We start from the raw sequence: 144,179 nt of genomic DNA, 5'->3' as shown, positions 1-144,179 counted from the left end.
TGCAAAATTTGTGAAAAAAAAGTCACTTATATGTTATATGTGCTTTATATTACTTTCTTATATCAAGTCCTCCACTTCCCAATTTTGTCAAATGCAATTATTAGTAATAAATATAAATGGAGAATACCTAAAATGTTTATTTTCTGGCACGAACTTGTCACAAATATTTAAAGAATTCATTTGAAGTATAATTGGAAAAATGAAATGAGTTTTTGAGTCCAAATACTTCTCTTATAGTCGCAAGATGTTTTTCTTGTATTAACAACTCTGGGCCTATATACAGTAGCGTCACTAAGGTTTGTGTCACCAGGTGCCTCTTGGCCACGCATCAATTGCTTGGAGGGAACTTGAAATTGGTCTATCACTAGGCAACATTATGAAAAGCAAGGCTCAAGGTTTTAATAAGCAAGCGGGGAAAATGTGGAGGGATTATCATGCAGAATCTGGCACTCCCTGGGCATCACGAACGAGTCTCCATGCTGTCCGATCTTGGGCTATCTTCTCCCACATACTTTGGTCGATGCCCGAGGCTTTCATGTCTCGCTTGCAGACATCTCTGTAGGTTTGTCTTGGGCCTTGGGTCTGACTCCCTCTGCAAGCTCAGCTTGTAGGATGTCTTTAGGAATTCTCCCGTCGAGCATGCGAGAGACATGACCGAGCCAGCGTAGTCTTCTCTGTTGAAGGAGAGCTCAGATGCTGTGCATAATGGCCCGTTTCAAAACTTTCTGGTTATTTCACGATCCCTCCAGGAGATGGAAGCTATTTTATCTGTGTTTTTGACGCATGTAAGTTGCCCAGCTCTCACTGCCATAAATAAGTGAGCTCAGAACGCAGGCAATGTAGACCAGAATTTTTGTTGCCGTAGTCAATTTGGTATTTTCCCACACGCGCTTACCAACAATGATATTGATAATGACAACATGATGCTGAAAATTAAACAACAACAACAACAACAAAAAAACAACACTTTATTAATTATTAAATATCACCAATTTTAAAGTTAGGAAAATGCTATTTATAATTTTCAAAATCTTGGGATCAATTTTAATGTTAGCGTTTTTCACAAATATATTGAGCAGCCATAAAACACTCTAGGAAAAAAAAGGTGAAACGGTGTGACATCAAGCTGCACGTAATGCAGTCCGATATTGCTGTCATGTCTGTTGATGCTGACATACCTGTTGAAAATATCATATTTATACAATAAAACCTTTTAGCACAAATAAGTGTTATAAAATTTGTCACCCATTGCACTAATATTTATTAATATCAAATTATGAAAAAGATAAATAAAAATATTACATATGAAATGAATTTTTATAAGCTTTTTGACCAAGTTCTTTTATTTAACCAGCATTTTTTTTTATTTTGTTTCATTAGCATATCACCTATTTGGTAAATGATTTTCTATAATGTTTTAAGATAGTTTTTAATGAAATTCCAGCGGTCATCAACTGGTTGGTTAATGTCTTTTTTTCTGATAAGAATGTTTGTTGAAAGTTTAATGCAGCTTGGTGTAGTTCTGTTTGGTTGCAATTGTTGCAGAGCAAAATTTCTCTTTATGGTTTTATATTGGCTACTGCTTTTATCTGACTGTGTATTTTAAAGATGTCATGCTCTGATAGATTAGAGATAATATTATAATATACTTCTAATCAATCAAGGCCTGTTAGTCTAATAGTCTAAATAAGACTTTTTCAAAAATCAATATTGAATATAATTCTACTTATAGATCTACTTTTCAACTAGTGTAGATTTAGATGTAGTATAAAATCAAGACTAAGTTTAAGACTTTAGATTTTTAAAGAAGGGAAGCTGGTGTTGTTTTTTTTAAAAGAAAAATGCAAAAGGGGCGGTGGGCAAAAAAGGTTAAAGTGAAGACCACTTGTGTATATGTATCACATAAAAAATACCTGGAAAGTAGAACGTAAGATTTTTTACTTGTTTTCCATCGTCAATCCAGGTGAATGTAGGTTTATTAATTTTATCAAGACCAACCCATAAAAAAGTATCCTTAGCAAATTGCCGGAGTATTGTTAGTTCAGACTGTGTCTTAAATGTGCCCAATAGCGCACTCTGTTCTGAAATAATATATATATATATAGATAGATAGATAGATAGATAGATAGATAGATAGATAGATAGATAGATAGATAGATAGATAGATAGATAGATAGATAGATAGATAGATAGATAGATAGATAGATAGATAGATAGATAGATAGATAGATAGATAGATAGATAGATATAGATATATTTATATATTTATATATATATATATAGATATAGATATATATACAGTGCTTTTTTTTTGGTAAACAAAATACTGTGTCTTAAATGTGCCCAATAGCGCATTCTGTTCTGTAATAAGTAATATATATATATATATATATATATACTAGACATATGTTACCCGCGACCCGCGGGTCTTTATTTGCGCATTACTGTCGATATGGTCACTGAGAGTGTTTTGTAAACAATTAAACGAAATAATAATGTAATAAGTAAAGCGAATGTGTCAATGTAAAAATAGCTAATAGGCTTAAATCCATTTTTTTTAAAATTAAAACTTTTGCTTTTGAATAATCTAGTGGATAGGATTTAGATGTATGTTAAACGTAGCTAATGATCCTTTCACGTTATTTCTCTTTCGCTACGAAAATAAAATTAGGTTTGCGAAAATGGTTTACCCAAGGTCGATACATTCATATCTATTAAAAACGAAAAGAGCGATAGCTTTGTTAAATGAATGGGATTATAAAGTGAACAATTAAACGAAATAATTTTTAGTACGCGATTCATGAATGAATATAGATCTAGGCCTATCTCAACTCGGCTTCGCAGCTTTCGTAAACGAATGTAGCTTTAGAAAACCAAATTTGAATGTTTATTTGATCAAAATATGAAATGAATGGACTTTAATTAATATATGTATGTGTTAAAGTATAAAACTATCTGTTCGAAGAGAAGTTTTATCATCTTAGAGTTGAATTAGAGTTTTAGATCTAGGGATGGGATTATAAAGTAAACAATTAAACGAATTAATATTTAGTACGCGATTCATTACGGAATTGTCTAATGAAAGAATGTTCGTCAGGAAATCTGTAATCACAGATATAAGGAACTAATTAATGTAAAAAATGCTTTTGAAACACAAAATTGAAGGTTAATTTTATTATATAATGAAATCAATGGATCTTCTTTTGTCTTTTCATGTGTCAAAGTAAAAAACTATCTGCGCAAAGTGTATTTCTTAAAATTAGATCTAGGTCTAAATCCTTTCTATCTTTTCTAATGTCAACATTGTAGACATGGCCTAGATCCATAAAATACTATAGCTGTAATAGAGTCGGACAACTTTATTTTTTTTTGAGGGTCTTACATTTGTTTTAGGGCTACAATACATTCACTAAGGTCTAAGTTGGTACCCAAGGAACATTCCTGCCTAGTTTTATCAAGATTGGTCAAGCGGTTTTGATGTCTATAAGTAACATACATACATACATACATACATACATACATACATACCCCTCACATTCTACTTTATAATATATATATATATATATATATATATATATATATATATATATATATATATATATATATATATATTTATATCATGGGCGTAGCCAGGATTTTTTTTCGGGGGGGGGGATTTTTTTCTTATCCCCCCTGCCCCCCACCCTCACGCGAAAAAAAAATTATATGTATAATGTATGTATGTGTGTGTACATAATAATTATTAAATTCTGACCCTTCATTCTTGCGGAAGACGCTTATTGTGACATAGAATAGGTTCTTCCTGGAGTTAGTAGAAAAAAATGTAGACTCCTTGCGATTGCCTGCAAGGGGGTTTGGGGGAGCGCTAAGAGCTTTCCCAGCGCGGGGCGGAGCCCCTCGGCCAAGCACTATTTCTGGTATTGAAAGCCAAGAAAATGCATAATCTAAGGTATCTACAGTGCATTTCCTGCTATTAAAAAGTTTTATTTCAAAAACTTAATGTGCTATTCTTACTGACTTAGACCCTCCCACGTTATTCGGTGCATTCGTCAAGCTTTTTCCACAAAAATCTGTCACTGTTAATGTCTGAAGCCTCTTCCCACCTGCTCTGAGTACCTCTACAAATGTGTGGCGCCAAGTTGTACTAGGATATCATCGCAACTCTTATTATACGCATTTTTTTTTGTCGGAGAACATGTCACGCAAACATCATGCGTTCTGTCACAATCTTACTAAAGAATCGACTCCCAGTTCGGCATAGGATTTCTTTTATTTAGACCCGATCTCTATAACTGACTCTAAAATCTGTCTTAGCTTTGTTGAGCCACATTTAGTGTTTTTCAATTTTGGCACATGACTATTCACTGCACTGGTACAAATGTGTAACCTCTCTTGAATACGCTTTTGGAATTAAGTGACTGTAGTTTGCATTAGATTTTATATCGAAAAGATAAGTTTTATCGTCAAAATCATCTGTTGGGGGTTTTAAACTAAAAAATCTCTGGAGTTATTGTTTTTTTTAATTCAAACCCCATTTAGCTACGGTTATAGAATTTGGTAACTGTTGTTTGCTTTAGACTAATATTGAAGATAGATGTTTTCCACCTCAAAACTGTAGGGGGATTTTAAACTCAAAACCATCTGGAGGGATTTGAAAACGTTAAAAAAAAAAGAAGTCATCTCTAGTAGAGGAATTTAAACCCAAAAACCCTCAATTGGTTTGGCTACGCTCAAATAATTTTAGTGTGCAATTTTCTTTTTTATATTGAAGAGGTATTTTTTAGCATCAAACCCCTCTGAAGGGGGGTTTAAACTCAGAACCCCTTTTAGCTACGCTCATAGAGTTTAGAGTGTGTAATTTGTTGTTTTTTTATATTGACGAGGGGGTTTATCGTAAATTTTGTAGAGGGTTTTAAAATCGAAATCTTCTTTAACTGTGCTCTTGGAATTTGGGCATGACTTTTGCTTTTTTTTGTTGTTTTCCTTTATAGAAGAGAGGGGATTTAACTGCGAAAACCCCTGGTAGGGGGTCTAAATTCAAAACCCCTGGTAGCGGTTTTAAAATTCAAAACCCCCTGGTAGGGGGGTTTAAACACAAAACTTCCTGGTAGAGGGGTTTTAAATTTAAAAAACCCTTGTCTGTGCTGGAGCAAGTGATGGTTTACTATTAAAATCTCACCTAAAATAAACAAAATAAAAGCAAAAATTCAGTCACTAAATTCCGACCCCCCTTGCAGGGGGGATTTCATTTCAGGGGGGGGGGTCAATAGCAACGCCCATTTTATATATATATATATATATATATACAGATATATATATATATATATATATATATATATATATATATATATATATATATATATATATATATATATAGATATATAGATATATATATATATAGAGAGAGAGATAGATAGATAGATAGATAGATAGATAGATAGATAGATAGATAGATAGATAGATAGATAGATAGAGATAGATAGATAGATAGATAGATAGATAGATAGATAGATAGATAAATAGATAGATAGATAGATAGATAATTAGATTGATAGATAGATAGATAGATAGATAGATAGATAGATAGATAGATAGATATACAGTGCTTTTTTGTATAAAAGTTTTGTATAAAATAATAGGTGCCGGTACTCAGAGTCGGGATCTTTGTTTGAGTGTGATTACTGAATTATTATCAAGCATTTACGTATCTAGGTATTAAAGTAATTTGAATAAATTATTATTAATTTTTGTCCCATAGTTCAGCCCTACAGTCACACCATACACACCCATTTATGCATAAACTAATAAACGAGGTGTATGACGATTTAAATAAAATTATCAATTCAATATAATGATATTTCTACAATGAAAAATGATATATGATCAACAATAATGATATAGAAATATAAGTACATATTGTATGGTATTCAAAAGCAATACTTATAGTAAAAGTAATACATACTTAAGTATTTTAAAATAAACAAGAATAATTCACCTTAACATATAAGGTTCAGTAATATTGTCCACACAGTGACAATCTTTCAAGACAACAACTGGCAATACAAGTAGATTTGTCTTCCAGCTAAAGATACTGTCACCGACGATCCTCTAGTAAAAGTTCATAGTAGCATCAATAACTGACAACTTCACAACGCACCACCAGGTCTGAATATAACAATCCGCAATCTGGAACCTCAGACTCGAACCTCAGTCCCGAAACTTGAGACGAAAACCTCAGACGGAAAACCCGAGATGAAAACCTCAGTCCTGTAACCTAAAACTGAGATCTCACTCCTGAAACCTGAGACTGAAACTTGACACTAAAACTGAGACTGAGACCCTATAGAAAGATAAAGAACAGCTTCTTCTAATCTTCTAATCTAATTATAAAAAATAAGAATACAATCGAATCCAAATAGAAATTAACTATACAATATATAATAAAACTCACCCTAAACAGGGTTCAAGATAATCCTTAAAGAATATCTGCCAAGGACAACGATAAGGCTATCCAATATCAGATCCAAGGAGAAATTCAAGAGCTGACCGAAATATAGCTTGCTTCAGTCTATCAACATGGTGTGAAATGCACCAGACGAAATCTTCAATTTACGTCACAAAAAATTATGGCGAAGCAACAAAGGAAGAGCAGCTACTACACAAAACAAAATTACTGAAACTTGCGTCATCAAGAGTTGATGAATACGCCGCTATTAAATAGGGAAGTAATTCCACTATACAACTACATCATTGGTGGGCAACCTTTTTCTACCGAGGGCTGCATTAAAAAAATTGGGGAACTAGTTAACTAGTTGTTTTGTTCTTGCGACTGCTGTCAGTGAGTATCGACCTGTTCTAACACTTGATAATTTTGAAACAAACAAAAAAAAAGCGTGTTCACATATGAATTAGGTTACGAATAGTGTGAAAGCTTCGCAGCAAAGTTTTCTTAAGTACCGGTATGGGAATACAGTTTCTGGCACTCATGAAACTTCTGAAGAAGAACTCACTGGAATTTCTCTTTCAGGTCATAATTTTTTTAGAGGTATGTCTTCTGGAGCTGAATCAGCTTCTGCATTATATGATGAGCAAATGGTATTGAAAACTAGTTCCAAGTTCTTGACGTCTTAAAATTTGCGTTCAAATTCCACAATCAAGGAATCCAATTTAGTCTTGAACTTTCAACCATTTCACTAGAAATAGTTTCAGCTTTCAGCTAAGGAAAATGATTCAACCTGATTTCACTTGCTGGCTCGAGAAATGAAATAACTTTGTTTGAAAAGATTTAAGATGCACATACATTTCATTTGCAAAACAAAACATTGCAATGTCTCCAATGATAAACATGAAGTCTGTCTTTAACTCTTCATTAGAAATATTAGTAACAAGTCACAGTCAATGTCCTTCAATGAGCCTAACTATTTTTTCCTTGAGATTCCATATTCTTCTAGGCCAGCGGATACTACTGTGTAACCAAACATCGGAATGTTTTGTTCCAAGTCTTCAAGTACTTCTCGGAACTGCCAGTCATGGCCGCTAGATAATTGGGGGCCCTTGGGAAAGTGAATTTGTTGGCCTCAAATTAAATATTTAAAAAAAAACAGCGAAAAAGTACAATTATTCAATTTATTAAAAACCTATTTTACTTCAACAATAACATTAATGATAAGTTTCGCTATTTCTTCTCTAAAATTTATTTACGAACCAAAAAGTATGTAATGCAAGACCCCCACCAATTAGGGGCCCTAAGCAGTTTGTCTATGTCTAAGGATGTCTAAGGCTGGCCCTGTGCCAAAAAGATCGTTGAGATATCAATCCCAGCAATATATTTGCTATTCAATGCTTTATTTACTAAAAAGCACGGGATCTATTTGTTGTTACGCTTGCTATCTTGTACAAGGCGATCCAACACATTTAACATAGTATTTTACAAATAAATAATGGCTTGTGTTTGTCTTTGACTGAATGTTTCAAAATATTGCCATTAAGAATAATATATTTATTTACTTTAAACTTTTTAGAATGACGTTTAAAGACAATGTTTCTTTAGCCTCTTCATGATAAGTGATAAGAATCAAAGGTTTCAATGTTTCTAGATGTATAGATATTTACAATTATTCGTTTCAATGTATTTACATTTGTATATGTGTTATGTATGGGCACACCTGATTTCTTTAGGTGTCGGCGGGCCGCATAAAACACTCCGGCCCGCGGGTCGTAATTTGCCCACCCCTGAACTACATAGATAACTACGACACTCAGTAGTTGATTGCCTAACTTATACTACTAAAAATTAATAATATACGTTAAAACGCAAGGAAAGTAATATTTTTTTTCAAAAAGGTGCAGCTACGCCGTACCGGTGCGTACTGTCACAAAAAAACCTGTATATATATATACTAGCCATATGTTACCCGCGGCCCGCGGGTCTCTATTTTGCGTATCACTGCTGATGTAGTAACTGAAAGTGTTTAGCCTTGGTGAAAACTACAGGCGTGTAGGTGACAAAAAAGAAATAAAATATATTTTATAATCAAATTGAACGCGTGAATGTAATTGTTTATATAACATTGTTAGTTTAATTTTATGTAGCTCTAGATCTAGAATCTAAACAATTTGAATGACACATTAGTCTAGTCAATAAATAAAAAACTTTGAGCCTATTATAGTAAAAGACTATAAACACTGTGATGTGAGCTTGTGTCGACCTAGGTGTAGTGTAGCTATATTGTAAGAGGTCTAAGTGCACATAAGTAAATCTGAAAGAAAAAAGTAAATTGAAATGAAGACTTAAAATGAAACCGAATCGGTAACTGTAGGCTTAATTCCTTAAAAAAAACACATTGGAAAATAAATTGTATTAGGCTATGAAAGTAGTTTATTAGTTTAATAATACGCCTTTTTGTAAACTCAAATTTGAAGGTTAATTTTCATTAAATAATGAAATGAATAGACACTTATTTGTATGTTCATGTGCAAAATAACAAAATTATGTTTTCTTGAATGAGAGATAATTTAGATCTAGAGATTTTCTCCCTATGCGCTTGCGTGACCTCTACGTCTTGTCTCATCATTTAGACACAGCATGTAAACATGGCCTAGATTTATAAGATACTATACTTTCATAGAGTTGGTAATTTTTTTTTAGGGTCTTAAGTTTGTTTTAGGACTACAATACACACACCACGGTAAGTTAGTACACAAGGAACATTTCTAACAAGTTTTATCAAGATTGGTGAAACGGTCTTGATTTCTATGCGGGGACATACATACATACATACATGCATACATACATAATACAAATATACATGCATACATACATAGGTACACACATATATACATATATGCATATATATATATATATATATATATATATATATATATATATATATATATATATATATATATATATATATATATATATATATATATATATATATTTACAAACATACATTCATACTTTTATAAATACATACATACATACATACGTCTTAATTCCTACTTCATATTATAGATAATAGTGTATAGAAAATTTTGTAGAAAAAAATACTATATTAGATTTACAGAAAAAAACCTTGACAAGATTTTACAGCATCCAAATACAACAAATCTTTTCCCATCCAAATCATGCACTTTTCCGCATTTCTGTAACGTAGATAAGTATAATTTTTATTTTGTTTGCATTTGGTCTCCAATCGTGTCATTTGCCGTTTTTCTATCGAGTCAACGTTCCAGTCTGAAATAATACAAATAGGGATCAGTAAGTTTTAGGTAAATACCGAGGCCTTATAATCAATTTATAAAAAGCTGTTGTGGAATTTCCATATTGATGGAACTATTAATGAATCAAAGAAAGTAGGGCTTATTAAAAGAAATTCCTTGTCAAAGACTCATTTTCATGCTAAATGTACCCAAGTCCTGGATAATATCATAATGACACATACAACGATAAAATAAGATTCAGAATGCCACTTTACCGACATATAAACATCTTTAATTCCATTATTTTCACTCTCATACAGCAAAAATAGTTAGAGTCTCTACCCTTAGACTATATATCCAAAAAACCAACCGTCCTGCACTAGGAACAAAAAACACCCCTTATCATGAGTTACATTATGTTTTTCAAAACATCTCACCAAATAAAACACAACCCAAAACAATAACAGTTTTGAAACCAACAACCTGGATTGCCCCCCTTCTCCTCTACAGTAAACAGGAGACCCAGGCTGACCAGAACTCAGTCCTGACATTCCTATACATTTTCCTTATTGATTTTATTTTGGTTACTGCTTTTATTTGACTGTATTTTAACTATATTATCGTCAGATAGTCCAGGGATTATTTCATAATCTACTACTAAGCAATAACTGTTTGTTAGGAGCAGATCAGATGTGACGTTTATTTTAGCTTTTTTTTTATATAATTTGATCTGAATTAAAACTTTAAAATTTTACCTTTATTCTTTGTTTACTGTGAATGAATGAATAGCAATGTCTTCGATTCCGAAGAGTAAGGATAAAAGCAGTGTTTTACATGACTACGCAAAGCTAGTTGCAACCTAGAGTAAAGTGCGAAGTTCGAGCGCATTAAGTCCGCTGGCAGCAATTTTCAAGTTTGGATTTTTATAGCACCGTAACGGTCTGACCTATGAAAAAACTGATGGTATCTCTGAATTTCTCGTCCTTTTTTCTATGAAAATAGATTAGATTTAATGTATCACTAGGCTTAGTTAAAATTAAATACGAAATCAAAGAGGTGTAGAGTAAGTAACGCCAAGCGTACTTTTCCACGAGAGGATTTTTCCCCAGTTAGTAAGCTAGATCGGGTTGATGGAAGGTTCGAACAGATCAAAGAAAATATATCTAAAAACGTGTTTTAATATTTAATTTTCACTATAAAGTCATTTTCTTTTTACTCCAGCGCAAGAACACCATCTATTGCACCATTTCCTACCCTCCACAACTTCAAATAGTCTTTTTAAGCGGATGAGCAATCAGACTTAAAAATAGCTATAAGCCCATTACCCATTTCCTTCACTACCGGGTAGTAAAAAATAATAATTCCACACCTCCTAAGTTTGACCTCACCATGAACTTAGCCTTTACAAGGAAAAGGAAATAGTATGTGTCGGAAGTAAAGAAAAAAGGTGCATGCGCAGTAGCAATATAGTAGTAATTTGGTAAACATTCAAATAAAAAAGTTTTAGCAATAAAAAGTGAACTGTTCGAACCTCTTGACAAATCGGGGCTGCTTGAACTTCGCACTTTACATATTTTTTTACATTTCGTGCAGACAAAACCTCTGTACTTTGTTAAAATTGAAAACCCTATCGACAACGCAGCCAGATTTCTCTATAAAGCTTCTTGTCACACTCTGCAGACAAGGGTCAGGGAATTAAATAATAATTGGTGGCTTGAGCTGTCCGTAAACATGCAGAGACATGCTGATACTTTCTATGAGTCGCTCCAAAGTGTCCAACTTGCCAGACAACAGCACCGCTAATATCCTCCGATCGCTGGCAAATGTTCCAAAGAAAACTATGAGAGAGCAGCTTACGACCTGACTCACTGCTAATTGAGAAAGTTGAAACAGAAATTCATAAACTAACAACAAAGCACCTTGCTGCGATGGACTTCCGGTTGAAGTATTAAAAATTGGTGGTGCCCTAGCCGAGAGGCTAACAGTTGTTCGCTCTATGCTTGACGAAGTGCGTGGTCCCACCTAAACTTCGAGATTCCGTTTATGGGCAAAGGCAACATGTACACATCGCCCTACCCACGTCTTCCTCACCTGGGCCCCTGGGTCGAACGTTTGGCAACAGAGCGAGGTAGGAATGAAAGCTTTGCTAACACATTTTTGGAGGCCATTCCAGTAATACTCGCTCTCGTATTACAGAGATATCGCCGGATATCGGTCGAAAGATTTTAGGGCGATGGGCTGCCTTTCCTTGATTAGCAACTGGAATATCGTGGCCACTCTCAAAAGGCATTTTTGAATTGCGTCTAAGTTCGATTATTATTATTATATCTTTTATATAGCGCTACTTTCATGCTTATAGCATGATCAGAGCGCTTTTGGTCCAATCTCATTTGTGGACCGGTTGGGGGGAGGGGGTATCTAGGAGTTTGGTTTTCCGTGCTGCCTTTAGACGCTCAGTAAACACAACTCTGCCCGAGTCGGGTGTCGAATCTCGAGCCCCCTTCTAGGTAGCCAAGCCAAGCCAAGTTCAAGCACACTTGGCCTCTCGACAACGCTTCCCACCAGTAATTTGCGATTGAGCAATTCGCATAGTTTGTGTGTGTGTGTGTAAGGGGGGGGGGTCCCCATAGGGCCCATGTTTTTCAGCATTTCATTGCTCACTTTGTCCAGCCCATGAGCGTTGTGTTAACTGCTTTTCCTTAAAGAATTGGCCACTTCCGTCAAAGTAAAAGCGTAGTGAAAGTATTGGTTTCGGCCTCGCTGTTGGCTAAACCACGTTTTTCTTTTGCTATCCTGATGCTGTCTAGAGCCGTCGACATGTTCTTTTAATTGCAAGCTTTAGAGACACCAGAGAAAAAATGTTGTTTAATGCCTCCTCCCTTTTTCCATCTGTTATTAAAGGTCATTTTCAGTTTGTAGAGGTGCCCCACTCGGTTACATTGTCAAGAAGCCTCAACGTCTTGAACAGGTCAGCTAGATCTAAGCTCGCACTTGGTCAGCGATGGTTCAGCCACAGTCTCTCTCACTAGCGTAGTGAGTTAGTTGTATTCTATTCTCGTTTCTGCCGTTTTGTGCCTGGCGTGTCTCATTCGGGCAGCTTTTCTCTGTCAGAGGAGACGCGCTAACGTGGTTGACCAAAATGAACTGTACCTAAGCTTGCCATTGGCTCGCAGAATGACTTTTCGAGCGGCCGTCAAGATTGCTTTCACAAAGACGCTATATGTTAAAGTGTATATCAACTTCTCCCAGGAGCGTATCCGATACACTCTGGAAGACACGCCAATTTGTTTTCTAGTTTATTCACTTTCGTTTCCGAAATGTGTTTTTTTTTTTGCTTTTCTGAGAAAAATAGTGACCAGCAGTGGAAGGTGATAGCTTATGACATCCCCGAGCACGTCTTCTATACATTGCGCAGCGATTTCCACGGACACAAGACTCAGATCAAGTTTTAACTCCCCTCCGTGACCCGTGTGTATAAATGTTGTTGGAAAACGCAATCCTGAAGTAGAATCATGTTGGACCCTTCACATATTAGGAGCACATATTCTGAGCAGTTGGCGCCCATAGGGATCATTTGCAGAAGAACAGATTTCTATATCGAGCAGAAGTTCGTTCCTCGGAGGGTTGTAAACGTTTGTGCATATGAACTAATTTTAGTTGTATAACCATAAGCTATTGAGTTGCTCCATTTATTATTTTTACTTTTTTTTTTTAACCTTTAATCCTTAGCCAGCACAATAGGTACTGTCTAAGATAGAATTTACATTGCTTCAGACCACCAGTTTCAAACCCAGAGAAGTAAATGCATTTTCCGAAGGCCTCAATGAACTGCCACATTACCGTTCCCATTTTAACATTTATTTTGGTATTTCGTTTATCAAAAAAAAAAAAAAGAAAAAAGAAATATCAATAGGGTTTTGTTTATTGTAACAGTTTATCTCACTTTTTTTAAAGTAGCAAAAATGACAATGGATTTAGATTTATCTTTTTAATGCAGAAATTTGCAGATAGAATACTTTTTTAAACAAGTGTTACAAAGTGCCATTCCTTGCTCTCTCTCTCTCTCTCTCTCTCTTTCTCTCCCTCTCTTTTCTTTATCAAAAAAACAACAACAGATTCTAGATCTATCTTGTTAAAGCTATTAGGATTGTTTTTTTTTTATTTAGACTGCGTCTCAAAGGAAGCGGAAATAATGTAAATAATATTTAAAATAATTAGACTTAAGAGGAAATGAAGAATTTACATTAACGATTAGAATTTTAGTGCTTTTTTTTTTAGTAAGCTTTATATGTTGACTGCGGCCTTATGGGGAAATACAGAAAATAAATTACAAAGGTTTTGATGGAAAATTTGCGTTTTTTCGCGAATAGCAGTTGTCAGGTTGCGAATAGGCCTACGTCGGATCCGGTTTTAACAAGCGTCTAGGGGGGTAAAAGGAACATGTGTACGAAATTTTTGACGAATTCGTAAGACAATAAAATAGATTTCTTCATCAATGTTTGATTGAGTCAGTCAGCGGTATTTTACAAATAAGTTTGTAAGTTTAATCAGAATAATATATGGCTCCTTTTGTCTCGAAAGGCAATGGATGCGCCCAAGTGAGTCACTGGTTTTGGCTAAATCTTGAGACGGGGCAGAATCTGGTGTGGCTAATCAAGCCAATTCTAGAACGGCAGACTTTGCCACAATTCGTACATTTGTATGCCTCTGATTTAGGGCTAGCAGACAGGGCAGCTTTCTTTTTTTCCCTCTTGATTAAAGCCGCTTCAATTCTTTTGTTCTCAGCAAGTGTTGTCCCAGCACGCACAGTCTGTCTCCATGCACTCCGGTCTTTGGCTATGTTTTCCCACATACTTTCACTGATGCCTGAGGCTCTCATGTCTCGCTTGCAGACATCTCTATATGTTAGTCTTGGGCGGCCCTTGGGTCTGACTCCTTCCACAAGCTCAGCATATAAGATATCTTTCGGGATTCTACCATCTGGCATGCGGGTGACATGTCCGAGCCAGCGTAATCTCCTTTGTGTCAGGAGAGCATACATGCTGTTCATATTGGCCAATCTCAAAACTTCCTGATTGGAGACATGGTCCCTCCAAGAGATGCCCATTATGCGTCTCAGGCAGCGCAAGTGGAAACTATTCAATCTGTGCTCTTGGTACATGTATGTTGACCAGCTTTCACTGCCATAAAGGAGAGTGCTCACAACACAGGCGTTGTAGACTAGGATTTTGGTGGCTGTGGTCAATTTACCATTTTCCCAGACGCGCTTGGAGAGTTTTAGAATAATAAGTTACCAGTTAACAGAGAAAAATTGAGAAAGACTGTCTACGAGTATTTGCATAGTGCCCCAACGGTCCAATAAACTGAGGGACAGGTAAAGGTGAAAGGTAAATTAAGTCACCATATTAATGGAAGTGGGCGTGGTGGTTGAGGGTTCTCTTTGAAGACTGGGATTTTGAATATTAGGATTTTAAGGAAGTCCTTGTATCCAGCAAACTTTTTACGGGAACCTATTTTAAGTTGGGTAACATAAATTCTGTTGGTCGTTTCACTGGCTACATGAAACCATCGTTCACAATCTGCTATTGAAACAGATGACCTTTACATCATCAGAGATGGCAAGATAGGATAAGATTAAAGTGAAATTTTAATCAATTTATAACTTACATAACGCTATTAGAACAAAGAATGTTAGCGTTAAGGTGGTATAGGTCATGATGTAGAATTTCTGTAAAATAAAAATCAAATTAAAATATTGATAAAAAAAAACCAATTTAGTTTTAGGCTTAAGCTTTCTCTCAATATAGCAATGTTGAAATTTGAAGCCAATATACTGTGAAATCCATTTAATTGGAATACATAATAAAGGCCCTTTAAAAAAATTCTTATGCTAGGATTGTTCAAGCTTTCTCTCAATATAGCAATGTTTAAATTTGAAACCAATATTCTGTGAAATCCATTTAATCGGAATACATAACAAAGGCCCTTTTTAAAAAAAAAAACAATTCTTATACTAGGATTTTTCAAGCTTTCTCTCAATATAGCAATGTTGAAATTTGAAACCACTATACTGTGAAATCCATTTAATTGGAAGACATAACAAAGGCCCTTTAAAAAAAAACAATTTTTATGCTAGGATTGTTTTCTTCTTTTGTCATAAAAAAATGAAATGGGTTGCCTGAATTATTGAACACCAGTGACTGAAAGCCAGCGAAGTTCTTACTTGAGCTCCTTTGAGAAACATTTTTTGCAATGAAGAGAATGAGTGATGGGATAAAGACTTCCAATCTGGAGAGTTCCTTTTGTGTACCTTTAGTTCCACATAACGAGGCGATTAGAATAGAAAGTCTGTCTCCCCACAGTCTAGAAAAACCTCAGCTCACGTCGTGTCGTTTTACATTGCCTTTTTTTTTGCGTAAAATTATTTGCCTATTAATCCTACTGGCTTGGAAGAAAGCCTTTGAAGTGAAACTTCTCAAATAGTTACCTTCAGACATTCAATATTGCAGTTAGTATATCCGGTAAAGATTTAAGTACGAAACATCCCGACAAGCAAGATCACTAGGTTATAGAGCACTAGGTTATAGAGCACTAGGTTATAGAGTACAAGGTATTAGAGCACTAGGTTATAGAGCACTAGGTTATAGAGCACTAGGTTATAGAGTACAAGGTTATAGAGCACTAGGTTATAGAGCACTAGGTTATAGAGTACAAGGTTATAGAGCACTAGGTTATAGAGCACTAGGTTATAGAGCACTAGGTTATAGAGTACAAGGTTATAGAGTACAAGGTTATAGAGCACTTGGTTATAGAGCACTAGGTTATAGAGCACTAGGTTATAGAGCACTAGGTTATAGAGTACTAGGTTATAGAGCACTAGGTTATAGAGCACTAGGTTATAGAGTACTAGGCTATAGAGTACTAGGTTATAGAGCACTAGGTTATAGAGTACTAGGTTATAGAGTACTAGGTTATAGAGCACTAGGTTATAGAGCACTAGGTTATAGAGTACTAGGTTATAGAGTACTAGGTTATAGAGTACTAGGTTATAGAGCACTAGGTTATAGAGTACTAGGTTATAGAGCACTCGGTTATAGAGTACTAGGTTATAGAGCACTAGGTTATAGAGCACTAGGTTATAGAGCACTAGGTTATAGAGCACTAGGTTATAGAGTACTAGGTTATAGAGCACTAGGTTATAGAGCACTAGGTTATAGAGTACTAGGTTATAGAGTACTAGGTTATAGAGTACTAGGTTATAGAGCACTAGGTTATAGAGTACTAGGTTATAGAGTACTAGGTTATAGAGCACTAGGTTATAGGGCACAACATGCACGTTGTAGCAAATGGTGCATTATTTCCTAAGAGATTTAAAATATTGCGTTAGTATTCTAACATTAAGTAAGTGCCTCTCTAACTCAGACCCTCTTGCTGGCATCGGCGGGAAATCTACACATTTTCCACTATCTCCAGGAAGAACCTATTCTAAGGTACAATAATTGTCTTCCAAAGAATGAAGAGTCAGAATGTAATAAAGATTAATTAAACACACACACGCACTAAGATTTTTTTTCGGGGAGAAAGGAAGAAAAAATTCCCTCCAAACCCCTCCTTCCCCGGAAAAAAAATCCTGGCTACGCCCATGCTAAATATAGTCCATTCATTTCATATTTTATTCAAACTAATCTTCAAATTTTTGTTGCTAAAGAATTTTTGACAAAAATTTGTTCGCTATAGCTACGAAATGTGACTTTAGCCATGCTGATATACATTTAATTGTCCCATTCATGTGTCGCACGAAGCTAACATGCTCTATGTAAACACACTGTGATTGGACAGGCTAAATGAGGCTATTTGGGATATTTAATATACACACAATAATTAATAAGCTTCTGGAGCCATTGAATTCAGTCTTTAAATAGTAGATCTACATCTATCGTAATTTTATCTAGACTGTAAATCTTGGTCTAAATATATGTAGGCCTACAAGCAAATTAAAAAAAATGGATTAAGGTCGATTAGCTATTTTGATAGCTCCATTCATACTCTTTTTACACTCACGCATTCGCTTTACTTTTATATAACATTATTATTTTGTTTAGGCGTAATTATTTCCGAAACACCCTCAATGACTATATCAGTGATACGCAAATTAATCCCGCTGACCGCGGGTAATATATGGCTAGTATATATGTATTTATAAAAATCGTTCTTATTAGATTATTGGATAAGTATAAATATTACATTAAAAACATTTATTTGTAAATATTGAAAAATCTAAAATTTAATTTAAACGTATGCGAATAATAACTATTTGCTTACCAACTTGTTGATTGCATATCGACATAAAATAAACCGATTACATAGTGGTATTCATTATCACCTGTAGTCATTGGCTTATGAGGTTTATCAGAACAAATGTCAACTTTGTATAAGCTTAATATTTATTACTATAACATTGCCAAGGTTTTGTCAAATACATTATGCTAAAGCACATTGATTTTTTTTAAAGATTTAGAGAGACATTTTGATGTTTATAAAGTATAAGTGAAGAAGCGTATATAGTCCCTCGTTTGGCAATTGTCTTCTAAATGGGCTTTGTTGCACTAATGCGTTTCGTTTCTTTGACAAAAAAATAGAATCATAAATTGGGCCGGAAGTACCTTTTTCCTTATATATCTTTTTCATTTTTCAGTTCTCTTTTTTAATTAAACTGACATTATTATGCTATATATTTAAATGTGTCTGAGAGAAAAAAAATGCACAAAAAAAAAGATAGTTAAGATAATCCGATAGAGGCTAAAAAAAAAGCAAAGACCTGAAACTAGCGCGTGAAAACTACTTATTTACAGTACCTTATTTGATAAGTCTTTTACCAAAGATCTCTATATTTTTTTGGACTAGCTTACTTCATGTACCCGGCATTTTCTGATACACAATTTCACTCACAAAAATTGTAGAAAAAAAAATTTTGATTTTATAACTTTTAATGATTTTTTAAAAGGTGTTTTTAAAGCAAGCTGTGTATTTGCTCTTACTCTATTCGCTATTTTCTTTGGCGTAATGCTGGGTCAAATGAGGCAGCGACTGCAAGAAAGCATCGACATCACGTTTCGTTCGGACGGCAATCTTCAAAAGAAAAGGTCATAACAGAGCTTCTCTATGGCGATGATTGCGCCCATTCTAGCCTACAATGAACATGATCTCCAGATCGCGGTCAACGAATTCGCATATGCTCCCGCCTCTTTCTGTTTATCTACAAACCTTGGGGAAGCAGAAGTCATGTTACAGAAGTGACCCGATAAAACCTACTCAGCCCTAAAGATCATCGTAAATGGACTTTCCCTTAACGTGGTAGACCACTTTACATATCTAGGAACCATAGTATCGAATGAAACCTCGCTTTCAAGAAAGTTGATAATCTTCTGGTCATGGCCAATAGTGCTTTTTGGCGCCTCCAATAGTAAGTTTGTTGAATAGATCGCTCCGTCCTCTTACAAAAAAGTGTTTACCAATCAGTGTTTCTTTCCACCCTTCTTTATGGATATGAGACATGGGTATTTGCCACGAGACTGTGACCTACTTCGACCAGTTTCTAGAAGCCCAGGTCAAATCAGTGTTGACCAGAGTAAACAAGTTAATTTTAGTCATCCAATCAGAGAAAGAGTTTAAGTGGAAAAAAATAGCAGACGTCAGTTTCTAGAAGGTCAGAGTTAATACAATAATTATGGAAGAAATTTCTATTATGCTGGAAAATCGGATTGAGAAAAGTATAAATTAAGGGAAAGTTAGTTAGTCTGGGTCCTCGCATAGTAACGGTTTCTGTAGAGTAATAGGTTCTGACATTGTAAGGGTTTTTGATTAGTAACGGTCTTGTGTTAGTATGAAGTTACATAAGTTGAAGTTATAGTAGTTGAAGTTGTTGTTGTGTCTGTACGTTTTTATTTTATGAAGAATTAAGTCAAGTTGTTATTGAATTGAGAAGTTAATTATATATGTAATAGGAAGAAGTTTATTAAAAGGAGTTTTGAGAGAATACAAATGTTTCTTCAGTGAATAGTCAAATTATTAATATAATCTCTTGCGTGTGATGATTCTGTTTAATTAACAATTAATATACTGTTGTGGTGCTTTAGTAGTAAATGTAGATTACTTATATTTTATTATATTTTATAGCTTTTATATAGCGCTACTTTCACGCTTATAGCATGCTCAAAGCGCTTTGGTCCAATCTCATTTGTGGACCAGTGAGGCGGGGGTATCTAGGAGTTGGTTTTCCGTGCTGCCTTTAGGCGCTCAGTAAGCACAACTCTGTCCGAGTCGGTTGTCGAACCTTGAGCCCCCTTCTACGTAGCCAAGCCAAGCCAAACTCAAGCGCACTTAGCCTCTCGACCACGATTGATGTAGAACCATTAAATAAATAATTATTAATAACTCACACACACACAATCTGACTTCGCGGTCCTTTCACCCGTAAAATATATATTTAAATCCAGAAATGAATTAATGATGTTTGTTGAACTTTAAAATTTATATACCTTTAATTAACTCTTTCTCTCCGTAATTATTTACCACATTCTGGTGTAATCAACGTTGGTATCGTCAGTTAGGAGAGAAAGAGTTAACAATGAAGGGGCACAGGCCAGATATCAACAGTTTCTAAACAACTTTACGTCTTGCTAAAACTAAAAGTGAGTCTTCTAACTATCGTTTTCTAATCCCATAATTTCTACTTCCGTCCCTAAAAAGATATATTTATAGTCGCGTCGCTCAAAGGAAATCCCCGATAAAACTACTCTCATTTTAAATATATAACAATTCGAAGCATTGCCCAGAAATAGATAAACAGAAATCTTCTAATTATTATACAGAAAACAACTAACACTACTTGAACGCTTTCACCAAAGATGCTTAAAAAATAAGCTCCATCATAAACATACGCTGGCCAGACAGCACTACAAACAGCGATTTCATGCGAACGCCGGTATGGATTAGTATAGAGGGACTTCATATGGTCCGACAGTTACGCTGGGCAGGGCACGTACCCCGTATGGGAGACGAACGCATGCCAAAAGAAGTCTTTTTTTGTGACTGAGACAGACAGCCGGAGGTCACTCACTAAGACCGCGGAATGCACATTTGAGACCAAAACGAAATCCACTGCTGAGGACAGACGCAAACGGCGAAAAGAAAAATCTTAATCGACCAAAGGCGGACAATGGTTATGCTTGCCCTGGTTGTGGGGAAATATGTAGCCTTCGCTCCTCCACCTAAACTTTGGACGCAACAAAATAGCATGAAATCGAAATTTAAATTTCTTTTTGCATTTTTTTTTATGGCCACTTAAAATACGAAATCTTTTTACACAATTAAAGGGTAGGGAGCTTGTAAAAGTTCGTTATGTAACTAGATAAAAGGGGACTTAATCGTTTGTTTACTTTAATATCCATAAATTAATCAGTTATCTCCCATTAGCATTAAATTTCTTACCACCCTGTTAATATTTTGGTTTCGATGATTTGAATGCATGCCTATATTAGATATTACAAATATTTACAAACATAAAAACGTTCGTGTAATACCGCAAATGTCACTTGCGCATCGTAGTGTGATTTTGGAATGGTGCGAATGCGTGTTGAAAGAAGAGATGGTAGAACCGTAATGTAGGAATATGAACACGTCGGGCACCAATTGTCACGTGAAGAGACTCGTTAGCAATACACTAGCACCAAAGATTATCGTGGGTACCAATTGGCACGTAGAGTCTCGGTATAAGCAATCCTTTTTTTATGGAAAAGTGTGTGTGTGGGGGGGGGGCATGGGCGTAGCCAGGATTTTTTTCGGGTGGGGGGGGTTTCTTCCTCCCCCCCCTCCCCGCAAAATATGTATATGCGAGTGTGTGTAAACACACACACTTAATTAATCTTTATTACATTCTGACCCTACATTCTTTCGAAAGACGTTTAATGTTCCTGAAGTAAGTGGAAACATTTTTGTAGACTCCCCGCCGTTGCCAGCAAGGGGATCTGGAGGAGCGCTGTGAGCTCCCCAGCGCGAGGCGAAGCCCCGCCGCCAAGCACTATTTCAGGTATTGAAAGCCAACGAAATTTATATTCTGAGGTATCTAAAGTGCATTAGCCTGATATTAAAAAGTTTCATTTCAAAAACCTTATATGCTATTCTTACTGACTTAGACCCTCCCGCGTCGTTCTGTGCATTGGGCGACAAGCTGTTTTCACAAAAATATGTCATTAACAATGTCTGAAGCCATCAGACCTTCATGAAAGTGTGGCGCCAAGTTGTACTAGGATGTCCCTGTTTGTGCTTTCCTTGTAATCGCCTCCATGTCATCACAACTCTTATTATGCCTAACTCATTTTGTCGGAGAACATGTTCCGCAAACCTCATGCAACTCTCTGTCACAACCTTACTATCGCAGTTATCTATGTAGTTGTATAGTGGAATTATTTCTTTATTTAATAGCGCCGCTTTTATCAACTCTTGATGACGCAAATTTCAGTAGTTTTGTTTTGTGTAGTAGCTGCTCTCCCTTTGTTGCTTCGTCATAATTTTTTATGACGTAAATTAAAGACTGTCGTCTGGTGCATTTACGTCATGTTGCTAGACTGAAGCAAGCTATATTTTGGTTAGCTCGTGATTTCTCCTTGGATCTGATATTGGATAACCTTATCGTTGTCCTTGGTAAATTTTCTTTAAGGATTAAATTATCTTTCATTTGGGGGGGGGGGGATGGGTTGAAACCTCAACCCCTCCTGGCTACGCCTATGGTGGGGGGGGGGATATTTTAGTAGAAAAAGTACAAAATTTGTGGAAAAAAAAAGTCACTTATACGTTATATGTGCTTTATATTACTTTCTTATATCAAGTCCTCCCCTTCCCAATTTTGTCAAATGCAATTATTAGTAATAAATATAAATGGAGAATACCTAAAATGCTTATTTTCTGGCACGAACTTGTCACAAATATTTAAAGAATTCATTTGAAGTATAATTGGAAAAATGAAATGAGTTTTTGAGTCCAAATACTTCTCTTATAGTCGCAAGATGTTTTTCTTGTATTAACAACTCTGGGCCTATATACAGTAGCGTCACTAAGGTTTGTGTCACCAGGTTCCTCTTGGCCACGCATCAATTGCTTGGAGGGAACTTGAAATTTGTCTATCACTAGGCAACATTATGAAAAGCAAGGCTCAAGATTTAAATAAGCAAGCGGGGAAAATGTGGAGGGATTATCTGTAGAGAATCTTGTGCATCATTCAGAATCTGGCACTCCCTGGGCATCACGAACGAATCTCCATGCTGTCCGGTCTTGGGCTATCTTCTCCCACATAATTTGGTCGATGCCCGTGGCTTTCATGTCTCGCTTGCAGACATCTCTGTAGGTTAGTCTTGGGCCTTGGGTCTGACTTCCTCTGCAAGCTAAGCTTGTAGGATGTCTTTAGGGATTCTCCCGTCTGGCATGCGAGTGACATGACCGAGCCAGCGTAGTCTTCTCTGTTGAAGGAGAGCTCAGATGCTGTGCATAATGGCCCGTTTAAAAACTTTCTGGTTATTGACACGATCCCTCCAGGAGATGGAAGCTATTTTATCTGTGTTTTTGACGCATGTAAGTTGCCCAGCTCTCACTGCCATAAATAAGTGAGCTCAGAACGCAGGCAATGTAGACCAGAATTTTTGTTGCCGTAATCAATTTAGTATTTTCCCACACGCGCTTACCAACAATGATATTGATAATGACAACATGATGCTGAAAATTAAACAACAACGAAAAAAAAAACAAACAACAGCAACAAAATAACACTTTATTAATTATTAAATATCACCAATTCTTAGGTAAGGAAAATACTATTTATAATTTTCATAATCTTTGAACGAAAAGGATCAATTTTAATTTTAGCGTTTTTCACAAATATATGGAGCAGCCATAAAACACAATACAGTTGAAAAGGTGAAATGGTATACCATCATGCTCCACGTAGTGCAGTCCGATATTGCTGTCATGTCTGTTGATGCTGACATACCTGTAGAAAATATCATATTTATACAATAAAACCTTTTAGCACAAATAAGTGTTATAAAATTTGTCACTCATTGCAATAATATTTATTAATATCAAATTATGAAAAAGATAAATAAAAGTATTATATATTACATATATATATATATATATATCATGGGCGTAGCCAGGGGGGGGGGGTTCTTGGGGTTCAAACCCCCCCCCCCCGAAATGAAATCCCCCTCACAAGGGGGGGGGGAACGGAATTAAGTGACTGATTTTTGCTTTCACTTTGTTTATTTTAGGTGAGATTTTAATACTCAATCATCACTTACCACAGCACAGCCAAGGCAGTTTTGAGTTAAAAACTCTCTACCAGGGGGTTTTGAGTTTAAATCCCCCTACCAGAGGGTTTTGAGATTTAAAAAACCCCTATCGGGGGGTTTTGAGATACAAATCCCTCTACCAGGGGGCTTTGAGTTTAAACCACTTACAGGGGGTTTTGAATTTTAAACCCCCTACCAGAGGTTTTTGCAGTTAAATCCCCCTCTTCTATAAAACAAAACAAAAAAAATGCAAACAACAATCCCCAAATTCCAACAGTTGAGGAAGATTTTGATTTTAAAACCCCCTCCAAAATTTACGATAAACCCCATCTTCAATATAAAAAAAGCAAATTACACACTCAAAATTCTATGAGCGTAGCCAAAGGGGTTTTGAGTTAACCCCCCCCCCCTCCAGTTGGGGTTTGAAGCTAAAAAGTACCTCTTCAATATAAAAAAAAGCAAATTACACACTATAAAATCTATGAGCGTAGACAAAGGGGTTTTGAGTTTAAATCCCCCTCCTCCAGATGGCTTTTTCTATAAAGTTTAAAACCCCTCCAGATGGTTTTGAGTTTAAAATTCCCATACAGAGCGTTTAGAGTTGAAAACCTCTCTCTTCAATATTATTTTAAAGCAAACTACAGTCACCAAATTCTAAGATCGTAGCTAAATGGGGTTTTGAATTAAAAACAAAACAAAAAAACTCCAGAGATTTCTTAGTTTAAAACCCCTCAACAGATGATTTGACGAAAAAACTTTCCTTTTCGATATAAAATCTAAAGCGAAATACAGGCATGTAATTCCAAGAGCGTAGTCATGAAAGGTTACAAATTTCTACCATTGGCTTGGGCTCCATTAATAAAGTGTGAATAGTCTTCTGCCGAAATTGAAAATCATTAAATGTGTCTCAACAAAGATGGCTAAGACAGATTTTAGGAGTCAGTCATAGAGATCGGGTCTAAATCAAAGAAAGCATATGCCGAACTGGGCGTCGAATCCTTAGTAAGGTTGTGACAGAGCGTCGCATGAGGTTTTGCGGGACATGTTCTCACACAAAATGAATTACGCAAAATAAGAGTTGCGGAAACACCTTGCCGGAAAATGCGCCGAACGGCGCAAGAGGGTCTAAGTCAGTAAAAATAGCACATTAGGTTTTTGAAATAAAACTTTTTAATAGCAAGATAATGCACTGTCGATACCTCAGAATATGCATTTTGTTGGCTTTCAATACCAGAAATACTGCTTGGCAGCGGGGCCCCAGACCCCCTTGCTAACAAGGGCGGGGAGTCTACAATAAACAATAAACGTCTTCCGAAAGGGTCAGAATGTAATAAAGATTAATTATGTACACACACACACACATATATATATATATATACATATAATTTTTTTCCGCCGTGGAAAAGGGGGGGGGGGTCGGGGGGGGAGTTCCTGGAGTTCCCCCCCCCCCGAAACCCTCCCCGAAAAAAAAATCCTGGCTACGCCCATGATATATATATATATATATATATATATATATATATATATATATATATATATATATATATATATATATATATATATATATATATATATATATATAAAATACCTGGAAAGTAGAACGTAAGATTTGTTACTTGTTTTCCATCGTCAATCCAGGTGAATGTAGGTTTATTAATTTTATCAAGACCAACCCATACAATAGTATCCTTAGCAAATTGCCGGAGTATTGTTAGTTCAGACTGTGTCTTAAATGTGCCCAATAGCGCACCCTGTTCTGAAATAATATATATATATGTATATGGGCGTAGGCAGGTGGGGGAGGGTTTGGGGTTCAAACCCCCCTCCCCCCGAAATGAAATCCCCCCCCCTCGAAGGTGAGGAGTCGAAATTTAGTGACTGATTTTTTGCTTTGATTTTGTTTATTTTAATTGAGATTTTAATACTAAACCATCATTTCCTCCGAGTCCAACCAAAGGGGGTTCGAGTTTAAAAGCCCTACCAGATGGGTTCAAGTTTAAAACCCCCTACCAGTGGTTTTGAGTTTTAAACCCTCTACCTGGGGTTTTTGCAGTTAACTCCCCCTCCTCTATAAAACAAAACCAAAAAATAAATGCAAACAAAAACCCCCAATTCCAAGAGCACTGTTAAGGAAGATTTTGATTTTAAAATCCCCTCTAAAATTTACGATAAACCTCCTCTTCAATATAAAAAAAAGCTAATTACGCACTCAAAATGTTATGTTATGACTCAGATTTGAGTTTAACCCCACTTCAGCGGGGTTTGAAGGTAAGAAATACCTCTTTAATAATAAAACAAAGCAAATTATACACTCAAAATGTTATGAGTGTAGTCAAAGGGGTTTTGAGTTTAAACTCCCCTCAAGTGAAGTTTGAAGCTAAAAAGTACCTCTTCAATATAAATAAAAAGCAAATTACTCACTCTAAAATCTATGAGCGTAGCCAAAGGGGTTTTGAGTTTAAACCCCCCCAGGGGGGTTTGAGGATAAAAAATACATCTTCAGTGTAAGAAAAAAAAAATTACGCACTCAAAATGCTATGAGCGTTGCCAAAAGGGATTTTGAGTTTAAACCCCCATTCAAAGGGGTTTGATGCTAAAAATACCTCTTCAATATAAAAAAAAAAGCAAATTACACACTAAAATTATTTGAGCGTAGCCAATCCAATCGGGGGTTTTGAGTTTAAACCCCTCTTCTACAGATGGCTTTTTTTAAAGTTTAAAACCCCTCCAGATGGATTCGAGTTTAAGATCCCCCTACTGATCATTTTGAGGTGGAAAACCCCCAACAGATGATTTTGACGATAAAAAATATCTTTTCGATATAAAATCTAAAGCAAACTACAGTCACTTAATTCCAAGGCGTATTCAAGAGAGGTTACACATTTTTAACCAGTGGCAAAGCTCCATTAATAAACTGCAATGAATAGTCATCTGCCGAAATTGAAAAAACACTAACTGTGGCTCAATAAAGATGGCTAAGACAGATTTTAGGAGTCAGTTATAGAGATCGGGTCTAAATCAAGGAAATCCTATGCCGAACTGGGAGTCGACCCCTTAGTAAGATTGTAAGAGAGGTTTGCGAGATATGTTCTGGGGGTCTGGGGGAGCGCTAAGAGCTTCTCCAGCGCGGGGCGGAGCCCCTCGGCCAAGCACTATTTCTGGTATTGAAAGCCAACAAAATGCCTATTCTAAGGTATCTACAGTGCATTTCCTGCTATTAAAAAGTTTTATTTCAAAAACCTAATGTGCTATTCTTACTGATTTAGACCCTCCCTCCCCATTCGGCGCATTTGCCGTCAAGCTGTTTCCACAAAAATCTGTCTAATGTCTGAAGCCTCTTCCCACCTGCTCTGAGGACCTCCATGAAAGTGTGGCGCCAAGTTGTACTAAGATGTCATCGCAACTCTTATTATGCGTAATTCATTTTGTCGGAGAACAGGTCCCGCAAACATCATGCGACGCTCTGTCACAATCTTACTAAAGAATCGAATCCCAGATTTCTTTTATTTAGACCTGATCTCTATAATTGATTCAAAAATCTGTCTAAAACTAAAAAATCTCTGGAGTTATTGTTTTTTTTTAAATCAAACCCCATTTAGCTACGGTCATAGAATTTGGTAACTGTAGTTTGCTTTAGAATAATATTGAAGATAGATGTTTTCCACCTCAAAACTGTAGGGGGGATTTTAAACTCCAAACCATCTGGAAAGATTTTCAACTTGAAAAAAAAAGCCATCTCTAGAAGAGGAATTTAAACTCGAAACCCTCAATTGGCTTGGCTACGCTCAAATAATTTTAGTGTGTAATTTGCTTTTTTATATTGAAGAGGTATTTTTTAGCAACAAACCCCTCTGAAGGGGGGTTTAAACTCAAAACCGCTTTTGACTACGCTAATAGAATTTAGAGTGTGTAATTTTTTTTTATATTGACGAGGGGGTTTATCGTAAATTTTGGAGGGTGTTTTAAAATCGAAATCTTTTTTAACTGTGCTCTTGGAATTTGGGGCATGACGTTTGCTTTTTTTTTCTTTTATAGACGAGAGGGGATTTAACTGCGACAACCCCTGGTAGGGGGTCTAAATTCAAAACCCCTGGTAGGAATTTTTAAATTCAAAACCCCCTGGTTGGGTGGTTTAAACACAAAACCCCCTGGTAGAGGGGTTTTTAAATTTAAAAAAACCCTTGGCTGTGCTGGGGCAAGTGATGGTTTACTATTAAAATCTCACCTAAAATAAACAAAATCAAAGCAAAAATTCAGTCACTAAATTCCGCCCCCCTTCCCTGCAGGGGGAATTTCATTTCGGGGGGGGGGGGCTTCAATGTCAACGCCCATTATATATATAGATAGATAGATATACGGTGCGTTTTTTGTATAAAAGTTTTGTAGGGTCTTTGTTTGAGTGTGATTACTGAATTATTATCAAGCGTTTACGTATCTAGGTATTAAAGTAATTTGAATAAATTATATTAATTTTTGTCCCATAGTTCAGCCCTACAGTCACACCATACACACCCAATTATGCATAAACTAATAAACGAGGTGTATGAAGATTTAAATAAAATTATGAATTCAATATAATGATATTTCTACAATGAAAAATGATATATGATTAACAATAATGATATAGAAATATGAGTACATATAGTATGGTATTCAAAAGCAATACTTATAGTAAAACTAATACATACTGTTACAAATGAACAGTGATAGGTAGAGGTCAACGTATGACCCCGGCGAGATGACACAGCAGCTAATGTTCCCTGGAATCTACATGTACAAACAAAGACAGGATGTGACGTGTCCACACGTGTTGTTCCAGGGCACGAACAGATCTAAGTAGGGGGACAGTTACTAATGAACAGTGACAGATAAAGGTCACTACGTGTGACCCCGACTTGATGACACTGCAGCGGGTGTTTTCTGGAATCTACATGTATAAATAAAGACAGGATGTGACGTTTCCTGACATGTTATTCCAGAGGATACTAGGAGTGTTTGTGCAACTTTGGAGAAGCAATTAGGGACTCTATATAAGCCAGAAAGTTAATGTGAAAGTCAGTCGTATGGAGTCGTAAGTTAGCCGTTACAGTCGATACAGTCGATGTAAGACGTGTGCGGCTCTAGTGGAAGAGAAATGTGTACGACTCGATGCAAGTTAACTAGGGTAGAGTTAACTGGAGTGGACTACTGTCGTTAAAGTCTATACAGCGAACTACAGTGGACTTGAGCCGTTACAGTCGATACAGTCGATGTAAGACGTGTGCGGCTCTGATTCGGTAGACTTGAGTACGACTTGGTTCAGCTTCGGGAGACCTGGAGCGACACTGGGAAGTGTGTCGTTGGTCTGTTCTGTGGAATACGGCTCGAGGAAAGTTGAGAAGAGATGAATTGCAACAAAGTGAAGAGATGAATTGCAACGAAGTATAGCTAACTGTAAACTGACAGATATTGTACAGTCTTCTACGCTACATGTTACAGTAATGTTAGAGTTAATAGTCATTAAAGTTATATGAAGCTGAAAGTTGAGTCGTTAAGTTCTTTGCAGTGTTTTTATTTGTGTGTCTACTAATACATCTAGCCAGAAGATTCAGAAATACGTAACAATACTTAAGTATTTAAAAATAAACAAGAATAATTCACCTTAACATATAAGGTTCAGTAATATTGTCCATACAGTGACAATCTTTCAAGACAACAACTGGCAATACAAGTAGATTTGTCTTACAGCTAAAGATACTGTCACCGACGATCCTCAAGTAAAAGTTCATAGTAGCATCAATAACTCACAACTTCACAACGCACCACCAGGTCTGAATATAACAATCCGCAATCTGGAACCTCAGACTCGAACCTCAGTCCCGAAACTCGAGACGAAAACCTCAGACGGAAAACCCGAAATGAAAACCTTAGTCCTGTAACCTAAAAATGAGATCTCACTCCTGAAACCTGAGACTGAAACTTGACACTAAAACTGAGACTGAGACCCTATAGAAAGATAAAGAACAGCTTCTTCTAATTTTCTAATCTAATTATAAAAAATAAGAATACAATCGAATCCAAATAGAAATTAACTATACAATATATAATAAAACTCACCCTAAACAGGGTTCAAGATAATCCTTAAAGAATATCTGCCAAGGACAACGATAAGGCTATCCAAAATCAGATCCAAGGAGAAATTCAAGAGCTGACCGAAATATAGCTTGCTTCAGTCTAGCAACATGGTGTGAAATGCACCAGACGAAAGTCTTCAATTTTCGTCACAAAAAATTATGACGAAGCAACAAGGGGAGAGAGCTAATACACAAAACAAAATTACTGAAACTTGCGTCATCAAGAGTTGATGAATACGCCGCTATTAAATAGAGAAGTAATTCCACTATACAACTACATCAGGGGTGGGTAACCTTTTTCTACCGATGGCCGCATTTAAAAAAAATTTGGGGACTGGCGGGCCGCATAATTTTCTGTTACTCCCAATTGAGGAATTACAACAAGAGTTAGCAATTTCTTGAACTAATTTTGCGAATATTTTTTTTTATTTTGTCACAATCCTAACATTTCACCACAAATGTACAATTGTATTTAATGTAAAGCATTTAACTGTTTACATCCGTACATAATGTTCCGAAACTGTAGAACTAGCTTACTAGTTGTTTTGTTCTTGCGACTGCTGTCAGTGAGTATCGACCTGTTCTAACACTTGATAATTTTGAAACAAACAAAATAAAGCATGTTCACATATGAATTAGGTTACGAATTTTGTGAAAGCTTCGCAGCAAAGTTTTCTTAAGTACCGGTATTGGAATACAGCTTCTGGCACTCATGAAACTTCTGAAGAAGAACTCACTGGAATTTCTCTTTCAGGTCATAATTTTCTTGGAGGTATGTCTTCTGGAGCTGAATCAGCCTCTGCATTAAATGATGAGCAAATGGTATTGAAAACTAGTTCCAAGTTCTTGACGTCTTAAAATTTGCGTTCAAATTCCACAATCAAGGAATCCAATTTAGTCTTGAACTTTCAACCATTTCACTAGAAATAGTTTCAGCTTTCAGCTAAGGAAAATGATAAAACCTGATTTCACTTTCTGGCTCGAGAAATGGAATAACTTTGTTTGAAAAGATTTAAGATGCAGATACATTTAATTTGCAAACAAAACATTGCAATGTCTCCAATGATAAAATGAAGTCTGTCGTCAACTCTTCATTAGAAATATTAGTAACAAAGTCACAGTCAATGTCCTTCAATGAGCCTAACTATTTTTTCCTTGAGATTCCATATTCTTCTAGGCCAGCGGATACTACTGTGTAACCAAACATCGGAATGTTTTGTTCCAAGTCTTCAAGTACTTCTCGGAACTGCAAGTCATGGCCGGTAGATAATTGGGGGCCCTTGGGAAAGTGAATTTGTTGGCCTCAAATAAAATATAAAAAAACAGCGACAAAAATACAATTATTCAATTTATTAAAAACCTATTGTTCTTCAACAATAACATTAATGATAAGTTTCGCTATTTCTTCTCTAAAATATGAGATTCCTGAAAAAAAGGATGTAGTGCAAGACCCCCATCAATTAGGGGCCCTAAGAAGTTTCTCTATGTCTAAGGCTGGCCCTGTGCCAATAAGATCATTGAGATATCAATCCCAGCAATATATTTGCTATTCAATGCTTTATTTACTAAAAAGCACGGGATCTATTTGTTGTTACGCTTGCCATCTTGTACAAGGCGACCCAACACATTTAACATAGTACTTTACAGAATTGAATAAATAATGGCTTGTGTTTGTCTTTGACTGAATGTTTCAAAATATTGCCATTAAGAATAATCTATTTATTTACTTTAAACTTTTTAGAATGACGTTTAAAGACAATGTTTCTTTAGCCTCTTCTTGATAAGTGATAAGAATCAAAAGTTTCAATGTTTCTAGATGTATAGATATTTACAATTATTCATTTCAATGTATTTACATTTGTATATGTGTTATGTGTGGGCACACCTGATTTCTTTAGGTGTCGGCGGGCCACATAAACACTCCGGCGGGACGCATGTGGCCCGCGGGTCGAAATTTGCCCACCCCTGAACTACATAGACAACTACGACACTCAGTAGTTGATTGCCTAACTTATACTACTAAAAATTAATAATATACGTTAAAATGCAAGGAAAGTAATATTTTTTTCAAAAAGGTGCAGCTACGCCGTACCGGTGCGTACTGTCACAAAAAAACCTGTATATATATATACTAGCCATATGTTACCCGCGGGTCTCTATTTTGCGTATCACTGTTGATGTAGTTACTGAAAGTGTTTTGCCTTGGTGAAAACTACAGGTGTGTAGGTTACAAAAAAAGAATAAAACATATTTTATAATCAAATCAAACGCGTGAATGTAATTGTTTATATAACATTTTTTGTTTAATTTTATGTAGCTCTAGATCTAGAATCTAAACAATTTGAATGACACATTAGTCTAGTCAATAAATAAAAAACTTTGAGCCTATTATAGTAAAAGACTATAAACACTGTGATGTGAGCTTGTGTCGACCTAGGTGTAGTGTAGCTATATTGTAAGAGGTCTAAGTGCACATAAGTAAATCTGAAAGAAAAAAGTAAATTGAAATGAAGACTTAAAATGAAACCGAATCGGTAACTGTAGGCTTAATTCCTTAAAAAAACACATTGGAAAATAAATTGTATTAGGCTATGAAAGTAGTTTATTAGTTTAATAATACGCCTTTTTGTAAACTCAAATTTGAAGGTTAATTTTCATTAAATAATGAAATGAATAGACACTTATTTGTATGTTCATGTGCAAAATAACAAAATTATGTTTTCTTGAATGAGAGATAATTTAGATCTAGAGATTTTCTCCCTATGCGCTTGCGTGACCTCTCCGTCTGGTCTCATCATTTAGACACAGCATGTAAACATGGCCTAGATTTATAAGATACTATACTTTCATAGAGTTGGTAATTTTTTTTTAGGGTCTTAAGTTTGTTTTAGGACTACAATACACACACCACGGTAAGTTAGTACACAAGGAACATTTCTAACAAGTTTTATCAAGATTGGTGAAACGGTCTTGATTTCTATGCGGGGACATACATACATACATACATGCATACATACATAATACAAATATACATGCATACATACATAGGTACACACATATATACATATATGCATATATATATATATATATATATATATATATATATATATATATATATATATATATATATATATTTACAAACATACATTCATACTTTTATAAATACATACATACATACATACGTCTTACTTCCTACTTCATATTATAGATAATAGTGTATAGAAAATTTTGTAGAAAAAAATACTATATTAGATTTACAGAAAAAAACCTTGACAAGATTTTACAGCATCCAAATACAACAAATCTTTTCCCATCCAAATCATGCACTTTTCCGCATTTCTGTAACGTAGATAAGTATAATTTTTATTTTGTTTGCATTTGGTCTCCAATCGTGTCATTTGCCGTTTTTCTATCGAGTCAACGTTCCAGTCTGAAATAATACAAATAGGGATCAGTAAGTTTTAGGTAAATACCGAGGCCTTATAATCAATTTTTAAAAAGCTGTTATGGAATTTCCATATTGATGGAACTATTGAAGAATCAAAGAAAGTAGGGCTTATTAAAAGAAATTCCTATACATTTTCCTTATTGATTTTATTTTGGTTACTGCTTTTATTTGACTGTATTTTAACTATATTATCGTCAGATAGTCCAGGGATTATTTCATAATCTACTACTAAGCAATAACTGTTTGTTAGGAGCAGATCAGATGTGACGTTTATTTTAGCTTTTTTTTTATTTAATTTGATCTGAATTAAAACTTTAAAGTTTTACCTTTATTCTTTGTTTACTGTGAATGAATGAATAGCAATGTCTTCGATTCCGAAGAGTAAGGATAAAAGCAGTGTTTTACATGACTACGCAAATCCAGTTGCAACCTAGAGAAAAGTGCGAAGTTCGAGCGCATTAAGCCCGCTGGCAGCAATTTTCAAGTTTGGATTTTTTTAGCACCGTAACGGTCTGACCTATGAAAAAACTGATGGTATCTCTGAATTTCTCGTCCTTTTTTCTATGAAAATATATTAGATTTAATGTATCACTAGGCTTAGTTAAAATAAATTAAATACGAAGTCAAAGAGGTGTAGAGTAAGTATCGCCAAGCGTACTTTTCCACGAGAGGATTTTTCCCCAGTTAGTAAGCTAGATCGGGTTGATGGAAGGTTCGAACAGATCAAAGAAAATATATCTAAAAACATGTTTTAATATTTAATTTTCACTATAAAGTCATTTTCTTTTTACTCCAGCGCAAGAACACCATCTATTGCACCATTTCCCACCCTCCACAACTTCAAATAGTCTCTTTAAGCGGATGAGCAATCAGACTTAAAAATAGCTATAAGCCCATTACCCATTTCCTTCACTACCGGGTAGTAAAAATTAATAATTCCACACCTCCTAAGTTTGACCTCACCATGAACTTAGCCTTTACAAGGAAAAGGAAATAGTATGTGTCGGAAGTAAAGAAAAAAGGTGCATGCGCAGTAGCAATATAGTAGTAATTTGGTAAACATTCAAATAAAAAAGTTTTAGCAATAAAAAGTGAACTGTTCGAACCTCTTGACAAATCGGGGCTGCTCTAACTTCGCACTTTACATATTTTTTTATATTTCGTGCAGACAAAACCTCTGTACTTTGTTAAAATTGAAAACCTTATCGACAACGCAGCCAGATTTCTCTATAAAGCTTCTTGTCACACTCTGCAGACAAGGGTCAGGGAATTAAATAAAAATTGGTGGCTTGAGCTGTCAGTAAACATGCAGAGACATGCTGATACTTTCTATGAGTCGCTCCAAAGTGTCCAACTTGCCAGACAACAGCACCGCTAATATCCTCCAACCTGCTTTTTGGTTACAAAAGGCACACATGAAGAAATCGCTGGCAAATGTTCCAAAGAAAACTATGAGAGAGCAGCTTACGACCTGACTCACTGCTAATTGAGAAAGTTGAAACCGAAATTCATAAACTAACAACAAAGCACCTTGCTGCGATGGACTTCCGGTTGAAGTATTAAAAATTGGTGGTGCCCTAGCCGAGAGGCTAACAGTTGTTCGCTCTATGCTTGACGAAGTGCGTGGTCCCACCTAAACTTCGAGATTCCGTTTATGGGCAAAGGCAACATGTACACATCGCCCTACCCACGTCTTCCTCACTTGGCCCCTGGGTCGAACGTTTGGCAACAGAGCGAGGTAGGAATGAAAGCTTTGCTAACACATTTTTGGAGGCCATTCCAGTAATACTCGCTCTCGTATTACAGAGATATCGCCGGATATCGGTCGAAAGATTTTAGGGCGATGGGCTGCCTTTCCTTGATTAGCAACTGGAATATCGTGGCCACTCTCAAAAGGCATTTTTGAATTGCGTCTAAGTTCGATTATTATTATTATAGCTTTTATATAGCGCTACTTTCATGCTTATAGCATGATCAGAGCGCTTTTGGTCCAATCTCATTTGTGGACCGGTTGGGGGGAGGGGGTATCTAGGAGTTTGGTTTTCCGTGCTGCCTTTAGACGCTCAGTAAACACAACTCTGCCCGAGTCGGGTGTCGAATCTCGAGCCCCCTTCTAGGTAGCCAAGCCAAGCCAAGTTCAAGCACACTTGGCCTCTCGACAACGCTTCCCACCAGTAATTTGCGATTGAGCAATTCGCATAGTTTGTGTGTGTGTGTGTAAGGGGGGGGTCCCCATAGGGCCCATGTTTTTCAGCATTTCATTGCTCACTTTGTCCAGCCCATGAGCGTTGTGTTAACTGCTTTTCCTTAAAGAATTGGCCACTTCCGTCAAAGTAAAAGCGTAGTGAAAGTATTGGTTTCGGCCTCGCTGTTGGCTAAACCACGTTTTTCTTTTGCTATCCTGATGCTGTCTAGAGCCGTCGACATGTTCTTTTAATTGCAAGCTTTAGAGACACCAGAGAAAAAATGTTGTTTAATGCCTCCTCCCTTTTTCCATCTGTTATTAAAGGTCATTTTCAGTTTGTAGAGGTGCCCCACTCGGTTACATTGTCAAGAAGTCTCAACGTCTTGAACAGGTCAGCTAGATCTAAGCTCGCACTTGGTCAGCGATGGTTCAGCCACAGTCTCTCTCACTAGCGTAGTGAGTTAGTTGTATTCTATTCTCGTTTCTGCCGTTTTGTGCCTGGCGTGTCTCATTCGGGCAGCTTTTCTCTGTCAGAGGAGACGCGCTAACGTGGTTGACCAAAATGAACTGTACCTAAGCTTGCCATTGGCTCGCAGAATGACTTTTCGAGCGGCCGTCAAGATTGCTTTCACAAAGACGCTATATGTTAAAGTGTATATCAACTTCTCCCAGGAGCGTATCCGATACACTCTGGAAGACACGCCAATTTGTTTTCTAGTTTATTCACTTTCGTTTCCGAAATGTGTTTTTTTTTTTTGCTTTTCTGAGAAAAATAGTGACCAGCAGTGGAAGGTGATAGCTTATGACATCCCCGAGCACGTCTTCTATACATTGCGCAGCGATTTCCACGGACACAAGACTCAGATCAAGTTTTAACTCCCCTCCGTGACCCGTGTGTATAAATGTTGTTGGAAAACGCAATCCTGAAGTAGAATCATGTTGGACCCTTCACATATTAGGAGCACATATTCTGAGCAGTTGGCGCCCATAGGGATCATTTGCAGAAGAACAGATTTCTATATCGAGCAGAAGTTCGTTCCTCGGAGGGTTGTAAACGTTTGTGCATATGAACTAATTTTAGTTGTATAACCATAAGCTATTGAGTTGCTCCATTTATTATTTTTACTTTTTTTTTTTAACCTTTAATCCTTAGCCAGCACAATAGGTACTGTCTAAGATAGAATTTACATTGCTTCAGACCACCAGTTTCAAACCCAGAGAAGTAAATGCATTTTCCGAAGGCCTCAATGAACTGCCACATTACCGTTCCCATTTTAACATTTATTTTGGTATTTCGTTTATCAAAAAAAAAAAAAAAAGAAAAAAGAAATATCAATAGGGTTTTGTTTATTGTAACAGTTTATCTCACTTTTTTTAAAGTAGCAAAAATGACAATGGATTTAGATTTATCTTTTTAATGCAGAAATTTGCAGATAGAATACTTTTTTAAACAAGTGTTACAAAGTGCCATTCCTTGCTCTCTCTCTCTCTCTCTCTCTCTCTTTCTCTCCCTCTCTTTTCTTTATCAAAAAAACAACAACAGATTCTAGATCTATCTTGTTAAAGCTATTAGGATTGTTTTTTTTTTATTTAGACTGCGTCTCAAAGGAAGCGGAAATAATGTAAATAATATTTAAAATAATTAGACTTAAGAGGAAATGAAGAATTTACATTAACGATTAGAATTTTAGTGCTTTTTTTTTAGTAAGCTTTATATGTTGACTGCGGCCTTATGGGGAAATACAGAAAATAAATTACAAAGGTTTTGATGGAAAATTTGCGTTTTTTCGCGAATAGCAGTTGTCAGGTTGCGAATAGGCCTACGTCGGATCCGGTTTTAACAAGCGTCTAGGGGGGTAAAAGGAACATGTGTACGAAATTTTTGACGAATTCGTAAGACAATAAAATAGATTTCTTCATCAATGTTTGATTGAGTCAGTCAGCGGTATTTTACAAATAAGTTTGTAAGTTTAATCAGAATATTAAGTCACCATTTAACAGAGAAAAATTGAGAAAGACTGTCTACGAGTATTTGCATAGTGCCCCAACGGTCCAATAAACTGAGGGACAGGTAAAGGTGAAAGGTAAATTAAGTCGCCATATTAATGGAAGTGGGCGTGGTGGTTGAGGGTTCTCTTTGAAGACTGGGATTTTGAATATTAGGATTTTAATGAAGTCCTTGTATCCAGCAAACTTTTTACGGGAACCTATTTTAAGTTGGGTAACATAAATTCTGTTGGTCGTTTCACTGGCTACATGAAACCATCGTTCACAATCTGCTATTGAAACAGATGACCTTTACATCATCAGAGATGGCAAGATAGGATAAGATTAAAGTGAAATTTTAATCAATTTATAACTTACATAACGCTATTAGAACAAAGAATGTTAGCGTTAAGGTGGTATAGGTCATGATGTAGAATTTCTGTAAAATAAAAATCAATTTAAAATATTGATAAAAAAAAACCAATTTAGTTTTAGGCTTAAGCTTTCAATCAATATAGCAATGTTGAAATTTGAAGCCAATATACTGTGAAATCCATTTAATTGGAATACATAATAAAGGCCCTTTAAAAAAATTCTTATGCTAGGATTGTTCAAGCTTTCTCTCAATATAGCAATGTTTAAATTTGAAACCAATATTCTGTGAAATCCATTTAATCGGAATACATAACAAAGGCCCTTTTTTTAAAAAAAAACAATTCTTATACTAGGATTTTTCAAGCTTTCTCTCAATATAGCAATGTTGAAATTTGAAACCACTATACTGTGAAATCCATTTAATTGGAAGACATAACAAAGGCCCTTTAAAAAAAAACAATTTTTATGCTAGGATTGTTTTCTTCTTTTGTCATAAAAAAATGAAATGGGTTGCCTGAATTATTGAACACCAGTAACTGAAAGCCAGCGAAGTTCTTACTTGAGCTCCTTTGAGAAACATTTTTTGCAATGAAGAGAATGAGTGATGGGATAAAGACTTCCAATCTGGAGAGTTCCTTTTGTGTACCTTTAGTTCCACATAACGAGGCGATTAGAATAGAAAGTCTGTCTCCCCACAGTCTAGAAAAACCTCAGCTCACGTCGTGTCGTTTTACATTGCCTTTTTTTTTGCGTAAAATTATTTGCCTATTAATCCTACTGGCTTGGAAGAAAGCCTTTGAAGTGAAACTTCTCAAATAGTTACCTTCAGACATTCAATATTGCAGTTAGTATATCCGGTAAAGATTTAAGTACGAAACATCCCGACAAGCAAGATCACTAGGTTATAGAGCACTAGGTTATAGAGCTATAGGTTATAGAGTACAAGGTATTAGAGCACTAGGTTATAGAGCACTAGGTTATAGAGTACAAGGTTATAGAGCACTAGGTTATAGAGCACTAGGTTATAGAGTACAAGGTTATAGAGCACTAGGTTATAGAGCACTAGGTTATAGAGCACTAGGTTATAGAGTACAAGGTTATAGAGTACAAGGTTATAGAGCACTAGGTTATAGAGCACTAGGCTATAGAGTACTAGGTTATAGAGCACTAGGTTATAGAGTACTAGGTTATAGAGCACTAGGTTATAGAGCACTAGGTTATAGAGTACTAGGTTATAGAGTACTAGGCTATAGAGTACTAGGTTATAGAGCACTAGGTTATAGAGTACTAGGTTATAGAGTACTAGGTTATAGAGCACTAGGTTATAGAGTACTAGGTTATAGAGTACTAGGTTATAGAGTACTAGGTTATAGAGCACTAGGTTATAGAGTACTAGGTTATAGAGCACTCGGTTATAGAGTACTAGGTTATAGAGCACTAGGTTATAGAGCACTAGGTTATAGAGCACTAGGTTATAGAGCACTAGGTTATAGAGTACTAGGTTATAGAGCACTAGGTTATAGAGCACTAGGTTATAGAGTACTAGGTTATAGAGTACTAGGTTATAGAGTACTAGGTTATAGAGCACTAGGTTATAGGGCACAACATGCACGTTGTAGCAAATGGTGCATTATTTCCTAAGAGATTTAAAATATTGCGTTAGTATTCTAACATTAAGTAAGTGCCTCTCTAACTCAGACCCTCTTGCTGGCATCGGCGGGAAATCTACACATTTTCCACTATCTCCAGGAAGAACCTATTCTAAGTACAATAATTGTCTTCCAAAGAATGAAGAGTCAGAATGTAATAAAGATTAATTAAACACACACACGCACTAAGATTTTTTTTTCGCGGAGAAAGGAAGAAAAAATTCCCTCCAAACCCCTCCTTCCCCGGAAAAAAAATCCTGGCTACGCCCATGCTAAATATAGTCCATTCATTTCATATTTTATTCAAACTAATCTTCAAATTTTTGTTGCTAAAGAATTTTTGACAAAAATTTGTTCGCTATAGCTACGAAATGTGACTTTAGCCATGCTGATATACATTTAATTGTCCCATTCATGTGTCGCACGAAGCTAACATGCTCTATGTAAACACACTGTGATTGGACAGGCTAAATGAGGCTATTTGGGATATTTAATATACACACAATAATTAATAAGCTTCTGGAGCCATTGAATTCAGTCTTTAAATAGTAGATCTACATCTATCATAATTTTATCTAGACTGTAAATCTTGGTCTAAATATATGTAGGCCTACAAGCAAATAAAAAAAAATGGATTAAGGTCGATTAGCTATTTTGATAGCTCCATTCATACTCTTTTTACACTCACGCATTCGCTTTACTTTTATATAACATTATTATTTGGTTTAGGCGTAATTATTTCCGAAACACCCTCAATGACTATATCAGTGATACGCAAATTAATCCCGCTGACCGCGGGTAATATATGGCTAGTATATATGTATTTATAAAAATCGTTCTTATTAGATTATTGGATAAGTATAAATATTACATTAAAAACATTTATTTGTAAATATTGAAAAATCTAAAATTTAATTTAAACGTACGCGAATAATAACTATTTGCTTACCAACTTGTTGATTGCATATCGACATAAAATAAACCGATTACATAGTGGTATTCATTATCACCTGTAGTCATTGGCTTATGAGGTTTATCAGAACAAATGTCAACTTTGTATAAGATTAATATTTATTACTATAACATTGCCAAGGTTATGTCAAATACATTATGCTAAAGCACATTGATTTTTTTTTAAGATTTAGAGAGACATTTTGATGTTTATAAAGTATAAGTGAAGAAGCGTATATAGTCCCTCGTTTGGCAATTTTCTTCTTAATGGGCTTTGTTGCACTAATGCGTTTCGTTTCTTTGATTAAAATCATAAATTGGGCCGGAAGTACCTTTTTCCTTATATATCTTTTGCATTTTCAGTTCTTTTTAAATTAAACTGACATTATTATGCTATATATTTAACCCTTAAAACGCGTGTGGTAGTTTAGCCTCTAAGCATCAGAATTGTGTATGCACTCATTGTAAAAACAGTTCAGCACTTTAAGGGTTAAGTGTGTCTGAGAGAAAAAAAATGCACAAAAATAAAGATAGTTAAGATAATCCGATAGAGGGTAAAAAAAGCAAAGAAAAAAAAGCAAAGACCTGAAACTAGCACGTGAAAACTACTTATTTACAGTACCTTATTTGATAAGTCTTTTACCAAAGATCTGTGTATTTTTTGGACTAGCTTACTTCATGTACCCGGCATTTTCCGATACACACTACCACACACAAAAATAATTTGAGAAAAATTTTTTTTGTTTTATAACTTGTAATGATTTTTTAATAGGTGTTTTTAAAGCAAGCTGTGTATTTGCTCCTACTCTATTCGCTATCTTCATTGGCGTAATGCTGGGTCAAATGAGGCAGCGATTGCAAGAAAGCATCGACATCAAGTTTCGTTCGGACGAATATCTTCAAAAGAAAAGGTCATAACAGAGCTTCTCTATGGCGATGATTGCGCCCAGTCTAGCCTACAATGAACATGATCTCCAGATCGCGGTCAACGAATTCGCATATGCTCCCGCCTCTTTATGTTTATCTACAAACCTTGGGGAAGCAGAAGTCATGTTACAGAAGTGACCCGATAAAACCTACTCAGCCCTAAAGATCACCGTAAATGGACTTCTCCTTAACGTGGTAGACCACTTTACATATCTAGTAATAATAGTATCGAATGAAACCTCGCTTTCAAGGAAGTTGATAACCATCTAGCCATGGCCAATAGTGCTTTTTGGCGCCTCCAATAGTAAGTTTGTGAAATAGATCGCTCCGTCCGCCTACAAAAAAAAGTGTTTACCAATCAGTGTTTCTTTCCACCCTTCTTTATGGGTATTTGTCACGAGTCGAGACTGTGACCTATTTCGACCAGTTTCTAGAAGCCCAGGTCAAATCAGTGTTGACCAGTGTAAACAAGTTAATTTTAGTTGATTTGTTGATTTGTTGATTTGAGGCACATCGGCACAATTTAGGCCATGTCGTGCCTGCAGTCCCTTAAGGACTACTCTCTCTCTAAACAACAAGGGCCAGATTCTATACAGTCATATAATTAAAATTAAGGTCTATTCACAGTTAAAATAGTAAAGGTAGTAAAAATTTAAATATTTGGTAAAAATCTAATGTAAATAGTGCATGTTCACAAATTCAGAAATCAGATCTTCGTAGATAGCCCCACTTCCCGAATAAAGCCCAGTACCTTCCCAGGGTCGACATTATTAAATAGTGTTTTTAGATTAGTGGCTCTAAAATGTTTCGCCCTGACATCCTGGTATCTGGGGCAATCAACGAGGATATGTTCCACGGTGAGGCGAGAGTCACAGTACTCGCAAAGTGGGGGCTCCTCTCTCTTCAGTACAAAAGAGTGCGTGATGTAGGTGTGGCCAATCCTAAGTCTGGACATGGTTGTGCTACCACGCCTTGTCAGACCCTTAGATGTGGGCCGCCACCTGACATCCGCCACAATCTGCCTGAGTTTACTGTGAGTCTCAGCCTCCCATCGGTTCTGCCACTCTCGATAGGTGGCAGAGGCAATACTTTGTCTCAGGTCCGAGTAGGGAATTTGGGTTCCTGACACCGCATGATTTAGGGCTCTCTTTGCTTCTCTGTCTGCGGCTTCGTTTCCCTCAACGCCAACATGGGAGGGGACCCAGATGAAGGTGACATCCCTACGGTCGGCTGTTATTAGGTCCAACAGCTTCAGGCTCTTATGTACCAATGGGATGTCAGTCTTCATCCGCCCCAAAACTTGCAATGCAGATTTGGAGTCGGAGCAGATTATAAATTTACTCCTTTCTGATGCTTTTACGGCCATAAGTGCAAGCAATATTGCGTGCAATTCGGCCGTAAAGATGGAGCAGCCATCGGGGAGTCTACGGGAGATTGTTTTGTTCCGAAAGGAGCAGGCACACGCGACCTTTCCCTCCATTTTGGATCCGTCTGTGTAGATGGTGCCACAATCTCCGTAGCTCTCCTGCAGTTCCCTAAAGTGGACTTGTAGTATGCTTGGGTCTGTATTTTCTTTTTTGAAATTAAGGAGGGATAAATTTAATTTAGGTTTATTCATTAGCCAAGGAGGATTCTGAGGGGTTTCTATTTTAGAGATTTGGTCAATGGGTGGGGTTAAATTTTGGATGGGTTCTCTCATTCGAAGGCCCAACGGCTGTATGACGTTAGGCCTTCGATTGTATAATTCTACCTCTGTGGGGTTAAATATGGAGTCAAAAGCAGGGTTCGTGGGGTTGGATTTTAGCTTGACTATATACTGCATTGCAAGCTTTTTCATTCTTATATCCATGGGGAGTTCTCCAGCCTCCACATGGAGACTTGGGATAGGTGATGTACGAAACGCGCCGAGACAGAGACGCAGGGCAGCATTTTGTATTGGTTCCAGTATTTTTAGGTACGACTTCCTTGCTGCTCCATATATTATGGATCCGTAGTCTAGCTTGGATCGAATTAGACTCCGATAGAGCAGCAGCAAGGTATCTCTGTCAGCTCCCCAGTCCGTATGGCTGAGTACTCTTAGTATGTTTAATGACTTTTGGCATTTCTTCTTAAGTTCCTTAATGTGGGGGAGAAAATTAAATTTGGAATCTAAGGTGAGGCCTAAAAATTTTGTAGTTTTCACGACAGGGATCTTCTTTTTGTGTATAAATAGTTCAGGGTCTGGGTGGAGCCCCCTTAGATTACAAAAATGCATACTAACTGTTTTGGAGTCTGAGAATTTGAAACCATTATAGTTTGCCCAACCCTGAATTTTGTTTAAACATAACTGTAATTTCCTTTCTAAGGTGTTCATGTTTTTCCCATAAGTAAGAATGAAAAAGTCATCGACATACAAAGAGCACTCTATGCCAGGGGACAGCGCATTTATGATGCTATTTATTTTAATGTTGAACAGGGTGACTGACAGAATGCTGCCCTGGGGTACACCCATTTCCTGGTCATGAGTGTCAGAAGCGGAGTTGCCCACTCGGACCTGAAATTTTCGATCTTTCAGGAATTCCTCCACAAAACGGGGGAGGTGTCCCTTAAGCCCCATAAGCGCCAGGTCACGTAGAATGCCATGTTTCCAGGTTGTGTCATAGGCCTTTTCTATATCGAAGAATACAGCTACTAGATGTTCTCTTCTGAGTAATGCATTTCTAATATAAGCTTCCAGCCTTACCAGGTGGTCAGTTGTTGTCCGCCCCTGCCGGAATCCGCACTGGTAGTTTGAGATCACTTTATTCCTTTCCAGGTACCAGACCAGCCTACTGTTAATCATTCTTTCCATGGTTTTGCAGATGCAGCTTGTTAGTGCTATTGGTCGATAGTTAGCTGGGTCAGAGCCGTCTCTTCCCGGTTTAGGTATCGGTATAACTGTGGCTTTCCTCCAGCTGTTTGGGAAAGCGCCTGTTTGCCACACACAGTTATAGACCTCTAGTAGGACTGCCAATGAGGGTTCGGGAAGGTGCTTGAGGAACTGGTAATGGATTTCGTCTTCTCCAGGCGCTGTGTCATGTGACTTGTCCAGCGATTCCCTCAGTTCCTCAAGCGAGAACGGTTTGTTGTAGTCTTCATTGTTCTCTGACCTGAAATCAATGGGGTGTCTTTCCTCCCTGGTTTTGACTTTTTGGAACTCTGGCGTGTAGTGTGCAGTGGATGATTTTTCTGCTATTGAGGATGCAAGGCAGTCAGCTATTTCTCTGGGGGACGTGACAGTTCGTCCTTGGTTTTTCAAATGCCCTATTGCATTTGATTCTTTCCCTTTGATTCGCCTTACTGCCTTCCAAACCGCTCTAGCAGAAGTTTTGGCATCCAGACTGCCGACAAAACTTCTCCAGGAATTCCTTTTGGCTGACCGTATGGTTTGTCTAGCCTTTGCTCTAGCTATTCTGAATAGCTTTAGGTTTTCCTGGGAAGGATTCTTTATAAATGCAGCCAGTCGTTTTTTCCTATCACCAATAGCACTTTTGCAAGCTGTATCAAACCATGGTTTGCTAGGCCGTTTTGGATTTGCAGAGGTTAGGGGTACAACTTTCCTGGCTATACTTAGTAGCTTGCTAGCAAAGGTATCAGCTGGGTTCTGTTCATGGAGGATATTTTCTGTGATATCCTTAGAGCATCTTTTTTGGAATTGTTCCCAATCGGCCTTATTCAGTTTCCACCGCTGAGGTCGTCCCAATGAAGGGAGATTGTTAGTAATGATGATTGGGAAGTGATCACTTCCCCGTAGATCATTGCTAACTGACCATTTAAAATCGTCCAGAAGTCCGGGGACGCATACGGTGAGGTCAATGCATGTGAATGATCCAGTTCCTGGGTGCAAGTAGGTCGGTGATGCATCATTAAGTATGCATAAATCATGTTGGAGGAAGATATCCTCCAGCATACGACCTCTTGTGTCGGTATTGTTGGATCCCCACATGGTGTTATGGGCATTGAAATCCCCAAGGATTAAATAAGGCCGGGGGAGTTGTTTCAATAGGTCCTCCATGTCTGTTCGGTTTAATGGAGCGCCTGGTGGTAGATACAGGCTGCAGCAAGTGATAACCTTGTGAAGGGTTATCCTAGCTGCTACGGCCTGTAGTGTGGTCTGTAGTTCTACCCTCTCATGGGGGATGCTATCGTTCACAAGGATACAGACTCCACCTGATGCTCTCTCTGCATCCTCAACATTCTTGGTGTAAGCACGGTAGCTTCGGAAGCTGATGCAATCTTTTAGAAATGTTTCCTGTAAGCAGACAGCTACAGGAGTCTCAGAGTCCATCAGTAGCTGCATTTCCTCGTAATTGGCCTTGAGGCCTCTACAATTCCACTGTACAATTCTGGAATCCATGGCTTATTCTAGATGACCTACTTGGAGCTATTTGGCCTTGGGAGGCCCCCGGAGGGGTTTCCCTTTATTCCAGTGACCTTGGTATTTTTATTCTTGGGTTTGGATGGAGAGGAGGACAACCCCCTTTTGGGGGAAGTCTTTCTCTCTGGAGAGGGGAGATCCCTCTGGTTAGAGCGGAGGTTATTTCCTCCTCTCTCACCTCGGGCATCCTCTCCGCTTTGATTTCTCCCCTTAGGGAGTTGGTCAACCTCTAACTCAGTAGAGGTTGGGGTGTCTGGCTGGGTTCTCTGAGGAGAACCTGTGTCAGACATGATGTCTCCGGGTTCTCCCGGAGTATTGGTTTTGACATGCTGCTCAGTCTCCATGCTCTCATCAGCGAGCACAGAGAACCTGTTCTTTAGCATGACAACAGGGCTTTCTTGTTTCTTCAGAGGTGTGTTCTTTGGCGGTGTTTTCTTCTGAGTTGGGGGAGGAGGAGGGGGTGGTGGGGTCAATGTGTCCGTCTGTGTGGCTAAGGATCTTCCTTTCTTAGCAACAGCCTGGGCGTAGGTCTTTGTCAAGCCGAATTGGCCCTTGGGTAGGGCCAGTACAGCCGATTTCGCCTGGCTAAAGGTACATCCGTTTCTTGCCTTGTACTCCTGCACGGCAACCTCCTGTTTCCACACAGGGCAGTCCTTGGAGTAGGCTCCTTCAATGCCCTCCACTATTTCCTTCTCGGAACATTCCAGTAGGTCCCTAGAGCTGATTACACCTCTGCTGGTGTTCAGACTCTTGTGTGGCATGACTTCCACTTGGAGATCACAGAGTCTTCTGCATCTTAAAAGCCCATCAGAGTGTGTCTTGCTGTCTACTTCTACAAGGAGTTCCATTGTTTTGTGTAGCTTAGACACACTCTTGGGCTCTCCCACTACTGACTTGAGTCCCTTATAGATAATAAAATGGCTCAACTTGGTCAGGCTTTTTCCCTCCTCTGTGCATCTAACCACCAGAAATGATGGCCAGGTGGCACAGCTTTTTGGGACCTCCTCTTTTTTATCGTCAATTCGTCGTTTCTTGCCCAGACATAGGTCTGGGGCAAGTAGTTTTGTGTGTGTTTTTTTGTCCATATATATTTTGGTTAATTCGGCACCTGTGCTCCCCACCCGCCATCGAGTCCAACAAGGGGATGGGCCATTCGGATGTCCAGAATGAGCCCGCCAGGGCTACACAGGTGCTATACTCAGTCAGCTGCTACATCGGACATGTGTCCGATACAGCAGCTCCCTGATTGACCCTCCAGCCACCGCCCTCCAGCATAGGTCGACGCTGGTAGCTCGGCATGACCAGCCGGTTGACCCAGAGCGGGCCATCTGGGTCTCAGGTCTAGGGGAACTTGGAGCCAAAGTATTGTGTTGTTGTGGTTTATCCTCAGATAGCCACCACTCAAACACCAGGATCTCTTTATCCCCCCTTACCCGTCGCAGTCCACGGCAAACGGACTGGTCTAGGACGTAGTGAGAATTTAAAGTTAAGGAGACAGTGTGATGATCAATGAAGGCAGACTTAGGAAAAGAGGAGGCAGACACAATGATAGAAAAGAAGTAGGGCACTTTTGAGCTCCAAAAGTGCTAAGGAAAGAGGAGCGCAGTCTAACGTCATGTCTCGGGACGAGTTAATTTTAGTCATCCAATTAGTTAGTCGTGGTCCTCGCATAGTAACGGTTTCTGTAGAGTAATAAGTTCTGACATTGTAAGGGGTTTTTGATTAGTAACGGTCATGTGTTACTATGTAGTTACATAAGTTGAAGTTTTAGTAATTGAAGTTGTTGTTGTGTCTGTAAGTTTTTATTTTATGAAGAATTAAGTCAATTTGTTATTGAATTGATAAGTTAATTATATATGTAATCGGAAGAAGTTTATTAAAAGAATATTGAGAGAATACAAATGTTTCTTCAGTGAATTATCAAATTATTAATATAATCTCTGGCGTGTGATGATTTTGTTTAATCAACAATTAATATACTGTTGTGGTGCTTTAGTAGTAAATGTATATTACTTGATGTAGAACCATTAAATAAATAATTATTAATAACTCACAGTCACAATCTGACTTTGCGGTCCGTTCACCCGTACAACATATATTTAAATCCAGAAATGAATTAATAATGCTTGTTGAACTTCAATATATATATATATATATATATACCTTTAATTAACTCTTTCTCTCCGTAATTATTTATCACATTCTGGTGGAATCAACGTTGGTATCGTCAGTTAGGAGAGAAAGCGTTAACAATGAAGGGGCACAGGCCAGATATCAACAGTTTCTAAACAACTTTACGTCATGCTAAAACTAAAAGTGAGTCGTCCAACTGTTGTTTTCTAATCCCATAATTCCTACTTCCGTCCAAAAAAAGTTATATTTAAAGTCGCGTCGCTTAAAGGAAATCCCCGATAAAACTACTCTCATTTTAAATATATAACAATTCGAAGCATTGCCCAGAAATAGATAAGAAGAAATCTTCACATTATTATACAGAAAACAACTAACACTACTTGAACGCTTTCACCAAAGATGCTTAAAAAAATAAGCTCCATCATAAGCATACGCTGGCCAGACAGCACTACAAACATCGATTTCCTTGCGAACGCCGGTATGGATTAGTATAGAGGGACTTCTTATAGTCCGACAGTTACGCTGGGCAGGGCACGTACCCCGTATGGGAGACGAACGTATTCCAAAAGCAGTCTTTTTTTGGTGACTGAGACAGACAGCCGGAGGTCACTCACAAGGGCCGCGGAATGCACATTTGAGACCAAAAGTAAATCCGCTGCCGAGGACAGACGCAAACGGCGAAAATAAAAATCTTAATCGACCATAGGCGGACAATGGTTATGCTTGCCCTGGTTGTGGGGAAATATGTAGCCTTCGCTCCTCCACCTAAACTTTGGTCGCAACAAAATAGCATGAAATTGAATTATAAATTTCTTTTTGCCTTTTTAGCATCCAAGCATTTTTTTTAATGACCACTTAAAAATGAAATCTTTTTAAACTATTAAAGGGTAGGAAGCTTGTATAAGTTCGTTATTTGATTTGATAAAAAGGGACTTAATCGTTTGTTTACTTTCTAAAAATAAATTATTCAGTTATCTCCCATTAGCATTAAATTTCTTACTTCCCTGTTAATATTTTGGTTTTGATGATTTGAATGTATGCCTATATTAGATATTACAAATATTTACAAACATAAAAACGTTCGTGTACTAACAAATTTAATCTCTCTATAGTTATTCAATATGATGTTATGGTATAAATCTTTTTTTTTAACAAAATCTCACAACATGTGTTTACGTGATGATATGTAATTAAATGTAGCCTATACACCCACCGACCACCACACAAACTTAATGATTTCTAAAACTGAAACTGCGAGGTCTTTCAGGGTATTTTAAATCTATCCATATATATAATTCTTTTCTTCCCTAATCAGGTCAAAAAAGAAGTATAGGGAAGATCACTCTCTTATTTCCGCTATAGTCACCTCACGAAAAAAAAACAAGAGGGGGGTGGGGGAACATTTTCACAGCTGCTACGGATGGCTGCGCGCTGGACTGTAAAACCCTGCCCGCTCCCATCCCATGCGGGAGGTTTGGACTAAGAAGTAAACTATCGTCAACTCTGACGAAACATCTGAAACATGTAAAACATTTTACAAACACTAAATAGCAGGGCCGGACTTAAACTTAAGCATTGTGGGGCCCTATTCGAAACGGATTTCGCGGGGCCAAATTTGGGTAGGAAAGCGGACAATAAGTCAAATTTAAGAGTTTGTATTAGAAAACGAATTCGTCTATGCATTTTATTCATTCTTTACTACGTACATAATTACTTTACGAGCCTTGCGTGTAGCAAAGTCATACAGTATATCTTTATAATTCTGTTTCCTACATAGATCACGCTCAATAGCAAGAATTACCAAATGTTTCAATCTATCTTTGAGAATTGTTGACATCAAGTAATTCTTCATTAGTTTGAGGCGCGAGAAGCTTCTTTCACCTGATTACACAATTACGGCTAATGCATAATGCCGTTTTTATTAATAGCGCGTAGGATTAACGTTTTCCATATTGAATGACACCCCAAAATGACAATTTTTTTCTATGTATTTCAGTATATTTTAACGACTTTTTCGTATATTTGCAATTTCGAGAGATTTCCAGGAGCTCCTGGTAAATCGACAGGAGTGCGCGGGAAATCTGTTTTAAGTTATAAAATGGTTTAATTTAATAATTTATACACCTTGAATTAGCGCGGGTTCCATGAAAGTCGCTAAGACCGGCCCAGCAAAATGGCGGCGTATGCTATGCCGCCGGTTGACTAGTATATTCTATTATATAAACCCAAGCCAAGTAAGACGACATTATAACCAATTCAAAACGTTTCAAATTACACATTTCAAAACGTTCCCGGTAACGCTATTCCTCTCGACTTTCTTTGTATTAGAACGGTGGAGTCTCTTCCGTCTGTTAAACTGTGTTATTGACAGCCTCTGCATGGGAATTAAATAAATAAAATCAAAAGTCCTTGACACTACGTCTTGTGTAGTGCGAGGAGTCGAGTGGTGGACTATTAGTATAAATGTGTTAATTGAGATTTTTGTTGTTTTAGTATGTCTGTTACACCTGGTAGTGCCTTTAAATATATATATAATTCTCTTTATGGCTTAACCATTCCTGACACTACCAATAAGTCATGGAAAGATCACTCTTTTATTTCTGCAAGTCGGACTAGAGTAACCCCACGTTCCTTCAGCGGCGAAAAAAAAAGAGGGAGAGGAGAGAACAAGTAGTATTCTCCCGTCACTAAATAGCTGGGCCGACTTAACCATTGTGGGGCCTTATGCGAAACGAATTTCGCGTGGCCAAGTTTGGGTAGGGATAGGGATAATAAGTGAAAATTGAAAGTTTATATTAGAAAATAAATTCGTCTTTGCATTTTATTCATTCTTTGTTAAGTACAGAATTACTTTACGAGCCTTGCGTGTAGCGAAGTTATTCAGTATATCATAAAAATGCTGTTTCCTACATAGATCACGTTCAATAGCAAGAATTACCAAATGATTCAATCTATCTTCGAGAACTGTTGACCTCAAGTGGTTCTTTATTAGTTTGAGGCTCGAGAAGCTTCTTTTACCAGTTTCCACTCCTACGGGTATTGCAAAATACCGTTTTTTTTTATCGCGCGTAAGGATTTGCATTATCCACAATGAATGACACCATAAAATGACAATTTTTGTCTATATATTTCAGGATATTTTATGAGTTTTCAAAAGATTTTAATAATTTCCAGAGATTTCCAGGACTTTTTCGTATATTTTGTAATTTTAGGAGATTTCCAGGTTAATCGGGAGGCTACACCGCAGGTCGACTAGCATGTAATATTTAAGATAGGTTCATGGATACATTGTTACAGCACTTACCTTCACATTTATATGTACGGTTCAGATTAATCGCTACCTTCTCACTAAAGTTTCTATATGTAGTGTATTTATGGTGTCTAATTATTTGTTATTGTGAAAGAAAAAAAAAAGTAGTTATAATAGAGACGTCGTTGATCTAATTTATTCCTAACGGTTATTTCTGGAGTGGCTGTCCCTGCACGGAACAGTGGCGGTAGCAGTATAAGAATATTAGATAAGCCCCCCTTACTTTGCACTTCCCTCTGCCACTTATAGCGAGTGGACCCAGGACCAGGGGCGGTGCGCTGTGTTCGTGTTACGGTCTATTTTCTAGCCCAGTCTAGGGCCGCTACTACTGGGGGCCCTCAGACAGGACATGGGTAAGGAGCACCATGTCCAAGCCTGTCTAACGATCAATGGGATAACGGCGCCATCCCTACTGGACTTCATTGAAGGTGGCGATGTCCAGTTGGCGAATGCAACAGACCAGAAAGATATTTTTTGGGACTATCGATGATCCATTGGATTGTTTGTTGGACACTGCGTCGGTGATTGGCGGAGTGATGTCTTGGAAACGGCCACACTTGGTGTCTCTGTATTCACTACCTTTGAAAAACTGTTTCTCTTATTAAAAACGGGTGCGGCCTCTTTTATCCATTCTTTCACGACTAACTACTAATAAAGCGTGTCGAGTGCAAAGATTCAAGACTAACTAATGATAAAAAAAATGATGTGAAATTAACTGATCCAAACAAACGATCTAGCTACCTTATTAACTGAATAAATAGATAGGGCTATAGGGCTGACTGCTATAAACCGTTTCGTAGCTAAAGCTAGAATCTAGAAATAAGCTAACCCATTGTCTTCAAGGCTGAAGATTAACGAGGAATGCAGTATTTTCCGTGGCTACACAGACCCAGCTGTGATAGACATATTTTCATCAAATCTAGCAGAGGCATAACCATATATATGTACATTTTCTAAGAAAAGAAAAAAAGAAAAAGTGGCCAAACTGAGCAAAATCTACAAGCAAATTATAAATATTTCTTATTTAAAACTTTTGATACCTATAAAGAAAAAGCAACTCTCATTTCTTTTTACTTGTTAAGCTATTGAATCTAATTTTTCAACGTTCTATTTTCCCTTATTTCTGAATCTCAAGCCGTGTTTATAAGTTGCCACCACTTCGACACGCTCCGTTTCATTCGTGTCGCGATGACATATCGATGTTTATTCCTGTGTTTTATCACGTGACGTGGCTTTGAATCTTTGATTCTAGTGTGTGTGTGTGTTTATAAGTATATGTATAAATATAGATATGAGCCTAAATAAAATACTTCCTGCTATACAGTGTTGGGATAAGGGCTACTTTCTTAGTAATACATTACTTTTTGTGGTGCAACAATTGTTTTAATTGCATAAAGTAAGAATAACAATTCTGTAATGTGTTTAGGATATTGTCTCTACTATAGACATTTTTAAGCAATATATTTTACTTTCTTTAATATGTTTTATTAGCGATGTTTTTTAATTGGTTAAAACAAGTCAATGATGTCAAGAAAGACAACTGTACAGTGACTCTAATGCGTTACATTAACATGAATTTGTACTTTAAAATTAAGAGAGCCAAATTGTATATACTACAGGCTTCGTATGTTCCTTCAAAGTCCTTAACAAAACCTCCCGCAGGATGAGAGTTCAAGGCAGCGGGCAGGGATCCAACTCGGGACTGTATACGTGAAGTCCAGAACTCTTACCACACGACCACGCAAGCTCCTTTTTATATTTTATTTCCCAGAAGGCTCGAATAAAATCCTACTGATCCCGAATGCCATGCTTATAAATATTTCAGGTCTACATCTTAACGCTCTGGTGTGATCAAATAGGTTTATATATAGCGTCATGTGATTTATCACTAGATACAAGACTAAGGTATACTATTTATTAATTATCTTTTCTTCTTATCTTATATAATACAGTCGTTACTTAGTTCATTGGTTAATATGCATGATTAAATGCATGACACGTATGACGTGATCATCTTCTATTTTGAAGTAACGTCTGTATTATATAAGATAAGATAAGCTAAAACTTGGAATAATTATTCATTGACATAGACAAGAAATAAATCAATAAAAAAAGGAACCAATTAGATATTTGATTACTGGTAATTATTTTTTTTTTGTTTAACAGCCAAAGGGAAACTAATACTTCAGTATTCACAGATCTGGCTAAATTAATTTAATTTTAACGCTATTTCTCCCTGACGCATTCTCCGATCAAGTTGACACTTAACACAATTATTTATTGTACCTAAGAAACACGAATCAATATACATCCAAATCGTGTAAAACATTTCCCCGTACAGTTACCAACATGGCTATTGGCATTTACATTTAAATGGAACTAGAATGAGGATATAGAACTACGTAAATTAAACTTCTGATTTAGCACTCTTAACATCTATATCTACTGGATCTAGATCTAAAATATAAATTTGGAATAATGTAGATAGAATTTAGATAAGATTTATGTAAAAATAAATGCCTAAATAATCTTTAATTCACTGAATGCAATATTAAATTTAAAAATAGTAGATTGGTTTTAGTAACTTATAACATTGCAATATTGATCTAGACATTATGAAAAAATCTACACTAGAAGTCCAGAAATTAAAATTATATACAAACATAAATGTTTTCTTTTAATTTTAGCAGAACTAATATTTATATTTGTAGTGAACATTTCTTGTACATTTTAAAAATATGTTTCACTTAGTTATACCGAAAATACACAAAATGGCTTTCTTTGTTAAATATTGTAACATTACCTCCCTTACATTTATGTAATTATTTTAGAATTTGTGTATTTTTATGAAAAAATCACTTGCATAATTAATTTTATAAACTAAACGGTTTGCTATTACAAAACCATAAGTAGCCGTTGCACCAAAATTTTTCAAGCCGCATCGCATGGTGAAATAATATTTTTCATTTTTCTTCTAGTTTTTGAGATCTGAGTGTGACAGACGGACATTTTGCACAAACCAAATTGCGGCTTTTCCCCTTATGGGGGCCGCTAAAAATACTCAATTAGTCAAATAATTATTGGTAATAAATTATGTTGTTTGATTTCGAAAAAGGAAAATAGCTTGTATATTATTGGTAAATATATATAGTTCGTCCATAGTGGTTCGATGATGACCACTTTGTCATCCAGGGCGCTGAGGGTTTTGCACTGGGGTTTTATGCCTTTGTTTTTTTTCTAAAAGCTTTGTTTTTATATTTTGCTTGTTTCTTGGTGATGTAGGAGGTAATAACTATCTTTCTATCTCTATTACTGCTTGCAGAGTCTTATAATTGGACTTAATGTTACGTCGGGGACTGCACACATAATGAATCTAAACAAAATGTGAAATTTAATATGCCTCTTAAGAGAATCTCAAGCATCCACTACATGAAGAGGACTCAAACACGAACAGAGCGTAGTTTGAGCTTTGTCGTAGTATACTTTGGCATTTTACATCCCGAGAGGCTATCTTTTCCCTTTGCAACTTCTTGTTTGACTGATCAGGCCGATCGTTGCTACACAGCTGTTGGGCATCACCAGTCGCCTTTTCACTTAGTTCAAGAAAAAAAAAACAGCAAAAAATATATGCAATGTATACTTAAGTCACCTAAAAATCAGATCAGGTAAAAAATAGATCAGGTGAAAATCAGATCACGTAAAAATCAGATCACATAATAATCAGGCTAGGGATAGAGACAGGTGATAGGTCTTCAAAAACACATCTACACACACACATACACTAATGTAGTGAGGTGCGATATTTCTTCAGGCCGCAGCGGCCGCCTCAATAGCTAGATGACAAAACAACGTGGACACTGTCCATTCTACCTGTTTCCCTTGTCGATGTAGTGTCTGTTCGTTACTGGACCTACGTCTCCACTACCTGTTTGTGCCTGGTTCTACACCATGTGTTTACGTATGGCTGCAGGTGTTTAGTTTACAATAAACAGAATCTAAATCGGCCAATGAGTTGCCTTATCACTTATTTAATTCTATGATAAAACCCGCCATTAAAAATGTTTTTTTTTGTTGGCAGTAACATCGCAGTGCTTTCATTTCCTAGCCACACAACATTGGCCCGAGTGAACAAGAGAATGAACAATTTACTGCTGAACTGTATTTTGTATGCCATTCTCGTCTGTCCTATAAAACGTAAGTATTCTTAAGACTTTGCATGTAACAACAAACCATTGGAAAAAGAAAATTCATAAATATATACATAAACCTCGATATGCTATGAAGAATAAAGTCGCAGAGATAGATAAACAGTAAAAAAAATAGATAGATAGATAGATAGATAGATAGATAGATAGATAGATAGATAGATAGATAGATTAAATAGATAAACAGAGCGATAGATTAGATAGATAGATAGATAGATTAGATAGATAGATAGATAGATAGATAGATAGATAGATAGATAGATAGATAGATAGATAGATAGATAGATAGATAGATAAGATAAGATAAGATAGATAGATAGAGAGATGGATTAGATAGATAGATAGATAGATAGATAGATAGATAGATTAGATAGATAGATAGATAGATAGATAGATTAGATAAATGGATAGATATATATATATATAGATAGATAGGTAGATAGATAGATAGATAGATAGATAGATAGATAGATAGATAGATAGATAGATAGATAGATAGATAGAAAGATAGATAGATAGATAGATAGATTAGATAAATGGATATATATATATATATATATATAGATATATAGATAGATAGATAGATAGATAGATAGATAGATAGATAGATAGATAGATAGATAGATAGATAGATAGATTTTGGATTGTGGTAGTGGATGAATGTATTTTTTTCTTCCTTTCTCTTTCTCTCTCTCTCTCTCTCTCTCTCTCTATCTCTTCACCATCTGTTTTTCTCCAGGCTTTCCCCCCCCCCCCCATTTCTCTCCCTCTCCTCTCACCTGTTCTCTCTCTCTCTCTCTCTCTCTCACTCTCTCTCTTTCCAATTCTTTCTTTCATATTGCATACATATTGTCAATAAAAAGAAAAAAAAACCTACTCTGCACTTGGCATTGATTAAATGGAGTACGGAATAAAAAAAATTAAATCCGGGATTTGTTGACATTTATTCAAAGCCTTGAACACCAGGCTAAGAATTATATCCAGGATTTTAAAAAATTTTAGTTCTATTTTTAAAATACAGCAGCGCAGACAAATCAACCAAAGAAAGTAAATTCTTCTCCCCAGATTTTTGTTAACATGCTTAATTTGTCATAAACAATTAAAGAGAGATACAGAGAATAAATTAAAGTATTAATATTTTGGTCCCGTGATAGAGTATTGTAAATTGCAATTCTTTGATTTTCGAATCTTAGTGTTAAAATGTGTGTACCTTATGGAAGCCTCTAGTCTAGATGAACTAGTACTGCATACTGGCTCTGCACGTGACACAGAATGTTGATGTTTTGTTTTTCTGTCGTAACATCTACTCCCCTCTCCCCCACTTGTTTTTTGTTTTGTTTGTTTCGTTTAGTTTTTGCACTCTACTCATCTTTTTTTTTTTTTTAATGTCAGTTATTTATCTAAGACTTGATAACCGGACTTTGTCTAGAGAATCATCTTTTTTTATTATTAATTTCGTTTATAGATCTAGACTGGACATCGGAACTTTGTCTTGAGACTCAACTTTTTTTTAAATAACCTTTATAGATTCAGACTTCACATCGGGACATTATCTAGAGCAGCGGTTCTCAACCTCTGGTTTTCAACGTCCTTTTAATATTTCAAGCTTTATCTGTTCGTTCTCCAGGAATCAGAAGTCAGAGCGTGGAACTTGTCTTGAAGACCTGCCAGTTAATACTTAATCCTAATGACGTAGTGACGTTTGAGATTTTTGTTAATACTACAGGGGCGACGCAAGAGTTGTGGCCCTTGGATGACATTTATTTACGTAATGTAAGTAACTTCTATATCTAGCTGTCACCTAAATAAAACGGACAATGTATAGATGTAGGTATTTTTAACTGCCTCCGAAAAGAAAAATGAAACCTATAGTATTATGTTGTGAATAAAATATAAAGTAATATTTCCACACAATGTAAAACGTGAATAGTGATTGTAATTGATCTCAAGACATCTGATTGTAATTTGGCAGGTAAATATAGCAACTAAATAACATATAACTCAAGATCATCTTCACCTATCCCTTAGTTTGTTTTTTTGTTTTTGATTTTAGACACATAGGCACAATTTAGGCCATGTCGTGCCTGCAGTCCCTTAAGGACTACTCTCTCTCTACATAACATGGGCTAAATTCTATACAGTTAAATCATTAAAATCAAGGTCTATTCACAGTTAAAGTAGTAAAGGTAGTAAAAATTTAATAATTTGGTAAAAAGCCCTTTGTCTGTTGGACCGTTGAAGCACCATACAAGAACTATCAGCCGTCTTTCTCAATTCCTCTCTGTCATTTGCCTTGGATAGAATTTCATTCACTGACAGGCCTGTCCATTCTTTGATGTTGTCTTCCCATCGCTTTCTCTGTCTGCCTCTTCTTTTTCTTCCTGGTTCTGTTCTCTGAAGGATGGTCCTTGCGAGCCCTGAAGACCTTGTGGTGTGGCCATTAATTTTGAGTTTACGTTTTTTGACAGCGGTTAACAGGTCATCGTGGGGTCTAATTTCTGTATCAAACCTGAGTCTTATCTCTTCATTCATGATACGGTCTTTGTATTGTGCGTCATACTTTATAGTTTCTGCTCTGTACTTTTTCTTTAACTTTAATGTTAACCAAAGGAATGATTAATGCTTTGCATTAATAATTACTACTTTAATAGATCGCGACATTCATCTGCAAAAAAATGTACAGGCTCCATGTTTTAAATTAAGACTAGATAACATGAAAATTAATTAAAAAAAAAAATTCCTTGATATTTTTTTACTTAAAAGGACAACAATGGTATAACAAAAAAAAGTTTAATGGATGTACAACAAGTTTTAGAAGGTCAATTTTCTTTTTATGTTCAATGTATTCTAATACTATTGCTTGATAAATGATATACACTAAGAGCATCTAAGAACACAGTAAATGCTGGTATATATGGCTGAGAGATTAAATATATTTGCACTTTAGCTTGGCTCGAGGTTCGACACCTGACTCAAGCAAGGCCAAAAAAAAAGCAGCCCTGAAAACCTTACAGCAGATACCGCCTCCCCCTCGCTGTTCCACAAATGAGATCATGAAAGCAGCGCTATACAAAAGCCTATTAAAAATATGCATTAGAGGTTGGGCCGTTTCATTTTTATGTGGCTCGGGTGAATAAAATTGAAACATTGCTAGCAGGGCCGGTCTTAAGCCACTGCAACCTATGCGGCCGCAGTGGGCCCCGCACTTTCATAGGCCCCGCCCGAATTCTAGGTCTAAATTATTAAATTAAACCATTTTAATTTATTATTAAAGGGTTCCTGGAATTCTTCTGAAATTGCGAAATATATGAAAAAGTCATAAAAATCCCCTGAAATTATTTAAATCTTCTAAAACTCATGCAAATCTAAAAAAGAAAACAGATAAAATTGTCATTTTGGGGTGTCATTGTCAGCTTTCATTTAATAAAAATGTAATAATTGAAGTTCAAATAATTAATTTACTTTAATAGTCACTGGCATACAAATATAGATCTAAATCTATCTCGACCTCTTCAAAAATAAACAAAAAGCGATATTTCGCTAATCGATTGTAAATCTAAAAGGCAGATCTGAATGTTTATCGGCTTTTTGTTGGAAAACTATCATCTACTGTAGATGGCTCATAATGTTAATTTGACAGTGATTTTCTACTTGGTAAAGAATGAATAAAAAGCAAAGACGAATTTATTTTCTAATATAAAATTTTAATTTTCACTTATTATCTTTGTCTCTGCTTAGGCTAGGCCCCGCGCCATCCGTTTCGCATAGGGCCCCGCAATCTGTAGGACCGGCCCTGATTGCTAGCCTGACAAGCTCCTGGACTTTTAATAATCTTCTCAAACCGAGATTGAGATTTTGTAGATCGGGAAATTAAAGGCGCTTTGTCGTGCTGGCCACATGATAACCTTTCCACTTTAACGATCGATAATTTAAACAGATCGTCTTTAGATCATCTGAAGTATTTGACGTGTGTGTGTGTGTATTTATTACAGAGCTGGACATCAACATCTTGTCACGTGAACATAACCAGGGATGGGTGTGGCCACGTCAACGAGTCAATGTGTGGTTACTGCGAGCGGCAAGGGAATGGAGGGTTTTATCTTCTGTTTCCGAGATTCCAGGCCGAGGGTTACACCTACGTTGATAGTGTATGGGAGGGGAAGGCAGGGTCAAAGAGTAACTACTGGACTTTCTATTCATCCGGTAAGTACGTTAAGAGCAAGACCCACGTTGTTGTTTTTTTTTTTTTTACAAAACTTGTATCAACTCACTGTCTGTCTTTCTGTCTGTCTGGTAAAAGTTTGTACATATATTTCTCCTGCAACTTTTCTCGGATCAAGTTGAAACTTTGCGGGTGTATATGAATCACTTAAAAGACAAAAAAAAATATATTCAATTAAATGCTGTTATGTTTTTGTCTCTCTCGTTTTCTCTGTCTTTCTCTCTTTTGTTTTCTTTCTCTCTTTTGTTTCTCTTTCTTTCTCTCTTTTTGTTTTCTTTCTCTCTTTTTTTCTCTTTCTTTCTCTCTTTTGTTTTCTTTCTCTCTTTTGTTTTCTCTTTCTTTCTCTCTTTTTGTTTCTCTTTCTTTCTCTCTTTTGTTTTCTTTCTCTCTTTTGTTTCTCTTTCTTTCTCTCTTTTTGTTTCTCTTTCTTTCTCTTTTTTTGTTTCTTTTTTTCTCTTTTGTTTTCTTTCTCTCTTTTGTTTTAGTCTCTCTCTCTCTCTCTTTTGTCTTTACATTCTCTCTCTCTTGTTTTCTCTCCCTCCCTCTCTCTCTCTCTCACTCTAGTTTTCTCATTCTCTTTCTCTCTCTTTTGTTTTACTCTCTGTCTCTTTTTTTTCTCTCTCTCTCTCTCTCTAAATCTCACTCTCATGTTTTTTTTCTCTCTTTATTTTTTTTCATTTCAGTCTCTCTCCCTCTCTCTTGTTTTCTCTTTCTGTCCATCTCTCTTTTGTTTTTGGTTTCTCTTCTCTTCCCTTCTCTTATTTCTACAATCAATCTTAATAAAGTTTGTCTCTCTTTTTTTTTTACTATTTTAGAATTTGATCCAAATGCTATTTCCTACAAATACATTGGCTGGGACACTTACTGGAGCACAGTCTACTCATACCTGACTGGCGGCTTCGTACAAGGTGTTGTAAGACACGAACTCTACCTCCCCCGCACTCTCGCATCCAGCTTTCAAGTAGGAACAAAAACTGGTGATTTCATCAACGTGTCAGACACTTTATACATTCAGCCTACGTCTACTCTACAGGAAGATGTTGTTTTCGTTCTAACCAGAACAAACTGTCAATTTGTCTGTGGGCCTCTGAGTAAGTCCATGGTGTCTAATTAGAACAAAGTGTCAGGGGCTGCCTAGTCGTGTGGTATGCACTCTAGACCAGCGGTTCTCAGCCTTTTAAGCTCGGCAACCCCTGTTTACAATATACCACTCTGCCGCGACCCCCCCCCCCAATAGACACACACAGCAATAGAAGAATAGACAATAACAATCCTTATTTTTAATGATCTTAGGCGACCCCTGGCAAGTCGTCAATCGACCCCCAATGGGGTCGCGTCCCACAGGTTGAGAACCCCTGCTCTAGACTGTCGTATCGACGGTCCTATGTTGAAAACTTGAACGTCACCCACCTTCGGTAAGATTGGGACAAGGATATAACAATCTTCAACAAAAAAAAATCCGAAATATGTAAAGCAATTTCCACTGTCAGGTGTTCTGAAAACAACTATGTTGATAGTTTTTAATTAGAACACATTATCTTTTTGTTATTTGTTCTGCAGACAAGTAAGTAAGTTAATTGTATTTTGTACAAAGCTTACATCAACTATGTCTGTCTAGGAAAACGTTTTTACGCGTCATTTCTCCCACCCCCAATCTTGGATCAAGCTGAAATTTTACACAATTTTTTAATTTACACAAGAGTCATTAACTAAAATAACCAATTAGCTAATTAACTATTGGTAATTACATATTTTGTTTGGCATCTCGAAAAAGGGAAAGAAATAGTACCTGACAGAAGTGGTGGTATAAGCTGAATTAGTCCCCTTTATAGGTCGCCACTTTAAAGTAAGTTGGTAACAAACAATAGATAACTATACAATCTTCTATTGTCATAGGCACCTCACTAGCAAGGTGGTCAGTCGGCTTTAGGAAGTTTGATTCACTAGCAAGGTGGTCAGTCGGCTTTAGGAAGTTTGATTCACTAGCAAGGTGGCCAGTCGGCTTTAGGAAGTTTGATTCACTAGCAAGGTGGTCAGTCGGCTTTAGGAAGTTTGATTCACTAGCAAGGTGGTCAGTCGGCTTTAGGAAGTTTGATTCACTAGCAAGGTGGTCAGTCGGCTTTAGGAAGTTTGATTCACTAGCAAGGTGGTCAGTCGGCTTTAGGAAGTTTGATTCACTAGCAAGGTGGTCAGTCGGCTTTAGGAAGTTTGATTCACTAGCAAGGTGGTCAGTCGGCTTTAGGAAGTTTGATTCACTAGCAAGGTGGTCAGTCGGCTTTAGGAAGTTTGATTCACTAGCAAGGTGGTCAATCGGCTTTAGGAAGTTTGATTCACTAGCAAGGTGGTCAGTCGGCTTTAGGAAGTTTGATTCACTAGCAAGGTGGTCAGTCGGCTTTAGGAAGTTTGATTCACTCGCAAGGAGGTCAGTCGGCTTTAGGAAGTTTGATTCACTAGCAAGGTGGTCAGTCGGCTTTAGGAAGTTTGATTCACTAGCAAGGTGGTCAGTCGGCTTTAGGAAGTTTGATTCACTAGCAAGGTGGTCAGTCGGCTTTAGGAAGTTTGATTCACTAGCAAGGTGGTCAGTCGGCTTTAGGAAGTTTGATTCACTAGCAAGGTGGTCAGTCGGCTTTAGGAAGTTTGATTCACTAGCAATGTGGTCAATCGGCTTTAGGGAGTTTGATTCACTAGCAAGGTGGTCAGTCGGCTTTAGGAAGTTTGATTCACTAGCATGGTGGTCAGTCGGCTTTAGGAAGTTTGATTCACTAGCAAGGTGGTCAGTCGGCTTTAGGAAGTTTGATTCACTAGCAAGGTGGTCAGTCGGCTTTAGGAAGTTTGATTCACTAGCAAGGTGGTCAGTTGGCTTTAGGAAGTTTGATTCACTAGCAAGGTGGTCAATCGGCTTTAGGAAGTTTGATTCACTAGCAAGGTGGTCAGTCGGCTTTAGGAAGTTTGATTCACTAGCAAGGTGGTCAGTCGGCTTTAGGAAGTTTGATTCACTAGCAAGGTGGTCAGTCGGCTTTAGGGAGTTTGAGCCATGAGTTCGAATTTTTTAATAAATACTTTTGAAAAGGCGAATACGGTAAAAAATTCACTCTAATATTCCTTTCTTCCTCCCCCGCTTTCATTTTCCCAGCTGGTCCAGCATGAAATAGTGCTTAGCAAAAACCGTTTGTAAAAGTTGTCTGTCTAGATTTATTACATATTTAATGACATGACTGATCCCAAATAATTGATAAAATTGTACTTCGTATAAGCTTTTTTTTTTTTTTTTTTTTTTTTCAAATTTATTTTTTTTGTTTTTTTCTTGTTTTTGTCTATCTAGTAGCTTAAAAAAAAAAAAAAAAAAAAAAAAAATTTTGCCCTAAATTAGATACATTTAACAGTTCTTATAATTAACTAAAGGTTTAGTTTTTACTCAAATTTCACAAAAAGAAAAAGACTTTTAACTGATAAAAAGTATCGAAATTACAAATCAAATCTAGATGATTAACGCAAACGATGAATACAAATGATCGATTCGTCTTAAATTCAAATTATATTTATTTTACTTTCTGTTAAACTGCCTAGGTGAACAGTTCAAATTGGAAGATCTCAGACTTACTTTTAACAAGACACTGGCCACTATAAGTGTAGTAAATCAATACTACCCAGCAGAGAAGGTTAAATGTCAAGTATTTTCTGGCTATATAGAGGTAAATTTGTGTGTATATATATATATATATTATAGCTTTTATATAGCGTTACTTTCATGTTTATAGCATGCTCAGAGCGCTTTGGTCCACTCTTAGTTGTGGACCAGTGGGGAGTTGGGGGTACATAGGAGAAGGTATTGCAGTGCTGCATTCAGGCGCTCAGTAAACACAACTTTGCCCGAGTCGGGTGTCGAACCTCGAGCCCCCTTCATAGGTAGCCAAGCCGAGCCAAGTGCACTTAGCCTCTCGACCACGCAAATTCCTAGTAATGAAACATCTGTGCCATTTTAAGTCTCGATAGAGGATCTTTTCGCTTTGCAACTTCTTATGTAACTAAAAGGCCAATAAAAATATACCAATAGTTGATTCTTTGTAAGGGATGTAACTCTATATAAAAAAATCAATTTTGCAGTTTTTTTCCCACCAACTATCAATTATGAGTTACTCAACTTTTGTCTAGCAGATTTTTGTTCATTATAATGTTTTGTTTTTTTTAAAGATTTTGTTATTAGAATCTAATGCCTACAGTAAATTTCATATATTTTATTGTTGTACCGAATAAAGTAAAAACAATCTACACCAGAAAAGCTATTAGTAAGCCATATATCAGGCAACAGCAATAGTCATGACCCAATCTTGCAAAACCTGATGCCCATTGGGCATATAATGTATAGGTCGTCTGTTTCTGTGTCCCACGGTTGGCGAGGGCGCTATGCGGACAACATAACGACCAACCGCCTCTACCACATGGTATATAGCTTATATAAACAAAGATGCTTGGAAATTAGAGCATCAAAGATTGGAGTACATAAGGCTTATTTTCAAGTCCGAAGATGATTGAGGAGTGCAGTGTTTCACGTGGTCACTCAGCTTCAGCTGTGACCTACCTATTTCGCTATATTCGGTGTAGACATAACCGTTGTCCACCAATGGTTGATTTAGATTCTCTACATCAGTGAATTTTTCTATTGGGCTCCAACGTGAATCCCGCGGCCTTTGAAAGCAAAATATTGGAGTGTAACATATTGGCATATTATCGAAAGTTATTATCTGCTCTTTGGCCAACGTTTAACGAGCAGGGTATCTTGTGGCCAGTGCAACGACAAACCACCTTTACTTTTCCTCAGCTTAAGTCAGGTACCCATTAGAGTTGGTTGGACTAGAATTTATCACTTTTTTTAAACCTTAAAAAAAGAAGCAAAGTTTGAATAAATTTAAGTATCTTACCATTTATTATAAATCACTGGCGTTCATTCGAATGAGTTAAAATGGCCCAGAATGTCGATTAGAGAATCTCTGCAAATTCATTGGTTTTCAAGGCTGATTCAGGCAATCCCTTCGAAGCTTCAATGCACTCATGAAGAAGGATGGGACTTCTACATATTTGTCCCAACATTTACAATAAATAATGTGATATGATCATTCTGTCTTTCGTAGTATATTGAAAATGTATGTTTTATTGATTATTTATGTATTATTTTTAATTAAAACATTTTGCTGCCCCCCCCGCCCCCAAACCCAATAGAGGAGTTCATTTGAACATACCAATTAAAGTTTAACATCATATATATATATATATATATATCCCATTAATCCATTAATCACATCTTCACTCCAACTACTTGCAGGTTAACCTGGCAACTAGTTTATCGTGGCAAGAAACTTCTTGCACATTCTCTGTCAATGAAACAAGTGGCCAGGAAACATTGCCTATAGAAATTAGAGTTTTTGTTCCATTCCTTCAATCGTCATGTCGACCTACTGAACTTATAAAAACAGGTAAGGACACCATTTTTATTAGCACATTCGTACTTTCAATATAATGACTTATCATGGACTAATTTCCATTTTTTATACACATTTATAAGCCTTTACAAATATCTGTTATAGCCTAACAGTGCCTTTTGTTACACGGGCTAATACAATTGGACCGATTTATAAACACACACTCACACACACAATTGTCTTACGAACACAAACAAAACTGAATTGGGCGTCAAGCTGCTTCCACAAAAAATCTGTCACGGGCAATGCCTGAAGCCTCTTCCCACCTGCTCTAAGAACCTCCATGAAAGTGTGGCGTTAAGTTGTAGTACGATGTCCCTGTTTGCGCTTTCCTAAAGATTGAGTTTGGGGTGTAAGCTAACATTTAGAATTAGATATAGTCAGAGACACTTTCTTCATCTACAACAACAATGAATGCAAGTGGCATTACACTTGTAGTATACATCATGTATGATATTCAATATAAATGTATGTTTTGTAAAAGTGAATTTTATTTTAATTTCTATATTAATTATGTTTACATTATGATTAGTAATTTACTGCAGACAGTGGAGTAGCTAGGAATGTGCTTTAATTTTGCTTGACCTCTTTGGGCGCCCTGCATTTTGCGTAATATTTAATTTTTAATTTAAAAATTAAAAATTTAAATATTTAAAAATTATTTAAAAATTAAACACTTATTTGGGGGCCCACCTCAAATTCCCCCTCCGCCACCCAAGCTACGCCACTAGCTTTTTTTTTTTTTTTAGCCGACAATGGCGATATACTACTATGCACAAACCTCTGTTTCATTGTAAACGTCTTGTAATTTGTGTTTGAATCTCGGGATTTATTTATTTCTATTTATAACATATGTAATGCGATTATGCGTTTTGCGTTTAGGCGAATTCCACTGCAACTGTAATTATAAAATAGCGGTTAATTTGCCACTTAATCCAGACTTCGGAAAAAATGTCTTCGCTGTTTAATATGGTAAGACTAAATTGTTGCTTACATTTCATGTATGTCATCACTGCTGTAGCGATTTTTGTTTCTTATGCTGAAGAGTTTAAAAAAAGTAAGTATTGTGATGCTTCTATACATTCATTAAAACTTAGCGTTATTTTTTTAAAATGTAATCATTTAACTTTTTTATTCTTTAGTTATTGAAATTTTATGTCTAAAAGATTTATTTCAGCCTTTTTTCAAACTGTTGGGGTGCTCCACTAGTGTAGCTGGAGGTCCTCTCTAGGAGAGGGGGTCGCAGATCTAATCAGGATGAAATATTGCACAATTATTCATTTCTTTTAAAATTGAGAAACAATCGAAAAATTGAACTAGTATTTAGATTTTTATATAGAATATAATATGGAATACAAACCCACCAGACCAGAGAATGTGATTGTAGATAAGTGGAGATAAGCTTTAGGTAGAAGATTAAATGTTAAGAATTGAAAGCTAGAGTAAAAAAATATCTAAATGTTAGTGTTACGATCATATGTAAGATTGTATGTTGATGTGCATGTTATATCAAAGATTGTATGTATATTAATGAATTATAAAGAAAACTTTGTGCAGGATTTGTTAATTAATGTTGTCTTAATCGCTATTTTTACAAATGGTTTCCTATCAACAACAAAAAAAAAATAAAAAACAATAACAAAACAAAAATTAAACTACTATACAATGAATTTCTCAACGGTAATATATAAGGGCGTAACTAAATAATATGCCGGTTTGTAGCATTTTCCATGAACTCAATATAAGCTTGGATTTTTTTTTAAAAGTATTTTTTAATATTTTGAATATGTATATAGGAAATTAAACTGGCAGCAGATGGCATCTGAAAGAGACAGTTGGAGAGCTTTAACAAACATTTGAGACTCAAAGAAAAGCCATTATTGAAGACAGGCGCAGAAGACTTAAATTAAATAGGCTACACCGCCAGCGGAGCGGTTATGTCTGTATAAATGCAGGAAAATATATACGTCGCAACTGGGTTTGCATTGTCTTGTGAAACACTGCACCCATCTTTAATCTTCGGAATCGAAGTTAATATCGTTATTATTAGTATCTTCAATTACTCAGGAGATATTTGTGTTTCTTGTTCGGGCGTATTTACATATGCCAGTTTGGTAGGCAAAACACGCAATACAAAATTTTAAAAATGCGAAAGACCAAGTCAAGAATTCAACAAATAAAATTAAACTGGCAAAGCCTGGGGTCATGCTCCCTCTGTCGATGCAAGCGCAAAGCATAATTTAGAATTAAGAAGAAGCTTTAACAAGATTGCACTCTGTAATTAGCAATAAATGGTAAGTACTTAATTTTTTAGTTTTGTTGTGCGTGTATTAAATTTCAACGAATTACAGCGTTCTTATAATTGATCAATAATTATAATATGCCTTTAAATAAAAATGTTTCCAACTTATCAAAGATAGTAACCGTATGTCTGCTGTAAGATTGTTGCATATTGTTGCATATTGTTGCATATTGTTGCATATTGTTGCATAGTGTTGCATATTGTTGCATAGTGTTGCATAGTGTTGCATAGTGTTGCATAGTGTTGCATATTGTTGCATATTTTTGCATATTGTTGCATATTGTTGCATATTGTTGCATAGTGTTGCATATTGTTCCATAGTGTTGCATATTGTTTCATAGTGTTGCATAGTGTTGCATAGTGTTTCATAGTGTTGCATAGTGTTGCATAGTGTTGCATAGTGTTGCATATTTTTGCATAGTGTTGCATAGTGTTGCATAGTGTTGCATAGTGTTGCATAGTGTTGCATAGTGTTGCATAGTGTTGCATAGTGTTGCATAGTGTTGCATAGTGTTGCATAGTGTTGCATTTTTTTTTCGTCTCCTTCATTCATAGGGGCAAAGCAGATGAGTGATTAAGCGCCTTGCATTCGAACCTGGGGTCCTGGTTTCGAATCTCGGTGAAATCTGAGATTTTGAATTTCGGGAATTTTAGGGCGCCCCTGAGTTGACCCAACTCTAATGTGTACCTGACTTTAGTTGGCGAAGGTCGTTGTGCTGACCACATGACACCCTACTCGTTAACCGTTGATCTTTACATTATTTGCACTTAAGATGGCAAGGTCTAAAAGGGGAACTTTTCTTAGTCTTATTATAGTAAAAAAATGACACACATCAGTAGCTTTGCAGGTTCCGCCCAAAAGTAGAGCATTGTGCCTCAAGCTGCCTAAGGATCTCCGGCTCCTGATTTTTCTTCAGGGTTGTCTCCCGAAGCCTTTCCCATGTTTGGGTAGAGCTGCAAGACAGCAGAGGTTCGTATTTAGAGTTTTTCTTCACCAAGGCCAACGAGCACATCCTGCCCGATGCTTGCTGGTTTAAATACCAGTTGCTAGTCTTTGCACATTATCCTGTTACTGATAACATTTCCACAGGGCGCGAGCCGTACTGATAAACAACTTGTACAGTTAATAGTTTGTTCACTTGTTTAGTTTCTTTTTTATTTTACCAAAAAAGCATTTACAGTTATTTTCTTTAATATTATGCGTAAAAAGAAAGTTCAAGCAACGACTATGAGCCATAGGAGGCACCTCCCTGCAAAACAATCCTGAGGGCGCCCGTGATTGTCATCGCAAAGCCCGCCTCTCACATATCGAAGCTAGAACAATCCCTCTGGTAGGACGTCTTTTGATACCCATACATTAGGCCCACGTTTTCCTATAATGTGTGCTGTGTGCGTCTCGTTTGTCCATGACACTCTCTCTTTCTTTTTCCTTACTTGGCTGTTAAGTCTTTCTCTGTGTAACATCATCGAAGGATACCACCATCATTTGCAGGCCTATTGTTCAAAAGTTTGGAAGAGTCACACCATGAAGCCGAAAGTTTTCTTGCTGCTGACTGGTAAGAAAAATAATTTAATAAATATAAATAGTTATAACCTATATACATGTTTCGATTGTCAATACAGGGCCGGCCTTTCAAATTTCGGGTCCCTTTTGCTATTTTTTTTACACTAATAACTATTACTATTGGTTAGATTAATAAAGCAACATTTATTTATACAAAATGCATAGGAAGCAATTCAAACGCAATAGGCGCCAGTGGGTTAATTAAAGTTACGTCAATCGCATGATACACTGAATATGTTCACTTTTTAAGTCTTACATCTCTTAAAGCTTATATAAATATATATTTCACCGGCAAACAACGTTCATTTCTGCGCTGAAATGTGGAAAAATATGTAGGGCGTACCTGGGGCTTCGTAGCCAAGCGAAATACTGCCATTCTCATTAATCTTCGGACTTGAAGACAAGCCTTATATACAAATATATTTACATTTATTTATTTATTATTAAGTACTAGTGGCATATTATACTTAACATGCTTTGTTTTTTCCTCTGTTTGTAGTTTGAAGCCATTTTTCATTAACAAGATAAAATCTTATTTTATTGTGTTTTTTTTTATATAAGTAGATATTGTGGCATTGTAACATTTTAGTGATATTCTTTGAGCTTTATGATTTCTCTGCAATCCAATAAAAAGTAAATTAAATAGATCCATGGTGGAAGACTTATTGGTCTGCTTATGATGTGGTAATATAAACAGGTCAAAATAAGGTTTGAATACAATTCTAATGGGTTTCTTGTGCGGGTGTATAACAATGCGATAAACTCACAAGTAAACAAGCACAACATCTATTTGTAACAAAGAAGAGACGAGTCTGAATCTCCGTCAAACAGTTTAACAAATGTTTAATCCACAAAAGGCCACAGTCGATGTCTCTGTTGATAAAATACGTCCTAACCCTATGAAATCCTATCACCAACTGATTCTCTGTCTCTAAGAAGCCTCCAACCCAACTAATTCCAAGCGTCACTAGTCCCGTTCAAAATTCGTCCACTATGGTGCGTCTCTACATAACTACAAATACAAACTAAGTGTCAAACACTAGTTTGCCTATGCCTAATGCCGGCCATGGTTCAGTGGAGATGTTGGAAATGGTATTCGTGTTGCCTGCAGGCGCTCAGCAATGAGTATTTCAGCTCAAGTTGGGATTCGAACTAGGTACCACTTGATAAGTAGCCGAACGGTTTATGCGGCTCTGCCACATTGCATGGACCTCTACAAAAGCGTTGGTCTTTGAAACACTTTTAAAAAGACACAAAAATTGTAAGTTTTAATGACATTTGTTAATTGCTAGGGAGCCACAGATGAGAGTTGGGTACTTAAAAAGCACTTAACACGTCTAATAACGTATAATATGAAATTTAATAAAACAAACATACAAGTAAAAGTAAAACACTTTTCAAAATTATAAGCGTAAAATATTGCTAACATTTTAACAATTTCCCCAAATACTCCCCCCCCCCCCCAAAAAAAAAAAAAAAAAACAACTTTTTACGTACATGTACACTTCTACTCAAGTGTTTATAAAATTCTAGTAAAGTAAAACAAATCCAGACATGGCAACATTCAGAGTTGGTAATGGATCTAGATACGTATGGTATAGAAGGTTTTAGTTTGGTTATAGACCTATACTATAGAACCAGAATTGGTGCACAAAATATTCTTTATTTATTTATTAACTATTTATTTATTTACTATTTAATAAATAGGGCCTATTTGCGGGAATACCTAAAACCACTATGTGTGTTTAATATAAATCTGTCTAGACCTCCAGAACAAATCTTAAGATTATATTTATAAAAATTTAAACGGTCGAAGTAGAGTGTTCCTTGTGCAGCTATACTTTCTAGAAAAATGTTTACAGCGTGTCCACCCATTTTTTTTTCTCTTTAACCCTTCTTAAAGAATTTGCAAGCTGATAAGATGAATTGTAAAAAAAAAAGAGTGGGAATTTAAAAGTAAAATTTAAAAAAAAGAAACAATTTACGACCTTTCTATCTATGATACATGGCTGATGATGCTAAATACATCATTTTCTTTTTCCGACGGTTGACCACGGTGTTATGTGGCCAGCACAACGAGAAACCGCCTTTATTTCACAAACTAGTGTAATGTAATATTAGTAGTTGGGTGGGCGTCCTAAAAATCCCTAAATTCAAAATCACAGAAAAGCACATCTAAAATAGAACATGGACAAAGGCATGGGAACAAACTATAAGAAAACAAACAATTTTTACAAACATTACAATTGGTTGGTAGACATATGACGCGACAGTTTCTGCGTACTAAGCTGATCCGCCATCTTGTCTGTAAGTTTACACTAGTTACCTTACTCTGACTATAGACGAGTAACTCGATCTAATACAATCGGGTTTAAGTTTGAAAAACATAATCTCTACCTTATTATTGCATTAATTTAAACAAAATTCCTTGCTACTGCTGCATAAAAGGGTGCTCAAATACTTCAGTAAACAAGAAAGGAATTAGGTCTAGATTTGTTTTAGCATTCTTAGAACTAGAAGAGTGATATTAGTGATAACTTGGCAAGGCTCTAGACTCTAGGCTAGCGTTGAAGAGATTACTGTCCTGGCCAACAATTGTCCGCGTGCTCGTAATATATTAATGCAGCTCCGGATTTACGACAGTACGTCAAGCCAGGGCATTACCCCCCCCCCCCCTTCCCAGCCATAACTCAACAATATACATTTTTTGTAGTAAAATATATAGAAAAAAATATATTTTATATATAAAATATATAAATTCATAAATTTTTGTTTTAAAGAAAGGAAAATGAGAATAATTTATAAGTACCCTATTTCTTTTTTTCTAAAATATTGTAGAAGTAAAAAAAAGGCATACATACTAGTATTAATAGGTGTATTTGTAGTAAAGCTTTCGAAAAAGTAGATGGGCCTTCACAAAAAAAATCATTCCCCGGATTACTTTCTTTACTTAAATCTGACCCTGCACGCAGGACATAAATAAATTTATTATAAGTTTAGAAAAGTGTCTGTAATTTATAAGATAAGACGATTACCTATTTACAGTAGCATTTACGTGAGTTTAAAACTTAAATTGGAAAGCAAAAAAGGAAGGGTGATGACGTTTTGTATTTGAATTTGATCCATAGCCAAACTAAACCATTGGCAAAGGTTCGATGAAATTTAACGCCATACTAAACCGTAAACCCAATAAAGCCAAACTCAGTTAAACTGAATGAACTTGCGAACTAACCAGTTAATTAAAGCTTTCCTTTATTCGACAATCACACCTTGTGACATAAAACACATACCTTGAATGGGCATTGGCACTTTAATCGGCTAAAGAAATGCGCAGGTGAAGGTGTTTCCCTTGGTTTCTTTCCTTTAGGGCAGTGTTTCCCACACTGTGTTCCGCGGAACCCTGGTGATTTGCGAGGCCTGAATCAGTGTTTCACAAACTACTAGAATAACTAAGTATTAGGCAACCTCGTGAATTAATCTCTCTAAAAAAGAAAAGCAAAGTGTTCCGCAAAATACTCAGAATGTTAGAAGTGTTCCTTTGAGGTAAAAAGTTTGGGAACCACTGTTTTAGAATGCTAATGGGGTGATGGTGCCTTATACCTTCACTTGATCATTTTTTTCTAGAATAGATAAGTATAAATAAGGGTATCTCAATCTTTTACTTGCGATATTTCCGCATACAATAGACACCTCCATAAGCCAGCGTGGGTATCTGAGAGTTATGTATTCTCATCAAGGGGGTTACATTGCGGAGCTTTTGACCAATTTCTAACATTCTCAGCTTCAGAATTAAAATCACCTGGAGTCTACAGCACATATTTCTTCTCAGTAAAATGACAGCATTCAGGTTGATAAAAGAAGAAGGTGACTCGTTAAGGCTAGATGAACTCATCAATGCCCATAGATGCGTTAGTCTGTAAAAACATAGATAGATTTGTGTTAAATAATAGAACAGAACGGTTATAATGTACATGTTATAAAGTTGATTTTTTTTTCAACATAGATCTAGCTGTTTTCACTACTCAACGACACTACCGTAAACATGTGACTGAAATTCTGAAATCGGGAACAAGATGGAAGTCAAGGAGCTCTTTTTGATGAAAACAACAATGTTTGCTAACATAAGCTAATCTTCTAGTGTCATAAAGAAGACACTATGAGATTTAAGGCTGATACCTGAAAAGTAACCATTTAACAGCGCTTTCAGAGGCTATGCATATGACGTGAACAGTGAATCGCCAAGGGTGGTGTGAACTGATGCGGCTAGCTCAGAGTGTCATATATTTAGATGCAATAGTATGAGTATTTGAATGCAAAATGTGCTAACATATGGAATAACTTGTTGGCAAGGAAACGTTTTATTTAAACAGTTGCGCCCCTTAGTCAACATTATAAAAAGAGCACCAAAACCACATATGTTATATTATATTTAAACGAACTTTTTAAACATAAATGTTTCAGCAAGATTGCATTTCTTTAGCTTTAATCTATCTCAATGAGCAATGATTCTATTACTTGTCAGACCAGTTGTGAAAGGGGGGGGGGGAGGGAAGAAGGGGGTATCTTGGTGATCAATTTTTAAATGCAAAAAAAAAATGTTTACTCAGGGCTCAAGATTTCTTAAGGGGACTGAATTAATTACGATTAATTAACAATAGTTAATCAACCAATTAATTTAGTTTTTTGTTTAATTCTTGTGTTGGCAGATGAAAGAAAAAATTTTGCAAAATTTCGGCCTGATAGGAGATTGGGTGTGGAAGAAATAACGTGAACAAACTTTTTACCAGACAGACAGACAAAATGAGCTGATATTATCTTTCTAATAATTTAGTTCGTTTTCCCTTATTGGGCTAGCAGGCCTGGGGAAGCCCATGTAGAAGAAACGGCCTCCGACAGGTTTTTACTCGTCAAAACAAACTATCTGGAACAAAGTGGGCTGAGAGAGATGAAGTGCTGGAAGCTATCTCAAATAGATCACAGTAGTCCTGTTGAGGTATTTACACCGCAAACGTCTCTAGCGTGCTTAGATACGTTTTGGAATTTGGCCTTATGATTGATATGAACATTTCGTGCAACTCCAGGTTGCCGCGAAGAAATCATGGCCGCTGTTGAAACTGTGCTGATAACGAGCCGTCATTTTAGCGCACCTAAGATACATACGCTGAGGAAGAGTTTCAAGTTTCGATGGTAGACGAGGGTAAGCGACGTCTAAACTTTCGGCCATATTTCATACATGTAAAAGGATCTGGCTCAAGAGATGAAAAGTGTTAGACGCTTTTGACGGGAGTTGTTATAGTACGATTAAAAAATTAATTTGTTTCGAAAATAGAGGATTACTTTGAGTGTTACATTCATTTTGGTTGATTTGCATTCGACACCGCGGAAGCACCTAACAAGAGGTAGATAATACATCTCTATCTCTCACCAAATTATTTTACCCCGACTAAATCCGCCGGATTTCCAACAATCCCCAAAAATTTTCTTGATCCGGAGGCCTAACGAAAAAAGTGATCCAACACAATTAGTCTAGCCAGAAAGTGAAACTATTGATTCTTACAGCAGAAGCCACCAAAGTTATTACAGACAGTTCTGCCAGTTCGATAGAGACGTTATGAGAGTCAGTTACGTTGTGGTGATACGTTTCCTGGAGCATCGCTATTGTAGAGAAGATGATGAGGCAGCTGACCACATTGTCGCAGAATGTCACGTCTGGCATGATAGGATACAAGAAATTTAAAGAGGGAGAGAGAGAGAGAGAACTTCCTTTTACATCCTCTAAGGAAATAGTTTCAGCACCAAGAAAGGGGTGCCACACAAGGGGTGCACCGAGAGCTCCATTAGCGAGGCTTGCTACGGATCCCCTGGTACTAATTTTTTTCCTGCATTTTTAAGCTTCAGAAACTTTATCTTTTTAAGTCTACAGTGCACCATGTATGCTCTTAATGAGATGGCAGGTCAAATGAAAACAAATTTAAGAAAGACTTCGAACAAGCCAATAATGAAGTGCTAATAATGTCGTTTTAATTGATTAATACTCATATACGAAATAACTACAATGAAAATACAACCGATTTTTTGTTACCATATAAAACCCTTTCACATGTATTGTTTTGGGCACTACCACTCCCCCCCAAAAAAAATGTGTAAGCTTAAATACAAAGAATATAATAAAATATAGGTAGACCACGATCCGAATATAAAAACAGCTTACTGATATTTGGTGATCTAGTATCAGCCTCATTTTTTTTTAATGTTGCCTGCTTTTGCAAGAGTGCATTTATTTCCATTTAGGGCCTATGGGTGTCACCCTCTCTTGGGTGTCAACACCACTGTTATTGTTACTTAGATTCTGTCATGTTAAAAAAGGGTAGCTTTATTTATTTATTTAATTGGTACAATCGCTTAATACTTTAACAAAATAAATACACTCATGTTGAATTTTTTTTTTAAATGTGTGTTTTCAGTTACCTCACTTTTTGTGAGAGTCCAAAGCCTGTCAGTTTCGTTTGAGGAAACTAATCGAGTTGAGAATAGTGTTTCATTGAAATGTAGATGGGAAACTCAAGCTAATGAAGAACCCACAGAAGTATTTGTGTACAAAAACAGCAAGTTGTATTATCAGTGTTCTCTTGGCCAATCAGATGTCAGTATCTGTTCAGCAGAAGAAATATCTCCAAGCCGATTCTCTTATTTTTATCAGGAATCTGAAAATACCATTAGGGTCAACATAAAGAATATGATCAGTTCTGACAGTGATTTTTATTCTTGCTATGTGAAACAACGCAATGCAACTATTTCTGGACAAACATTATATTTGCCTTTGAGAAGAGGTAGGCCTAATCTAAAAAGAAGGCTTTGAATTTGTCATAGAATAAAATTAAAGCAACCATCTTTGGAAACATCATATTTTTATTTAAAACATGTTGCAAGGTAAAAAAAAAATCTGGATGTTGAAAAATATGAGATTAAGTTTTATGCAATTAGGTTACTATGAAAATAAAACTTATGGGCTTAAAAGTGTGGACTATAGAAACATTGGTACGAATAATATAACATGGTAAATTTTATAAAATGAATATTGCTTATTAAGAGCAAGATATAAAAGCATATGTATATACTAGCTGGATATTTCCCGCGGCATGCGGGCTTTAGTTTGTGTTTTATCAATCTAGTGGGTTGAATTTAGATCTATGTCAAACTTAGCTAATGTTCCTTTCAAGTTTTTTTCTTTCGCCACGAAAATAAAAATAGATAGCGAAAATGGGTTTACCCGTTGAGTTGATACATATAAATACAGTGAAAACGATTTGTTAAAAAGTTCATTTCTATAATAGAGATAAATTAAACTATTTTTTTTTATTTTGCCCCCCCCCCCCCCCGATTGAGGAAGTGACATTAAACATACACTACTGTCTCCGCCATGATCTGAGGAACATTTTAGCAAAGTTTTATTAAGATTGGTGAAACGGTTTGGATTTCTATGCGGGGCATACATACAAACATACATACATACATACATACATACATACATACATACATACATACATAATTACATACATACATACATACATACATACATACATACAAAAGCCTTACTTTTTGCTTTATATATTAGATATATATTCCTCAAGCGAATTGATAAAATAAGTATTAAAAAGTATTAAATTGCTAGCATATAATGAAAATAAAAACTTTGCACAAAGGTACAATTACTTTTCATTTGGAATGTATTTCAAACAGATATTACTACGAGCATCACAACGTCGGCTGTCACTAAACTTATTGGTAAGCGTCTACAACATTTGTCATAAATGTATAGAATTAGCATGTTTTTATCATATCTTTTTATTTAATGTCAAATATTTATAACTTTTTAGAATTATGAACATAAAAATTTTAGCTTGAAATTGTTAAATTTTAACAATTTCTACTCAAGAAATAATAAAATGTTTGATTTCATTTCATAAAACCATTTCTGTGTTTGATCTAAAATAATTTTCCACTAGACATTGTATTGTTTACAGTTTAAAAAACATTTTAACACTATGCAACCATTTCTACTAACTTTACCTTGTTAACCTAATGTGTTTGGTATGGACCCCTTTTTGTCTTTGTTGAAAATGATCTAAAGATCATCTGTTTCGGTTAATGAAATTTGGCCAAAAAAAACACGGATAATTCGCTTTTTTCAAAACAAATGTGACGTACACTTTAAAGTTAAATGGACTAGTGGGCAGGCCTAAAAATCCAGAAACTCAAAATCCTAATTAATAATCTGATTTGAAAACAAGACCTTGTAGTTCAAAAGCCAAGCTCTTAACCACTTATCCATTTAACCCCTTCCACTCTATTTGGTATTGTACAAATGAATTCACAAAATAAAATGTAATCTCACCAGCTGTGAAAAAAAGTTTTTAGATTTTAGATCTAGACTACATCTAGAAAATATTTAATGATCCAAATTGAACATAATACTTTCCTAAATATATTTTTATGTATTCGCTTAAAACAGCGGTTCTCAACCTTTTAAGCTCGGCGACCCCTTTTTACAATCCCCCACTCTGCCGCGACCCCCATCCACCCACCCACACACACAGCAATAGAAGAATAGATAATAACAATCCATATTTTCGATGGTCTTAGGCGACCCCTGGCAAATCGTCAATCGTGACCCACAGGCTTAGAACCCCTGGCTTAAAAGCATATTTAATAAAGCAAGTAGAAATACATTAAAATCAAAAGATAAAGCATATTTTTCTCTCTTTAACTATCATCAAAAAAAAGCATGATAAAATATAGTATAAATTTAAGCAACACTCTTTGCTCACATTTAATTTAATAAAAACATCTTTAAGTAAAAAAAAAATATTTTGAAACATTTATGATTTTTTTTTTTTTTGCAATTTTGAAAATGGAACAAAGTGTTTTAATATGTGAACGATGGAAGTCTTGATACGAATAATATGATAATATCACATTAAGAGCAAGATATAAAAGCATATGCATATGTATTTAAATATATACTGCAACAAAATTTGTAAAACAATGTACACAATTTTAACTGACACAACTCCAAGCATCACAGCTACACCTTTTACTAAGTTTACAGGTAAGCGTCTATAACGTTTGTCATAAATGTATAAAATAAGCATGGCTCATTCAAATGTTTAAATTTCAATATAAATGAAAAAGGCGGAGCCTGTATTTCTCTCTAAAACTACAATCAGAAAAAAAGCATAATAAAAAATAGTAAAATTTTAGCAATCAATTTTTGGCAAATCCTATTTTATTTAAAAGTGTTGCAAGTCAAGAAAATCTGGGTGTTACACCATAAAAGATTATATTTTATGGAAATATACGTACAATGACAACAGAACTAATGGGTATAAAACTGTGGACTATGAAAGCCTTGATACGAATAATATGAGAGAGTTAAAATGATAAAAGGAAATATGGCTAAAGAGCAATACATGAAAGCATATATATATATATATATATATATATATATATATATATATATATATATATATATATATATATATATATATACTGCAAACAAATATGTAAAATAGATATTAAATTATTAGTATTTAATGTAAATAAAAACTTTGCTTAAAGGTACAATTACATTTCATTTGTAATGTATTTCAAACAGACACAACACCAAAAATCACAGCTACACCTGGTACTAAGTTTACAAGTAAGCATCTAAATCTTTTGTCGTTAATGTATAAAATTTGCATGGTTAATTCAAATGTTTAAATTTCATGTTAATTATTTACATCTGTTATAGTTATAAACAGAACATTTTTATTACTTTTCATTTGTAATGTATTTCAAACAGACACAACACCAACAATCACAGCTTCACCTGATACTAAGTTTACAAGTAAGCATCTAAATCTTTTGTTGTTAATGTATACAATTTACTTGGTTAATTTAATGTCAATTATTTACATCATTTATAGTTATAAACAGAACATTTTCATTACTTTTCAATTGTAATGTATTTCAAATAGACACAACACCAAAAATCACAGCTACACCTGATACAAAGTTTACAAGTAAGCAACTAAAACTTTAGTCGTTAATGTATACAATTTGCTTGGTTAATTTAAAGGTTTAATTTAATGTCAATTATTCACATCATTAATAGTTATAAACAGAACATTTTCATTACTTTTCATTTGTAATGTATTTCAAACAGACACAACACCAAGAATCACAGCTTCACCTGATACTAAGTTTACAAGTAAGCATCTAAATCTTTTGTCGTTAATGTATACAATTTACTTGGTTAATTTAATGTCAATTATTTACATCTGTTATAGTTATAAACAGAACATTTTCATTACTTTTCAATTGTAATGTATTTCAAACAGACACAACACCAAAAATCACAGCTACACCTGATACAAAGTTTACAAGTAAGCAACTAAAACTTTAGTCGTTAATGTATACAATTTGCTTGGTTAATTTAAAGGTTTAATTTAATGTCAATTATTTACATCATTTATAGTTATAAACAGAATATTTTCATTACTTTTCATTTGTAATGTATTTAAAACAGACACAACACCAAGAATCACAGCTTCACCTGATACTAAGTTTACAAGTAAGCATCTAAATCTTTTGTCGTTAATGTATACAATTTACTTGGTTAATTTAATGTCAATTATTTACATCTTTTATGGTTATAAACAGAACATTTTCATAACTTTTCAATTGTAATGTATTTCAAATAGACACAACAACAAACATTGCAACTTCACCTTTCACTAAGCTTACAGGTAAGCATCTACAGATTGTACCATAAAAGTATAGAATTATGTATGTTTTTTTTTCCACATTTTTTTTCTGTTAATTATTTACATCTGTTCATAGCTATAAACGTTTTCAGCACGAAATCGCTAAATTTTAACAATTTCTGCTCAGGTAGTAAAAAATAAATCTCTTGCATATACACAAAATACTACTGATAGATCACTAAGAACCGGTTTTGGCAGATTAACAACTTAACGTCCTCTTTTCGCAAAAAAAAAATAAAAAATGTATATGGTATTTAAATACCAAAAAGGCGGTATTCTACATATATGTTATTTGTAGTAGCAATATAAAATACGACTTTCTGACTTTATTTCTCTTTCGCCCTAAGCAAACGTGAAAAAAACATTATTTACGTCATTTCTGCTTCTCTTTAGACGCTGATTAAAAAAAAAACAATCTTATTAGCATTGAAAATTCTAGTCATCGCTGTTTAATTTTTTAACAGGATCAACTACAGCTCAAACTGAAACTAATAGCCAAGACACTTCTTCAGGTAACAATAGAAAGGCATTTACTAAGTGTCAACTTCATACAATATATCTTAAAAGTAAAAATATGTTAATGTCATATGTTTTTATGAATAAACATTTCATTCTACATATAATAATAGAAGTAAAAAGGTGCCAAGATTATTAAGAGAAGATGACGAAGAATATATAAGGATACAAATATAAATTTTCGAGTAGGACACGAACCATGGATGCCTAAATCCACTTTTACCATTCAGATTCCGATTAAAAGAGGTTTCAAATCAGTACAGTTATCTTATCTCCGCATTACCACACATGGTCATGGGATTACACGTCTCTTCCAGAGCTCACCCACATCTTTATCTTCTAACTTAAATAGTTTTCAGAAATAATGTTATATTTAGGTTTAACACATATTGGAGCCTGAAACGTCTTTTAAAATAAACAAATACGCAATCCCCTGTCATCCTGCGGAATGTTTGGGCTAGGAAATAGATGATCTTAAACTCTGAAAGAACATTCGAAACATGTAAAACATTTTACAAACATTCATAGCAGCACTAGAGTATCAAGAAACAAATGGCCTTTACATCATCTGCCCAAGAGTTCGCAAGGTTTGAAAGGGGAACTCTACCTTAAGGATCGGGGTCCGTGGTCAAAGGGTTGATGTTGTATTATGCTCTATTTTCTTTCCTTCTTCTCTCAATAACTATGCCAAAATTTAAGTAGTTGATTTGGTAATAATAATGTGAATATTATTTTAAATGTTAGATTAGAGGTAGTAGGTTAGATATCAACATATGAAATGTTCGTTTTATTTGTCTCGTCTAAACTAGATAATGTTATAAAAAAATGGAAGTAGACTTAATATTTCTGATTATAAAAATGAAACTGTTAAGTTCCTATTAATACTTTTAACAACAACAATTATTTTTTACAAAAACATAAAGCATTAATTAGTTTGAATCAATCATGTAATCTCATCTATTTATATATAATTCTCTTCCTGGCCCAACTATGCGGGACTCCGCGATGAAAAAAAAGTCATGGAAAGATAACTCTTTTATTTTCGCAAGTCGGACTAGAGTTAGCCCACGTAACGTTTGCTTTGACAGAGAGCGAGGCTCAGATAATTATATAAAACGTGAACTAGCTGAATTTGAACTCTAGAGCTAAAGCTTCTTCAGACTTCTCAAGCCAGTTGACTAACCACAGTTCCAGCGATATCATTATGAAAATAGGAGGATTTATAGTTGTTACCTTCAAACTTTAAAACGGCGACCTATAAAGTATATAGGGCATGGGCATAGCCAGGGTGGAGGTTGGGGTTCAAACCCCTCCTCCCCCGAAATAAGATCCTGGCTACGCCCATGATATAGGGGGCTAATTCAAACTTTACCACCACATCGGTCAAATACTATGTTTCCTTTGTTCAGTATACCAAAATATAATTAATTACCAATTGTGCAAAATTTCATCTTGATCCGAGATTCCGTGTGACAGAATTAACCTGCACAAACTTTTTAACAGACAGACGGACAGAATGAGTTGACATAGGCCTATATTTGATCCGAAACACCACATTAAGTTTAGAATTAAATCATTCTTACCCATTTTTATACATGATCAAAGCACAAATCTATCATTTAGTATAGGGGGTAGGGGAGGGATTAGTTCTATGAACCTTAACTTAACGAAATCAGTCTTGTTTCATAATAATTTTTTATCTCCCTTTCTCTTCTCTTACGAATGGGTTATGCTACCTAGAATGTGTATCAAGGGCAGCGCCAATAGGCTCACGTCAAGCGTCGTTTTGGCGACGCCGTTTTTGTCGATTGCCGTTTTTGTCGATTGCCGTTTAGGCGCTAAAGGTTCAAACGAAAATTCAAAAAAACTTAACGAATGCAGTCTTCCACTTGTGATTCTTTTATCTTACAAAAATTTCAACTCTTGATGCTTACGTTTCAGTCCTGATTTACATTGTTGCCAGTGTTGCAAGTACTGGATTAGTAAGCCTAATAGTTGGAGTCATTTGTTTCTTTGTGATTAGGAAATATCGAACCAAAAAGGTAATTCTTCTTAAAAGTAAAAAAAAAAAAAAGAATAATGATTAGAGTAATTATGATATCTTATGATTATATTAGAGTCACTGTTAATGGTTGAAATCAAGTTTGCATTAAATTATTTGATTTGCTTTCTAAATGTGCACTTTTTTAAAGTCATGCTTACTTTGTCTTCTTGCTATGATTTTCAGACTTTAACTCTGCAACAGATTCAGCAGTCTAACTAATTATCTTATGGTCAAAAACTGTCAAGGAACATTATAAGTCTATTTAATTTTAATTTAGACTTTTTGATTTGTTACATATTATTATCTTTAATTATGTCAATTTCTTTTATTTTCAAAGATATATAACATATGGAAACTTCAAGCCTGGTAAATAGAATATCAGAAAACCCCATTTTTTTTTTTTTTTTTTGGTTTTCACTCCGAATAAGGGAGTTCAGAGTAATGGAAATAACAGAAAAAACTAATACATTTTTGCTTTCAAATGACATTTTTTTAATGTTTCAATATGTTAAATTTATCTCAGAGATATAATTTTACATTTTAGTACAACTCTTTTTAGTTTACATGCTTAAAAATTACAAAACCCTACTAAACAGCACTAAGAGGGCATTTAAATTTTCAAACAAAATCCACTTTTCTTTCTATAATTTTACATGAAACAAAAAAACTATATTTACTCTCTATTATATTATTGTAATGTGGCATGTATGGACACATTCAGACAGTAGGACAAATCAGCTTTTCAGCTCAAGCTAGCTGTACTGTCAGCAATTGCTCATTCTAATCAAGTCTTACATTAAACAGAATGCTTTTAAAATGCATTTCTAAGTTTGTAATATTTGTATTCTAACTGATTTTTAAGACTCTATCTTTTAGTTATTGTTTTGTTTCATACCTTGTTATTGTTACTACTACCAGTATTAGTTAAAAACAAATGCTAAGCATAAGCTAAAACTTCAACTGGATTTTCCATTACATCTGTGGTATGTAAATACATTTTTTCATGTGCATTTATTGATGAATGTAAGGTGAATATGTTATAATCATAGTGAATATGTCTACAATCCAAGGCATATTATTTATATATATATATATACATTAACTTATAGTGCGTTTGAATAAAATATTTGAATTGAAATGGAACCTTGACTTTGCCTTCTTCTCTCTTTACTTTACGGATAGTACCTTCTGCTCTGGCCGAATATTTGACCATTTTACATCATGTGACCATTTTTAATTAAGTGACCTTTGTCGACTCTGGCTGAATATCACTGGATAGTAGGCCTTCAACTTCATCATTATCATTACTTTGAGTTCCTTATGGAACATAGGGCCTCAGCAAAAACACGCCATTCTTCACGGTCTCTTGTAAGTTTTTTTATGGCTTCCCAGCTCTTTATGGTCTTCTCGGCTTCCTCTAGTATACTGCGTCGCCATGTTCTTTTTGGTCTTCCTCTACGTCTTGTTCCCTGGGGGCTCCACTCTAAGGCATGTCTAGCTCTGTTGCTGGTATCTTTTCTAAGGGTATGACCAATCCATCTCCACTTTCTCTCTAAGATCTGCACTTCTATATTTTTCTGCCCACTCATCTCCCACAGTTTGGTGTTTTCTACTTTGTCGTACCAGTGTATTTTTAGGATATTGGCCGCATAGTAAAATTTGCACGGTAGTACTTACATTTCTATTAATATGTGTAAAGCTGACGTGGCTCCATTAATGTCTGTTATGGAATGTATATCTTTTATATTTAAAAATAATGTGCAACAAATATATGAATAAGCACCAAACATAAAATATTACAAAGACAAATCGAAATGAAACTTAACTTGATAAATGCGCATTATATACACAGCAGCTATAAATGGCATAGTTTGTATATCTTTAATTACTCAGGGATGTTCATTTGTCTATTTAAAGTTAAAGCGTTTTTCCTATGCCAGTTTAGTTGGCACAAAATTATAAAATATGTATGAAAGATAAGTCCATACGATTCAACAGTTGAAACAAACTTGGAAAATGAATTGTGTACTATGCGAGCTTACTCTATTTGTCCAAAGGCAATATATATAATCATACATTAAGTCTTTGCAATGAGGCGCGGTAAAGCGCTTGACTTCCGGACCGGGGTCCGGGGTTCGAATCCTGGAGAAGACTGGGATTTTCTTATTTCTGGATCTTCGGGCGCCTCTGAGTCCACCCAGTTTGGGGAAAAGTAAAGGCGGTTGTTCGTTGTGCTGGTCACATGACACCCTCGTTAACTGAATCAGAATCAGATGACCTTTACATCATCTGCCCTATAGACACAAGGTCTGAAAGGGGAACTTTACTTTACTAAGTCTTTGCAAGAATTCTCATCTGTAGTTACTGTAAGTTTACCTAGTTATCCAGAACTCAGTGAAAGGCGTATAGGGGCTCACTTGTTCTATTACTGTGTGGGTTGCGAAAGTTTAATAATAATAATAATTTTATTTATAAAGCGCTGTTAACAAACAAAATGTATGCTCAAGGCGCTGTGATAACATTACAAACACAAACACGAGAGCTAATATGACAACTAATCTAAAAAAGTTTTAAACAGATAGGTCTTAATGTTCTTCTTAAAAGTGGTGTAGCATGTTGTCTGTCTGAGATCAATGGGGAGTGAGTTCCAAACCTTTGGTCCGTGAACTGGAAAAACGCCTGCAGACCGTAGCTTTTGAGGGAGCACAGGGCTTTCTGGGGGACATATGGAGTTTATATAGATAATTTATCATCTAGATTTAATATGTCAACAGTAGGCCAAATCAATTTTAGTATGGTATTGAAATTAAGTAGTTAGATCTAGACCAGATGATAAATCTTGGTTTCACTTTTATTAGTTAGTTTCAGTAGATACATGTAAAGCTTATTTCGATTAGTATAGAAATTTCAACAAATGAAATAGGAACATAAAATTAAAATGCTATTCAACAAACGAATATTCAAAGATGTAATAAATTAACAAAAAAAAGTTTATTTTAAACTATTAAGTTGTTTTTTTTTTTTGTAATCCTTTTAATTTAATTTTTTCTTGCTCAGAAATTTCCAATCCTTCCTGTCCCCCTCTCCCCCACCCAAAAAAAAAAAAAAAGCAAAAATGTAGAGCAGATTTATTTTCTTGTTTAGATTTATGTTAATACTAAGACTCTACTAAAAAAGAAGCAAAATACAAAGAGTACTTTAAAAAAACAACAAAAGCTTAGTATCAATTAGATTGGATCAGTCATGTAATTAAATGTTGAATAGATCTAGACTAAGAATAGTAAATCTGTGTAATTAGAAATATTTTTTTACTTATTGTTTTTGTTTTAGCGCAATTTCATTTCCCTTTTTTTTTTTAAAAAAATTACATTTAAAAAGGGATTATCTTATCTTCTTATATAATACAGACGTTACTTCAAAAAAGAAGATGATTACGTCCTACGCGTCATGCATTTAGTCATGCATATTAACCAATGACTTAAATTCTGCCAAATCACTGGTTTTCCTGGCTAGCTCAGGCAACCCATTCCATGCTCTAATAGCACTAGGGAAGAAGGGGTATTTGTACAAATTTGTCCTAGCATAATTAAAAATAGTAGATTATCCTTCCTTTTTCCAACTAGTCCAGACAAGTGAAGTGATCGGATCATAGCGTATTGAGAAAACTAAAGGCTAAAGCCTTCTCAGGCTTCTTAAGCCAACGTGGTAACCACTGTTGTGGGCTAATCTAATCTGACTTCGAATATGCATCAATTATTACTTGACATTAGCCACATAACATTACAAGTTTAATATAGTTGATAACAACATTTAGTTCTATAAAATGATGCTTTATTAACCACTGGGAAATCCGTCCAGTCTTCCTAAAACGTCGCTATATCTAATTACTACTCAACTCCTATTCAAAACACAACCTACTTCTAACATAACGCCATGTTGGTCTCCTGTTCGCCTAAGTCTACTACGTCATTCGTCTGTCTTACTACGTCATTACTTTTACCATCGCTAAAACTATACACAATATATTTAACTAACAAAACTAATCTACTCTCTAAACTAGTACATTACACCACTCTAGTAGCGAGGCGTCTATGAATATGGATGACTGTAGAGTTATCTGTGGTTTCTATTTCATGTTTACGTTCAATAGGCCTCAAACGACAATCTACAAACTGGACAAATTCAGATTATACCACCACTTCAGTCAAGTACTAATTCTATCCTTGTTTGAGATACCAACAAAATAATTTATTTCCAATGGCTAATTGGTTATTTTTTTATTGATTATTTTGTTGTCAGGTTACAGAAATAATTTTGCAAAACTACAGCTTGATCAGAGTTTGGTTGTCGGAGAAATAACGTGTACAAACTTTTGACCAGACAGGACATACAAAGTGAATTGATACAAGCTTTTTTTTAAAACATACAGAATGTCTTGTGGGAGTCGACCTTGTGGCATTATATGAACGTGACCTAGCCAGAAAATGCCTCTGCTGCTGATAACAGCGAGGATGTCCTGGCTCCTTGCTCTTCTTGTATGGAGAAATACACCTTCGTTGATGTTGCTGTCAGCTGTAGGTAGGAAAAGAATATGCCAAACAGAGTAAGTGCGAGCACATAGTCCTGCTTGACATCGCTGCTGACCTCAAGAAGTACTGATTGAGCTTCAGTAAATGAAAACAGGTAGTTTTGGAGGTTGGGGCCGATGGCTGAATTGTAAAGCGCTTGGCTTCTGAACAGGGCGTCTTGGGTTGGAATCCTGGTGAAGACTGGGATTTGATTTTTAATTTCGGTATTTTCGGGCGCCTCCGAGTCACCCAGCTCTAATGGGTACCTGACATTAGTTGGGGAAAAGTAAAGGCGGTTGGTCATTGTGCTGGCCACATGACAACTCGTTAACCGTAGGCCACAGAAACAGATGATCTTGACATCATCTGCCCTATAGACCACAAGGTCTGAAGGGGGGGGGGGGGGGGCTTTACATTACTAGTTGGGGAGGGCATCCATATTATTCTTAGAAGTTAACAAAAAGTTACGTCTGAAAATGTCAACGGCTTTTGCCTCTCTCAGTCTCTTTCTCTCTCTCTCTCTCTCTCTCTCTCTCTCTCTCTGTCTCGGAATTTCTCCTTTAGAAATAGGTTCTGTCAAGTAAGAGTTCAGGTATACCATGTTAGGCGATGCATGAAATTCTTTGAAAGTGGCAGACGAGAATGGTTGGATAACTAGGTCATGGTTTGATATACTCTTTTGTGCAATTGTCCATTCCTTCAACTGTAAGTTATAGAGATTAAGTGAACAAGCTTGAATTGCTCCATCCTCTGTCAATGTTACAACATAGCAGAGTTTAGAATCAAGTAGAAACTTGAGGAAGATTGCACGCCGGATTTTAAAATAAATCGTAAGTACGAAATTTTTAGTTTAGTCACGTGTGTACTTGATGTATTATCTAATCTTATAAAATATAGACGTTACTTCAAAAAAAAAAAAGATAATTACACACTAATCTAGTCATGCATGTTAATCAATGACTTAAACTCTCCTAAGTCGTTGGTTTTCCTGGCTGATTCAGGGAATCCATTCCATTCTCTAGTGGCGCTAGGGAAGAAGGAACATTTGTACGAATTTGTTCTTTCAAATGGAATAATAAATGTGTCTTCAGTTGATTACAAAAATAATAATGGCAAATTCGATTCCGAAAATTAAGGATGAGTGCATTGTTTCAAATGACCTCGCAAACCCAGTTGCGATATGCATATATAATTATTGAAAATAGATCTTTGGAATAATTGTATATTTATGGTTGGGGGTGTGTGTTATCAAAAGTAATAAAGTCCTTTCAATTTAGCAAACATGGCAGCTGTAATTCTGCTCTAGAGCGAGATAAAAGCCAAGGCATTAGACTTGGTTTTGATTTCGTCGTCCAACAGCCGTTCTCCCCTCAAAGTACTCCATTCACATCTTGTGATCTGTAAGGCAGATGAAATAAAGGTCATCTGTTTCTATAACTGACGCTTATCGAGACCCCTCAAGTAAAGAAAACATTAAGAAAATGTAACAGACACAAAATAGAGCAATAACAAAAGAATATTCACCTTTGACTAGAGTAACAGTTTTAGTGAAATCACAAAATTTAGAAAGCTTTAAAGATATAAGACGCAAAAGTATAGTAACAACACTGAACCTAATCTTCAAATACAAAAACAAAATTTAATAAAAATACTCAAAAAGACACAAAAATAAAGGCACATTCCTCGTCCCATATGCCAGGACAAATTTGTACAAATACTCCTTCTTACCTAGTGCTATTAGAGCATGGAATGGGTTGCCTGAGATAGCCAGGAAAACCAGTGACTTGGCAGAATTTAAGTCATTGGTTAACATGCATGACTAAATGTATGACGCGTAGGACGTTATCATCATCCTTATTTGTGAAGTAATGTCTGTATTTTATAGGATAAGATAAGGTAAGGTTAGGTAAGGTATTCTGTGGCTAGCTCAACGACCGACCGCTTTACTTTCACCAACAAATACCAGGTACACATTAGACGCCATTCGGAGGCCTAGCGCTTAACCATTCGGCCACCGCGCAACTGATGTGTCCAAAGGAAAATACCCAATACAGATCGGGATCGTAGCGCTACACATTCTGCCAAGATGTAGTACTGTATGCAGGTCCAGCCTAAGGCAACTTTAACCTATGCGGTCTTCCATAGGCCCCGTGCTAATTCTAAATCTCCTAAAAAATCATGAGGCATATAGACCTAAATCTATCTTAATCTCTATTTTTTTTAAAATTAAAAGCGATATTTTTTTTTTATTTGATCGTGATTTTGTACGTAGTAAAGAATGAATTAAAATGCAAAGAGGAATTTATTTCTAATACAAAATCTTAATTTTCATTTATTATCCCTATCCCTACACAAACTAGGCCCCGAGAAATCCGTTTCGCATAGGGCCACGAAATTGTTATGACCGGCTCTGACTGTATGACTGCAAGACGCCTAAAGGTCACCGTCTCCTGATTTTTCCTTAGTTTGGGCATAGCTGCAAGGCAGCAGAGGTTTAAATTCAGAATTTTTATTCTGTGTAGCCAGACTAAAGATCCCCTCCTGCCCGATGCAAACTGGTTTAGGCAGGCTCAAAGTGGCTCATTTTGCACATTCTCCAACAGACTCGCCGAACACGCGAAAGCCAGGCGTTGGACTGGTTTCAGAGACTATTTAAGACGCATCTCGTTGGAAGAATTGTATAGAGAGAAAGAGAGGTAGAATGAGATGAAGAAAGAGAGAGATAACGAGAAAGTGAGTGACAGAGAGAGGAGGAGAGAAAGAGTGAGACACAGAAGGAGATTGACAACATGAGAAAGTGAGCCATAAAATGATAAGTTAAGGTTGAAAAAAAAAATATGTTGACAAACCTCTTAAGAAAATTTAGACCTCCAAGATTTAAGCAAAGCAGAGCAAGACATGTGACCGCTCAATCGTTAAAAATTTTCAAAGCTAGAGAGGATAAAGACAATATGACCCTAAAATAAAATTACAGAGTTGTAATAATCTGCACGCTAAAAGTTTCAATGTCTCCTGTGTTTTGGTTACAAAATATTTAATAGATTTCCTTTTCCTAGAACTGCTTCCCAGTATATAGCGTCCTTGACATTCATAGCCTATCCCACCGTACGCTGTTGTTGTAGGCTGTATCTGATGTATGACATAAACTAGTCATTTTTGCTAATTTACTAGCCTAGCAGACATTTCTATCAAATATTTTACGGACCGCTTAATCCAAAAGAGGGACAAAGTTTCTTTCAACGAATCGAGAGGTACATTCAGACGTCAACACTCACTGACCTAGATCGTGCGTAGATCTAAGCGCATTTCTTATACGCGCCAAAATTTTATATTTTTTTTTTTACATAAACTTTTATTTGGAGATTTTCTTTCATGGCTGAAAAACTATAAATAGATAGCATTTCGGTGTCTCCGATGTACAAAACAAAGGAAGTCTAGATCAACTATGCTTTTTAAATGTATATCATAATCTTTTTTGTGCACTTTTAGCTCATAAGAATCAAATGTTCTAAGCCAGTGGTTCCCAAACTTTTTCCATTAAAACGTAACACTTTGCACATACTGAGTATTTAGCGGAACACCTTGCTTATTTTTTTTAGAGAGGTTAACTCGCGTGGAATCCTACTAGTTAATTGTTCCAGTAGTTAGTGGAACAGCTATTCGGGCCTCGAGGAACTTTAGGGGTTCCGCAGAGCACAGTTTAGGAAAACTTATTTGAATCTCTTCAACTTAATCTCAGTATCTCAATATGGAAAAAGCTTTAGATTTCTACTCTTTGCCTTAAAATTGATTAACAATCAAATGGGCAACTAACTCGTGGAAATAATAGCTCAATAATTGTTATATCTACTAGGCAACATTAAAATTCTATTCAGTGTCCTTGACCTTGTTTAGTTTATCCTGAAAATATCCACTATTTACAAGATGGCTCAAAAATAACTATAATTTTTTAAGTAAAATTATTTAACACATTGCTGGGATCAAAGGGAGGTACTCCAATAGATGAATACAGTTGTAGCTCAATGCTTCTATTTGGCCTTGACGGGGAAGTATTTTCAGGTATTTCCTAGTTTCCATTATTAGAAAACGGCTTTCTAAATACAAAATGCTTGAAACTCATTCCATCTGCGGTATCGCGGAGAGGAAATTTCAATGCGTAAAAATCACTGTAACAATTTTAATGTCATTAAAATAGCTAAATAACTATCCAGGAAAACCAGTGACTTGGCAGAAATTAGGTCATTGGTTAATATGCATGACTGAATGCATGACGCGTAAGACATCAGCGTGCCTTTTGAAGTAACGTCTGTATTATATAAGATAAGATAATAAACACATTTTTCAAATAGGTGAGGATCTTTATGTTTATAATAAATAGAATTAGTACACTACAAAGGTCGTAGAAATGACGTAGAATGCATTTTTGACCCTCAGAAAAAGGAATACTCTTCTCCGGCTGCCCCCAATAGTCTGACGCAGACGTTTATTTCTTTTGCCATTTTTTATTAATTACTCTCTTGGCAAAACTCCTTCAGTAGTTTAAGAAACATTGCTTATCTCTAGCTATTTTTTTTTTACTAGTAGAGAATTAGCAAATAAAAGAATGGAAAAACAAAAAGTGCTCCACAAAAGTTTCCTGATGTGCAAAGTGTTCCATGGTATAACAAGTTTGAGGAATTCAGCCTCCAATGTGTCCTTTACAAAATATTTGCTATAATCATAGACATAAATAAATATAGACTGGCCTTAAAGAGTTTTATGAAACGAAAATTTGTGACTTGCAATTTTGTGTACTTTATTATACAGCATCTATGAGCAGTATAAAAGTTAAGTATTCATATCTATTTCAGACATAACCTATATAAGTATTACATATATTGTAAATAAGGAGGCAGTGTAGTTTTGTTTAATCTCTAAGAATGAAGATCATGCAATTTTTCATAATTCGGAAATCCGAATACAATAGATATACATGTTTTCAAGTTACATGAAGTTACTTCCTTCGGCCAGTCTATATTTATTTATGTCTATGGCTATAAAAATACAAGTTATGTCCCCTTTACTGTCTTCCACAATGAATGATTTTAATAACAAGATTAGCCAGAAAATATTCTATAGCTTCCCACTGATAATTTAGAGTAGATGTTCAGACTCAATGTAGTTTACATGTAAGTAAAGGCGCAACTTTCAGACGAGGGTGTTATGTGGAAACCACAACGACCAACCCCCCCCCCTTTAACTTAGGCAAGGTAAGTCAAGGACACATAATAGTTGGAGTCATCCAAAAAAATTTTTAAAAAGTAAATAGAATAAGAACTAAAAAAAATAAATCTTAGACTTGAACTCGAGACTCTGGCTGCCTGGTCATGCGGTTTGCGCGCTGGACTGTCGTTCAGATTTATCGATGGTCCAGGGTTCAAACCCTGCCTGCTCCTATCCCCCGTCGTCCTGCGGGAGGTTTGGACTAGGAAGTAATTATCTTCAACTCTGAAGGAACATCCGAAACATGTAAAACATTTTACAAAACATTTTTTCTCTTGATGCGAAGGCCAAGGATTAACCTTAAATGCACTTAAAGAAAACCTGTTAATAAATGTGTAACTTGCATGTGTGTCATTACAGAAGTGTTAACTTATAGCCTAACCCCTATTGCGGTGTTAATCTGTTTTGTTTTCCCATTCACTGTCTAGGCGGTGCAACAACTGGGTCTGAAGGCCGTTATTTCTGACTGCATTGAACCAAGTGATCTCTCAATGTCTTTGTTTAAAACCGTGATGCAGGCTGCTAGGAATGAAACGGAAAAAATCTATTGCGGGTGGTCAAACAACAGACATGCTACGGTAAGACTGAGTATTTTGTAATAGGATCTATATATTGCGGGTGGTCAAACAACAGACATGCTACGGTAAGACTGAGTATTTTGTAGTAGGATCTATATATATCATTCTCTTCGTGGCCCAACCATGCAGGACACAACGATGAAAAAGTCATGGAAAGATCACTCTTTTATTTCTGCAAGTCAGACTAGAGTTACCCCACGTAAATTTCGCGATGACAGACTGCGAGGCTCAGAAAAAAAAAGAGGGGTTGGGGGCGTATGCTATGCCGCGGGTAGGCTCGTTTAATATATTAGCTTTGCAAGACTTTGAGGAGGGAATGGCGGTCTGTACTTTGTAGTTTTGGTTAGCGAATAATACAGAGTCGCTAAAGCTTGATAGATAAAAGTAAAGTAATACATCACTTTCAGACCTTGAATCATGATGTAAAGATATTATCTTATATAATACAGACGTTACTTCAAAAAAAGATGATAACGTACTACGCGTCATGCATTCAGTCATGCATATTAATCTGTTTCTATGGCCGACCGACGACCGTTAACCGAAGGTGCCTTGTGGTCATAACTCATAATATTTATTTTATCTCCCTTTATCTTCTCCTACGAAAGGGTTAAGCTACCTAGAATGTGTATCAAGGGCAGCGCCAATACGCTCACGGCACGCGTCGTTTTGGCGACCCCGTTTTGGCGATGGCCGATTCGGCGCTAGAGGTTCAAATTGTCCTTCGTGCAGATCTCTGCATTCGTAAAGAATGGGGTCTATATTTTCGTCGTCCTCCATGCAATGGCGACACCGCGCCTCTGATCCAACCCCAAGTAAAACTCCCTTCTACAGAACAGTGGTGTCATACTACTATCAGACCCGACTTGACCTACATGCTCTCACATTTATAAAAGAGAGTCCAGGTATGTATAAATAGATATAGTGCACAGGGGTCGGGGGTAAGATAGATTACACAAGCGAAATCAAGAGCTATAAGACAGAAACAATCAATCTTGAGTCTTTAAGTTAATCCCTTTGCCTGGTTCGAGATTAAATAACGGAAAATAATAGTATTCCTTTAAACTCTAAATATTCACTCATGCACTATCTAAAATATTCAGCTAACTAAAGAAATTGCACATGTGTCCATGATAAGATGCTAAGGTTAAATTGGCAACATTATAAACCAGTGATACCCAACCTAATTCAACCTGCGGGCCAAATTAATTTCAGACACTCGTGTCGCGGGCCACATGACCGAAAAAGTACAAAAAAACGGAAAGAAACTGATCTGAAAGATTTTGTATAGAAACCGGTTGATCTAGTAGTTACTACTTACTGTACTTACAATAAATTAATGGCATATATCAGAAAGATATTTTTCGTCGAAAACGGTTTCATTTCTCTACTTAAAATGTGAGCAAAATTATAAGGTAGCTAGCCAACGACTCAGTTTCTTGTCTCTTTTTGGTAAATATTCCCATGGATCCTCCAATTTCTAGGCGTAGTCTAACAATCTTTTTAGTCGCGGCTCAAACCAAGGTCATTGTGCCAATCCATCAGAGTGCTCTAACGTAGCTAAGATACATTTCTCAACATTTTCGTTTTGGAAAAGGTGTGTGTGTGGGTGGGGGGATTTACTACTCTTCGTGTCCACGTTTCGGCGGGCCGGATCTGGCCCGCGGGCCGTATTTTGGGCATCACTGTTATAAACCATTCTGTTATGATGTAAGCAAAAGTAAAGTTGCCCTTTTCAGACTTTGCGATCTATAGGACAGATAATGTAAAGATCCTCTGTTTCTATGGCCTACGGTTAACAAGGGTGTCATGTGGCCAGCACAACGACCAACCTTTACTTTTCCCTAACTAATGCCAGGTACCCATTAGAGCTGGGTGGACTCAGAGGCGCCCCGAAGATCCCGAAATTAAAAAATCCCAGTCTTCACCAGGATTCTAACCCCGTTCCCCGGTTCGGCAGTCAAGCGCTTTACCGCTCAGCCACCGATGGGTGTTCTTTTATTGTAAATGATTTACTGTTTTAGTTTAGTCTTAAATATCATCTGAAAATATCAAAATATCTAACTTCATCATAGCATAATGATCTTTTTTTTATACAAGTTTTTTTTCCAATAATGTCGATTTCAGATCTTGAGATGCTCTTCTATCACCACAGACGACATTAAACTGGATGACTTGCCAAAGTACAAGGTGACATTCTTACACATCTATGCACTGTAATAAAAATTATATTTAATTTTTACTGTACAAGAAATTAGTTTTTTTAAAGATCTTTATTGACTCTCTCTGTTTCAGTCTCTCTCTCTCTCTCTCTCTCTGTCCTCTGTCTGTTTCTCTGTCTCTTTGTCCTCTGTCTGTTTCTCTGTCTGTCCCAGTCTCTCAATCTGGTGTTACTTTGTCTCTGTCTCTCTCTTTCTCTGTCTCTCTCTTTCTCTGTCTCTCTCTCTTTCTCTGTCTCTCTCTTTCTCTGTCTCTCTCTCTCTCTCTAATACTCTCTCTCTCTTTCTGTCCCTGTCTCTCTCTGTCTCTCAATCTCTCTCTCCCAATATCTCTGTCCCAATTTCTCTGTCTCTCAATCTTTCTCTCTCAATCGCTCTCTTCATCTCTTTGTCTCTCTCTCTCTCTCTACCTCTCTCTTTCTCTGTCTTTCTCTGTCTCTGTCACTCTAAATCTCTCTCTCTCTGTTATTCTGTCCCTGACTCTCTCTGTCTATCAATCTCTCCCTTTCTGAATAACTCTTACCCAATCTCTCTCTTTCTGACTCTCAATCTTCCTCTCTCAATTGCTCCCTCCGTCTATTTGTCTCTCTCTCTCCCTCTTTCTCTCTATTCCTCTATCTCTCTCTCACAATCTAGCCTGTAACTTAAAACAATGTATCCTTAAATCATTAGACTATTTTTAATGTGTTATTATAGCAAGATTCTAATTATTTGCTGAGTTTAACTAATCACGGACGTTAACGTAAGAGAAGCACTCTAAGATTTAATCACCTTAATCTAATAACTCTAATGTGCATCAACTACGCAGATAAATAATTAAAGACACATACAAATGAAATGGACACACATTCGCGTGTTTAGAGGCACAAGTTTGCTTGTATAGAGACACTATTTCACGTGTCTAGAGACGCAGTTTCATTACAGAGACAAATGTTCACCTGCTAAGAGACACACTTTCGCGTGTTTTTTTTCGACACGTTTTCACGTAGGCCTACTTAGACACATACTTTCACGTGCTTAAACACACACTTTCAGGTGTTTCGAGTTACACTTTCACGCGCTTAGACACACAATGTCACGTGTTTCGAAGTACACTTGCACGTGTTTAGGACACAATTTCAAGTCTCTAGAGACACACTTTTAGGTCTTTAGAGACAAACTATCAAGTGTTTCGACTTCGAGACACACTTTCACGTGTTTATTGACACACTTTTACATATTGAAAGTCACACTTCCTTTTCATATAGACTCTTAAAAAGTATATAGTGATAAATTTTAACCTAAGGCTGTATAGAGATATATTGGCCTAATAGCACGCATAAAGACATTCTGCAACGTACATAGAGATACAAAGTTAAAGTGTATAGATTACATGAAGGTATATTAGACGTATTATTACGTTTACCTAGTTCCATGCATACTAAGACACTGTATCCCAATATACATAGGGACACACTTCATTGTGCATGCAAACAAACGTTAACTTACATGTAAATACAGATAGACCTACACGTTTTTCAGATATTTTAATACATTTCTTTTTGTTTGTTAGAGAATAGAAAAGAATATGCGTTAAGTTAAAAACCATGGAAGTTATCAAATCAAATATGGATGTATCTATTTTTAGCTCTATGTTCGGTTGCGACTCCCTGAGCAAGCCATACCAGGGTTTCTGCTCAGAAAATTTGTCAACAGTCTTTTGAAGACAATGAAGTATGATGGTACGTTATTTATTTATTTTTAATTTGATTATTATTTATTTTGATTGATATCGAATAAGGGAAATAACTTCTACATTATTGATAAGCTTAGGGTTTTTTTTTAAGGAATTTTTTTTTAATTGTACTAGTTTTAAAGTATTATTAGGCCTATACATTTTGTAGGCAAAAGAAATCGTTCAAATGCTCTACCCGCGATCGTTGTATAAACTATTCACAAAATTATAACAAAACATTTGTTGTGTGTTTACAATTAGAGTGCCTGATATTTGAACTGAACGATGCAGTCGCAAGTGCAATATGCAATGAGTTGAAATTTCAGGAGAAGACACCTCTAGGTATCCTGCAGGATGATGTTAAAAAATCCAAGATTTCCATTAGTGGGGTCAGTAATTTAGAATATTTAGTAATCTTTACAATTACAAAGCTTATAGTAACCATTCTCAAGTTGAAACTTTGTACAATTATATAGGAAAACATTAATCAATCTAAAAATTAACCATTTAAATGATTAAATAGTTGCCACCGTGCCCGCCAGTTCAAATCTGGTTCTAACTATTTATTTTAAAGCGGCACATCTGCAACTTGCCGATGAGGTGTCAATTGATTCGATTGAATGAGAAAGGCAATGAGAAAAGTGTGATCTATTCTTACTTCAAAAGATTATTACTAGTTCCCTCCCTTGAACAGTTCAAGATTGATTTAGCTGAAGGTATGTTATGCTTCATTTTTATGTGTTATAGTTCAATATTTATTTATTTATTTATTTGGTTTTTGTGTCTGTCATAAGGTTGCATGACTTGGCAGAATTTAAGTCAATGATTAACATATATGACAAGATTGACCTAAGAACACGCGTAGGACGTAATCATCATCTTTTTTGAAGTAACGTCTGTATTTTATAAGATAATAAGATTAGAACATACGTATTCAACTCAAAAACTTTTCTGCGATTTACCTAACGATAAACGCGAAAAGATAATGACGCGCTATTAAATTGTGCTTACACATTTTCCCAGCGATGAAGAGCTCCTTAAAAACCATCTCATGGACTTGAAGTACTACCATACTAACTATGATAGTCTCATCATAATCATCTAGCGCCCATCAAGACTTATTATTTATGACAGATCAAGATGTAGCTAGATCGAATATAGGTCTACATATAACATTAATTTAGTAATTACAATCATGATCTAGACAAGATCCTTATATTAATGTTTCGAAGCACAATGCCGAAAATTAATTGTCTCAAAATCACTGAAACAAAATCATGAAAATTAATAAAATAAATTATTCAAAATCATGATTCATTCAAATAATGATTGAATGCGCCCAGAATTTCAAATAGTAATAGATCTATGATAATGATTATATCTACTATCAAATAGTAAAGTTAGAGATCTAAAATAGATTTAGTGTCTAGAATACTGAGAATGATCTCAATGATCTCAGAATGGGCTGGGACAGATACAAAGAATCACTTAACTTTTACTATTAATTACAATCACTGGCAGTTTTCTGCAGTTTTGGTTGCTTCTTCTTGGTAAATCTGATGTGAATAAACCAAAATTAAAACAAGCTTATTCTGAGTATTTGGAGCGAAAATGAATTCTGTTGGACATCTTTTATGCTGAGCATCCAGATGGTGTCAGACCCAAGGAACGCCCAAGTCTAACCTACGGAGATGTCTCCAAGCGAGTTCTGAGGACTATATATAGGCATCAATCAATGAAATATGTGGGAGGAAATCATGCAGAATTGAAATGCGTGGATGAGATGCTGACAGAATATGTGCTGGGAGATATAAAGGAATGAAGCGGCCACGTACAAGAAAATAAGATAGAAAACTACCCTATCAGTTAGCTGTAAAGCATGTGCATCCACAGTAATGGACAATTTTAATCACATGTATTCTCTGGTAATATAATTCATTCATATTGAGTTAAATGAATAAATTCAAAATTTAATACTCGGTAGAGTAGTACTAGGTCTAGATCCATCATGTATGATATGGGTATGTCTGAAGTCCTTAGCACATTTAGATCTTATTTATCTAGATCTAAATGAAGTTTTTAGTTTTATTTGAGAGTTGGAATCTTTATTTCTAAAATTTTTATAAGTTTCACATACGCTCAAAAAAATGTGCACAATAGCTTATTACCTAGTGCCATATTAGAGAATGGAATGGGTTGCCAGAATCAGCAAACCAATGACTTTGCATTCATTGGTTAACATGCATGACTAGACTGACACATGAAATGCATACTTTTTTTTTGAAGTAACGTCTGTAATCTATAAGTTAAGTTCCTTCAGTGTTGAAGATAATCTACTTCCCAGTCCAAACCTCCTGCAGGACAACTGGGGATGGCAGCGGGACTGTTGAGATGACCAAATGACAGTCCCGCACATATACTGCACAACCAGCAGCCATACTCCTCATAGTTTTGATTATGATATTCATAATAATTATAACGGTACTAGATTTTACTTCTGAGCTAGCTAACGTGACATGAGAAAAAAAATGAGAACTAAGCCATACAAAGGTGGACCAAAAAGAGAGAGAAAGTCAAAGTCTAAAAACTAGGCTTACAAATAATATATTCCTTGAGACACTCAGTAAAGTAAATCTGTAAGACTTGCTAGAAGGAGATCCAGATGGATATTATGTATCATGTTTCTTAGATGAAGCCACCTTTGGCAGCACTTCACCATTTTTGCTAACATGTGACTGGAACTCCATGTGCCCCATATTCTTTATCTACATTGCACTGGGATTTTGAATTTCAGAATTTTCATGGTGCCCCTAGTCCACCCAACTCAGGCAGGGATGGCTGCCTGGTCGTGCGGTTTGCGCACTGGATTGTCGTTTGGATTTATCGATGGTCAGGGTTCAAACCCTGCCCGCTCCCATCCCCCGTCGTCCTGCGGGAGGTTTGGACTAGGAAGTAAACTATCTTCAACTTTGAAGGAACATCCGAAATATGTAAATCATTTTACAACAAAACTCTTATGGGCTAGGGAAAGTAAAGGTGATTGGTCATTGTGCTGGCTACATGACACCCTGCTCATTAACCCTGGGTCAAAGAAACATATTACCTTATCATCATCTGCCCTATAGACTGCCAGGTCTAAAAGGGGAACTTTACTTTTTCTTTACACTGCACCTTATGTATAAAATGCTTCTTATTGGAAATGTATTTTCTCTTTCGTACGTACTTTGAATTTATTAGCAGTAATGCCTTTTCAATGTTAGAATTAAAAAAAGCTAGGAATGTAAACAACACAATTAGATTTTATAAGGAGTTCTAACTAACAAGTGTCTTCTGAAGGAGGTTTTTCAAAAAAAACAACAACAAAACTTGTCATCCTTCTGCTATTTTTTTTAAAGTGAGTTTGTGTAGATAAACAAGAAGATCATATATGAAAATATAATTATTTTTTTGATTACATTGAATTAATGGATTAAATTTAGATCTGTATGAATATTTTCACACATTAGGCCAATTTCTGTAGTATAGAGGATCTCGACTTACCCAAAATGAACGATATGTTCTTTTTTTTTTTTTTGCCAACATCTGGTAGTGCGGCTTCGTGGAGTGTAAACTATATATGCTCCATGAGTCTATGCATTGTTCAGTGTTTAAATACATAAATAAAATAACTAACTCAATTCTTTTCTTTACAACAGATATTTACGCTTGTGATATTATATTTAAAGCAACAAAATCTGTAACAGGGATAAACAACTTTGCTAGGGTTTATGTTGAGGTGAATAAAGCTTTTTAATATCTCATTGATTGTATAATCTAATAATTTTAATGTACATAAATATAAAGATTTTATTTTATGAATTCCAAAATATGGTTGTGATTTGGCTATAATTATTTAAAAAAAACCAACTATAAAACTAATTCTATCATTTTCATGGTTACATATTTTATGTATTTATACACTACATTCATACTTTAAAAAAGTTATAATAAAACATATTTAAATTAAATAACATGAGGATTTATTTTCTTTTTTTTTATATTACAGCCTGCCAGTGCTGCCTTGTAAGTTGTAAATCTTTCATTAATGCAGTAATTAGCACACTTTTTAAAACTATAAACAGATACATAATTAGAGCTATGCAAACACAAAATCTACTTATTATACTATGAGTGTATAGAACATTTGATTTTTTTTTTACTTTTAACTTGTAGGTTCTTACAATACAGACCTCTGATTTAGAATAATTTGAAACTATAAAAATTAAATAAATTTTTTTCCAAACATTTTAGGAGGTATATATCATTAACATTTGAAGAGGCACTTGACTATGAGGTGCTGGGACGTAAAATTTATGAAGGTATTACAATTAATTAATAAAAATTAAATTTAAAAAGTTAATACTTGAAACTGAAGATATTACTTTTTAAACTCATTTTCTTTTATTAACTCTTTATCTCTGTAATTATTTTTGCACTCTCTGACGAAATTGTTCATTTTTCACATTTGCACCTTCTACCCTGTTATGAATGAACTTCAATAACACTTTTTTTTTCCTAATCAGAAAACTTTACTTTTGGCATAGATTTATAGGAGAATACATGCTCTTTTTATAAAACACAAATTAAAGTTTATAAGACCAAACATTAATTTAATTTAAGGAGGTCAAATCAATGATATCCTTAATTAGGAGAGAAATAGTTATATCAATAATCCCAATTTTGTTTTATAAATTAAGAAAATTGCTGAAAAATATATTTCTATTGAATTAATTAACACTCTCCCCCCCCCTCCCCCATGAACTCAGATCAAAGTTTCCCCAAAAAATATTAGCTTTGTAATTAATCATAACTATATCATCACCATCTGTTCTTTGTGTTCACCACGGAACATAGGGTCTCAGTGAAGACACGCCATTCTCCTTGGTCTCTTGCTGGTCCCTAAATAGGCTTCCCAGCTCTTTCATATCCTCTCAGCTTCATTTAGTGTGACGTTATGTTCCTTCTGTCTTCCTCTTCATCTGGTATCCTTGGATCTCTAGTCTAATGCTTTGCCTAGATCTTTGACATGCGTCTTTTCTTTGGTGTGACCAATCCATCTCCACTGTCTTTCTAAGCTCTCCACATCTATATTTCTTATCTTCTATAATACAGACGTTACTTCAAAAAAGATGATTACATCCTAACAGGTCACACAAAGTTTGCTTTTTTTCTACTTTGTCCTACTACTGTATTTTCAAGATATCTGTTAAAAATGGATTGTTTCATTTGTTTTCCTTATTTCAGGTGTATACATTAGGACTGGCTTGACTGAGTATAAGTTAAAATGTATTATGCCAAGAATTACAAGAGCTATGTCTTTTTATATAATTTATTTTTAAAATGCATGTTGTCCACCCGACTCTAATGAGTACTTGACTTAAGTTGGGAAAGTAAAGGCGATTGGCCATTGTGCTGTCTATGTGACACCATGCTCATTAACCCTTGGCCAAAGAAACAGATGATCCTAATATCATCTGCTCTATAGATTGCAAGGTCTGAAAGGGTAAGTTTCTACAACAGCTTGGAGCTAAGGCATGGAGATGAAAGGCCCAGGAGAGATCTGGATGGAGAGATGTGTTAAATCAGGCCAGCGCCCTCCATAGACTGTAGCGCCACTGGGATGTATGGATGGAAGGGAGAACTTACCTCTTAGCATTTTTGTTTGTTTATTTTGTTTAACAAAACCTTAAAATAAATCCCACACACCTAACCCTCTGTAGGAAGTGTGTCCACGCTTATGAAACCTTGAAACATACCCTCTTAGAATGTCCCATTTTAATCCACCTTAGGCAGACCCTACTACCACTAGGGCTCAACATAACCAACACTCTGTATGGCAGTGCTGAAAAAATTGAAAAAAAACAGCACACTGCCATTACATCGTCTGCCTTATAGATCAGAAGGTCTAGAAGGGGAACTTTACTTTAACAGTACAGTCTGCAAAAGAGCTCACAGCTCAGAGCTAAAAGCTGGTTAGAACAGGAAGAAGAATTGGACTATTTACATTACATTCTTTTTAGTCACAGTCTAGTTCAACCTACATAATCTAAAAGAGGAATATTGTATACTCTGTGAAATGGGAGGTGTGTTAATTGTAAACTACTTTTTGTTTTATAACTTTTAAATTGATATTGTTTTTAAGTTTACTATTATAAATTTACCAACAATATTTGTGTATGTTTTAGAAGTGAAAAGACATTACAAGATAACAGAAGGCAGTAAAGAAAGCTTTCTCTTGAAGATGTCGTTGAAATGCTTAAATGACAAAATCCCTTCAGTGAGTGAATCTTTTTATCTAATTTGTAAGTGTTTTAAAAATAGTAACAAATTAATGTCAAGACTTTGCCTTATTCCTGTGAACCCCTATGGGAACATAGAAACAGACACAAAATAGAGCAGTGAGATTCATAACAAACGAATATTCACACTTAACCAGAGTAACACCTTTAGTAAAATCACTAAATTTAGAAAGCCTTCAGGACAGAAGACTCAAAAGTAAAGTAGCAACTATACATAAAACACTGAAACATAATCTTCAAATACAAAACCGAAATTTAATAAAAATGGGTTGCCTGAGCTAGCCAGGAAAACCACTGACTTGGCAGAATTTAAGTCATTGGTTAATATGCAAGACTAAATGCATAACGCGTAGGACGTAATCATCTTTTTTGAAGTAAGGTCTGTATTATATAAGATAAGGGTTGCAACCACACCTCTCCACCGAACAGTTATTGCTCAATATTAGCACAATAAGATAAATGCATTACAACATAGGCAAAGACCATTTATTATAAAGAACAAAGGATCATAGAAAAATTAAATAAAGGGATGTTTCTCATTTTCTTTGATGCTGATGGAGTGTAAATGTGTAAGCATAATGTATTTATTCAAAAGATTTGTATAATTTCCTTGTTTGTTTTACAGCAATTAAATTGGAGTTTAGAAGACATCAAAGATGTAGTCAATGTGGCAGTGAAAGATCATAGAACCACAAGTTTGGCTCAGCTACTGGAAGGATTTGATACTAAAGACAAAATTCTTTTACTTTTAAAAGTAGGTAAATAGTATTGTTCCTTAAAGAATTGTTTTGACTATAACTAGTACTTACATTAGTTGTCTTTTTAAAAAAGTTAAACATTTATTTACAAAATCAGAAATTGTTTTCAATAACAATTTTTACACAACTGTTTAATTATAACAGGAAGGTTATGGCCTGGATGAATCAATCATTGATAAGAAAGAAACAGTACTCCTAAGAAAATTACTAAGAAATGGTAAATTATTTAATTCGTCTCTTTGGGATTTAACTCTCATCTAAAATACATATCTACATAATAACTTAAATCTATTAATCTCAAAAACTGTTGTTGTTGAAAATATAAATAAATATTATTAAATCTTCATTTATGAATCAGTTATATAGCATTAGATGGTTACTATTAAGTAGTAACCTGGACAGCTTATGTCAGCAGAGCTTAGATTTATTTGTCTAGAATATACAGCCAAAATTGAGCCTAGAAATAAGATAATATCAGGTTTGCTTGCTTAAACCTACTTAAAAGTTGATTCTATTGTTTCTTTTATTTCAGTTCACATAAAGATGAATCTGGATAAACAGAGTAAGTCTGACATACTTCTGAAATAAATTGTGAAGAAACTAACCATCATTAATACTCTTCAGATTTTTTCTGATTTTTCTAAAATACATTGTGAATTACAGATTAGGTCTTTTATATAAAATATGAATTAAAATATTTCATGAAAAGCAAAATGTGACCCCGCAGTTCTTGAAGCAAGCAAAATTTAAACCAACTAACTAGAGTAGTTACTGTAATAAAATGTATACTCTACTTTTTACTTTTGTATTGTACCAAATTCCCTTGGACAAATTTGTACAAGTGCTTTTTCTTTCCTAGTGGCATTAGAGAATGGAATGGGTTGCCTTAGCAGATTTTAAGTTTACTGATTAACATGCTTGACTAGATTGACATATGAAAAAATTTAACACCAACACCTCATGCATGGAAATTTAAGTAAGTATCCCCCCAGGCAAATTTAGTTGGAAAGATAAAGCAACATGATCCCCAATTTTCCAAATCTGATACTAAAACTTTCAAAGTCCTTCATTGTAACATCCAAGGACTTATTCCAAAGACGCTTGAAATTACTAACCTGCTCCACAAAGAGTGTGTGGATGTTGTCTTACTACAAGAATGCCTGATCGGTGAAAAAAGAAGTGTCTCAATACCTGGGTACCTAGATTGACTTATGAAATGCTTAGGACTTCTGTAAATAAAAATAAAAAGTGTATTTTTATATATAAAAAAAGAAGTTAAGTATTTGCATTGTTTTTTCTACTGCTAAAGTTAACAATTTCATAATGTTTTATAAGTTAAAAATTTCATAATGTTTTATAAGTTAACAATTTCATAATGTTTTATTGTTTTATCTTCACAGATGGCTGCATGCTTTTGTTTATCAATGCCTTGGTACATAAGAAATTTAAGGCCTCTTTATTTTACTGGACACAGTTAGATGTAAGCTTTGTATTCAAAATGATTTTAATTATCTCAGATATGCTTCGTCATATATAAATTGGAGACACTGTAATAAACAGAACAATACTACTTTTTTTACATTCTACTTCTAGTGATGGTTATTTAGTGCCCTGATATAATCTTGCCACCTATTGGGGCAGAAAATGTAAAATTCAACTGTTACTATGGCCACCTGCCAATATTTTTCCTTTTCTTCCCCCAATGTATGCTAGGAAAAACTACTTTTTTTTTTTTACCATTCGTATTGATTATTTGGTGATTTCCAAAAGAGCTGCAGTACCTATTGTTTTGAAAAAAAAAATTGTCTAACGCTCAATACAAATGTTTTATAGCAAAATGATGCATTCTTCCTTTATTAAAGACAGAAGTGTAACTCATGATTGTAGACACTTTATAAACACAAATTGATAAGTCCAGTTTTTTTTTCTTTCAAAAATACAAATTAATTGTATGAAAATACGAAAAACATGCATATATGTAACCCTGCCGGACCAAGTAAAACAAAGGACGTTTGGGCCACGAGGCCTTCATCAGCTACAAAACAAACAAAAAATGAAAAAACAATTAACACAAAATAGTCTTAAGTTAACTTATCTGTCCGATGTTGTTCTCTATCGAGGCAGAAAAGAAATGAGCTACGCTGGTGTAAAAGCGCGGGAAAACGGAAGGGGGCGGAGATGTCAGGCAAAGATGAATGGGAAAAGGGGGTGCTTGTACTAACTCTCAACTCCTTCGAGTTTAATGGGCAATTTTTCGACCAAATCAGCGGAGTAGCTATGGGTACGGCATTCGGTCCATCTTATGCTTGCCTATTTATGGGCTTCTTAGAACTCAACATTTGTTCATCCTACACGGACCCCATACCCGAATTTTATAGGAGATACATTGATGATGGTCTAGGCATAACATCTCTGGCAGAGAATGAACTTATCAAATTTATTGAGTTCACTAACAACTTCAATCCTGCCATTCCTTTCACTTACACCATTTCCAGAACTAGAGTGAACTTCTTAGACATAGAAATAAACATAACCCAAAATTCTCTGTCTACATCCTGCCATTACAAAGACACTGACAGCCATAGCTATCTTCTATACTCGTCATCCCATCCACCATCCTGTAAAGATTCTATCCCCTACTCCCAACTTCTACGTATCCGCCGCCTTTGCCAAGATGACAATGACTTCACGGAAAAAGCAACTGAAATGATAGAGTTTTTCTTGCGTCGTGGCTACCCTCAAGCTATTTTAGACAAAGCCTTATCGCGAGTGGAGAATCTTAAAAGAGAACAAGCTTTCAAGAAAAAAACGATATCTAGCAATGATGAGAGGCCCAAATTGATATTAACCTACCACCCTCACAATGTGAAAGCAAAAAACATCTTTCTCAAAAACCTGAACATTCTCCTAGCCGATGAACATACTCACGACGTCTTTTCATCCCCACCTCTTGTAGTATTCAGGCGAGACCAAAACCTACAAGACATATTAGTACACACCAAACTTCACAATATTTCAAGTGAACCTGGCACTTGGCCATGTAAGCGACGTAATTGTCAGACCTTTCGTTTTCCCGCGCATTTACACCAGCGTATCTCATTTCTTTTCTGCCTCAATAGAGAACAACATCGGACAGATAAGTTAACTTAAGACTATTTTGTGTTAATTGTTTTTTCATTTTTTGTTTGTTTTGTAGCTGATGAAGGCCTCGTGGCCCAAACGTCCTTTGTTTAACGTGGTCCGGCATGGTTACATATATGCATGTTTTTCGTATTTTCTATACAGTCGTTTACCCCTGCAGCAGTAAATCTTTGTTTTTTTGAGTAATTGTATGAAAGCTTGTGTTTGTGCGCTATGTAGAGTCAAGTGTGAAAGACTGTGAAAGGAACTGTCATTTTGGTTTTTGTCAATAATGTCTGGATTCTCAAGTTAGATTGTGAATCTTTTTTAACTACCACTAGATGTAGTGTGTAAAAATGTGGCACTGTCACTTATGGAACAGTGGAACATCAACAAATATATAAGCATTTACTGACTGAATTATCATCATTTTTCAGGAACTACCGAAAATTGAAAAAAGAGTTTATTTTTTTTAAAGTTATATTTTTCCTGTTAGAATTTCGAGCAAAGCTGTAAATGAAAACTTGCTTAGTTTTAAACAGCCTAGCAAAGATGTATATATTGTAAGCTATATACATTGCTCTAAATGCACATTAAAATATTTTTTGTCTAGATACAAGCCTACAAATTTGTATGCTTATTATACTTTCATAGGTGTTATGCTTGACTAAGTTGTAGATGCCACACTGTATTAGGATAATCCATTACTTATGGGGGCTCATGTCATCACCCTTGTTGTAACTTTCTTTTTAATCTACAGAATTTAATAGGGAGTGCTCTCATTGCTTCTTACTTTCTGAAAAAGTGTACCAACACTGAACAAGACCAGGCTGGGCTGACTAAGCTGAAGGAATACCAAAAGTTGGTTTAACATTTATTATGCAAATGATAATCTGTATGAGTATTTCAGTCTTTCATTTTAATAAATTTATTTTTATTAATTTTAATTAATATGATTAAATTAATTAATATTCTTAAAAAAAAATTATAATTTATAATTACGTGTGTCTTTAACCCATTAGTCGGGGACATTTTCTTGTTTTAGTTCCAAACCCTAGTAGAATGTTTCCAAAAATCCCATTTTCAATATACTTGCTTTAAACTTTTTAAACAAAAGATTTCTTCTAGTATCATTGTGAACGTGATAACAATTCATTTAGCAGCTAACTGATTCTATTTTTAGTAAAATTAGGAATATTCTTTGTTGCTTTGTTGATTATTTTCGGTAACAATCTACCTGGAAAATTGTCAAAAATGAACCATGTTCAGGCTAATGATATAGTTTGATGTAATTTTTTGTATTTTGTTTTTATGTTAAAGTTATTAAAAGTATATATTTTCTGACAGTTCATTAATTTTTCTATTTTTCTAACTGTAGTTGATATGTTTCAAAACATATTTGAATATAAAAAAATTATCTAAAATAAAATTGAACTACTACCCTTTGTTTAGGAATACAAATATGTTTCTGGTAATCCTATATAGGATTATTGGGTTAAAAGGTCTTTATTTCTTACAATGAACTTATTTTCTTCTCTATAACTAACAATTAATGTGAGATTGACAAGATTTGTGTTTGATGTAGTTAATATTTCATTTTTTGTGTAACAATATTAACATTTTAAATTGACTTTTTTTTTATTAAATCAGGAATCTCCAAATATCAGGGGTTTTTTTTACTTGGCTCAAGGGGAACTTACAAAATCTTTAGCGTGGATCACTGCAGATCTATACTATACACTTGTTAACTAACTTAACATATGAATATATACTTAATGAACCACAAAAACTCCAACTATCTAGGAAATAACAAGTTAAATGACTATATACAAAAAAAAAAATACTCCTTAACAGCACAAAAACACCAGTCCACTTCTGTTCCCAGTAAACAAGTGCCCAACTTTCCTTGACTAAAAACAAAGACCACACTGATAAACACACTTTCTCTCTCATACATGGTAAACTAATAAAAATTCAGTTCACATCATGTGCAGACTGTTCACATTTATAACCTGAGTACATAAATAAAAAGATATATAACTCTTTTATACCAAAGTTATAACAAAAAAAAAAAAACATTCAATCCCTGACACCAAAGATTACAAGAAGTTCTGCTCTTTTCTCCAAAATGAAAAAAAAAAACAAGTTCACATTGTCTGTTTCAGTTTTTACCAAGATTTAGCAATTGGCACACTGTTTGCCTGCTACAAAGAAAACATTTTAAGTACCTGGATCCTTCTGATACAACAAATCCCTGTGTGGGGTAATGAATCTTGCATTACAATTGCCATGAAGACGAAAAATAGACAGTTTGTTCAGCAGAAGGCCTGTTCAGATTTGAATAAGTATGTCTGGAATAACTACAAGGGATTGCAATTACAAGATTTGGAAGTGAGTAGAAGCCGTCTTTGTCCAATCATATTCAACATTGTTATATTAACACATCTAAAAAATAATGTCTAGCATAGGGTAATGCTACCTTTTTTGTTTCCGATGTTCCTTCTGAAATTAAGATCCCAAACTTCCCACAGGTTGGTGGGAGAAGCTGACTGGAAGGGTTCGAACCTGGGACAATCAGGACAAGAATCCAGAGCACATACCACACGATAAGGTGCTCATACCATCATAATAAATACGGTTCAAAGAGAAAAAAAAACAGGTTTCCTACTGCTGACAGTAGACCATATGTTTTGTTATCTTGACAGTCATACTTAATTCTTTATCCAATTAGTAATTTCTTTTTTATATTATTATTATTATATAAATGAGAACACAATTTATATATTGAAACTATGTAAACCAAATATATACTTGTAATTGTTATGCCTTGGTTTGGAATGCAGTGGCTGAGTGGTAAAGTACTTGGCTTCCCAACTAAGGGTCCCGCGTTGAATCCTTGTGAATACTGGATTTTGTATTTTCGGGATCGTTAGTGCACCACCCAGCTCTAATGGGTATCGGACATCAATTGGGGTAAAGGCGGTTTGTTGTAGTGCCAGCCCTATGGCACCTTTGTTAACCGTAGGCCACAGAAACAGATAACATTTACATCATCTGCCCTATAGGCCACATGGTCTGAAAGGGAAACTTTACTTTACTATGCCTTTGTTTATTTTTTTATGCTTAGGTTTAACTAAGATTTGTTTTCTTGGTTCTTAGCCTGAGTCAGTGTTTAAAACAGATGAAACAGTAGCTGCAAGCAAAGTCAAAGAAAATATTGAACGCTTTTTTCTATCTCCAAAAGGAAGGTGCAGACTTGATTCCGTAAGTAGTAGATTGTTAAACATTAGAAAAGTGTATACACATTTTTTTTGTTGTGCCCTGCTATAGTTTTTTTCTTGTGTGTTACAAAAGAATATAATGCCTGTCTCTTGACCCTCTCTTATCTTATAAATGACAGACGTTCCTTCTAATCAGAAGATAATTATGTCCTACAAGTGTCCATGTGTCAGTCTAGTTGTGCATATTAATTAGAGACTTAAATCTTCATAGTCATTGGTTTCCCTTTCAGTAATACCAATAATTGTTTTTTAAACATACAGCGCACTGTAAATATTGGTAATAATTGAAACCCTGAATATTAAAGTAGAAACCAAGTCCTTTATTGAATATTAATGATTCTTTCTTCTTCTTCTAGCCAGCTTTATTGCTGCTGAGCTGTGAGCTCTTTTGCAGACTGTGCCAAGGAAAAAAAGTGTTCTGTTTTCTTCAGTTGTTCAGCACTGCCGTACAGGGTGTTGGTTATGTTGGGCTGTAGTGGAAGTAGGGTCTGCCTAAGGTGGATTAGGGAGGGGCATTCAAAGAGGATATGGTTTACGGTTTCAAAGGGGTAGGTGCAGTGTCTGCAAAGGGGGAGTTGTGTGGAGTTTATTTTGTTCAGGTGGTAATTTAATAGTGGTGTGTGTCCTGTTCTTAGTTGGAAAATTGTAGATTGTTCTTTGCAGGGGAGGAAGTTAATACTGTCCAGTTTGTTAGGCGTAGTCATGGCTCTGCCTGTGTTTCCTGATGCCCAATATTAATGATTAAAACAATGGTTTCTGAATTATCAGCCTGATACTTGACTAGGTGTTGCAAGATATTTGTAATCTTTAAACAAACAAAAAAAAAACGCCCAATGAACAGAACTTCTTGGATTATTAGAGCTATTTCAGCTAAAATTAAGTCAAGAAGAATCTACCTATAAAATATTTTAAGCATATTGATGTAATGTTAAACCTAACTCTTTTTTTTTTTTCAGATTGGATACATCCTGTTTCTGACAGCCTATAGTATTCTACTGGTCTCTCTTCTCAGTGCCCAGCAGTTCCACTGGCTAGAAGGAGTTGTCATGTTTTATATGTTCATTATAATTGCTAGAGAAATTGATCAGGTATGCATTAACCGTGTATTGTTCTATCGGTCTCCCGACTTGTTTAACCATCATGCTATCTAAGGTTACCAGACACCTGCATGACCAAAGTAAGACAATGCCTTACAAAAGTGGACTTAAAATAATGTATATATTAAATTTTAAATTTAACATGAAAAGAAAGGCTGTACAACTGCTAGATCCAATATCATATTTCTCTTTGTGAGAAGAATGTCTGACTCCACTGAGTCTAGCTTTTTGTGTCTTATGCCAGTTATGTGTTGGTGCTAAAAAAAAATGCTCTGTCTATGTGCATGCCTGGGAATGCAAATGAAAATCTGTATTTAATTATTAATGAAGAGGATTGTCCAAAAATAAAAATCTTTTATTTACGTGTGTTTTACATTTGAAACATTTAAATTCTATTTATTTTATGGATAGTCTGACATTTTCACACTTTATGCCAATATTAGCTGGAAAAGTTGACATGTCCACTTTTTGCCAGATGTCTATCTAATATTGTCAATCATTTAGTTTTGATGGTTTGAAGAAATCTATAAAATTTTACAGATCTTTATAATTTCTTATAATTGCTCATGATATCTGAATTTTTAAATTTTTATTTAGACATTTTTTTAAATTGATTTTTGGTGCATTTTTTTTAAATTTGAACTGACTGACAAAACTAGTCAATGGGTAAAACATTCATCTTGGAGAAATAAGACTTTATAAATCTCACATTTGAGGATTTCATCTGGGAGAAATAGAATATTTCATTAAGTGTTGTTTTCTTTTGTTTGAGAATAAAAATGTGAGTGGATCTAAAGATTTTATTAACTGCTAAGTTTTGTAAATAATAACCTTGTCTACCCTAACTTAGTGCATTGAATGATGGTAAATGTGTCAGTAGGTGTTCCAAGAGCGTGGAGAGTATCAGCTTGAGATCTATAACATTTTTGACCTGCTCTCCATCACCCTGGCTGTCATAGCTTGGACGCTGCGTTGGGTAGCCTATCATTATACAGACTACCCACAGATTATGGATGCTGCCCGCTATGTCTTCAGCTGTGACTTCATTGTGTATGCTCTCAGATTTACAGAGTACTTTTATGAAAATAAAATGCTGGGACCAATATTGGTGAAGATAAGAAAAATGGTAAATGTTCTCAATGCTTCTATGAATAAAATGTATATAAAATACTTACAAAACTTTAGTAATTGTCAATACATTTTATAAAAACTTTTGAAAGTTCTATATTACAAAATATTTAAATGTATAAAGTTGAAATTACATTATGAAAAACGTTATTCTTGTTTATCGCTCCTCATTTTGTAATAGACGTGATCTAGATAAAATACAGTAAGAAGAATTTATGCATATTAAATTTACCAAAAATCATTTTTATTTTGTTTATAATTTATTTATTTGTTGTTTTACATTATCAAAGTGTATAATAGGTAATATAGATATTTCTTTAAAACATTTTACCACAGTTATATAATTATATAGGAGGTGTGGTGGCTGAGTGGTAAAACACTTGGCTTCTGAACTGGACGTCCTGGGTTCGAATCACGGTGGAGACAGGGATTTTGAATTTCAGGATGTTTAGGGCCTTCTGAGTTCCCCCAGCTCTAATAGGTACCTGACAATAGTTGGGGAAAGGTAAATGCTGTTGGTTGTTATACAGGCCATATGACCACCCTTGCCATAGCCATGGGCCGCAGAAACAGATGACCTTAACATCATCTGGCCTATAGATCACAAGGTCTGAAAGGGGAACTTTACTTTTACTTATATAGTTATATCTCTTAAACATAATATCATCATTATTATATAAATATTCCTCTTACTGCAATCATTTTAAGCTATTTTATAGCAATGCCAGTGAATCCTCCAAAAATATAAATCTTCTTCTCTTACAGGTGAAAATCTACATTCCTTTTTTGTTTATCCTGTTCATCTTTTTGGTGTCCTACGCGGTGGCCTCAGAGTCAATACTTTACCCAGAGACAGAGTTAAATAGATATATTTTGTACTACATCTTCCGAAAAGGATTTTGGGCCATGATTGGTGATTACCGCTTGGATGAAGTAGAAGTGTCAGGTACCTCACAGCTGCACATTTACAACGCTAATGCATTTGTTGGTTTAACTCTTTCTCTCCTGATTGACGATACCACCGTTGATTTGACCCCATTAGGATACTTAATTTTTTGGGTTCATAAACTTTAATTGGTGTTATATATAAAGGACATACATTTATCTTAACCAAATATAACATTGTCGGATTAAGAAAAAAAAAAGAAAAATGTTATCGACATTTAACCCTAACAGGCTAGTGAAACATAAATGGGCAAAATTAATAATTCCTTCTGAATGCGGAAAATAATTACAGAGAGTTAAGGGCTGAAATGGGGGAAATAACAAATAATGGAAATTAGGATCATCTCTCTCTACTTCTCTATGTTGCACAAGGTTTTTAAACTTTATATTAGAATTACTTGTGTAGTTAAGTTTTCAATAATTCAAGTTTAGCAATGAAACTAAAAATTCATGTTTTTTTTTTAGAAATCAAAAGGTTTTGTTTTTCTTATATTTATATCTTAATGTGACATTTTGAAAATGTATGATTTCCATCCATGATTCTAATCAAAGGTGATGGCTGTATTTATATCTTAATGTGACATTTTGAAAATGCATGGTATCCATCTGTTTTTATCAAAGGTGATGGCTGTACTAGAGATCCCAATCTGTATAGAAACCACTCTGTCTTGAGATGTCCTAGTATCAGTGGAAGGTTTGCTATGCCTGTCTTCCTTGGTGCCTACGCACTCTTTGTGCAGATCTTGATGTTCAGTTTAATTATCGCGCTCTTCAAGTAAGTTTAGTTTAGATGTGTATTAATGTAACATATTACAGTTCAATCCTGCTAATTAGACCAATCATCATGACATTTTGGACCCAAACTATCAGCTGGTCAGATTAACATTTATTTGACTGTTTAATAGGATTCATTACTTTAGGGTTCAACAACTGGATTTGAATGTGTTACATTTTGTAGTCCATTGAATTTTTCAACAATAAAATTAAGTCAACAGCTCACATACTTTTTATATCAAGAATATTACACTCATTGTTGCAGATACTTTAAACCAATTCTTCTTTGGTACTATTTCAAATGTTTAATCTATTCCGGGCAAAAACATAAACTGAAAAAAAAACAAAAAAAAAACTCAATCATCTAAAATCATCTTCAAAAGTCTATGAGTTAAAAAAAAAATTGATTGAAGTACTAAATCAACTACCTAGACATATTCTGTTTAAAAGAGAGAAAGTTTAAATCTAGACAAATAAGTCATACAATTTTTTTTACCTTTACCTATCCCTTAGTCTGTTTGGGCACCATGCAAGATTCGTCGACTGTCTTTCTCCATTTCTCTTTGTCTTTTGCATTAGAACCTCTTCCAATGGCAGGCCCGTCCATTCTTTAATGTTGTCTTCCCATCAATCAATTTCTCTGTCTGCTTCTTTTTCCTGGTTTTGATCGCTGAAGGAAGGTCTTTACAAGCCCCAAAGACCTTGTAATATGGATATTTTACTGTAATTAAGAATTTGTATAAAGGAAAAATGAAATAAACATGTAAGAATAACATTAACCATTTAGAAATGTGTCTTTCTTTGAAGAGATTACCCTAACAAACAAAAAAATCAACAAAGTTTTGAAAAATTTAAGTTATTAAATCTTATATTAATGTATCCAAAGGTGTTATTTGGATCATAGTAGATGACAGCAATTTTTTTCCTACAAGCTTAAAGAAGGATGGCATTGGCATTTCTAAAAGTGGCGTACCACTGAAACAGTCTAAAAATCAACTCAGATGCCATTTTCACCCTTACTTGCACAGACAAATGCAACTGTCAGAAGATGACCCTTGAAAGAGAGTGTGAGAGCTCTCATAAAATTCTGGACACAGATTTATGAATCAACAAAAAGCCTTTGCTGAAGTCAGGCCCAGCTCTTTTGCAGACTGTGCCAAGGAAAAAAAAGTGTGCTGTTTTCTTCAGTTGTTCAGCACTGCTGTACAGGGTGTTGGTTATGTTGGGCTGCAGTGGAAGTAGGGTTTGCCTAAGGTGGATTAGGGAGGGGCATTTAAAGAGGATATGGTTTACGGTTTCAAAGGGGTGGGCGCAGTGTCTGCAAAGGGGGAGTTGTGTGGAGTTTATTTTGTTCAGGTGGTAATTTAATAGTGGTGTGTGTCCTGTCCTTAGTTGGAAAATTGTAGATTGTTCTTTGCGGGGGAGGAAGTTAATGCTGTCCAGTTTGTTAGGCGTAGTCATTTCTTTGTACATTGCTCTGCCTGTGTTTCCTGATGCCCATTGGTTGAGCCACTCCTCTTTGTGATTGTTGACTAACATTGACCTTAGGGTGAGGTAGTTAACAGTTCTGTTTTTTTTTCCTTGGCACAGTCTGCAAAAGAGCTCACAGCTCAGCAGCAATAAAGCTGGCTAGAAGAAGAAGAAGAAGTCAGGCCCAGTGGAGCAAACTAAAATAAAATAGGCGCCTGGCATCAAAAGCTTTTCTGCATCAGATTTAGCAAAATGTTACTACTAGGATTGCCTAGTATATCATATATTTGTCTAGGCATACGAAATAAGGCATTCATCCTTTTAATCTTCAGAGTGGAATACAATGACTTCTTATTATTGGATTTCTATCTCTTTGACATCAATTAGAAAAAATTAATCATAGGCCTAAATCTAGTCCTTAAAAATATGAAATATTTATTTATCTCAATCTAAAATGTGAGTTTAGAGCTATACAAGCAACAAACAATCAGATGAAATAACCTCTTAGACCTATTTTCATACTTGATTTAATTGTCATTAAAGAGAATGTTAAAAAGTTGTCAATTTACAAAAAATTTAGAGCACCCTTTTTCTTCCCTATTGGATTGCCTTCTTTAATAACCCTTTTTACCTCAGCCCCATGGCATAGCTAAGGATTAGAGGCCTGGGAGACCCAACTTCTTTAGGCGTCCCTAAATTTTGACATCATGACACGAGATAATGGCGTAATATTTAATGCAAAAACAAATTTCGGACACTTATTTAGTGGCCCTGGGGATTTTCAAATATGGACCCCTCAACCCCCACCCTAGCTACACCACTGTCTCAGTCCCCCACTTTAAGGCTGAGAAGCATTACTCATGCAATAGTACCTAATTGAAAAAATGTCTGGAACTAAAGTAAAGAGAGTAATTAAAAGTTTTTTTTTATTACAGAACATATGACCAAAAAAAAACAAAAGACTTTCAAAGTGAATATTTCAACAGTAAATCTGTTATGAAATTATTGGCAAAACTTTAAAATTTTGAATAAAATAAATGAGAAATGGACAAGAAAGATGACGCCTATTATAAGCTATCCTGACAAGACCAACGTCTAATCTTTCGACTCAGAACTGGTCACAACAGAATGAGACAATATATATTCCAGAAGCTCAAAATTGGAACTAGTGAAATCTGCCAATGTATAGTGTCACCAGAGAATGCTGACCATATCCTTCAAAACTGCATTCTTTACCAAGAGGCCAGAACACGAGACTGGCCCCAAAACAGCCCTATAGAAAGAAAGCTATATGGAAGCTCCCTGATTTGGAAACCACTGTGCGGTTCATCTCATATATTGGTCTAGTCACCTGAACGCTCCAACATAAAAATGACAACGAGGAAGAAGAATTTTGTCTACATGACACCCTTGTTAAACTTTCAGCACAGAAAGCAAAAAAAAATATACTTAAAGCTAATGCTGGTATTTGTTGTGTTTAAAAGAGATGCTAATTTTATTTGTTCAATTTTTTTTTTGTTAAAAAATTCCTTAAAAATGGAGATTAATAATAAAGGAGTGCAAGACTTCAACAGACGCTTCTTAATGTTCAGTAATAAAACTAGTCTTCAGATGCCACATCCAGCACATATATAACCATGGTCCTAGTAGTCGATTTAGATTCTCTTTTTGCTGTCTTCAATAATAGGATCTAATAAGACTCTTATAATAAAATAATAGTATCTAATAAGACTCTTATAATAAAATAATAGTATCTAATAAGACTCATACAGTTGTATTTAGCTTAAACAAAATTTTGCTTAAAATGTATTAAAAAAAAGTTGCTCTATTATCAGCTTCCACAACTCTACCTTTAGGAAAAAAAAATTTGGAAGCTAAATGCTAGTAATTGGTAATTGTCTATTATTAAAATGATATATCTTTCAATTAGTTTTGCTATCACAAGAAAAGAAGAACAGAACGAGATGATATGGAGGTATCAAAGGTTTCTTCTCTCTGAGCAGTACTCCAGGTGCAGAATTCTATTGCCTCCCTTCATTCCACTTTTCTTCTGGCTTATGTTTCGAGTTGGACAGCCCTACAGTAAGTTCAGGGGACATAAACAATGACATTCTTCTTGAACATCTATTTTAAGAAAATGATAGTTATAAATAATATAGAAATAGTCTATTCCATTTTACTTGTTGTGAAATTTGTATTACCTTTACCTTGTAGTCTAATATACTTTGAATGGTCATGAGCAATGGGAAAGTGTTTCTGTAGGTTTCAACCAAGTAATCCATGAGACTGACGCAGAGTTTTCTAAAAAGCTGAAGGCTAGGATTTATGCACTATGACCTTGGGGGCTATAGGGCGGATGTTAAGGTCATCTGTTTCTATGGCCCAGGGTTAACGGAGGTATCGATTGGCCAGCATAACGACCAACTGCTTTTACTTTTCCCCAACTAATGTCAGTTATCCATTAAAGCTGGGTGGACTCAAAGGCTTCCTAAGATCCCAAAATTAAAAAGCCCTGTCTTAACCAGGGTTCAAACCTGTGACCCTCTGCCAAGCACTTTACCTCTCAGCCACCATGCCTCCTCAATAAACAGTGCCAGAATCTAATTTTTTTTTGTTGCTGAATTTGTCGATGTTTAATGAATAATGTTTTGTGTGACTGCTGCAGAAAGAACTGACTTTTTTTTTCTAATATCTAAAATACATAGAGAATGCTATAATAATTTTATAATTCTTGGGAAGGCTAAGTATGCCTGAACTTGGCTTGGCTACCTATGAATGGGGCTCGAGGTTCGACACCCGACTCGAGCAGAATTGTGTTTATTGAGCGCCTAAAGGCAGCCCAGAAAACCTTCTCCTAGATACAATTGCCTGGTCATGAGGTCTGCACTCTGGACTGTCATTTTATTGGTCACAGGTTGAAACCATGCTTGCAGACATCTCCAGACTTCCTGCAGAGGATTAGGCCTTGGGTGTAAAAGTGTAACAATCTTCAATTCTGAAGTGATATATCTGAAACATGTAAAACTAACAAAGAAAAACACTTTTTCTTGCCACTAGATTCTTCCTTTCACAAATACTCCACTATTGAACTGTCAAGAGTTCACATTATTGTTTTGACTAGGGTTGTTGTGTTTCTCGCTAGGGGTTTCACAAATACGAACAATTACAACTTCATACACTTTAATTCCAGATATCCACTCAATTAGAATTACTTATTATTAGCTAAATAAACTTCAACTCCTGATAATAACAATGAATAACTTTAATATTCAATAAATCACACAATGGCATTGATTCTCATATATTATTAATTCACAATCACTAGTCCATCAACTTTTCGAAATATATAAATACACAAACACCAGTCCAGGAAGCGACTGTCCAACCTTCCTGGACCGGGAGCAAGACCTCACTAACTTAACACACTCTCTCTTACATTCACCGAAGACTTAACCATTCAGTTCACAACACGTGCAAGACTGTTCACATTCACAGCCTGGGAATACATATACAAGGGGATATAACTATCATACCAAAATATTAAACTAACATTTATTCTTGACATACCTCTCCCTGACATGAACTAGAGTTGCATGGAGTGCGCTATATGAGAATTCAATTATGTTATTCCAAAGAATAAAGTTAAAAAGACATCTTTAAATAAAATAATGATTCTGTGCATTTTGTTTGACATAGGCTCATCATTTGAGGAGTCAGAGGCACACAGCGGAATTAAAGAGTTTGAGAACATGGCTGGACAAATAATTACTGGTAAAATAATAGATGGAAGGTAAGTTTTTTATGATTATATCAAATTTTGTTTCATCTCATCATTATTATAAATAGGGGGCACAGTGGCTGAGTGGTTAAGCAGTTGGCTTCCGAACCTGGTTTCGATTCTCTGTGAAAAACTGTGATTTTGATTTTCTGGATTTTGAGACCACCCAACTCTGAATGGGTACCTGACTTAGGTTGGAGAAAGTAAAGGTGGCGGGTCATTGTGCTGGCCACATGACACCCTGCTCATTAACCATTAGTGAAAGAAATAGATGACCTTAACATCATGTGCCTTATAGATCTCAAGGTCTGAACTGGGAACTTTTACTTAACTATTTTTATAAATTCAATAGTTTTGTTGAGAATGTTAAATGGAGACTTTTTTTTTGGAAAGGCCCAGTCTGAAAATACACAAAACAGACCTTTAAATAAAATATTTGTAATTATTGAAATAATTTATCTTAGCATTAGCACTGAGCTTTATGATTTGTTACTTGTATAACAACCAGGCCTGATAATTATTAAATAACTTATTCGATTCTATCAAAAATGTCTCAAAGAAAACAAGTTGAAAATAAATTAGTCTATATATATACATAGTCCATGTATTCTTCAACATTCTTTCTGCTTTATTTGTGTAACATAATTGTTTTCTTACAAATTTTTACTGTGCCTTGAATAAAGGCTTGAAAACAAGAAAGTAAACTTGTTCTTGTTTTGATGAAAAGTGTTTGTTTATCTTACAGTTTTACAACTATCAATGACGACTACTTCTCTGATGGTAAGTGCTACTCTTTAGGTTTAGTGGTATGTTTCAAATAAATGTTTCTTTTTATCATCCCGTTGAACATTTTATATTTTCTTCTATAAATAAAAAGATATGGGTAAATCTTTAAATAAAAGAACATATGGTGCTTTAATTGAATGATTTCTGACGATTGTTTTGTTGCTTCAGGAGATGATGACTTTAACCCTAACATAGGTCACCAAGATTCCAGACGTGCATCCAGCATTCGAAAGTAAGTCTTTAAATTTCATATCTTTTACCATTATCTTTACCTATCCCTTAATCTGTTGGACCGTTGGGGCACCATGCAAGATTCGTCAACCGCCTTTCTCCATCCCTCCCTGTCTTTTGCCTTAGTCACATATCACATGTAAAAAAAAATATCATATACCTTGTTTACTGGTTACTTTTGCTAAAGTTATTATTTGGAATAAAAGTATTTTAGTTTTTCTTGTTTCAGAAGTGCTATCTCAAAATTTTTGTGTGTGGTTTGTAGCTGCATAATTCCTTACTATATCACAACACTACATCATATTGGTCTCCATATGTGCTTAATTAGTTTGTAAAGGGTAGTCTGGTCCACATTTTGAAGTCGCTCGGCCACCAAAACGTTCTTGTTTCACCTCTTTCTCTCCCCATCTCCCAATGAGTGGGAACTAGGTTGAGAGGCCAAGTGCGCTTGAACTTGGCTTGGCTTGGCTACCTAGAAGGGGGCTCAAGGACGAGGTTCAACACCCGATTCGGGCAGAGTTGTGTTTACTGAGCGGCTTAAGGCAGCACGGAAAACCAACTCCTAGATACCCCCCCCACACACACACACACACACACTGGTCCACAAATGAGCTATAAGCATGAAAGTAGCGCTATATAAAAGCTATAATAATAATGAGTTCAGTTCTAGCAGCGCAGTTTAAGTTTTAAAAAAACTTTTTCTAAAAGAATTTTAATAGCACAATTATTTTTTTCTGTTGCATCCTGTGTGCGTTTAAAGTTAAGATAAATTTCTGAGGAAAGCTTTGTATTTTAAACATGCTGGAAAACTATACGTACAGTATTTATTTAAAAAATATGTAATAAAAAAACATTTGTTTTCAGACTTAACGCAGGCTCAAGATACAGACTATCACCAAGATTAACAAGTAATATTTTAAACTGAATATGAATAGAATATCATTTTAAACTATGTTCATTTATTGAAAACATGACCTCTAAAGTTGTACTTGTGATGTATGTCTGTCATGTTTCTTTGTATAGTTGAGATTAGGTTTTAGTTAGTCTTAGTATTAGCACTATTAATTCTCTTACCGCTCGATGAATCTTCAAGTTGAAAAGTGTAAACATTTTGTTTGTTTGTTAGTTTGTTTGACATGTTTCGGATGTTACTTTTGAGTTGAAGATAATCTACTTCCTAGTTCCAACCTCCTGCAGGAAGACAGGGGATGGCAGCGGGCAGAGTATGAACCCAGACTCATCGAAACAACTTAATAAAAATTTAGCTTGCATAACACACGACCTGGCAGCCATCCATCTATCTTTGTGTTTTGCACTGATCAATATTTCTTTTAATGATGAAAGTCTGTCACACACTTCTCTGGGCTATTGTATAGTATGGAAACCTTTTTTATTTTGAGGACATTAATGATAAAAGTCATATTTGTCTGCTACCTTTATTGGGGCATCGAAGAAGGGCAACTCATTTTAAATAAAATCTTGAATTAAAATATCATAGCTTTGAGGCCTTGAGATTTGAAACCAAGTATTAATAATTGTTTACCAAGACTCTTTAAAGTTAAACATAAATCACAGAAGTAATTAAAAAAATTTTTTTATCGTGTCATAAAGTAAAGATTTTTGGTGTTATATTGAAAAATCATAATGGTATAAAGTGATAAGTTAAAAGTCATTATCTTATATAGTTGTAAGGCTATTAAGTACATTGGAATCAAAGAAACTTAATTTTTTTTTTGTTCTTAGGACGTTTGAGACAGTCAGAGAAAATCTCTAAAACTGAATCAGATGAGAGTAATGGCCTCTATGTTAATGTAGAAGCTTTGCCAATACCAACCCTGAAAGATATAATTGATGAAATTAAAGAAGAGGATGAAAGTAAGTACATTTAAATTGTCTACTCACTTTCTCCCATCTAAACTTTCTTTTCATTAAGAATACTTCCAGGTACACACGTTAATACTACTACCTCTTCCAGTCCAGACTATTTTGTAAACAAATTAAAGTATTGTCTGAACAAAAACAATTACCTTAACTGATTTTTGTTCAATGTTTTGTGCGAAGGGTGGTCAAGAGGCTAAGTGGGCTTGAACTTGGCTTGGCTACCTATGATGGGGGCTCGAGGTTTGACACCCGACTCGAGCAGAGTTGTGTTTATTGAGCGGCTAAAGGCAGCACGGAAAACCAACTCCTAGATACCCCTCCCCCCCCCCCCCCCACACACACTGGTTGTTACGACACAAGACTCTTTGAAATAATAATAGACTCTCAGGTTATTACTCTATAAATACTTTAATATTACAACAAGTTATGTAAATACGAACATTTCATTTCTCTTCCTGTCAATCTCTCCTGGCTTCCCCTTTTCAACATCACTTCCATTCATTACACAAATTCGCACCATTATTCATGCACACCGTGCTGCGCTACGACCGTAACACCCCCCTTGTTTGCCAAGTTCGATGTACATCGAACGTCTTTTAAATATCAAATAAAATTATAAATCACTGTTCAATATAATTATATTATCTTCATTAATTCTCATTCTTTTAAACCAGGTAAAAGCCAACAACAAAAAACAACAACAACCTCCAACAGCAACATTACATATCACCATTCTCTACATTATTATTTTAGGTTCAAAATTACTTACATCCATCCCAATGTATAATGTCCAGGCTTCCCCAACGAACCAATCAGAGTAAATCTCATAATTCACAATTATAAACTATAATTAACTATGTAACTGTAATACTATATTTTACATTTCTAACAATGGTTTCATCAAATTCTCAATATAACACCATATATTAATATCTCGACACCTCACACATGTAACAAAGCTTCGTCAGTCCATACAGTCTTCGATTACATATACATGTAGTATGTGTATATTTACAAAATGTTCCAATCTGTTATAGATGTCTATTCATTACACTGCTATTCATTGTGTTCTCACCAAAATGATTTTACTGACATTATTCTTTTGATCAACCAACAGAAACAAAATTGACGTGGCCTAGCTCCTTTCCTTACTTCCATTTCTTTTCCTCCCTAGGTACGCTTGATAATGTGTCCGCTATCACATTGTCTTTCCCTGGTATTGTCCTGACCTCAAAGTTGTAATCCATAATTTGCAATGCCCACCTGGCTATTCTGTTGTTCCCTAGTTTATTTGTATTAATGAAGGCCAAGGGAGCGTGATCCGTCCATAGTTCAAATTTAGCTCCCATTAGGTAGAACCCTAATTTTGTTATACACCATACAATGGCTAGTCCTTCCTTTTCAATGGTGGCATATTTCAACTCAGCTGCGGTCAGTTTTCTACTCACATATAAAACAGGATGTGGGACACCATTCCATTTTTGCATTAGACAGCCTCCTATTGCAATGGCTGATGCATCAGTAGCCAAAATAAATTCCTTAGTATTGTCAGGTAATTTCAAAATCGGTGCCCCAGAAAAGAAAGTTTTAATTATGTCCAGTGCTTCTTGACATTCCTCCGTCCACACTATATTGTTAGGTTTTCCTTTCTTTGTTAAATTTGTTAACGGTTCAATTATTTCTGAAAAATTTGAGATAAATTTTCTATAAAAGTTGCATAGACCCAAAAGGCTTCTAATTTGCTTCTTTGTCTTTGGTACCTTAATGTCCAATATTTTTGATACAGTTTCTTCTAATGGTGTAATGTACTCATTTTTAATCTTATACCCCAAAAATGAAATTTCACTTAGGCCAATTTTTATTTTTGTTGGTTTCAATGTTAAATTGTTTTCTTTGATAATTTTAAAAACCTCCCCAAGGCTTTGTATATGCTCATCCCATTGCTCACTAAAAATGCATATATCATCTAAATAACAAATTGTGTCTCTTCTATGGCTGAATAATTTGGCCATCATTCTGTTAAACGTAGCTGGAGCATTTACCAAGCCAAAGCTCATCACATTCCATTGATATATGCCCGAAGGTGTCTTAAATGCAGATAATGGTTTAGCTTCTTGTTTTAGAGGTACTTGCCAGTATCCTCTTGACAGATCCAACGTGCTAAAAATCTTTGCATTTTTTAGCTTAGTAAACATTTCTTCTGCTTGTGGCATTGGAAATGGGTCAAATTTTGTGACTTTATTCAACTGTCGATAATCCACACACAATCTTAAGTTGCCACACTTTTTTTTAACAAGCACGACTGGTGCAGCCCATGGTGAACTAGATGGTTCTATCACTCCAAGTGTTAGTAGCTCGTCAATTTCCTTCTGTAATGTTTCTCTATGGTGTAATGGGATCGTATATTGTGGCAGTTTATTCGGTACTTTGCCGGTTAACTTGATATCATGTTCTATAATACTTGTTTTTCCAGGTAAATCCGTAAAAATATTCTTATACTCCTCAATTAGTGCCTTGATTTCTTTAGCTCTATCAAGAGAAACTCCATCCACCATGACATCCTTCCATGTTTGCCTACTTTCTGTTGCCACTGTCTCTATTGGTCTAAACCTTTCCTCTGTCTCCATTTCTTCCGTCACACAGGCACTCATTGTCATTGACTCATCCTTACTCCTTTCTTCACTTCTTTGTCTTGGTGTAAATTCTTTCAACAAATCCACATGAAATATTTTTAACATCGAATCAATGTCTATTTCATAATCCATATCGCTAATTTTCCTTGCTACTTTGTATGGTCCCAGCCAATTTGTGCCCGAAGCATTATTGTTATCCTTATGTAAGACCAAAACATCTTGTCCTACCTCTAATTCCGTCATTTTTCTATGTTCATTCACTCTGGAATGTGTTAATTCATTTCTCTCTAGCATCTGTCTATCCGCTTCTTCACATGCCTTTATAATCTGATTTCTAGTTTCTGTCACAATATCATAACTGTCATTAGTTACTATATGATCATGTGGGATTATCAAATCTTTCAATATTGTCATTGGACCTCGTGGATTTCCTCCATAAATCATTTGAAATGGTGAAAACCCTGTTATTTCATTACGACTCTCCCTGTATGCAAATAGTATTGACGGTATTGCCATATCCCACTCTTTGGGTTTATCATCCATTACTTTATATAATGATTTCTTTAGATTGACATTAAAACTTTCACAAGTGCTCTGTGGATAATACGAGGTTGTAAACCTTTGCTGGATCCCAAACATGTTCAAGAATGTTGTAGCCAATTGACAGTTGAATTGAGTCCCCCTATCCGACAATATTTCTCTAGGAAATCCAAATCTTGTAAACAACGTATATAATGCTTGTACTATATCTCTGGCTTCAATTTGTTTGAGTGGGATAGCTTCCGGCCATCTGGAGCACACGTCTATCACAGTTAGGATATAACGGTGACCCCTATTTGATACCACTGGCATTGGACCGATTAAATCAATCGCTATTTTACTAAATGGTCTATCTGGTACATCCACCCTTTGTAATGGTGCTTTTATGTTTCTTGCTCCTTTTCTAGAACATAATTGGCACGAAGTCACATAACTTTTTATGTCCTTATTTATTGATGGCCAATAAAAATTCTGAAATATTCTTAGTTTCGTTTTGTGTAGTCCCAGATGTCCTGTGTGTGCTATATCGTGTCCATTTTCCATTACAAGTTGCCTGAATTCTCTGGGTACCACAAACTGGATTACTTTTTTTCCATGCCATTCAATCTCTCTAACAAGAGTTCCTCTTTCTACATAGAATCTTCCTCCTCTACCTCCTTTCTTTGCTAGTTGGCGTAACTCTGGATCATTTTTTTGTTTTGTGATAAATTTTTCTTTGTTAAATCCTATGTCTTTGATTTCAATTGTTTCTGTGTTTTCATGTTGTTCTTCATCTTGCTCTTTTTCCTTAGTTGATAACTCGAACAACTTTGCCAAATCTCCTTCATCCACATCTTTACTACAGGATCGAGTAGTGGCCATTCCACAACAATTTTTCCAAACTGCTATCTCATTTTCCGTGCACTTCTTTATGTTTGGTATATTGCCAATAATCAAATCAATTTGATCATGGTCTATAACACATGCCTCTATGATCCCGGTATAATACGGTGTTTTAATGTTCACTCGGGCCACGGGTAATCGAACTGTTTTACCATCAAACATAATACATGCTTTGTTTTTTCCAGTATATTCATGATCTTCAACCAATTTTCTGTTTATTCCAACAATAGTGCTCCCAGTGTCCCTTATCGTTCTTGCAGCCTTATTTCCTACAAATGTTTGAAAACAATCTAGACTTCCCGAACTCGACAATAACGACAAACTTTGATCTCTTCCATTTCTTCTGCCGTCATATCTTCCCTGTCTGTTTCCTTGATATCTTCCTTGATATCTGTAGCTATTATACTGGCCTTGTCTACTATCTATTTGGCTCCTTCCTTGTCCTCTAAACCTATTCTGTCCTTCATATCTAAATCTTCTATTGTTGCTATAACTGTCTTGTGTTTCTCTAGCTCTATTAAATGCTACTATTTCTTCAATATCGCTACCTCTGTTTAACTTTTTTTCAGGATGCGCCACTTTGTAAGCCCTTATTAATTTTACAATCTCATCTACAGATTTTGGCTTTCTCTCCAGCAGGAATATTTTTAGTTCGTCCTGACTCTCATAAATGACTTTATCCAGCATAAGATATACCTTTAGTCCATCAAACGTCTTCTCTATTTTTGATGACTCTGTCCAATTGTCAAAGTAGCTATTCATCTTGTCTAAAAATGTTTGGGGATCCTCGTTGGTTTCAATGGTGCAATTAACATATTGTTGACGATAAAACGCCTCAGTTTTTCCAAATGTTCGTAGTAATTGCTCCTTTACTATTTGGTAATTATTCTGATTCATGCAGATCTTTGACGGTACCTCCGCTGCAAATGACTTCGATAACAAAAATGTCCATTTATCTTCAGGAAAAGCCAATTCTTTCATTTCAATTTCAAACTTCTTTAAGAAAATATCTATGTCTATTTTATTCTCATCAAACATTGTACCTTTATATTTTGCCAATTTATTTCCAGACACGTCATTTTTCTTTAAAGTACCTTCATCTTTAGCTTTTCCTTTTTTTATTTCCAACTTTTCTTTCTCTATGGCTAACCTTTCTTTCTCCATAGCTAGCTTCTCTTTCTCAATTTCTTTATCCGTAACTAATTTCTCTTTACTGATAGCCAACTTCTCTTTCTCTATTTCTTTATCCATGGCTAACTTCTCTTTCTCTATTTCCTTTTCCATGACTAACTTCTCTTTCTCTCTTTCTTTTTCCATGGCTAACTTCTCTTTCTCTATTTCCTTTTCCTTGACTAGTTTCTCTCTTTCTATTAATCTTTCTTGTACATATTTTCTCAGCTCTGCTCCTTCTAATTCCAATAATCTCCCTTCTTCTTTCAAAGCAACTATTTCAGCTTTATCCGCCATTTTTAATTTTTCTTTATCGAGTTATCTGACCATATCCATTAAATATATTTGATTCTCCTATACTTAATGTCTGGAAACAATGTTCCTATCTAAATGTAATGTAATGAAACAAACGTTTAATGTTATTCGAATACAAATATGTATCTTCTTCCCGGAATATTCTTCTTCCTGCTGGTATAACTGCCAATGCTAGTGTATATTCTCCGCCGGTGATATGAATCTTTCGTTGTTTGTCTATATGCCGTAGTCAGTGTACATCCGTTGGTCCTAAATAGGCACTGTTCTCCACCGTAGTCAAAATTCACTAGTGCTAATAATCGTACAAATTTCCATCAATATTGAATGTTAAAGGTTATTGTTGAGAACTATGACCCGCCAGACCAATGAAGATGTACGTTTTCACATTGGTGAATGTAGAGAATGGGCCGTCATAATAATTATAATGATATAAATCTAGATTTAAATGTTAATCCAATTGATTAATTCAGCAATAATGTTTTTAGTTAAGTTTCAACTAAAGGTTTATGTTTACCAGTGAGTCTAGTACATAGCTTTAGAGATTTAGATGACGCTAACTTTCTCAATCTTAATAGATCTAGAGATCTAGAGATTTTGTTACACTTTGTAGTACTAGTAATACCTCAGTAGACAGGAATTAGATACCGTTATAACGCAGGTCTTGCCTTTTCCGTTGGGCGCCACTTGTTACGACACAAGACTCTTTGAAATAATAATAGACTCTCAGGTTATTACTCTATAAATACTTTAATATTACAACAAGTTATGTAAATACGAACATTTCATTTCTCTTCCTGTCAATCTCTCCCGGCTTCCCCTTTTCAACATCACTTCCATTCATTACACAAATTCGCACCATTATTCATGCACACCGTGCTGCGCTACGACCGTAACACTGGTCTTTGGACCAAAGCGCTCTGAGCATGCTATAAGCATGAAAGTAGCGCTATATAAAAGCTATAATGATAATGAATGTAAAATCAGCAATTAGAGAATTAGAGCTTAGAGAATCATCAGCTTCTTAGTAAAATTAAAATTGTATACTGCCAAAGTGTTATTAGTACTCCCTATATTCTTGTTAGTTGAATGCTGATAGAAGAATTCACACCTTTGAGAGTTAATGCTACAGAAAACTATTGGGTATTATATACCAGGATAAGAAAACAAATGAGTTTTTACTATTACAAATCAACACTCTAGCTGGTGAAAATGAACTCCTCAATACTGTGAAGAGACAAAAGCTGAGTTAGTTCCTTCATATATTGTAAGACATCACTCATTTTCAAAAGTCATCCTCCAAAGCACAGTGGATGGAGCGTGAAGAAAGAGTCATCCAAAGAAAAGCTGGATGGATAAAAGAATGGGCCAGCCTCTCTTTTTGATATCCAAATAAGAACAGCTGATGACCAGTAAAATTGAAGGGATTAGGTTATGCGAACAGTCACAGCCCCCCTATGATGATAACCAAGGGACTGATGAGATGATGAAAAGCAGCTCAATTGCAGCAAAGTCAATGTAAACAAACTAGAATTTTCATTTTTTTCATTAAGAACTTAAATGTTAACTTATCCGGGGGGGGGAGGGGGTCCACAACAATAGTAGCATTGTAAAGCCTTTAACATATTGTTTGTAGAAATAGCTATGAAATACTTCACAACAAACTAAAATCGAATGTTTGACCAAAAAGTTGAGCTATTTGTTTAATTATTGACAATAATTTAGGAAAAAGAAATTGTGATGAATGAAAAATTTCTAACAGCTGACATATGTAGTGTCATGGCACGATTAGTTTTTAGTCATTTGTTTTGTAAATAGGGGAAGTTTTGACTTAGAGACATTGACACGACTAGTAAAAAGAAAAATAGAATTTGAGGAAGAATAGTGAAATATCAACCGATGTAAACAGACTACTCTTGACAGCTTTGGAGAGAGAAGGTTTATGAACGCAGAGATTTAGCTTGACGACATTTGACAGTTCCCTTTGTTATTATTATACTTCTTGTTCGACATTCACTATCAGTATTGACAATTTTTCGCTTGTTGGCCTTTCACCTGTTTACTGGGTTTAGTTATTTGCGTGTTACCTCCGTAGACAGCGCGGAAGCACCTAACAGTAGTGACGAAAAAAACATGAAGAAAAAGTGAGGAAAATCTAAGTATTGAATTATCTCAACTTCAGAAAACATGTTCTAAAATCTCATTTGATCTACTTGTTATTGACTAAAGTGACTTTAAAGTTTTTTTTGTTTTATTACATTTGCTATCTCTTAACAATATTTGTTATAAGTGATTGTAGTACTTTTTACTTTCAGCATCTTTCCAAGAAAGTGATGGTCATGTGACCCCCAGCAGCGAGACGCCAGGCTTGAACCTATCCTCTCCAGGTGCTTTTCATGAACAGTTCAGTTTTTTAACACAGTGAGTTGTTTTTTTTTCATTTCTCAAAAGTGTCTATATTTGAAGCATTACGTTTGACTGAGTCTTTATCAATTTGTTTTGAAAGGCCGGTGGCTGAATCGTGATAGTCCTGGGTTTGAATCATGGAGAAGACTGAGATTTTTTTATTTATTTTGAGATTATTAGGGCTCCTCTGGCTAATTCATCTGATATAAATATCTACAAAATATTTTCGGGCTACAGCTGTATAGTCACTTTAAATATCTAGAAGTTGCTTTTTGTTCTAAAATGATCAATTGTTTGTTTAGATCTGAGCTGTAGTTGTTTTATTATTAATTTTTTTGTTCAAACTAATGTCACTATGAAGAAAACATTTTGACTTTGACTTGAAACTTTCAATAATTCATTTAGATATGAAGAGCATTACTTCTTAGCCAAAACCTCCTACAGGACAGTAAGGTCATTGTGGTGGGCATAGTTTGAATCTGGGGACAATTGAGACAACAGTCCTGAGTATGGTGCATACCACACCACCAGACAGCATTGTCATTTGTAAACATGTGCCTATCATTCAAGCAAATTTTGTATAATCTATTTCAAGGGAGGCAACCAAACAGAAAAAGAAAGCAGCCAAGAAATCAACAGAATTACCTTCCTTGCCGGCTCTCTTCAACACAATGGAGAGGGATGTACTTTACTAAAATAGTAAACATTTCCACATGAGAATGAGATCCAATAGCAAAATAATCTTTTCAATTTTGACATTAATCAAAATTGTGTTTTTAGTAAGTTAAAGTGAGAGAATGTATCTGTGAACACTGTTAAGGGTGCAAGACTCTCAATACTGACTTGTAGATCATGATTACAATAAATGTTAGTTCTGTCTCAAAAGGAATTTCTATTATTAAATACATTTTACAGAACAATTTAAAAATGTTTAATACATTTTATATCAAAAAATAATAATAGCATTTGTCTTCAAGTTCCAAAATAAAGGAGTGCAGTACTTCTTGTGTCCACACAGTCCTAGCTGTGATCTACATACTTTGCCACTTCCAGCACAGACACAACTGTTTTCTGCCTTAGCTTGATTTAGGTTCTCTTTCCCCTGGCTATGTAATAAATCTGTAATAAGTCTCTTGCTGTCTCATTAGGAAGCATTTAACTGAACAGATATATCCATTAGTGTATATATTTTGTGTGGTGTCCTATAAATTGTTTGCTCTAATAATGCATTGTTATGTGTAGTGCAAATTGTAAAATTTACAGGTGAAATCATTTTTTATACACATTTATACAATTATTCAATAAACGCATGCATGCATACATAATAAACAGAAAAATGCATTTATGATTTCTGTTTGATACTGAAATAACAAAATAATGTTTTGTAATAAACACAAAATATCAACATATCCTCTGTTTTGAAAATTATAATGTTACATATTAATAATAATATGAATAATAATTATAATATGATTAATAAAACATGAAATATGCATTATTCATATATCTATTATTTTTTATTTTATTTTTATTTTTTTTGTGTGTGTTTTGTTTTTGTTCTATCTTTGTAATTTATTGCAGTTAAAAGAATGATTAAAGCTATTGGGATCAGCTTCATAATGATGTACATTAATGATACAAAATACTCATGATTATACTCAATATATTTAGTGTTTTATAAAACGATGTTGTGTGGAAGATTCACATTTTAATTTATGTACTAAAAAATTTTTTAAATTTCTTTTTATAACGTGGTGAATATTTTCAGATAAAACAAAAATAAAATGCAAATACTATCATTTGAATTTTGTTGTATATTGTACATTGGTCAATAAGATGTTTGACCAATGATGAAAATGTAATGGTAACATTCAATACAATATATTATAGCTTTTATATAGCGCTACTTTCATGCTTATAGCATGCTCAGAGCGCTTTTGGTCCAATCTCATTTGTGGACCAGTGGGGGAGGTAGGGGGTATCTAGGAGTTGGTTTTCCGTACTGCCTTTAGGCGCTCAGTAAACACAACTCTGCCTGAGTAGAGTGTTGAACCTCGAGCCCCCTTCAAGTTAGCCAAGCCAAGTTCAAGCGCACTTGGCCTCTCGACCACGCTTCCCACCATCATTGCTGTCCTTATGGTCAAGTTAAAATGGTCCTGTATTTTATATCTTGGGGGGAAAAAAACCCAATTATAACTCGGAAGATAGATAAGTGTAATACATCCAGACCTTTCAGTTGGGTCCGCTAGAATATGTTGTTGTTTTTTGGGCTAAATATACATTGGCCAATATGATAGCAAGTAGACATGTTCCACTTTCGTTAACATGTAGATCTAAAGTAACATATGGTCATGGAAAGAAACAGGGACTTAGATCCTGTTCAGTCCATCGCACAGTTTCTCAAGTTCAGAATTAACCCCAGAGGTATGAAAGGTTTTTTCCTCCAGTTAAGACTTAACCCTAGAAGTATGAAAACGGTTGCTACACCATCTTACTAAATAGATTTTGATTATGACTTTTCTGTCTTTTTGAAGAACTTTTTTTTTCATTTACTTTCTCTCCAGCTCGCTGCTACACTCCCCAGCATGTCTGATTGTAAAGAAACTTGTGGAAGACTTTGATGTCCATCAGTCTTGTATATGTTGTAGAAGTGTTTTAGAGTGAAGTCTGGTAATTTTGGTTTATTCTGAAGCCTGGTTGTTGAGTTTTATAGTGAAGTCCGGCTGTTAAGTTTTATAGTGAAGTCTGATGGAAAGAGTTTGATAGTGAAGTTGGGTAATTTTGGTTTATACTGAAGTCAGGTAGTTGAGTTTTTGTTAGTGAAATCTGGTTGTTAAGCTATATAGTCTGGTAGTGGAATTTTATAGTAAAGTCGGGTGGAAAGAGTTTTTTTAGTGAAGTCTGGAGGTTGACTTTTATTAACGAAGTCTAGTAGTTATCTTACATCAACTCACTCTGTCTCTCTGTTCATCTAGTAAAAAGGTTCATATAGTTTGTCCATCGTGGTTCAATGATGACCACTTTTGTCATCCAGGAGGCTTAGGGCTTTGCACTGGGAATCTGCCTCCTCGTGTGGCTGGTGAGACCTATGTGAGCCGAGCACACTGGGCAGGTTATTCCAGATTTTTTTTTTCCTTTGACGCTTTTCTTCTGCCAGCGCTGTTCTCTTGTCCTCTGCAATTTGTGCGCCAGTTTTCACAGCGCGAGGCCAATATGATGCTCTGTCATGTGGTTCTGTCTTTCCGGTGGCTGGGTCAATGCTGAAGGCTTTCCGAGAAGCTTTGATGGTGTCTCTGCAGCGTTGTCTTTGTCCACCTTGTGAGCAGCTCCCTTCTCTTAGTTGGCCATACAGGAGACGTTTAGGGATGCATGGGACTTCCATTCTGCAGATTATACAGCATTTATGAGCAGTATAGTTTTGTTTAATCTCTAAGACTGAAGATCATGCAAGTTTTCAGAATTCTGAAATCCGACAACAATAGATATACATGTTTTCAAGTTACATGAAGTTATTTTTCCAGTCTATATTTATTTATGTCTTATGGTTACACATCTTTCCATTTCCATTCCTAGGTCTAAAACTCTATTTCAACTCTAAGATGATAGAACTTCTCTTCGCAATGATAGTTTTATGCTTTAACACATGAACATACTAATTATCCTCCATTCATTTCATATTTTAATTAAATTAACATTCAAATTTGTTTTTTTTAAAGCATTTTTCATAAATTCGTTCGCTAGAACTGTAAAGCCGAGTTCCAATAGTTTCATTAATTCGCGTAATCTAATAGAAAAGGCCACGCATGCGCAGACCGAAATGTTACGAAACTCTCTTTTCCTAGGCCTAAAACACTATTTCAGCTCTAACAGTTCATTCATTTCATATTTTATTAAATTAACATTCAATTTTTTTTCTAAAGCATTTTTACATACATTCGTTCGTCATTATCTTCTATTTTGAAGTAACGTCTGTAACGTAAGATATGATAAGATTAGTGCAACTCTATACACAAGCCAATGTTTTCATAAAAAAATTGGATTCATGTCAATTAGCTATTTTTAGCTCCATTCATAATATTTTTTCATTCATGAATTCATGCATTCACTTTACTTATAACATTATTAGTGTCTTTAATCGTTTCTAATGCACTATATCAGTGATAACATTGGCAATACACAAACTAAGGCCCGCAAGACGCGGGCAGTGTCCGGCTAGTGTATATATATATATATATTGTTTTGCTGTATGCGCGTTTATGCTCAAGGTTAGGATTTACTAGGCGTTAGGGTTAGGGTTTGGAAAGAAATCGCCTCCCCCACTCCAAAGTTCTGTATCCGATAGTGGCTTGTCTTGACTACCTATGAAGGGGGGCTCGATGTTCGACACCCGACTCGTGCAGAGTGTTTATTTAGCGTCTAAAGCCTTCTCCCAGGATACCCTTTCCCTCCCCCACTGGTTCAACAAGTGAGATAGGACCAAAGCGCTCTGAGTATGCTATAAGCATGAAAGTAAGGCTATATAAATGCTATAATTATTGTCATTTTATTCTACGGTTAACAATTGTGTCAAGCAGCCAGCTAAACGACCGACGGCTTCACTTACTCCAACTAATGTGAAATACCCATTATTGTTTTATGGACTCAGGGGCACTCTAAAAATCTCACAATTAAAATCCCTGTCTGCATCGAGTTTTAAACCCGCGATCTACCAGTTGGGAATCCAAGTGCTTTACCACTTGGCCACCAAGCCCCGAATGTTAGAAGACGATACCCAAAATTGTAATATATATATATTAAAGTATTGAATGAATAATGCTTATATGTGGAAATACCCCTAGACCTTTGGTTTGTTCAAGATATATATTTCTGAGTTCTTTTGTCAAATTGAAATTTCTTTCTTTTAATGTTTCGAAAAATTACAACGGTAAAACTAGAGTTTTCCAGTGTGGCCAAAAAGACTATTTATTTTTTACCAACGATATACAGTAACTATTCAATTTCTATGAAAATCATTAGAGCCGTTTTTGAGATCCGTGTCCACACTTTGCCCAACCCTAAAGTTTCTAGGTTCCACGAACATACGATACACATCAACTGTTAAATTTCTAGGAAAATCGTTAGAGCCATTTTTAAGATTCTTGTCCAGGTTCCACCCACCCAGGTCCCAACAGATTCTTACATGAAATTATGATTTGAATTGAGGTATTGTAAACTCAGAAGGCTGCATTTCTTTAGCACAGAAAAAGCTAAAAGTTTATGGGCTAGAAAAAGCTGGTAAGCAGAAGAAGAAAAGTTTATCATTAGCGATACAGGTAAAGAGGAAAAAAACTTTGGATTCTATGAACTGTCCATTATGTAGAACCCGGTAGCTCACACATAAACCTCGCCATATCATTTCTGAAACTGCAGGTTATGTCATTCATTTTTCCAATGTAATCTTTCCATAAACACAAACAATGTTCAATTTGTGCTTTATTATTTGGCTCCTCTGGGGCCCACCTCTCAAATGGTAGAGCTACCCCAGTGCGCTGAAATGTCCAGGTTCCCTCTTTTAACTCGTCAGATCCAGCGATCAACACCATCTCTTTAACAGATGACCTAAGGAAAAAATCCTTAAGTTCGTTAAACTCGCTGTAGTCATCAACTTCCGCCAGGTAGCCGCCGAAAGCTTGACAGTATTTCATGGCCTCACCTGAATTTTTGTGAGGAAACTTGGAGATGACGTAGGATTTGTTGCTGTAGACCAGAGGAGCTCCAAATAACAGAGACCTGAGCGTGTCTATTCGTTTTTCAAGGGTCAACCACTCGAAGTGGCACATCTCTTGATGCTGTTGAAGGAGGGCCCCGTTGATGAAGTCCAGGTCTAGCGTCGGATAGTCGTTATTAAACTGTGCATCTGTGTTTTTAATGAAGAAAAAATAGAACAAATATCTATAAATCTAGATAAACCTTTACAGCAAGAAAATAAAATAAAAAAAAAATTAATAGCCTATACTTCCACTATACAACTTGAAAAAAAAAAGTATTAAAAAAAAATTAGCTCAAATCAGGTATCGAACTCGAGATTTTGAGAGCGTGGCCAGCAGGCATTGAATAGAAAGATGACTATGACAATTTATAGCCAAATTTAAACTTATTTCTTTTATACTTTAAAAATGTATAACGGCCAAACTCGAGTTTTCCCCTTGTGGCCAGGCCAACAAGCAAGTAAAACTTTTCTCAGCGATAACAACAACTGTTAAATTTCTAGAAGAATCGCTGGAGCCGTTTTTAAGATCAGCGTCCAGGTTTCTCCATGAAGTTCTGACTACTTGAATAGAGGTATTGTAAAAACAGTAAAGATAGTTTTCTAATCCAAATATGAAGGAGCACTGCAGAACGCAGTTCCAGATGTGACCTACATATGTTGCATCACCCAAAGAAGACAAAACCGTTGTCTTCCGGTGCTCGATATAAGTTTTCTTTGTGTCTGTTTTGTGCAATAGCTTTTCTGCATAACAGACAATAACACCTCTTTCCATTTTGCAGGCAATAATAATAATATTAATAATAATAACTAGTCGACCGGCGGCGTAGCATACGCCGCTATTTTGCAGGACGGCCATAGGCCACTGCAAACTATGCGACCGCATTGGGCCCCGCACTAATTCTAGGTGTATAAATTATTAAATTAAACCATATTATAACTTAAAACAGATTTCCCACGCCCTCCTGTCGAATTACCAGGAGCTCTTGAAAATCTCCCGAAACGACAAAATGTACGAAAAAGTCCTTAAAATATACGGAAATATATAGACAAAAAATGTCATTTTGGGGTGTCATTCAATATGGAAAACGCCGATCCTACGCGCAATAAATAAAAACGGCATTATGCATTAGCCATAATTGAAGAATTACTTGAGGTCAACAATTCTCAAAGATAGAATGAAACATTTGGTAATTCTTGCTATCGAACGTGATCTATGTAGGAAACAAAATTATTATGATATACTGTATGACTTTGCTACACGCAAGACTCGTAAAGTAATTCTGTACGTAGTAAAGAATGAATAAAATGCATAGACGAATTTATTTTCTAATACAAACTCTTAAATTTCACTTAGCCTATTATCCGCTTCCCTACCCAAACTTGGCCCCGCGAAATCCGTTTCGCATAGGGCCCCACAATGGTTACGTCCGGCCCTGCTATTTAATGACCTGTAAATATACATAGTAGATTTGTGTTAGTAAAATGTTTGCTTGTAAAATGTTTTACATGTTAGGATGTTCCTTCAGAGTTGACGATAGTTTACTTCCTAGTCCAAACCTCCCGCAGGACGAAGGGGAATGAGAGCGGGCAGGGTTTGAACCCGGGACTATCGATAAATCCAAACGACAGTCCAGCGCGCAAACCGCACGTTTAGGCAGCCATCCGTAGTGACCGATGAATACTTGTTCTCCCCACCCCTCCTCTTGTTTATCCGCAGAAATAAGAAAGTGGTATTTCCTTTGCTTCTTCTTACTTTTTCTCGTCCAAACCATGAAGAGAATTGTGTGTGTATATATATATATATATATATATATATATATATATATATATATAATAAAAAAAAATAATAATAAAATAATTTAATTTAATTTTTTAATTTTTAGAGCGCTGTTAACAAATAAAATGTACGCTAATGTTGTGATAACATCACAAACATAAACACGAGAGCTAAAAATAACAAACTAATCTAAAAAAAATAAATAATTAAATAGATAGGTCTTAAAGTTTTTCTTGGTTGTAGTGTAGCATGTTATCTGTCTGAGATCAATTGGGAAGGGGGTGAGTTTGGTTCGTGCACTAAAAAAGCCAGCAAACCGTAACTTTTGAGAGCGAAACGTGGCACCATAAGAAGGGTCCATTGGGCGCAGGTCTCTTAAGGAACATATGGAGTGATCAGTTCTTTAACGTACAAGGTTATTTCTTTAATATAGAGTCAAGTGTGAAATGTAGAGTAGCAATTATACACATAACACTGAACCATAAACTTATAAAAACAACAACTAATAAATATTCAGATAGACACAAAAATAAAGACATTCCCTGTTTCATATGCTAGGACTTATTTGTACAAATACTCCTTCTTCCCTATTGCTATTACAGCATGGAATGGGTTGCCAGAGTCAGCCAGAAAAACTTACGACTCAGCATAATTTAAGTCATTGATTAACATGCATGACTATGTTGACCTAGGAACACCCGTACGACGTAATCATCTTCTTTATTGAAGTAACGTCTGTATTTCATAAGATCAAGAAGATTAAACACTGTGTTTTGTCCCGTTATTTATGGTGTGCAGGGTGGCATTGTACTTGACAGCGTTACAACAGGATGAAACTTTAACAGTTCTATATTGATACGAGGTGTCGTGCGCATCTAGAGTTGCTTCTTGTGTCATGTTTCTCTTTTGTGCACCATAATGGTTTGTGCGTAGTTTCTAAGGACGCGCTATATTGGTGTCATTGCTCTGCTTGTTTTGCCTTTAGAATAGTTTAGATGGAGCTCTCTTTTGTGGTTTTCTTCCCCAGTGTTGGGTAAGTTAGTTTGTTGCGTTATTCTTCGCGGAGTAGTTTTTAAATCATTATTAACATAATATTGTGAATGGCGGTCTCAGGGAATGCGTATTTTTCTTGTTTAGGGACGCAGGCTTGGGACTCTGTTGTAGTCATGCCTGATTAACAGTGGTTTGGTTTGATATGTTCGTGCATCCCTGGCATTGAATTTTGGATTTCGCTTCGTGACTGAACCCTAACCCATGGCACCAACCTTAAGGTGTGCTATAGCTATTGTAAATTATTTGATTTTGTGTATTCGCTTTTGTGAATACCAATGCGACTTCATCATTCCTATCATAACACTTCATTGGTTAATTCAATTGCTAAACTTGCGCTCTTGTTGTTAACTAATGGAAGTTAACTTATCGTTACTATTACTATTGTTCATGTTGAACAATTGTCGTTATTGACTGCTCAGTTCATGGACATTTACTCGATGTTTAGCAAGTCACAGCATTATATGCTAGTACTTTTGTTTTGGTTTACACTGCTCAGGTGGAACCCTGGAAAAGCAATGAACTTATGTCTACCCCTAGATCAGCAACTCAAACTTCTTCTTCTAATCTCGTCTTGTGGCACAATTAATCATTGACATAGACAAGACATGAATCAATTAAAGTAATCAATTAAACAACTAATTACTAGCAAATATTTATTTTTAAATAGCTACAAAGGAAACTATTACTCCAGTATTCAGATACATGGCTACTTTTGTTGGGTTTAGTCCCCTTAAATAACTGTTATAGCTTTTTCTCCCTCAAACATTCTCCGTTCAAGCTGATACTTTAACAAAATATTTTTTGTTGCTAATAAAACATAATACGATTAACAAAAAATACTCAATTAGTCAATTAATTATTGTTAATTAATTATTTTGTTTGATATAGAATAAGCTAAATAGCTTCTACATTATTGGTAGATATAGTTTTAAGGAAGGAGTTCTTCCCCTTTAGATAAGCTTTGTTGTTGTCTTTTTAAAGGATTTGTTATATTTTTTTTCCAGCTGCTATAAAAAAAATGTATTAACGCCACTTCTTTTTAAGACATTGTAAAATGTGATACTATGTAAAATAAAATTTTAAGTGTATTTTAATGAAATATTGTTAAAACAATGGAAAACAAGACAACCCTAAAAATATTTTTTTCTTACAAAACATAGCTTAGCCTACATTAAACGTACTTGTACTGGATCAGTCATGTAATTAAATGTGTAATAGGTATAGGCTATCATTGGGAACTGTCTGAATTTGGACTCATGGCTCAAGTCCTTCTCAGGGTTCTCACTCTGCTAGTGGCGAGCCTAACAACAAGAAAGATTGTAGAATTATCTATTCTTTCTAGAAACCCGTCCTTTTTTTAAGGTTGTGTTTACTAAGACGACACATAAAGGAGACTTAATTCAGCTTAATTCAGTCAAGATAAAATCTTTTCCCAGATTTTGTAACCATACATATAATAGACATAAATGAACAGGGACCAAGTTTTTAAGAGAGAAAGTAGTGAATTAAATGCTACGAAAATAAGGGAATGCGCCGTCCGAGGCTCGAACCTGTGACTCTGGATTCGCCTAGCGATAACTCACTAAGCGAACTTAACCTCTAGACCATCGGAATGTCCAAAAAAAATTTTTCTTCTGATCCAGAGTCATTTCGCCCTTACCACCCCAGTGGTCAAAGGCCAAAAGTCCTAGCTAGCCCCTCCCCCACCTCGCAGCATCCATTCACTAACAACTTCAATAGAGCCGACACAGGCAGCCGTTAGGCATGTATTAGACAAACAATGGCTCTATCTAATTGTATATCTCTCATAATGACAAGTGGACAACATAAACACATTACATATAGAAGCTTCAGTGGGTAAGAGCAATTAACCCTAGGCTTCTAGAAAAAGTTTTCATATTGAGGAATATGGAAATGAAGCTCAAGTGTTGTATTCATATTATATGTAGGTCCAATTAAGTACCTTAATGTAAGTGATATCTTTTTTTCAATCATAATTTTCCAAAGACGTTCTAATTTTGTAAAGCACATTCAGTTATTTAAAGGTTACCATTTTTTATTATTATTAATTAAAATAGAATATAATTTTAAATACATCTGAAGTGATTTACTCACCAATGCAGCTAATAAGTTGAAATGTTGATAGCAGGACCAGCAACCGCGACATTTTTTTTTCTAGTGGGGTTTAGAATTATTGCAATATTAAGCAAAAGTCTTTGTATTTACTTCATTGATCACTAGATAGTATGCACGATGTGTTTCGGTACGTGAATTTAGAGGAAAATAATTCTAAAACCTTGACGGATTTTGAGTAGTTATAAATTTAAAACATCCTATTAAGCTTTGCTAGCTATATCCTTGTTCTGTATTGACATAAGAGGAGAAAGGACAAAGATATACACTTAGCGTGTTGAAGTGTTAAAAGAAAAAAAAATAATGCAAACTTGATCATCTCCCATCACTGTACTAAGAAGAACATATGTTATGTTTTAATATATAATCACTTGCATCAAATTTAGCATGTACTAAGAAGAACATATGTTATTTTTTTTTAAATATAATCACTTGCATCAAATTTAGCATGTACTAAGAAGAACATATGTTATTTTTTTTAAAAATATAATCACTTGCATCAAATTTAGCATGTACTAAGAAGAACATATGTTATTTTTTTTAAATATAATCACTTGCATCAAATTTAGCTCTCAAAAAGCCCGTGGAGTCTGGGAGCGCATGAGGGGCCCTGACCACACTTCCCCGATGTGGAGGCTGCCCAGGCCTGAGTAGGCTATTATAGCTCAGTGCAGTACAGGCCACAGTCCTTTTGGTTCATATTTCTTACGGTTACGGCCACACTTTGACTCACCGTGCTCCCCGCTGCTAGGAAGAAGAGGAGGTTGCGTCTCATTCATTTTGACTGCCCCAGACTTGCTGATCACTGTCTCAACAGGTCTGGGAAACCACACATTCTCAACCTGCCTGCGCTACTCAAAGCAGCAAGGTTTCTGTCCAGGGCTTTTTACAAGAGAGGATTTGAGCCTCTCAAGCCCTCAGTCAAATGGAGTTTGATGATGATGATCATGATCAAATTTAGCAGTTTTATTCTGGTATCCCAATGGGGATCTTTGCGGATACTTATATATATACTATACTATATATACTATATATATATATTGTAATAAACCTGGTGGTGGCACAGATGGAGGTAGCGGTGTGTTAGTAGTCAGCCGAAGCAAATCGCCCCAGGCCAGCGCTAGACGAGCGGTCAACCGTGACGAGCTACGACGGTCAGCTGAGACGAGTGTCAACATGACGGTTCGGGTAGGATCGGCATCTTGAGTAGAGCTCTGGAGCGTCACGAGGGATGTAGTCATTTGACCACCCAGAATGATCGAGCGACGTTCTGTCCGGTTCTAGAAGGCCATTAGGGACTCTATATAAAGAGCGGAGGTGTCGCAGTCAAGATGGTTCACTACAGCCCGGTTGAATACAGTCCGGTCGACTACAGCATAGTTCTGTGTGGTTCAGCGTCGTGGTTCTGTACGGAGCATTACGACAGTTCAGTGCGGAGTACTGTCAAGAAAAGTCAAGACGGGAAATTATGCTCTTTTTAAATAAGACAAAGTAAAGTTTATCAAATCAAACATTCATTTAATTTAATGAGTTCAAATCAACGATGGTATCGTCGATTAGGAGAGAAAGAGTAAAAAAAAACAACTTTTGTTAAGCAGTGTTAATTATTGTACAGTTCGTGTATATATATCATGGGCGTAGCCAGGGGGATTTTGGGGGTTCAACCCCCCCCCCGAAATGAAATCCCCCCCTCCGAAGAGGGGGGGGATCGGAATTTAGTGACTGATTTTTGGCTTTGACTTTGTTTATTTTAGGTGAGATTTTAATACTAAACCATCACTTGCCCCAGCACAACCAAAGGTGTTTTGAGTTTAAAACCCCCTACCAGGGGGTTCGAGTTTAAAAACCCCTACCAGGGGGGTTGAGTTTTAAACCCCCTATCTGGGGTTTTCGCAGTTAACTCCCCCTCTTCTATAAAACAAAACAAAAAAAAATGCAAACGAAAATCCCCTGATTCCAAGAGCATAGTTAAGGAAGATTTTGATTTTAAAACCCCCTCTAAAATTTACGATAAACCCCATCTTCAACATAAAAAAAGCTAATTACGCACTCAAAATGTTATGAGCGTAGCTAAATGGGTTTTGACTCAGTTTTAAGTTTAAATCCCACTTCAGCGGGGTTTGAATGTAAAAATACCTCTTTAATAATAAAAAAACAAAGCAAATTATACACTCAAAATGTTATGAGTGTAGTCAAAGGGGTTTTGAGTTTAAACTCCCCTCCAGTGGAGTTTGAAGCTAAAAAGTACCTCTTTAACATAAATAAAAGCAAATTACTCACTCTAAAATCTATGAGCGTAGCCAAAGGGGTTTTGAGCTTAAACTCTCATTCAGAGGGGTTTGATGCTAAAAATACCTCTTCAATATAACAAAAGCAAATTACACACTAAAGTTATTTGAGCGTAGCCAATCCAATCGGGGGTTTTGAATTTAAACCCCTCTTCTACAGATGGCTTTTTTTTTTAAAGTTTAAAGCCCCTCCAGATGGTTTTGAGTTTAAATCCCCCTACAGAGAATTTTGAGGTGGAAAACCCCCAACAGATGATTTTGACGATAAAACTTCTCTTTTCCATATAAAATCTAAAGCAAACTACAGTCACTTAATTCAAAGAGCGTATTCAAGAGAGGTTACACATTTTTACCAGTGGCAGGGCTCCATTAATAAATTGCATTGAATAGTCATCTGCCGAAATTGAAAAACACTAAATGTGGCTCACAAGGATGGCTAAGACAGATTTTAGGAGTCAGTAATAGAGATCGGGTCTAAATCATGGAAATCCTATGCCAAAGGTCGACCCCTTAGTAAGATTGTGAGAGAGCGACGCATGAGGCTTGGGGGACATGTTCTCCGACAAAATGAATTACGCATAAGAAGAGTTGCAATGATATCCTAGTACAACTTGACGCCACTCATTCATGGAGGTCCTCATGGAAGGTGGGAA

At 35.6% G+C, this 144,179-nt stretch overlaps 6 protein-coding genes across 19 annotated transcripts; 3 read left to right on the top strand and 3 right to left on the bottom strand.

The window, feature by feature from the left end:
• Positions 1-1,011: 1,011 nt before the first annotated feature.
• On the bottom strand, positions 1,012-18,160 carry LOC129928995 (uncharacterized). 2 transcript variants are annotated; one of them, XR_008780443.1, is made up of 5 exons: positions 18,025-18,160; positions 15,370-15,430; positions 9,565-9,736; positions 1,914-2,081; positions 1,012-1,178 (listed from the first exon to the last, which is right to left on the bottom strand). XR_008780443.1 is itself a non-coding variant. In XM_056045632.1 (5 exons), the coding sequence occupies exons 2-5, from the start codon at positions 15,416-15,418 to the stop codon at positions 1,051-1,053; spliced, it is 507 nt and encodes a 168-aa protein (XP_055901607.1). In that variant the 5' UTR covers positions 15,419-15,430; positions 18,025-18,159; the 3' UTR covers positions 1,014-1,050. The 2 variants fall into 2 exon arrangements, 1 of the variants encoding a protein (XP_055901607.1); XM_056045632.1 differs by having other exon boundaries at positions 1,014-1,178; positions 9,575-9,736; positions 18,025-18,159.
• A 5,340-nt stretch (positions 18,161-23,500) lies between these two features.
• On the bottom strand, positions 23,501-40,983 carry LOC129921849 (uncharacterized). 5 transcript variants are annotated; one of them, XR_008773835.1, is made up of 5 exons: positions 40,750-40,983; positions 38,155-38,215; positions 33,416-33,587; positions 25,633-25,800; positions 23,501-23,743 (listed from the first exon to the last, which is right to left on the bottom strand). XR_008773835.1 is itself a non-coding variant. In XM_056005021.1 (5 exons), exons 2-5 carry the CDS (start codon positions 38,201-38,203, stop codon positions 23,720-23,722), a joined length of 375 nt encoding a protein of 124 aa, XP_055860996.1. In that variant the 5' UTR covers positions 38,204-38,215; positions 40,750-40,979; the 3' UTR covers positions 23,501-23,719. The 5 variants fall into 5 exon arrangements, 2 of the variants coding, with proteins under 2 accessions (XP_055860996.1, XP_055860995.1); XM_056005021.1 differs by having other exon boundaries at positions 25,661-25,800; positions 33,426-33,587; positions 40,750-40,979; XM_056005020.1 differs by having other exon boundaries at positions 33,426-33,587; positions 40,750-40,970.
• Positions 40,984-52,757: 11,774 nt separating this feature from the next.
• LOC129921651 (uncharacterized) lies at positions 52,758-66,041 on the top strand. 2 transcript variants are annotated; one of them, XM_056003830.1, is made up of 7 exons: positions 52,758-52,913; positions 55,623-55,711; positions 57,350-57,495; positions 59,715-59,925; positions 60,760-61,035; positions 63,512-63,636; positions 65,265-66,041. In XM_056003830.1, the coding sequence occupies exons 2-7, from the start codon at positions 55,654-55,656 to the stop codon at positions 65,457-65,459; spliced, it is 1,011 nt and encodes a 336-aa protein (XP_055859805.1). In that variant the 5' UTR covers positions 52,758-52,913; positions 55,623-55,653; the 3' UTR covers positions 65,460-66,041. The 2 variants fall into 2 exon arrangements, with proteins under 2 accessions (XP_055859805.1, XP_055859804.1); XM_056003829.1 differs by having other exon boundaries at positions 52,802-52,913; positions 55,596-55,711.
• Positions 66,042-66,159: 118 nt separating this feature from the next.
• Positions 66,160-83,764, top strand: LOC106054917 (uncharacterized). Of its 5 annotated transcripts, none has more exons than XM_056003825.1 (14): positions 66,160-67,715; positions 69,216-69,279; positions 75,752-76,117; positions 77,028-77,072; positions 78,943-78,987; positions 79,132-79,176; positions 79,307-79,351; positions 79,495-79,539; positions 79,670-79,714; positions 79,858-79,902; positions 80,033-80,077; positions 80,560-80,607; positions 82,553-82,653; positions 82,839-83,764. In XM_056003825.1, exons 1-14 carry the CDS (start codon positions 67,713-67,715, stop codon positions 82,872-82,874), a joined length of 978 nt encoding a protein of 325 aa, XP_055859800.1. In that variant the 5' UTR covers positions 66,160-67,712; the 3' UTR covers positions 82,875-83,764. The 5 variants fall into 5 exon arrangements, with proteins under 5 accessions (XP_055859800.1, XP_055859801.1, XP_055859802.1 ...); XM_056003826.1 differs by having other exon boundaries at positions 69,170-69,279; XM_056003827.1 differs by lacking the exon at positions 66,160-67,715 and adding an exon at positions 68,007-69,054 and having other exon boundaries at positions 69,170-69,279.
• Positions 83,765-83,858: 94 nt separating this feature from the next.
• LOC106080346 (transient receptor potential cation channel subfamily M member 2-like) lies at positions 83,859-132,028 on the top strand. Of its 4 annotated transcripts, none has more exons than XM_056003819.1 (29): positions 83,859-84,023; positions 92,914-93,063; positions 95,191-95,253; positions 96,910-97,003; positions 97,258-97,385; positions 97,571-97,712; positions 100,692-100,771; positions 101,042-101,058; positions 101,287-101,354; positions 103,221-103,312; positions 103,960-104,088; positions 104,237-104,309; positions 104,625-104,654; positions 105,493-105,572; positions 107,973-108,073; positions 109,378-109,603; positions 110,372-110,476; positions 111,450-111,581; positions 112,471-112,716; positions 113,484-113,664; positions 114,285-114,438; positions 117,838-117,989; positions 119,604-119,697; positions 120,431-120,465; positions 120,640-120,703; positions 121,567-121,610; positions 122,446-122,577; positions 130,436-130,541; positions 131,122-132,028. In XM_056003819.1, exons 1-29 carry the CDS (start codon positions 83,976-83,978, stop codon positions 131,219-131,221), a joined length of 3,066 nt encoding a protein of 1,021 aa, XP_055859794.1. In that variant the 5' UTR covers positions 83,859-83,975; the 3' UTR covers positions 131,222-132,028. The 4 variants fall into 4 exon arrangements, with proteins under 4 accessions (XP_055859794.1, XP_055859795.1, XP_055859796.1 ...); XM_056003820.1 differs by lacking the exon at positions 83,859-84,023 and adding an exon at positions 87,817-88,053; XM_056003821.1 differs by lacking the exons at positions 83,859-84,023; positions 92,914-93,063; positions 95,191-95,253; ... (1 more) ...; positions 97,258-97,385; positions 97,571-97,712 and adding an exon at positions 98,082-98,157.
• A 3,434-nt stretch (positions 132,029-135,462) lies between these two features.
• On the bottom strand, positions 135,463-141,331 carry LOC129921652 (C-type lectin 37Db-like). The gene is made up of 2 exons (XM_056003831.1): positions 141,221-141,331; positions 135,463-136,422 (listed from the first exon to the last, which is right to left on the bottom strand). Exons 1-2 carry the CDS (start codon positions 141,270-141,272, stop codon positions 135,878-135,880), a joined length of 597 nt encoding a protein of 198 aa, XP_055859806.1. The 5' UTR covers positions 141,273-141,331; the 3' UTR covers positions 135,463-135,877.
• Positions 141,332-144,179: the final 2,848 nt, after the last annotated feature.

This window comes from Biomphalaria glabrata, chromosome 11 (genome assembly GCF_947242115.1).
Source record: "Biomphalaria glabrata chromosome 11, xgBioGlab47.1, whole genome shotgun sequence".
NCBI lineage: Eukaryota > Metazoa > Mollusca > Gastropoda > Planorbidae > Biomphalaria > Biomphalaria glabrata.
The sequence above is the reverse complement of the archived record's forward strand: the minus strand, read 5'-3'. Positions and strand labels throughout refer to the sequence as shown.

Excerpts from the sequence above, each read along its gene's own strand:
- LOC129928995 (XM_056045632.1), bottom strand. The coding sequence starts at position 15,418 with ATGACCTATACCACCTTAACGCTAACATTCTTTGTTCTAATAGCGTTA. Across the intron at positions 2,082-9,574 it reads TGCTGTAAAATCTTGTCAAG|AACAGAGTGCGCTATTGGGC; the intron begins GTTTTTTTCTGT and ends ATATTATTTCAG. Across the intron at positions 1,179-1,913 it reads TCTTACGTTCTACTTTCCAG|GTATGTCAGCATCAACAGAC; the intron begins GTATTTTTTATG and ends TATTTTCAACAG.
- LOC129921849 (XM_056005020.1), bottom strand. The coding sequence starts at position 38,203 with ATGACCTATACCACCTTAACGCTAACATTCTTTGTTCTAATAGCGTTA. Across the intron at positions 25,801-33,425 it reads TGCTGTAAAATCTTGTCAAG|AACAGGGTGCGCTATTGGGC; the intron begins GTTTTTTTCTGT and ends ATATTATTTCAG. Across the intron at positions 23,744-25,632 it reads TCTTACGTTCTACTTTCCAG|GTATGTCAGCATCAACAGAC; the intron begins GTATTTTATATA and ends TATTTTCTACAG.
- LOC129921651 (XM_056003830.1), top strand. The coding sequence starts at position 55,654 with ATGAACAATTTACTGCTGAACTGTATTTTGTATGCCATTCTCGTCTGT. Across the intron at positions 57,496-59,714 it reads ATGACATTTATTTACGTAAT|AGCTGGACATCAACATCTTG; the intron begins GTAAGTAACTTC and ends TATTTATTACAG. Across the intron at positions 63,637-65,264 it reads TATTTTCTGGCTATATAGAG|GTTAACCTGGCAACTAGTTT; the intron begins GTAAATTTGTGT and ends AACTACTTGCAG.
- LOC106054917 (XM_056003823.1), top strand. The coding sequence starts at position 69,102 with ATGTGTGCTGTGTGCGTCTCGTTTGTCCATGACACTCTCTCTTTCTTT. Across the intron at positions 69,280-75,751 it reads AGTTTTCTTGCTGCTGACTG|TTACCTCACTTTTTGTGAGA; the intron begins GTAAGAAAAATA and ends GTGTGTTTTCAG. Across the intron at positions 77,073-78,942 it reads GGCTGTCACTAAACTTATTG|ACACAACACCAAAAATCACA; the intron begins GTAAGCGTCTAC and ends TATTTCAAACAG.
- LOC106080346 (XM_056003819.1), top strand. The coding sequence starts at position 83,976 with ATGGAACATAGGGCCTCAGCAAAAACACGCCATTCTTCACGGTCTCTT. Across the intron at positions 113,665-114,284 it reads GGATGAAGTAGAAGTGTCAG|GTGATGGCTGTACTAGAGAT; the intron begins GTACCTCACAGC and ends TTTTTATCAAAG. Across the intron at positions 120,704-121,566 it reads CGTGCATCCAGCATTCGAAA|ACTTAACGCAGGCTCAAGAT; the intron begins GTAAGTCTTTAA and ends ATTTGTTTTCAG.
- LOC129921652 (XM_056003831.1), bottom strand. The coding sequence starts at position 141,272 with ATGTCGCGGTTGCTGGTCCTGCTATCAACATTTCAACTTATTAGCTGC. Across the intron at positions 136,423-141,220 it reads TCAACTTATTAGCTGCATTG|ATGCACAGTTTAATAACGAC; the intron begins GTGAGTAAATCA and ends TTAAAAACACAG.